Here is a 144179-nt window from a genome sequence, read left to right as displayed (position 1 = left end):
TGTGATATCCAAATCCTTCCCATTCCAATCCTGAGACCCTTCCTATAGCATGAGATGTGATATCTCAATGCTTATACCAAACCTGAGAGCCTACCTATAGCATGAGATGTGATATCCAAGTCCATCCCATTCCAATCCTTAGACCCTTCCTACAGCATGCGATGTGATATCTCAATGATTCTAATACCAAACCAGAGACCCGTCCTTTAACATGAGATGGGATATCCAACTCCTTCCCATTCCAATCCTGAGCCACTCCTGATAGCAGAGATGTGATATCTCAATGCTTATACCAAACCTGAGACCCTTCCTATAACATGAGATGTGATATCCAACTCCTTCCCGTTCCAAACCTAAGACACTTCCTATAGCATATGTGATATCCAACTCCTTCCCATTCCAAACATGAGACCCTTCCTATAGCAAGAATGTAATATCCAACTCCTACCCATTCCAATCCTGAGACCATTCCTATAGCATGAGATGTGATGTCTCAATGCTTCCAATACCAAACCTGAGATCCTTCCTATAACATGAGATGTGATATCCAACTCCTTCCCATTCCTATCCTGAGACCCTTATGATAGCATGAGATGTGATATCTCAATGCCTCTTATACCAAACCTGAGATCCTTCCGATAGCATGAGATGTGATATCTCAATGCTTCTAATACCAAACCTGAGATCCTTCCTATAATATGAGATGTGATTTCCAAATCCTTCCCCTTCCAAACCTGAGACCCTCCCTTTAGCATGAGATGTGATATCCAACTCCTTCCCATTCCAATCCTGAGACCCTTCTGATAGCATGAGATGTGATTTCTCAATGCCTCTAATACCAAACCTGAGATCCTACCTCTAACATGAAATGTGATATCCATCTCCTTCCCTTTCCAAACCTGAGACCCTGCCTATAGCATGATATGTGATATCCAAGTCCTTCCCATTCCAATCCTGAGACCCTTCCTATAGCATGTGATGTGATATCTCAATGCTTATACCAAACCTGAGACCCTTCCTATAGCATGAGATGTGATATCCAACTTCTTCCCATTCCAATCCTGAGACCCTTCCTATAGCATGAGATGTGATATCTCAATGCTTATACCAAACCTGAGACCCTTCCTATGGCATGAGATGGCATATACAACTCCTTCCCATTCCAATCCTGAGACCCTTCCTATAGCATGAGATGTGATATCTCAATGCTTATACCAAACCTGAGACCCTTCCTATAGCATGAGATGTGATATCCAACTTCTTCCCATTCCAATACTGAGACCCTTCCTATAGCATGAGATGTGATATCTCAATGCTTATACCAAACCTGAGACCCTTCCTATAGCTTGAGATGTGATATCCAACTCCTTCCCATTCCAATCCTGAGACCCTTCCTATAGCATGAGATGTGATATCTCAAGGCCTCTAATACCAAACCTGAGATCCTTCCTCTAACATGAAATGTGATATCCAACTCCTTCCCCTTCCAAACCTGAGAGCCTTCCTATAGCATGAGATATGATATCCAAGTCCTTCCCATTCCAATCCTGAGACCCTTCCTATAACATGAAATGTGATATCCAACTCCTTCCCATTCCAACCTGAGACCCTTCCTATAGCATGAGATGGGATATCCAACTCCTTCCAAATCCAATACTGATACCCTTCCGATAGCATGAGATGTGATATCCCAATGCTTCTACCAAACCTGAGACCCATACTATGGCATGAGATGTGATATCAAACTCCTTCCCATTCCAATCCTGAGACCCTTCTTATACCATGAGACTTTATATCTCAATGCTTCTAATACCAAACCTGAGACCCGTCCTATAACATGAGATGTGATATCCAAATCCTTCCCCTTCCAAACCTTAGACCCTTCCTTTATCATGAAATGTGATATCCAACTCCTTCCCATTCCAATCCTGAGACCCTTCCGATATCATGAGATGTGATATCTCAATGCTTATACCAAATCTGAGACCCTTCCTATGGCCTGAGATGTCATATACAACTCCTTCCCATTCCAATCCTGAGACCCTTCCTATAGCATGAGATGTGATATCTCAATGCTTATACCAAATCTGAGACCCTTCCTATAGCATGAGATGTGATATCCAACTCCTTCCCATTCCAATCCTGAGACCCTTCCTATAGCATGAGAAGTGATATCTCCATGCTTATACCAAACCTGAGACCCTTCCTATAGCATAAGATGTGATATCCAAATCCTTCCCATTCCAATCCTGAGACCCTTCCTATAGCATGAGATGTGATATCTCAATGCTTATACCAAACCTGAGACCCTTCCTATAGCATGAGATGTGATATCCAACTCCTTCCCATTCCAATCCTGAGACCCTTCCTATAGCATGAGATGTGATGTCTCAATGCTTCTAATACCAAACCTGAGATCCTTCCTATAACATGAGATGTGATATCCAACTCCTTCCCATTCCAATCCTGAGACCCTTATGATAGCATGAGATGTGATATCTCAATGCCTCTTATACCAAACCTGAGATCCTTCCGATAGCATGAGATGTGATATCTCAATGCTTCTAATACCAAACCTGAGATCCTTCCTATAATATGAGATGTGATTTCCAAATCCTTCCCCTTCCAAACCTGAGACCCTCCCTTTAGCATGAAATGTGATATCCAACTCCTTCCCATTCCAATCCTGAGACCCTTCTGATAGCATGAGATGTGATATCTCAATGCCTCTAATACCAAACCTGAGATCCTACCTCTAACATGAAATGTGATATCCATCTCCTTCCCTTTCCAAACCTGAGACCCTGCCTATAGCATGAGATGTGATATCCAAGTCCTTCCCATTCCAATCCTGAGACCCTTCCTATAGCATGTGATGTGATATCTCAATGCTTATACCAAACCTGAGACCCTTCCTATGGCATGAGATGTCATATACAACTCCTTCCCATTCCAACCCTAAGACCCTTCCTATAGCATGAGATGTGATATCTCAATGCTTATACCAAACCTGAGACCCTTCCTATAGCATGAGATGTGATATCCAACTTCTTCCCATTCCAATCCTGAGACCCTTCCTATAGCATGAGATGTGATATCTCAATGCTTATACCAAACCTGAGACCCTTCCTATGGCATGAGATGTCATATACAACTCCTTCCCATTCCAACCCTGAGACCCTTCCTATAGCATGAGATGTGATATCTCAATGCTTATACCAAACCTGAGACCCTTCCTATAGCTTGAGATGTGATATCCAACTTCTTCCCATTCCAATCCTGAGACCCTTCCTATAGCATGAGATGTGATATCCCAATGCTTCTACCAAACCTGAGACCCATACTATGGCATGAGATGTGATATCAAACTCCTTCCCATTCCAATCCTGAGACGCTTCCTGTAGCTTGAGATGTGATATCCAACTCCTTCCCATTCCAATTCTGAGACCCTTCTTATACCATGAGACTTGATATCTCAATGCTTCTAATACCAAACCTGAGATCCTTCCTATAACATGAGATGTGATATCCAACTCCTTCCCATTCCTATCCTGAGACCCTTATGATAGCATGAGATGTGATATCTCAATGCCTCTTATACCAAACCTGAGATCCTTCCGATAGCATGAGATGTGATATCTCAATGCTTCTAATACCAAACCTGAGATCCTTCCTATAATATGAGATGTGATTTCCAAATCCTTCCCCTTCCAAACCTGAGACCCTCCCTTTAGCATGAGATGTGATATCCAACTCCTTCCCATTCCAATCCTGAGACCCTTCCTATAGCATGAGATGTGATGTCTCAATGCTTCTAATACCAAACCTGAGATCCTTCCTATAACATGAGATGTGATATCCAACTCCTTCCCATTCCAATCCTGAGACCCTTATGATAGCATGAGATGTGATATCTCAATGCCTCTTATACCAAACCTGAGATCCTTCCGATAGCATGAGATGTGATATCTCAATGCTTCTAATACCAAACCTGAGATCCTTCCTATAATATGAGATGTGATTTCCAAATCCTTCCCCTTCCAAACCTGAGACCCTCCCTTTAGCATGAAATGTGATATCCAACTCCTTCCCATTCCAATCCTGAGACCCTTCTGATAGCATGAGATGTGATATCTCATTGCCTCTAATACCAAACCTGAGATCCTACCTCTAACATGAAATGTGATATCCATCTCCTTCCCTTTCCAAACCTGAGACCCTGCCTATAGCATGAGATGTGATATCCAAGTCCTTCCCATTCCAATCCTGAGACCCTTCCTATAGCATGTGATGTGATATCTCAATGCTTATACCAAACCTGAGACCCTTCCTATGGCATGAGATGTCATATACAACTCTTTCCCATTCCAACCCTAAGACCCTTCCTATAGCATGAGATGTGATATCTCAATGCTTATACCAAACCTGAGACCCTTCCTATAGCATGAGATGTGATATCCAACTTCTTCCCATTCCAATCCTGAGACCCTTCCTATAGCATGAGATGTGATATCTCAATGCTTATACCAAACCTGAGACCCTTCCTATAGCATAAGATGTGATATCCAAATCCTTCCCATTCCAATACTGAGACCCTTCCTATAGCATGAGATGTGATATCTCAATGCTTATACCAAACCTGAGACCCTTCCTATAGCATGAGATGTGATGTCCAACTCCTTCCCATTCCAATCCTGAGACCCTTCCTATAGCATGAGATGTGATGTCTCAATGCTTCTAATACCAAACCTGAGATCCTTCCTATAACATGAGATGTGATATCCAACTCCTTCCCATTCCAATCCTGAGACCCTTATGATAGCATGAGATGTGATATCTCAATGCCTCTTATACCAAACCTGAGATCCTTCCGATAGCATGAGATGTGATATCTCAATGCTTCTAATACCAAACCTGAGATCCTTCCTATAATATGAGATGTGATTTCCAAATCCTTCCCCTTCCAAACCTGAGACCCTCCCTTTAGCATGAAATGTGATATCCAACTCCTTCCCATTCCAATCCTGAGACCCTTCTGATAGCATGAGATGTGATATCTCATTGCCTCTAATACCAAACCTGAGATCCTACCTCTAACATGAAATGTGATATCCATCTCCTTCCCTTTCCAAACCTGAGACCCTGCCTATAGCATGAGATGTGATATCCAAGTCCTTCCCATTCCAATCCTGAGACCCTTCCTATAGCATGTGATGTGATATCCAAGTCCTTCCCATTCCAATCCTGAGACCCTTCCTATAGCATGTGATATCTCAATGCTTATACCAAACCTGAGACCCTTCCTATGGCATGAGATGTCATATACAACTCCTTCCCATTCCAACCCTGAGACCCTTCCTATAGCATGAGATGTGATATCTCAATGCTTATACCAAACCTGAGACCCTTCCTATAGCTTGAGATGTGATATCCAACTTCTTCCCATTCCAATCCTGAGACCCTTCCTATAGCATGAGATGTGATATCCCAATGCTTCTACCAAACCTGAGACCCATACTATGGCATGAGATGTGATATCAAACTCCTTCCCATTCCAATCCTGAGACGCTTCCTGTAGCTTGAGATGTGATATCCAACTCCTTCCCATTCCAATTCTGAGACCCTTCTTATACCATGAGACTTGATATCTCAATGCTTCTAATACCAAACCTGAGATCCTTCCTATAACATGAGATGTGATATCCAACTCCTTCCCATTCCTATCCTGAGACCCTTATGATAGCATGAGATGTGATATCTCAATGCCTCTTATACCAAACCTGAGATCCTTCCGATAGCATGAGATGTGATATCTCAATGCTTCTAATACCAAACCTGAGATCCTTCCTATAATATGAGATGTGATTTCCAAATCCTTCCCCTTCCAAACCTGAGACCCTCCCTTTAGCATGAGATGTGATATCCAACTCCTTCCCATTCCAATCCTGAGACCCTTCTGATAGCATGAGATGTGATTTCTCAATGCCTCTAATACCAAACCTGAGATCCTACCTCTAACATGAAATGTGATATCCATCTCCTTCCCTTTCCAAACCTGAGACCCTGCCTATAGCATGATATGTGATATCCAAGTCCTTCCCATTCCAATCCTGAGACCCTTCCTATAGCATGTGATGTGATATCTCAATGCTTATACCAAACCTGAGACCCTTCCTATAGCATGAGATGTGATATCCAACTTCTTCCCATTCCAATCCTGAGACCCTTCCTATAGCATGAGATGTGATATCTCAATGCTTATACCAAACCTGAGACCCTTCCTATGGCATGAGATGGCATATACAACTCCTTCCCATTCCAATCCTGAGACCCTTCCTATAGCATGAGATGTGATATCTCAATGCTTATACCAAACCTGAGACCCTTCCTATAGCATGAGATGTGATATCCAACTTCTTCCCATTCCAATCCTGAGACCCTTCCTATAGCATGAGATGTGATATCTCAATGCTTATACCAAACCTGAGACCCTTCCTATAGCTTGAGATGTGATATCCAACTCCTTCCCATTCCAATCCTGAGACCCTTCCTATAGCATGAGATGTGATATCTCAAGGCCTCTAATACCAAACCTGAGATCCTTCCTCTAACATGAAATGTGATATCCAACTCCTTCCCCTTCCAAACCTGAGAGCCTTCCTATAGCATGAGATATGATATCCAAGTCCTTCCCATTCCAATCCTGAGACCCTTCCTATAACATGAAATGTGATATCCATCTCCTTCCCATTCCAACCTGAGACCCTTCCTATAGCATGAGATGGGATATCCAACTCCTTCCAAATCCAATACTGATACCCTTCCGATAGCATGAGATGTGATATCCCAATGCTTCTACCAAACCTGAGACCCATACTATGGCATGAGATGTGATATCAAACTCCTTCCCATTCAAATCCTGAGACCCTTCTTATACCATGAGACTTTATATCTCAATGCTTCTAATACCAAACCTGAGACCCGTCCTATAACATGAGATGTGATATCCAAATCCTTCCCCTTCCAAACCTTAGACCCTTCCTTTATCATGAAATGTGATATCCAACTCCTTCCCATTCCAATCCTGAGACCCTTCCGATATCATGAGATGTGATATCTCAATGCTTATACCAAATCTGAGACCCTTCCTATGGCCTGAGATGTCATATACAACTCCTTCCCATTCCAATCCTGAGACCCTTCCTATAGCATGAGATGTGATATCTCAATGCTTATACCAAATCTGAGACCCTTCCTATAGCATGAGATGTGATATCCAACTCCTTCCCATTCCAATCCTGAGACCCTTCCTATAGCATGAGAAGTGATATCTCCATGCTTATACCAAACCTGAGACCCTTCCTATAGCATAAGATGTGATATCCAAATCCTTCCCATTCCAATCCTGAGACCCTTCCTATAGCATGAGATGTGATATCTCAATGCTTATACCAAACCTGAGACCCTTCCTATAGCATGAGATGTGATATCCAACTCCTTCCCATTCCAATCCTGAGACCCTTCCTATAGCATGAGATGTGATGTCTCAATGCTTCTAATACCAAACCTGAGATCCTTCCTATAACATGAGATGTGATATCCAACTCCTTCCCATTCCAATCCTGAGACCCTTATGATAGCATGAGATGTGATATCTCAATGCCTCTTATACCAAACCTGAGATCCTTCCGATAGCATGAGATGTGATATCTCAATGCTTCTAATACCAAACCTGAGATCCTTCCTATAATATGAGATGTGATTTCCAAATCCTTCCCCTTCCAAACCTGATACCCTCCCTTTAGCATGAAATGTGATATCCAACTCCTTCCCATTCCAATCCTGAGACCCTTCTGATAGCATGAGATGTGATATCTCAATGCCTCTAATACCAAACCTGAGATCCTACCTCTAACATGAAATGTGATATCCATCTCCTTCCCTTTCCAAACCTGAGACCCTGCCTATAGCATGAGATGTGATATCCAAGTCCTTCCCATTCCAATCCTGAGACCCTTCCTATAGCATGTGATGTGATATCTCAATGCTTATACCAAACCTGAGACCCTTCCTATGGCATGAGATGTCATATACAACTCCTTCCCATTCCAACCCTAAGACCCTTCCTATAGCATGAGATGTGATATCTCAATGCTTATACCAAACCTGAGACCCTTCCTATAGCATGAGATGTGATATCCAACTTCTTCCCATTCCAATCCTGAGACCCTTCCTATAGCATGAGATGTGATATCTCAATGCTTATACCAAACCTGAGACCCTTCCTATAGCATAAGATGTGATATCCAAATCCTTCCCATTCCAATACTGAGACCCTTCCTATAGCATGAGATGTGATATCTCAATGTTTATACCAAACCTGAGACCCTTCCTATAGCATGAGATGTGATATCCAACTCCTTCCCATTCCAATCCTGAGACCCTTCCTATAGCATGAGATGTGATGTCTCAATGCTTCTAATACCAAACCTGAGATCCTTCCTATAACATGAGATGTGATATCCAACTCCTTCCCATTCCAATCCTGAGACCCTTATGATAGCATGAGATGTGATATCTCAATGCCTCTTATACCAAACCTGAGATCCTTCCGATAGCATGAGATGTGATATCTCAATGCTTCTAATACCAAACCTGAGATCCTTCCTATAATATGAGATGTGATTTCCAAATCCTTCCCCTTCCAAACCTGAGACCCTCCCTTTAGCATGAAATGTGATATCCAACTCCTTCCCATTCCAATCCTGAGACCCTTCGGATAGCATGAGATGTGATATCTCATTGCCTCTAATACCAAACCTGAGATCCTACCTCTAACATGAAATGTGATATCCATCTCCTTCCCTTTCCAAACCTGAGACCCTGCCTATAGCATGAGATGTGATATCCAAGTCCTTCCCATTCCAATCCTGAGACCCTTCCTATAGCATGTGATGTGATATCTCAATGCTTATACCAAACCTGAGACCCTTCCTATGGCATGAGATGTCATATACAACTCTTTCCCATTCCAACCCTAAGACCCTTCCTATAGCATGAGATGTGATATCTCAATGCTTATACCAAACCTGAGACCCTTCCTATAGCATGAGATGTGATATCCAACTTCTTCCCATTCCAATCCTGAGACCCTTCCTATAGCATGAGATGTGATATCTCAATGCTTATACCAAACCTGAGACCCTTCCTATAGCATAAGATGTGATATCCAAATCCTTCCCATTCCAATACTGAGACCCTTCCTATGGCATGAGATGTGATATCTCAATGCTTATACCAAACCTGAGACCCTTCCTATAGCATGAGATGTGATATCCAACTCCTTCCCATTCCAATCCTGAGACCCTTCCTATAGCATGAGATGTGATGTCTCAATGCTTCTAATACCAAACCTGAGATCCTTCCTATAACATGAGATGTGATATCCAACTCCTTCCCATTCCAATCCTGAGACCCTTATGATAGCATGAGATGTGATATCTCAATGCCTCTTATACCAAACCTGAGATCCTTCCGATAGCATGAGATGTGATATCTCAATGCTTCTAATACCAAACCTGAGATCCTTCCTATAATATGAGATGTGATTTCCAAATCCTTCCCCTTCCAAACCTGAGACCCTCCCTTTAGCATGAAATGTGATATCCAACTCCTTCCCATTCCAATCCTGAGACCCTTCTGATAGCATGAGATGTGATATCTCATTGCCTCTAATACCAAACCTGAGATCCTACCTCTAACATGAAATGTGATATCCATCTCCTTCCCTTTCCAAACCTGAGACCCTGCCTATAGCATGAGATGTGATATCCAAGTCCTTCCCATTCCAATCCTGAGACCCTTCCTATAGCATGTGATGTGATATCCAAGTCCTTCCCATTCCAATCCTGAGACCCTTCCTATAGCATGTGATATCTCAATGCTTATACCAAACCTGAGACCCTTCCTATGGCATGAGATGTCATATACAACTCCTTCCCATTCCAACCCTGAGACCCTTCCTATAGCATGAGATGTGATATCTCAATGCTTATACCAAACCTGAGACCCTTCCTATAGCTTGAGATGTGATATCCAACTTCTTCCCATTCCAATCCTGAGACCCTTCCTATAGCATGAGATGTGATATCCCAATGCTTCTACCAAACCTGAGACCCATACTATGGCATGAGATGTGATATCAAACTCCTTCCCATTCCAATCCTGAGACGCTTCCTGTAGCTTGAGATGTGATATCCAACTCCTTCCCATTCCAATTCTGAGACCCTTCTTATACCATGAGACTTGATATCTCAATGCTTCTAATACCAAACCTGAGACCCGTCCTATAACATGAGATGTGATATCCAAATCCTTCCCCTTCCAAACCTTAGACCCTTCGTTTATAATGAGATGTGATATCCAACTCCTTCCCATTCCAATCCTGAGACCCTTCCGATATTATGAGATTTGTTATCTCAATGCTTCTAATATCAAACTTGAGACCCTCCCTATAGCATGAGATGTGACATCCAAGTCCTTCCCATTCCAATCCTGAGACCCTTCCTATAGCATGAGATGTGATATCTCAATGCTTCTAATACCAAACCTGAGACCCTTCCTATAACATGAGATGGGATAGCCAACTCCTTCCCATTCCAATCCTGAGACCCTTCCGATAGCAGAGATGTGATATCTCAATGCATATACCAAACCTGAGACCCTTCCTAAGGCTTGAGATGTCATATACAACTCCTTCCCATTCCAATCCTGAGACCCTTCCTATAGCATGAGATGTGATATATCAATGCTTATACCAAATCTGAGACCCTTCCTATAGCATGAGATGTGATATCCAAATCCTTCCCATTCCAATCCTGAGACCCTTCCTATAGCATGAGATGTGATATCTCAATGCTTATACCAAACCTGAGAGCCTACCTATAGCATGAGATGTGATATCCAAGTCCATCCCATTCCAATCCTTAGACCCTTCCTACAGCATGCGATGTGATATCTCAATGATTCTAATACCAAACCAGAGACCCGTCCTTTAACATGAGATGGGATATCCAACTCCTTCCCATTCCAATCCTGAGCCACTCCTGATAGCAGAGATGTGATATCTCAATGCTTATACCAAACCTGAGACCCTTCCTATAACATGAGATGTGATATCCAACTCCTTCCCGTTCCAAACCTGAGACACTTCCTATAGCATATGTGATATCCAACTCCTTCCCATTCCAAACATGAGACCCTTACTATAGCAAGAATGTAATATCCAACTCCTACCCATTCCAATCCTGAGACCATTCCTATAGCATGAGATGTGATATATCAATGCTTCTAATACCAAACCTGAGATCCTTCCTATGACATGAGATGTGATATCCAAATCCTTCCCATTCCAATCCTGAGACCCTTCCTATAGCAAGAGATGTGATATCCAAATCCTTCCCATTCCAATCCTGAGACCCTTCCTATAACATGAGATGTGATATTCAACTCCTTCCCATTCCAACCTGAGACACTTCCTATAGCATGGGAAGGGATATCCAACTCCTTCCCAATCCAATCCTGAGAACCTTCCGATAGCAGAGATGTGATATCTCAATGCTTATACCAAACCTGAGACCCTTCCTATGGCATGAGATGTGATATCCAACTCCTTGCCATTCAAATCCTGAGACCCTTCCTATAGCATGAGATGTGATATCTCAAGGCTTCTACCAAACCTGAGACCCTTCCTTTAGCATGAGATGTGATATCCAAATCCTTCACATTCCAATCCTGAGGCCCTTCCTATAGCATGAGATGTGATATCTCAATGCTTCTAATACCAAACCTGAGATCCTTCCTATAACATGAGATGTGATATCCAATTCCTTCCCATTCCAAACCTGAGACCCTTCCTATTGGATGAGATGTGATATCCAACTCCTTCCCATTCCAACCCTGAGACCCTTCCTATACCATGAGATGTGATATCTCAATGCTTCTAATACCAAACCTGGGAACCGTCCTATAACATGAGATGTGATATCTCAATGTTTCTAATAAAAAACCTGAGACCCTTCCTATAACATGAGATGTGATATCCAATTAATTCCCATTCAAAACCTGAGACCCTTCCTATTGGATGAGATGTGATATCCAAATCCTTTCCCTTCCAAACCTGAGACCCTTCCTTTAGCATGAGATGTGATATCCAAATACTTCCCATTCCAATCCTAAAACCCTTCCTATAGCATGAGATGTGATATCTCAATGTTTCTAATAAAAAACCTGAGACCCTTCCTATAGCAAGAGATGTGATATCCAAATCCTTCCCATTCCAATCCTGAGACCCTTCCTGTATATAACATGAGATGTGATATCCAACTCCTTCCCATTCCAACCTGAGACCCTTCCTATAGCATGAGATGTGATATCCAACTCCTTACCATTCAAATCCTGAGACCCTCCCTATAACAAGAGATGTCATATCCAACTCCTTCCCATTCCAAACCTGAGACCCTTCCTATAACATGAGATGTGATATCCAACTCCTTCCCATTCCAAACCTGAGACCCTTCCGATAGCATGAGATGTGATATCTCAATGCTTCAAAAACCAAACATGAGAACCATCCTATAACATGAGATGTGAAATCCAAATCCTTCCCTTCCCAAACCTGAGACTCTTCCTATAGCATGAGATGTGATATCTCAATGCTTCTACCAAACCTGAAACCCTTCCTATAGCATGAGATGTGATATCCAACTCCTTCCCATTCCAATCCTGAGACACATCCTATAGCATGAGATGTGATATCACAATGCTTCTAATACCAAACCTGAGACCCTTCCTATAACATGAGATGTGATATCCAAATCCTTCCCCTTCTGTTAGGAAAGATTTCGTTATTGTAGGGAACTTTCCTTCCATGTGGCAACCCCTAAACTTTTTGCTATTGTTTTCAACCTGTTTTCTTGACTTTGCCAGAGAAGTGCAGCCTTCTGCTGTACTCCTCTGGGCTTTCGCTCCTTTCTTACGGGGAAACTGACATGCCCTTAAGACAGTCAGTACCGGGGAACGCTGTTTCCCGTAGTTTCTTTTATCGTGTCGCCATTTTAGTGCAACACGACACAAGAGGGCACTGTAAGCTAAGTTACAGCTCTCTTGGGTCTCTAGCCTTCTACAGACCCTAGACACTCTTGTAGGATGGTTTTTGGATCGGTGCAAGTCATTCAGGGACTGGGCTGGTGGCAGCGATCATTTGGTTTATTTTGAGCTCCTTTTGCCGTTCTGAGCACGTTTTTGCCGCGAACACAAAAGGGTGGCCCGGCTACACAAAATGGCCGGACCACGAGGCTCCTTTGTCTCGTCCACTGTCCGTCTTGCTCCCTTTACCTTCCCCCGGGTCAGGCGACCCGGGGCCTTCCTTATTTGGGCATGTAGTTTCCCGCGAAACACGGTTGCTTTCGCGGGCTTCTCCATGTCGTTTGAGTGCCCCCAGGATGTGGGCTGGGCTGTCTGGTCCCAATACACATCCTGGGTGCCAGAGAGTCTAGGGTGGTGTGAATGCCTGGGACCACTGTGGTCCGTGATTGGTCCACGTATGGTATGTGTGTTGATGAGCGGATCTCCCATTGGCTCCCCTCCGTTTTGGCGCGAAGGGAACCGTGGATAAGAGGGAGCTGGAAACACCACTACCATGTCGATCTCCTGAGTTCTTACGAACCCAGGGATACAGGAGCCAAGTATCCTGCGAACACGAGGCTGGACCGAGGAATCGCTGGTGACCCCCTGAAGAACTTCTGCTCCTCATTGCTGTCGTCCGGTGAAGCCCTTTCCACCTAAGATCGAACAAGAAGGCCTGTACTGGCGCTTCGACCTATTGGAATAGCAGGACCAGCTATTCCCGGCACCTTCATCAACTCCTGCTGTAAGCCTTCGGAAGTGTCTCTGGGCCATCCAGTTGACTGACCAGCTTACTAAGGAGGCCTGCTCTGTAATCGCCGACAGGTTGGGTGGTATTCTGAGTCCGGGGCATGCTCACACGCTTCGTTTGCTTAGCAGTCCTAAGCTAGAGGTGAGCAGTGCTCGTTTGGCTTGAATACACCCGGCCGTTCCGTTGCCCTGCTGTGGCGACAAAACTGTGCTTGTTTCTTCGATCGGGACGTCTTTTTACTCTGCACGACGACGAGACGTTCCCTGCTCTTCAGAACCTGCCAGAAGCTGTATCTATCGAGGAGAAGCTCGGGCCTGCTTGCTTCGGGGACCGGTGAGTAGATTAGCTAGGATCTGGTCGCCCTCCTGCAGTGCCCCTTGCTTTTCCCCGCTGTAAATACAGCACCCCTTGTCCGTACTCGCGCCCTGCTTCTGCCTCACAGTGGAGGCTGCGCTAGAGTCGCGGACCGTGTTCTCCTTCATTAGAGCTCCCTACAGAGCTGTTCAACGTCCTCCGAAGAGCTTCACCTTCTGCCCATTGGCACCGGCGTGTGCAGGTACTTTTGAGCGCTAGGCTCCACTCTTCGTAGGGATTGGACTACCATCTAGTTAGGGGCCTCAGAAGGCGGACATATCACACGCATTGGTTCGCACTGCCTGTTTTCCTTCCCCTGCAGGTGGATAACATATTTCGTGCTGCTAATGCTGTGAAACTGTGTATTCTGTATATATATTGGGTGGATAGTGTATGTGTTGGTTTAATATCGTTGTATATTGCTGCTTTTACTGTAGTTATTAGTTTCAAGGCCTTATAATAAATGTGTATCTATTTTTGATATAAACAACTGTTTGGAGTAGTTTGTAAGCGCTCTTGCTTTGTGTGCTCATTGCGGGCTTTCAGTCACCCTCACCCCTCTTGAGACCTAGTCTTGACCGCCGCGATCGCTACCTTGATTGGTCTGGCTTGTCCAGAGGTTACCCTGTTCCAAGTAATTAGGTTGGCCTTCTGAACCTCTGCGCCACCAGGACAGAGTTCAGAAATCCGTCTTAACAAATTGGTGTACAGCGGTGGGATACGACTGAAGGTATCCAGTGTTGCGCACGAGCTAAGGCGTTTTCAGGTTATTCCAACCAGGACACGCAGTAAAGTATTGAATATAACGTTAAAAAGGCCATAGTCCTATCAACAGTATGGAAACGAATACTTTATTAACCTTAAATGCTTCGAAATCTGAAACATTGAAGAAGATGTGTGCGGAGAGAGGGGTTTCCTCTCAAGGCACTAAATTGGAAATGATCCAGAGAATCGTGGCGTGGCAAGAAGCGCAGCTTGACGCTATAACTTCCGAGGACAGTGCAGAAGGTGGTGGGGCTGCTCTCACTGGCAGAACCGACGGTTCTGCCGCTGCACTGATCCATCACGACCACGAGGACAGGGAGGATGTAATGTCTAACGTTTCCTCTGCCAGTGTTGATGGGGAGGCTATGCTTGAATTCAAGAAGCAAGAGCTGCGGTTTAGGCAGCAGGAGCTTGAATTCAGCATAGCCAAACTGAAAATCGACCAGGCAGAAAAACAAAAAGACAGGGATCACCAGTTGGAACTGGCCAAGCTTCAGTTCGCAAATGGGTCCAAGGGTCCTGGACATGGTTCTGGGGCTTCCTCTCATCCACGGTTTCCAAAAGATCTGCTCAGTGTGTATGAGGAACGGAATGACATTATGGACTGGTTAAATGCGTTTGAGTATGCATGCGAGGTTCAAGAGGTTGATAATGCGGATAAGATTGCATGGTTACTCAGCAGACTGCCCCATTCTGGTTGCAGTGCCATTATGGAAATGTCGAAGGCTGAGCGCGCTGATTTTGCAATGTTGAAGCAGACTCTCATTTTAAAGTTTGGGAAGACTCCGACCCAATATTTGAAAAGGTTTAGAGAGTATAAGAAAAAGGAAGGTGGTACTTGGGTGTCGTATGTAGCTGAGTCCCTGAAAAACTTGACTGGCTGGGTTGAAGGTTATAAGGTTTCTACCTTCGAAGGCATGATCAATCTGGTCATGCTGGAACACATTTTTGCTTCTTCTTCCCCGGAGCTTAAGCAGCATTTGGCCGATTCGAAGGAGATAGATCCTAAGAAGCTGGCCATTGCAGCAGATTTATGGGTGTCACATCGAGTGTCCCATAAGGACAAAACTCATCCTGGTAAGCAGGAGGAAGGGAAAAAGTCCAAAGATGTGGAGGGTGGGGAATCTGCTAAATCTTCTTCCCATAAGGGCCACAAAAAGAAAAATAAGGGTAAGCCATCCGAGAACTCACAGGGTAGTGGAGGTTCGCCTCCGAAACAGAACTCTGGTTATAATAAGCCTCCCTACGTAAACAGACCCAATGGGGCTTGTTTTTCTTGTGGAGCAACTGACCATGTGAAGGGGGATCCCCGTTGTAAGGTTAGACCTTTGGGGGTCCACTCCGCTAATCTGGCCTTCTCCTCCTACGAGGAAGAAGAGATTACAGGAGCATCCTTCTCCTCAGACTCATTTCCCAGCGGAATAGAGGCTGAGGTAGTTTTAGTGTCCCTGGGTTCCTGGGAGCCTAAAGTCGCAGAGGCGTATGCTAGGATTCCGGATAATACCAAGCACTACTTTAAAGACAGTGTGCTGATCAATGGAGTGGATACTCCAGCTCTTAGGGATAGTGGGTGCAGTCGAACTGTAGTGGATTCTACCTTGGTAGACTCAGAGGAAGTTGCCAGAGCTACTCTGATGCCCACTAAGTTGGCTGACGGCCCCCTCCGTATGTTTCCCGTGATCCCTGTTAATCTAACTTTAAATGGTACAGCAGTAAGGATTCCAGTGAGCATTCAGAGAAACGTCCCGGGAAAGGTCTTGTTGGGCAATGATCTCAGAGCTCTAGGGCTCGTAGGAGACACTGCCGAAAGACCCTACACACGGTCTCAAGCACGGGCAGCATTGGCCAAGTCCAATACGCCGCCCCAGCCGAAGGGGAAACCCAAGGCGAAAGGAGTCAACAAGTCCCGACGGGGGAAAGAGAATATTCCCCCGAACTCGCCTACCACTGCGGTGGAGGGAGTTGGTCAATCGCCCGAGCCTGACGAGGAGGTGGCGATGCCTGAAGTGTTCGACCCCAACGACCATCCTGAACTAAAAGACTTGTTAGTTGAAGGAGGTCCTGATAGGGACGACTTCAGTAAGGGCCAACGTGAGTGCCCATCTCTGGAAGGCCTAAGGAGACAGGCCTGCTCCCAGCTTGAGGGTGAACCTCATGGGTTGCAAAGGATTTACCAGGAAGGTGGACTCCTTTATAGTGAGCCCACAGAGTCTACAGAAGGAGACCATAGGAGGTTGGTGGTTTCCCTTGCTGTTAGGCCCTTCCTCCTGCAGTTGGCGCATGTCGTTCCCCTTGCTGGTCACCTTGGTATGAGGAGGACCAAGCAAAGGTTATCCATGCACTTCTACTGGCCCAAGATGGGGGAGCAAGTAGAAAGTCACTGCAGGAGTTGTGCCGCCTGCCAGTTGTCTGGTAAGGTTGGTGCGACAATCCAAGCTCCGTTGGTACCGCTCCCAGTTGTGGGGGTACCATTTGAAAGGGTAGGGATCGACATGGTTGGTCCCCTTGACCCGCAAACATCCTCAGGCAATAGGTTTATCCTGGTGCTGGTCGACCATGCCACCAGGTATCCTGAGGCCGTCCCATTTACAACTGTAACTGCCAAGCCAGTTGCAGAAGCTTTACTCGGCATGTTTACTAGGGTTGGCTTCCCTAAAGAAGTTGTGCCGGATGATGGCAGCAACTTTATGTCGAAGTATAGGCAGGCTATGTGGAAAGAATGTGGGGTCACCTACAGGTTCTCTTCTGCATACCGCCCCCAGACCGATGGTCTGGGGGGGCGTCTTAACAGGACGTTAAAAAGCATGATTGGGGCTCTGGAGGAGCCTCAGAGAAGAAAATGGGATCTTCTTGTTTCATGCTTGCTGTTTGCCTACCGAGAGGTACCACAGGAGGGTGTTGGCTTCAGCCCCTTCGAACTTCTGTTCGGTCATCCCGTACGGGGACCCTTAGCCATTGTCAAGGAGGGATGGGAGATGCCCACTCCCCCTGTTACTACCAATGTAGTTGATTATGTGCTAGGGCTCAGAAAACGGATGGTACTTCTGATGGGCTTGGCTAGTGCTAAATTGAAGGCAGGGCAAGCGCTGGTGAAACATTGGTACGACCAGAAAGCTTCCCTCATCAACTTTACACATGGCCAGCAAGTCCTGATCGTGAATCCCATAAGGCCTCGAGCTTTACAGGACAAATGGTCAGGCCCTTACCCAGTGGTGGAGCCCCTGGGTGAGGTTAGCTATTCAGTGGACCTTGGAAGGCCTGGACAGGCTCTAAAAGTGTTTCACGTGAATAGGCTGAAGGCTTTCGTCCCAAGCGGCGAAATCGCAGCACTGCTATTGGCTTCAGACGTTGAGGAAGAGGAGTCTGAACCTCTCCCTGACCTGTTCCAAAGCAGTCCTTCAGAAAGCTCTTTTGAGGGTGTCCGAGTGGCCCCTCACCAAAATGGACAAGGCTCAGTGGTTTGCCTTGGACATGAAGTAGGTGGAGGGAGGAGACAGCCTCTATCCAGTAAGGTACCAGCGGTACAAGACTGGCCTACCCCCACTACGCAAACCCAAGTGAGAGCCTTCTTAGGACTCACGGGTTATTACCGCAATTTTGTGGCAGACTATGGCACCATAGCTGCTCCTCTGACTGCCCTCACAACTCCGAAGAAACCCAAGAAGGAAACTTGGACTGACGAGTGTGAGAAGGCCTTCAATGGCTTGAAAGACTCCTTGTGCCAGGCCCCTGTGCTCAGGGCCCCTGATTATCAAAGACCTTTTATCGTGCAGACGGATGCCTCTGACACTGGGATAGGAGCTGTACTATCACAAGTAGATGAGAAGGGTAAGGAACACCCTATCGGTTTTATTAGTCGCCAGCTTAAGGACAGAGAGCTCAGATGGTCCACGGTAGAGAAAGAATGTTTCTCTGTTGTGTGGGCCCTAAGGAAGCTGCGGCCCTACCTCTATGGGACCCACTTCACTGTGCAGACTGACCATAAGCCGTTAAAGTGGCTAATGAACATGAAGGGGGAGAATCCAAAGTTGCTTAGGTGGTCCATAAGTCTACAAGGCTTCGACTTCACTATTGAGCATAGGCCAGGTGTCCAACATAGCAATGCTGATGGGTTGTCCAGAATGTTTTACCGACCTGAACAAGAGACTCATCCAGGGGTGGATTAGTTCCCCCTGTCCATAGTCTGGGAGGGGCGAGTGTTAGGAAAGATTTCGTTATTGTAGGGAACTTTCCTTCCATGTGGCAACCCCTAAACTTTTTGCTATTGTTTTCAACCTGTTTTCTTGACTTTGCCAGAGAAGTGCAGCCTTCTGCTGTACTCCTCTGGGCTTTCGCTCCTTTCTTACGGGGAAACTGACATGCCCTTAAGACAGTCAGTACCGGGGAACGCTGTTTCCCGTAGTTTCTTTTATCGTGTCGCCATTTTAGTGCAACACGACACAAGAGGGCACTGTAAGCTAAGTTACAGCTCTCTTGGGTCTCTAGCCTTCTACAGACCCTAGACACTCTTGTAGGATGGTTTTTGGATCGGTGCAAGTCATTCAGGGACTGGGCTGGTGGCAGCGATCATTTGGTTTATTTTGAGCTCCTTTTGCCGTTCTGAGCACGTTTTTGCCGCGAACACAAAAGGGTGGCCCGGCTACACAAAATGGCCGGACCACGAGGCTCCTTTGTCTCGTCCACTGTCCGTCTTGCTCCCTTTACCTTCCCCCGGGTCAGGCGACCCGGGGCCTTCCTTATTTGGGCATGTAGTTTCCCGCGAAACACGGTTGCTTTCGCGGGCTTCTCCATGTCGTTTGAGTGCCCCCAGGATGTGGGCTGGGCTGTCTGGTCCCAATACACATCCTGGGTGCCAGAGAGTCTAGGGTGGTGTGAATGCCTGGGACCACTGTGGTCCGTGATTGGTCCACGTATGGTATGTGTGTTGATGAGCGGATCTCCCATTGGCTCCCCTCCGTTTTGGCGCGAAGGGAACCGTGGATAAGAGGGAGCTGGAAACACCACTACCATGTCGATCTCCTGAGTTCTTACGAACCCAGGGATACAGGAGCCAAGTATCCTGCGAACACGAGGCTGGACCGAGGAATCGCTGGTGACCCCCTGAAGAACTTCTGCTCCTCATTGCTGTCGTCCGGTGAAGCCCTTTCCACCTAAGATCGAACAAGAAGGCCTGTACTGGCGCTTCGACCTATTGGAATAGCAGGACCAGCTATTCCCGGCACCTTCATCAACTCCTGCTGTAAGCCTTCGGAAGTGTCTCTGGGCCATCCAGTTGACTGACCAGCTTACTAAGGAGGCCTGCTCTGTAATCGCCGACAGGTTGGGTGGTATTCTGAGTCCGGGGCATGCTCACACGCTTCGTTTGCTTAGCAGTCCTAAGCTAGAGGTGAGCAGTGCTCGTTTGGCTTGAATACACCCGGCCGTTCCGTTGCCCTGCTGTGGCGACAAAACTGTGCTTGTTTCTTCGATCGGGACGTCTTTTTACTCTGCACGACGACGAGACGTTCCCTGCTCTTCAGAACCTGCCAGAAGCTGTATCTATCGAGGAGAAGCTCGGGCCTGCTTGCTTCGGGGACCGGTGAGTAGATTAGCTAGGATCTGGTCGCCCTCCTGCAGTGCCCCTTGCTTTTCCCCGCTGTAAATACAGCACCCCTTGTCCGTACTCGCGCCCTGCTTCTGCCTCACAGTGGAGGCTGCGCTAGAGTCGCGGACCGTGTTCTCCTTCATTAGAGCTCCCTACAGAGCTGTTCAACGTCCTCCGAAGAGCTTCACCTTCTGCCCATTGGCACCGGCGTGTGCAGGTACTTTTGAGCGCTAGGCTCCACTCTTCGTAGGGATTGGACTACCATCTAGTTAGGGGCCTCAGAAGGCGGACATATCACACGCATTGGTTCGCACTGCCTGTTTTCCTTCCCCTGCAGGTGGATAACATATTTCGTGCTGCTAATGCTGTGAAACTGTGTATTCTGTATATATATTGGGTGGATAGTGTATGTGTTGGTTTAATATCGTTGTATATTGCTGCTTTTACTGTAGTTATTAGTTTCAAGGCCTTATAATAAATGTGTATCTATTTTTGATATAAACAACTGTTTGGAGTAGTTTGTAAGCGCTCTTGCTTTGTGTGCTCATTGCGGGCTTTCAGTCACCCTCACCCCTCTTGAGACCTAGTCTTGACCGCCGCGATCGCTACCTTGATTGGTCTGGCTTGTCCAGAGGTTACCCTGTTCCAAGTAATTAGGTTGGCCTTCTGAACCTCTGCGCCACCAGGACAGAGTTCAGAAATCCGTCTTAACACCTTCCAAACCTGAGACCCTTCCTTTAGCATGAGATGTGATATATAGCTCCTCCCATTCCAATCCTGAGACCCTTCCGATAGCAGAGATGTGATATTTCAATGCTTATACCAAACCTGAGACCCTTCCCATAGCATGAGATGTGATATCCAACTCCTTCCCATTCCAATCCTGAGACCCTTCCTATAGCATGAGATGTGATATCACAATGCTTCTAATACCAAACCTGAGATCCTTCCTATAACATGAGATGTGATATCCAACTCCTTCCCATTCCAATCCCGAGACCCTTCCTATAGCATGAGATGTGATATCGCAATGCTTCTAATACCAAACCTGAGACCCTTCCTATAACATGAATTATGATATCCAAATCCTTCCCATTCCAATCCTGAGACCCTTCCGATAGCAGAGATGTGATATCTCAATGCTTATACCAAACCTAAGACCCTTCCGATAGCATGAGATGTGATATCTCAATGCTTCTAATACCAAACCTGAGATCCTTCCAATAACATGAGATGTGATATCCAACTCCTTCCCATTCCAATCCCGAGACCCTTCCTATAGCATGAGATGTGATATCTCAATGCTTCTAATACCAAACCTAAGGTCCTTCCTATAACATGAGATGTGATATCCAAATCCTTCCCATTCCAAACCTGAGACCCTCCCTTTAGCATGAGATGTGATATCCAACTCCTTCCCCTTCCAAACCTGAGACCCTTCCTTTAGCATGAGATGTGATATCCAGCTCCTCCCATTCCAATCCTGAGACCCTTCCGATAGCAGAGATGTGATATTTCAATGCTTATACCAAACCTGAGACCCTTCCCATAGCATGAGATGTGATATCCAGCTCCTCCCATTCCAATCCTGAGACCCTTCCGATAGCAGGGATGTGATATTTCAATGCTTATACCAAACCTGAGACCCTTCCCATAGCATGAGATGTGATATCCAACTCCTTCCCATTCCAATCCTGAGACCCTTCCTATAGCATGAGATGTGATATCTCAATGCTTCTAATACCAAACCTGAGATCCTTCCTATAACATGAGATGTGATATCCAACTCCTTCCCATTCCAATCCCGAGACCCTTCCTATAGCATGAGATGTGATATCTCAATGCTTCTAATACCAAACCTAAGGTCCTTCCTATAACATGAGATGTGATATCCAAATCCTTCCCATTCCAAACCTGAGACCCTCCCTTTAGCATGAGATGTGATATCCAACTCCTTCCCATTCCAATCCTGATACCCTTCTGATAGCATGAGATGTGATATCTCAATGCCTCTAATACCAAACCTGAGATCCTACCTCTAACATGAAATGTAATATCCAACTCCTTCCTTTCCAAACCTGAGACCCTTCCTACAGCATGAGATGTGATATCCAAGTCCTTCCCATTCCAATCCTGAGACCCTTCCTATAACATGAGATGTGATATCCAACTCCTTCTATTCCAACCTGAGACCCTTCCTATAGCATGAGATGGGATATCCAACTCCTTCCAAATCCAATCCTGATACCCTTCCGAAAGCATGAGATGTGATATCCCAATGCTTCTACAAAACCTGAGACCCATACCATGGCATGAGATGTGATATCAAACTCCCGTCCTATACCATGAGACTTGATATCTCAATGCTTCTAATACCAAACCTGAGACCGGTCCAATAACATGAGATGTGATATCCAAATCCTTTCCCTTCCAAACCTTAGACCCTTCCTTTATCATGAGATGTGATATCCAAGTCCTTCCCATTCCATTCCTGAGACCCTTCCTATAGCATGAGATGTGATATCTCAATGCTTCTAATACCAAACCTGAGACCCTTCCTATAACATGAGATGTGATATCCAAGTCCTTCCCATTCCAATCCTGAGACCCTTCCTATAGCATGAGATGTGATATCTCAATGCTTCTAATACCAAACCTGAGACCCTTCCTATAACATGAATTGTGATATCCAAATCCTTCCCATTCCAATCCTGAGACCCTTCCGATAGCAGAGATGTGATATCTCAATGCTTATACCAAACCTAAGACCCTTCCGATAGCATGAGATATGATGTCCAAATCCCTCCCCTTCCAAACCTTAGACCATCCCTTTAGCATGAGATTTGATATCCAACTCCTTCCCATTCCAATCCTGAGACCCTTCTGATGGCATGAGATGTGATATCTCAATGCCTCTAAAACCAAACCTGAGATCCTACCTCTAACTTGAAATGTGATATCCAACTCCTTCCCCTTCCAACCCTGAGAGCCTTCCTATAGAATGAGATGTGATATCCAAGTCCTTCCCATTCCAATCCTGAGACCCTTCCTATAACATGAGATGTGATATCCAACTCCTTCCCATTCCAATCATGAGACCCTTGCTATAGCTTGAGATGTGATATCCAACTCCTTCTCATTCCAATTCTGAGACCCGTCCTATACCATGAGACTTGATATCTCAATGCTTCAAATACCAAACCTGAGACCGGTCCTATAACATGAGATGTGATACCCAAATCCGTCCCCTTCCAAACCTTAGACCCTTCCTATAGCATGAGATGTGATATCTCATTGCTTCTAATACCAAACCTGAGACCCTTCCTATAACGAGATGGGATATCCAACTCCTTCCCATTCCAATCCTGAGACCCTTCAGATAGCAGAGATGTGATATCCAACTCCTTCCCATTCCAAACCTGAGACCCTTCCTATAGCATGAGATGTTATAATTTAATGCTTCTAAAACCAAACCTGAGAACCATCCTATAACATGTGAAATCCAAATCCTTCCCTTTCCAAACCTGAGACCCTTCCGATAGCATGAGATGTGATATCTCAATGCTTCTAAAACCAAACATGAGAACCATCCTATAACATGAGATGTGAAATCCAAATCCTTCCCTTTCCAAACCTGAGACCCTTCCTATAGCTTGAGATGAAATATCAAACTCCTTCTCATTCCAATCCTGAGATAGCTTGAGATGTGATATCCAACTCCATCCCATTCCAATCCTGAGACCCTTCCGATAGCATGAGATGTGATAGCTCAATGCTTCTAATATCAAAACTGAGACCCTCCCTATAGTATGAGATGTGAATTCTAAGTCCTTACCATTCCTATCCTGAGACCCTTCCGATAGCAGAGATGTGATATCTCAATGCTTATACCAAACCTGATGACCCTTCCTATGGCATTAGATGTGATATCCAACTCCTTCCCATTCCAATCCTGAGTTCCTTCCTATAGCATGAGATGTGATATCTCAATGCTTCTATCAAACCTGATACCCTTCCTTTAGCATGAGAGGTGATATTCAACTCCTGCCCATTCCAATCCTGAGACCCTTCCTATATCATGAGACGTGATATCCAACTCCTTCCCATTCCAATCCTGAGACTCCTCCTATAGCATGAGATGTGATATCTCAATGCTTCTAATACCAGACCTGGGACCGGTCCTATAACATGAGATATGATATCCAAATCCTTCCCCTTCCAAACCTGAGACCCTTCCTATAGCAAGAGATGTGATATCCAATTCCTTCCCATTCCAATCCTGAGACCCTTCCTATAACGAGAAGTGATATCCAACTCCTTCCCATTCCAACCTGAGACCCTTCCTGTAGCATGAGAAGGGAGATCCAACTCCTTCCCATTCCAATCCTGAGACCCTTCCTATACCATGAGATGTGATATCTCAATGCTTCTAATACCAAACCTGGGACCCGTCCTATAACATAAGATACGTCTTATAACATGAGATATGATATCCAAATCCTTCCCCTTCCAAACCTGAGACCCTTCCTTTAGCATGAGATGTGATATCCAAATCCTTCCCATTCCAATACTGAAACCCTTCCTATAGCATGAGATGTCATATCTCAATGTTTCTAATAGAAAACCTGAGACCCTTCCTATAGCAAGAGATGTGATATCCAAATCCTTCCCATTTCAATCTTGAGACCCTTCCTATAACATGAGATGTGATATCCAACTCCTACCCATTCCAACCTGAGACCCTTCCTATAGCATGAGAAGGGATATCCAATTCCTTCCCAATCCAATCCTTAGACCCTTCCGATAGCAGAGATGTGATATCTCAATGCTTCTAATACAAAACCTGAGATCCTTCCTATAACATGAGATGTGATATCCAAGTCCTTCCCATTCCAATCCTGAGACCCTTCCTATAACATGAGATGTGATATCCAACTCCTTCTACTCCAACCTGAGACCCTTCCTATAGCATGAGATGAGATATCCAACTCCTTCCAAATCCAATCCTGATACCCTTCCAATAGCATGAGATGTGATATCCCAATGCTTCTACAAAACCTGAGACCCATACCATGGCATGAGTTGTGATATCAAACTCCCGTCCTATACCATGAGACTTGATATCTCAATGCTTCTAATACCAAACCTGAGACCGGTCCAATAACATGAGATGTGATATCCAAATCCTTCCCCTTCCAAACCTTAGACCCTTCCTTTATCATGAGATGTGATATCCAAGTCCTTCCCATTCCATTCCTGAGACCCTTAATATAGCATGAGATGTGATATCTCAATGCTTCTAATACCAAACCTGAGACCCTTCCTATAACATGAGATGTGATATCCAAATCCTTCCCATTCCAATCCTGAGACCCTTCCGATAGCAAAGATGTGATATCTCAATGCTTATACCAAACCTGAGACCCTTCCGATAGCATGAGATGTGATATCTCAATGCTTCTAATACCAAACCTCAGATCCTTCCAATAACATGAGATGTGATGTCCAAATCCTTCCCCTTCCAAACCTTAGACCCTCCCTTTAGCATGAGATGTGATATCCAACTCCTTCCCATTCCAATCCTGAGACCCTTCTGATGGCATGAGATGTCATATCTCAATGCCTCTAATACCAAACCTGAGATCCTACCTCTAACATGAGATGTGATATCAAACTCCTTCCCATTCCAAACCTGAGACCCTTCCGATAGCATGAGATGTGATATTTCAATGCTTCTAAAACCAAACATGAGAACCATCCTATAACATGAGATGTGAAATCCAAATCATTCCCTTTCCAAACCTGAGGCCCTTCCTATAGCTTGAGATGTGATATCAAACTACTTCCCATTCAATGTGATATCCAACTCCTTCCCATTCCAATCCTGGGACCCTTCCTATACCATGAGATGTGATATTTCAATGCTTCTAATACCAAACCTGAGACTCGTACTAAAACATGAGATGTGAGATCCAAATCCTTCCCCTTCCAGACCTGAGACCTTTCCTTTAGCATGAGATGTGATATCCAACTCCTTCCCATTCCAAACCTGAGACCCTTCCCATAGCATGAGATGTGATATCTCAATGCTTCTAAATCCAAACATGAGAACCATCCTATAACATGAGATGTGAAATCCAAATCCTTCCCTTTCCAAACCTTAGACCCTTCCTATAGCTTGAGATGAAATATCAAACTCCTTCCCATTCCAATCCTGAGATAGCTTGAGATGTGAGATCCAAATCTTTCCCCTTCCAAACCTGAGACCCTTCCTATAGCTTGATATGTGATATCAAACTCCTTCCCATTACAATCCTGAGATAGCTTGAGATGTGATATCCAACTCCATCCCATTCCAATCCTGAGACCCTTCCGATAGCATGAGATGTGATAGCTCAATGCTTCTAATATCAAAACTGAGACCCTCCCTATAGTATGAGATGTGAAATCTAAGTCCTTCCCATTCCTATCCTGAGACCCTTCTGATAGCAGAGATGTGATTTCTCAATGCTTATACCGAACCTGATGACCCTTCCTTTAGCATGAGATGTGATATTCAACTCCTTCCCATTCCAATCCTGAGACCCTTCCTATAACATGAGACGTGATATCCAACTCCTTCCCATTCCAAACCTGAGACCTTTCCTTTAGCATATGTGATATCCAACTACTTCCCATTCCAATCCTGAGACCCTTCCGATAGCATGAGATGTGATATCCAACTCCTTCCAATTCCAATACTGAGACCCTCCCAATAGCATATGTGATATCTCAATGCTTCTAATATCAAAACTGAGACCCTCCCTATAACATGAGATGTGATATCCAACTCCTTCCCATTCCAATACTGAGACCCTTCCAATAGCATATGTGATATCTCAATGCTTCTAATATCAAAACTGAGACCCTCCCTATAACATGAGATGTGATATCCAACTCCTTCCTATTCCAATCGAGACCCTTCCTATAACATGAGATGTGATATCTCTATGCTTCTAATACCAAACCTGAGGCCCTTCCCGTAGTATATGTGAAATCCAACTCCTTCCCATTCCAAACTTGTGACCCTTCCTGTAGCATGAAATGTGATTTTTCACCCCTTCCAATACCATACCCGAGACCATTCCCACAGCCTGAGATTTGAAATCTCATTTCTTCCAATACCAAACCCGAGACCCTTCCGATAGGATGTGATTTGATATCACAGTGCTTCTAATACCAAACCTGAGACCCTCCCTATAACAAGAGATATCATATCCAACTCCTTCCCATTCCAATCCTGAGACTCTTCCTATAGCATGACATGTGATATCGAACTTCCCATTCAAATCCTGAGACTCAGACCTCCCCGTCTAACCTCACCACTCCTAGCTCCCGGATTGATAATGCACTCCTGCTGTGTCTTCTCTCCCTTCTTCTGCTTCCTTTCCTCTCTCCTTCCTCATGTGCCCTAGGTCAGGCTCCTTCTACACCTCCGCAAGGATTACTGATTTGTACCCCTCCCCACTCTCAACTCTCACTCAGTTAAAACTCATCTGACATCTGCCATTTCCTGGAAGAACCCGACCTTGATGTCCTTGGTCTAACCGAGACATGGATGACGGCCAGCGCTGTCTCGAGCTCTGACACTTTCCTCCCTGATGACAAGTTCCTCTCCATGCCCAGATCCAACCATTCTTGAGGGGGAGTATCCTTGATTCCTGTAGTAAATTGCTTTCCTTTGCAGGCCGACTCCTCTCACGAATGCCTTGTCTGCATGCATTCTCTCTTTCCTGGCCATTCTCTCACCGTGGCTATTTGCCTACCCCCTTCCTCTCTCAGTGGATGGACTTCTCCATCCTAGCCTCCTACCACTCAACTCCGCCTACTTGGAGAATTCAAAATGAACATGTATGCTTCCTGACCTGGACTTTTACGAGATCTGCAACTCTTCCTGTCTCTGGCCCTACACACTGCAGGGAATACTCAGGATTTTCTGATCTCAGACATCCCCCTATGTAACCCTCTCAACAATCCTCTCCCGTGGTGATCAAGTTCTCATCTCCAAAGAAGGCTAACTACCAGCTGTTCCTCCTCAGTGGAGTTCTCCCTTTCTCCCTTTCTGTCCCTGCTCTCTGCACCGTTTCGCGTTGCAAACACTCGCTTCCCTGCTCTCTGGTTTAGACGCTTTTCCTTCTTCCTTTCTGTGCTTGTTCTCTGCATCGTTTCGCGTTGCAGAGAACAACTCGCTTCCCAGCTCTCTGGTTTAGACGTGTGTTCCCGGCCTTCTCTCTTCCCGCTGCCTTCAAATCAACAAATGAGCTTCAAAAGATACACGGTGCTCAGAATGCTTTATAACACCCATTATTCAAGATATAGCTGTAACCCGCTAGACGTATTGAAAAGTGCTAAAAACTAGCAAAAATAGCTAGAAAATGTTCTTTCCTCGCGTTTTGGTAAATACGAATTCTGGTGGATTCCCATTTTGTACTCTGTTCGTGCATTTGTTCAGTCGAATCCTGATGTTTTTAACCACTCGTCACCCATGCAAGGGGGGGATCAAAATCTACTGTTCACAGGCTGAATGTATACTGCTGAAATCGTCAATGCATTATCGGGTAAACCGACTGTTCTGGAAAGTGTATTTGCCATCTGTTATTCCAGTCAGCATGTTTTCATCGTCCCTTCTTGTTTCAAGGCTGAACTCCCGTGGTGATCACATTCTCCTCTCCAGAGCAGGCTAACTACCAGCTGCTCCTCCTCAGAGGCGTTCCACCTTTCTCCCTTTCTGTCCCTGCTCTCTGCACCGTTTCGCGTTGCATGTACTCGCTTCCCAGCTCTCTGGTTTAGATGCGTGTTCCCTGCCTTCTCTCCTCTTCCTACAGCCTTCCAATGAGCTCCACAAGATAGTGTTCAGAATGCTTTATAACCCCATTATTCAACATATAGCTGTAACCCGCTAGACGTATTGAAAATTGCTAAAAACTAGCAAAAATAGCTAGAAAATGTACTTCCCTCGCGTTTTTGTAAATGCGAATTCTGGTGGGTTCCCATGTTGTAAGTACTGTGTCCGTGCGTTTGTGTCGAATCCTGAAGTTTTTAACCACTGTTCTCCCATACTAGGGAATGGGGGGGGTCAACATCTACTGCTGTTCACAGGCTGAATGTATACGGCTGAAATCTTCAAGGCATTATCAGCTTTCCTGTTTTGGAACGTGTATTTGCCATCTGTTAATGCAGTCGCCCTTTGTTCATCGTTCCTTCTAGTTTACAGGCTGCACTCCCCTAGTGATCACATTCTTCTCTCCTATGCAGGCTAACTACCAGCTGCTCCTCCTCATAGGTGTTCATCCTTTCTGTCCCTGCTCCCTGCACCGTTTCGCGTTGCATGTACTCGCTTCCCAGCTCTCTGGTTGAGATGCGTGTTCCCTGCCTTCTCTCCTCTTGCTACAGCCTTCCAATTTGCTCCACAAGAAACAGTGTTCAGAATGCTTTATAACCCCATTATTCAACATATAGCTGTAACCCGCTAGACGTATTGAAACGTGCTAAAAACTAGCAAAAACAGCTAGAAAATGTACTTCCCTCGCGTTTTGGTAAATGCAGGGTACACGCGTCTAAACCAGAGAGCAGGGAAGCGAGCATTTCAGCAGTATAAATTCAGCCTGTGAACAACACATTTTGACCCTCCCTTGTATGGGAGAAGAGTGGTTCAAAAGACCAGGATTCGACTGAACAAACGCACGAACAGAGTACAAAATGGGAATCCACCAGAATTCGCATTTACCAAAACGCGAGGAAAGTACATTTTCTAGCTGTTTCTGCTCGTTTTTAGCACGTTTCAATACGTCTAGCGGGTTACAGCTATATGTTGAATAATGGGAGTTATAAAGCATTCTGAACACTGTATCTTGTGGAGCTCATTGGAAGGCTGTAGGAAGAGGAGAGAAGGCAGGGAACACGCATCTAAACCAGAGAGCTGGGAAGCGAGTACATGCAACGCGAAACGGTGCAGGGAGCAGGGACAGAAAGGATGAACGCCTATGAGGAGCAGCTGGTAGTCAGCCTGCTCTGGAGAGGAGAATGTGATCACCAGGGGAGTGCAGCCTGTAAAGTAGAAGGGACGATGAACACAGGGCGACTGCATTAACAGATGGCAAATACACGTTCCAAAACAGTCAGGAAAGCTGATAATGCCTTGAAGATTTCAGCCGTATACATTCAGCCTGTGAACAGCAGTAGACGTTGACCCCCCCCCCCCTTGTATGGGAGAACAGTGGTTGAAAACTTCAGGATTCGACAACAAACGCACGGACAGTACATACATGGGAACCCATCAGAATTAGCATTTACAAAAACACGAGGAAAGTACATTTTCTAGCTGTTTTTGCTAGTTTACAGCACGTTTCAATACGTCTAGCGGGTTACGGCTATATGTTGAATAATGGGTGTTATAGAGCATTCTGAGCACTGTGTATCTTTTGGAGCTCATTTTTTGATTTGAAGGCAGCGGGAAGAGGAGAGAAGGCAGGGAACACGCGTCTAAACCAGAGAGCTGGGAAGCGAGTACTTGCAACGCGAAAAGGGCAGAAAGGAAGAAGGCCTCTGAGAAGGAAAGGCGTCTAAACCAGAGAGCAGGGAAGCGAGTGTTTGCAACGCGAAACGGTGCAGGGAGCAGGGACAGAAAGGGAGAACTCCTCTGAGGAGGAACAGCTGGCAGTTAGCCTTCTTTGGAGATGAGAACTTGATCACCACGGAAGAGGATTGTTGAGAGGGTTACAGAGGGGGAGGTCTGAGATCAGAAAATCCTGAGTATTCCCTGCAGTGTGTAGGGCCAGCGACATGAAGAGTTGCAGATCTCGTAAAAGTCCAGGTCAGGAAGCATACAGGTTCATGTTGAATTCTCCAAGTAGGCGGAGTTGAGTGGTAGGAGGCTAGGATGGAGAAGTCCATCCACTGAGAGAGGAAGGGGGTAGGCAAATACCCAAGGTGAGAGAATGGCCAGGAGAGAATGCATGCAGACAAGGCATTCGTGACAGGAGTCGGCCTGCAAAGGAAATCAATTTACTACAGGAATCAAGGATAAGCATTGAGATATCACATCTCATGCTATAGGAAGGGTCTCAGGATTGAATGGGAAGGACTTAGATATCACATATGCTATAGGGAGGGTCTCAGTTTTGATATTAGAAGCATTGAGATATCACATCTCATGCTATCGGAAGTGTCTCAGGATTGGAATGGGAAGGAGCTGGATATCACATCTCATGCTAAAGGAAGGGTCTCAGGTTTGGAACGGGAAGGAGTTGGATATCACATCTCGTTATAGGAAGGGTCTCAGGTTTGGTATAAACATTGAGATATCACATCTCTGCTATCGGAAGTGTCTCAGGATTGGAATGGGAAGGAGTTGGATATCCCATCTCATGTTATAGGACGGGTCTCAGGTTTTTTATTAAAATCATTGAGATATCATATTGCATGCTGTAGGAAGGGTCTAAGGATTGGAATGGGAAGGACTTGGATATCACATCTCATGCTATAGATAGGCTCTCAGGTTTGGAAAGTGAAGGAGTTGGATATCACATTTCATGTTAGAGGAAGGATCTCAGGTTTGGTATTAGAGGCATTGAGATATCACATCTCAGGCTATAGGAAGGGTCTCAGGATTGGAATGGGAACGAGTTGGATATCACATCTCATGCTATAGGAAGGGTCTCAGGTTTTGTTATAAGCATTGAGATATCACATCTCATGCTATAGGAAGGGTCTCAGGATTGGAATGGAAGGAGTTGGATATCACATCTCATGTTATAGGAAGGATCTCAGGTTTGGTATTAGAAGCATTGAGACATCACATCTCATGCTATAGGAAGGGTCTCAGGATTGGAATGGGAAGGAGTTGGATATCACATCTCATGCTATAGGAAGGGTCTCAGGATTGGAATGGGAAGGAGTTGTATATGACATCTCATGCCGTAGGGAGGGTCTCAGGTTTGGTATAAACATTGAGATATCACATCTCTGCTATCGAAAGGGAATCAGGATTGGAATGGGAAGGAGTTGGATATCCCATCTCATGTTATAGGAAGAGTCTCAGGTTTGGTATTAGAAGCATTGAGATATCACATCTCATGCTATAGGAAGTGTCTCAGGATTGGAATGGGAAGGACTTGGGTATCACATCTCATGCTATAGGGAGGGTCTCAAGTTTGATATTAGAAGCATTGAGATATCACATCTCATGGTATAGGAAGGGTCTCAGGTTTGGTATAAGCAGTGAGATATCACATCTCATGCTATAGGAAGTGTCTCAGGATTGGAATGGGAAGGAGTTGGATATCACATCTCATGTTATAGGAAGGATCTCAGGTTTGGTATAAGCATTGAGATATCACATCTCTGCTATCGGAAGGGTCTCAGGATTGGAATGGGAAGGAGTTGGATATTCCCATCTCATGTTATAGGAAGGGTCTCACGTTTGGTATTAGAAGCATTGAGATATCACATTTCATGCTATAGGAAGGGTCTCAGGATTGGAATGGGAAGGACTTGGATATCACATCTCTTGCTATAGGGAGGGTCTCAAGTTTGATATTAGAAGCATTGAGGTATCACATTTCATGATATCGGAAGGGTCTCAAGATTGGAATGGGAAGGAGTTGGATATCACATCTCATGATAAAGGAAGGGTCTAAGGTTTGGTATTAGAAGCATTGAGATATCAAGTCTCATGGTATAGGAAGGGTCTCAGAATTGGAATGGGAAGGAGTTGGATATCACATCTCAAGCTATAGGAAGGGTCTCAGGATTAGAATGGGAAGGAGTTTGATATCACATCTCATGCCATAGTATGGGTCTCAGGTTTGGTAGAAGCATTGGGATATCACATCTCATGTTATCGGAAGGGTATCGGGATTGGATTTGGAAGGAGTTGGATATCCCATCTCATGCTATAGGAAGGGTCTCAGGTTGGAATGGGAAGGAGTTGGATATCACATCTCATGTTATAGGAAGGGTCTCAGGATTGGAATGGGAAGGACTTGGATATCACATCTCATGCTATAGGAAGGCTCTCAGGTTTGCAAGGGGAAAGAGTTGGATATCACATTTCATGCTATCAGAAGGATCTCAGGTTTGGTATAGAAGCATTGAGATATCATATCTTATGCTATCAGAAGAGTCTCAGGATTGGAATGGGAAGGAGTTGGATATCACATCTCATGCTAAAGGGAGGGTCTCAGGTTTGGAAGATAAGGATTTGGATATCACATCTCATGTTATAGGAAGGATCTCAGGTTTGGTATTAGAAGTATTGAGATATCACATCTCATGCTATCGGAAGGATCTCAGGTTTGGTATAGAAGAATTGAGATATCATATCTTATGCTATCAGAAGGGTCTCAGGATTGGAATGGGAAGGAGTTGGATATCACATCTCATGCTAAAGGGAGGGTCTCAGGTTTGGAAGGGGAAGGATTTGGATATCACATCTCATGTTATAGGATGGATCTCAGGTTTGGTATTAGAAGTATTGAGATATCACATCTCATGCTATAGGAAGGGTCTCAGGATTGGAATGGGAAGGAGTTTGATATCACATCTCATGCTAAAGGAAGGGTCTCAGGTTTGGTAGAAGCATTGAGATATCACATCTCATGCTATAGGAAGGGTCTCAGGATTGGAATGGGAAGGACGTAGATATCCCATATCATGCTATAGGGAGGGTCTCAGTTTTGATATTAGAAGCATTGAGATATCACATCTCATGCTATCGGAAGTGTCTCAGGATTGGAATGGGAAGGAGCTGGATATCACATCTCATGCTAAAGGAAGGGTCTCAGGTTTGGAACGGGAAGGAGTTGGATATCACATCTCATGTTATAGGAAGGGTCTCAGGTTTGGTATAAACATTGAGATATCACATCTCTGCTATAGGAAGTGTCTCAGGATTGGAATGGGAAGGACTTGGATATCACATCTCATGCTATAGGTAGGGTCTCAAGTTTGTTATTAGAAGCATTGAGATATCACATCTCATGCTATAGGAAGGGTCTGAGGATTGGAATGGGAAGGAGTTGGATATCACATCTCATGCTATGGGAAGGGTCTCAGGTTTGGTATAAGCAGTGAGATATCACATCTCATGCTATAGGAAGTGTCTCAGGATTGGAATGGGAAGGAGTTGGATATCACATCTCATGTTATAGGAAGGATCTCAGGTTTGGTATAAGCATTGAGATATCACATCTCTGCTATCGGAAGGGTCTCAGGATTGGAATGGGAAGGAGTTGGATATTCCCATCTCATGTTATAGGAAGGGTCTCAGGTTTGGTATTAGAAGCATTGAGATATCACATCTCATGCTATAGGAAGGGTCTCAGGAGTGGAATGGGAAGGACTTGGATATCACATCTCATGCTATAGGGAGGGTCTCAAGTTTGATATTAGAAGCTTTGAGATATCACATCTCATGATATCGGAAGGGTCTCAGGATTGGAATGGGAAGGAGTTGGATATCACATCTCATGTTATAGTAAGGGTCTCAGGTTTGGTATAAGCATTGAGATATCACATCTCTGCTATCGGAAGTGTCTCAGGATTGGAATGGGAAGGAGTTGGATATCCCATCTCATGTTATAGGACGGGTCTCAGGTTTGTTATTAGAATCATTGAGATATCATATTGCATGCTGTAGGAAGGGTCTAAGGGTTGGAATGTGAAGGACTTGGATATCACATCTCATGCTATAGATAGGCTCTTAGGTTTGGAAAGGGAAGGAGTTGGATATCACATTTCATGTTAGAGGAAGGATCTCAGGTTTGGTATTAGAAGCATTGAGATATCACATCTCATGCTATAGGAAGGGTCTCAGGATTGGAATGGGAAGCAGTTGGATATCACATCTCATGCTATAGGAAGGGTCTCAGGTTTGGTATAAGCATTGAGATATCACATCTCATGCTATAGGACGGGTCTCAGGATTGGAATGGAAGGAGTTGGATATCACATCTCATGTTATAGGAAGGATCTCAGGTTTGGTATTAGAAGCATTGAGACATCACATCTCATGCTATAGGAAGGGTCTCAGGGTTGGAATGGGAAGGAGTTGGATATCACATCTCATCCAATAGGAAGGGTCTCAGGTTTGGAATACGAAGGAATTGGATATCACATCTCATGTTATAGGAAGGATCTCAGGTTTGGTATTAGAAGCATTGTGATATCACATCTCATGCTATAGGAAGGGTCTCAGGATTGGAATGTGAAGGATTTGGATATCACATCTCATGCTAAAGGAAGGGTCTCAGGTTTGATAGAAGCATTGAGATATCACGTCTCTGCTATCGGAAGGGTCTCAGGATTGGATTGGGAAGGAGTTGGATATCCCTTCTCATGCTATAGGAAGGGGCTCAGGATTTGAATGGCAATGAGTTGGATATCACATCTCATGCCATAGGAAGGGTCTCAGGTTTGGTATAAGCATTGAGATATCACATCTCTGCTATCGGAAGGGTCTCAGGATTGGATTGGGAAGGAGTTGGATATCCCTTCTCATGCTATAGGAAGTGTCTCAGGTTGGAATGGGAAGGAGTTGGATATCACATCTCATGTTATAAGAAGGGTCTCAGGATTGGAATGGGAAGGATTTGGATATCACATCTCTTGCTATAGGAAGGGTCTCAGGATTGGAATGGGTAGGAGTTGGATATTACTTTCTTGCTATAGGAAGGGTCTCATGTTTGGAATGGGAAGGAGTTGGATATCACATATGCTATAGTTAGTGTCTCAGGTTTGGAACGGGAAGGAGTTGGATATCCCATCTCATGTTATAGGAAGAGTCTCTGGTTTGGTATTAGAATCATTGAGATATCACATCGCATGCTGTAGGAAGGGTCTAAGGATTGGAATGGGATGGACTTGGATATCACATCTCATGCTATAGGTAGGCTCTCAGGTTTAGTATAAGCATTGAGATATCACATCTCATCCTATAGGAAGGGTCTCAGGATTGGAATGGGAAGGAATTGGATATCACATCTCATGCTATAGGAAGGGTCTCAGATTTGGTATAAGCATTGAGATATCACATCTCATGCTAAAGGAAGGGTCTCAGGATTGTAATGGGAAGGAGTTGTATATGACATCTCAGGCCATAGGAAGGTTCTCAGGTTTGGTATAAGCATTGAGATATCACATCTCTGCTATCGGAAAGGTCTCAGGATTGGAATGGGAAGGAGTTGGATATCCCATCTCATGTTATAGGAAGGGTCTCAGGTTTGGTATTAGAAGCATAGAGATATCACATCTCATGCTATAGGAAGGGTCTCAGGATTGGAATGGGAAGGACTTGGATGTCACATCATGCTATAGGGAGGGTCTCAAGTTTGATATTAGAAGCATTGAGATAACAAATCTCATGATATCGGAAGGGTCTCAGGATTGGAATGGGAAGGAGTTGGATATCACATCTCATGATAAAGGAAGGGTCTAAGGTTTGGAAGGGGAAGGATTTGGATATCACATCTCATGTTATAGGACGGGTCTCAGGTTTGGTATTAGAAGCATTGAGATATCAAGTCTCATGGTATAAGAAGGGTCTCAGAATTGGAATGGGAAGGAGTTGGATATCACACCTCAAGCTATAGGAAGGGTCTCAGGATTGGAATGGGAAGGAGTTTGATATCACATCTCATGCCATAGTATGGGTCTCAGGTTTGGTAGAAGCATTGGGATATCACATCTCATGCTATCGGAAGGGTATCAGTATTGGACTTGGAAGAAGTTGGATATCCCATCTCATGCTATAGGAAGGGTCTCAGGTTGGAATGGGAAGGAGTTGGATATCACATTTCATGTTATAGGAAGGGTCTCAGGATTGGAATGGGAAGGACTTGGATATCATATCTCATGCTATAGGACGGGCTCAGGTTTGTTTTTAGAATCATTGAGATATCATATTGCATGCTGTAGGAAGGGTCTAAGGATTGGAATGGGAAGGACCTGTATATCACATCTCATGCTATAGATAGGCTCTTAGGTTTGGAAAGGGAAGGAGTTGGATATCACATTTCATGTTAGAGGAAGGATCTCAGGTTTGGTATTAGAAGCATTGAGATATCACATCTCATGCTATAGGAAGGGTCTCAGGATTGGAATGGGAAGTAGTTGGATATCACATCTCATGCTATAGGAAGGGTCTCAGGTTTGGTATAAGCATTGAGATATCACATCTCATGCTATAGGACGGGTCTCAGGATTGGAATGGAAGGAGTTGGATATCACATCTCATGTTATAGGAAGGATCTCAGGTTTGGTATTAGAAGCATTGAGACATCACATCTCATGCTATAGGAAGGGTCTCAGGGTTGGAATGGGAAGGAGTTGGATATCACAACTCATCCAATATGAAGGGTCTCAGGTTTGGAATGGGAAGGAATTGGATATCACATCTCATGTTATAGGAAGGATCTCAGGTTTGGTATTAGAAGCATTGAGATATCACATCTCATGCTATAGGAATGGTCTCAGGATTGGAATGTGAAGGATTTGGATATCACATCTCATGCTAAAGGAAGGGTCTCATGTTTGGTAGAAGCATTGAGATATCACGTCTCTGCTATCGGAAGGGTCTCAGGATTTGAATGGCAAGGAGTTGGATATCACATCTCATGTTATAGGAAGGATCTCAGGTTTGGTATAAGCATTGAGATATCACATCTCTGCTATCGGAATGGTCTCAGGATTGGAATGGGAAGGAGTTGGATATTCCCATCTCATGTTATAGGAAGGGTCTCAGGTTTGGTATTAGAAGCATTGAGATATCACATCTCATGCTATAGGAAGGGTCTCAGGATTGGAATGGGAAGGACTTGGATATCACATCTCATGCTATAGGGAGGGTCTCAAGTTTGATATTAGAAGCTTTGAGATATCACATCTCATGATATTGGAAGGGTCTCAGGTTTGGAATGGGAAGGAGTTGGATATCACATCTCATGATAAAGGAAGGGTCTAAGGTTTGGAAGGGGAAGGATTTGGATATCACATCTCATGTTATATTACGGGTCTCACGTTTGGTATTAGAAGCATTGAGATATCAAGTCTCATAGTATAGGAAGGGTCTCAGAATTGGAATGGGAAGGAGTTGGATATCACATCTCAAGCTATAGGAAGGGTCTCAGGATTGGAATGGGAAGGACTTGGATATCACATTTCATGCTATAGGAAGGCTCTCAGGTTTGGAAGGGGAAAGAGTTGGATATCAGATTTCATGTTAGAGGTAGGATCTCAGGTTTGGTATTAGAGGCATTGAGATATCACATCTCATGCTATCAGAAGGGTCTCAGGAATGGAATGGGAAGGAGTTGGATATCACATCTCATGCTAAAGGGAGGGTCTCAGGTTTGGAAGGGGAAGGATTTGGATATCACATCTCATGTTATAGGAAGGATCTCAGGTTTGGTATTAGAAGCATTGAGATATCACATCTCATGCTATCGGAACGATCTCAGGTTTGGTATTAGAAGCATTTAGATATCACATCTCATGCTATCAGAAGAGTCTCAGGATTGGAATAGGAAGGAGTTGGATATCACATCTCATGCTAAAGGGAGGGTCTCAGGTTTGGAAGGGGAAGGATTTGGATATCACATCTCATGTTATCGGAAGGATCTCACGTTTGGTATTAGAAGTATTGAGATATCATATCTCATGCTATAGGAAGGGTCTCAGGATTGGAATGGGAAGGAGTTGGATATCACATCTCATGCTATAGGGAGGGTCTCAGTATTGGAATGGTAAGGACTTAGATATCACATATTATGCTATAGGGAGGGTCTAAGTTTTGATATTAGAAGCATTGAGATATCACATCTCATGCTATCGGAAGTGTCTCAGGATTGGAATGGGAAGGTGCTGGATATCACATCTCATGCTAAAGGAAGGGTCTCAGGTTTGGAACGGGAAGGATTTGGATATCACATCTCATGTTATAGGAAGGGTCTCAGGTTTGGTATAAGCATTGAGATATCACATCTCTGCTATCGGAAGTGTCTCAGGATTGGAATGGGAAGGAGTTGGATATCCCATCTCATGTTATAGGACGGGTCTCAGGTTTGTTATTAGAATCATTGAGATATCATATTGCATGCTGTAGGAAGGGTCTAAGGGTTGGAATGGGAAGGACTTGGATATCACATCTCATGCTATAGATAGGCTCTTAGGTTTGGAAAGGGAAGGAGTTGGATATCACATTTCATGTTAGAGGAAGGATCTCAGGTTTGGTATTAGAAGCATTGAGATATCACATCTCATGCTATAGGAAGGGTCTCAGGATTGGAATGGGAAGCAGTTGGATATCACATCTCATGCTATAGGAAGGGTCTCAGGATTGGAATGGAAGGAGTTGGATATCACATCTCATGTTATAGGAAGGATCTCAGGTTTGGTATTAGAAGCATTGAGACATCACATCTCATGCTATAGGAAGGGTCTCAGGGTTGGAATGGGAAGGAGTTGGATATCACATCTCATCCAATAGGAAGGGTCTCAGGTTTGGAATGGGAAGGAGTTGGATATCACATTTCATGTTAGAGGAAGGATCTCAGGTTTGGTATTAGAAGCATTGAGATATCACATCTCATGCTATAGGAAGGGTCTCAGGATTGGAATGGGAAGCAGTTGGATATCACATCTCATGCTATAGGAAGGGTCTCAGGTTTGGTATAAGCATTGAGATATCACATCTCATGCTATAGGACGGGTCTCAGGATTGGAATGGAAGGAGTTGGATATCACATCTCATGTTATAGGACGGGTCTCAGGTTTTTTATTAAAATCATTGAGATATCATATTGCATGCTGTAGGAAGGGTCTAAGGATTGGAATGGGAAGGACTTGGATATCACATCTCATGCTATAGATAGGCTCTCAGGTTTGGAAAGTGAAGGAGTTGGATATCACATTTCATGTTAGAGGAAGGATCTCAGGTTTGGTATTAGAGGCATTGAGATATCACATCTCAGGCTATAGGAAGGGTCTCAGGATTGGAATGGGAACGAGTTGGATATCACATCTCATGCTAGAGGAAGGGTCTCAGGTTTTGTTATAAGCATTGAGATATCACATCTCATGCTATAGGAAGGGTCTCAGGATTGGAATGGAAGGAGTTGGATATCACATCTCATGTTATAGGAAGGATCTCAGGTTTGGTATTAGAAGCATTGAGACATCACATCTCATGCTATAGGAAGGGTCTCAGGATTGGAATGGGAAGGAGTTGGATATCACATCTCATGCTATAGGAAGGGTCTCAGGATTGGAATGGGAAGTAGTTGTATATGAAATCTCATGCCGTAGGGAGGGTCTCAGGTTTGGTATAAACATTGAGATATCACATCTCTGCTATCGAAAGGGAATCAGGATTGGAATGGGAAGGAGTTGGATATCCCATCTCATGTTATAGGAAGAGTCTCAGGTTTGGTATTAGAAGCATTGAGATATCACATCTCATGCTATAGGAAGTGTCTCAGGATTGGAATGGGAAGGACTTGGGTATCACATCTCATGCTATAGGGAGGGTCTCAAGTTTGATATTAGAAGCATTGAGATATCACATCTCATGGTATAGGAAGGGTCTCAGGTTTGGTATAAGCAGTGAGATATCACATCTCATGCTATAGGAAGTGTCTCAGGATTGGAATGGGAAGGAGTTGGATATCACATCTCATGTTATAGGAAGGATCTCAGGTTTGGTATAAGCATTGAGATATCACATCTCTGCTATCGGAAGGGTCTCAGGATTGGAATGGGAAGGAGTTGGATATTCCCATCTCATGTTATAGGAAGGGTCTCAGGTTTGGTATTAGAAGCATTGAGATATCACATTTCATGCTATAGGAAGGGTCTCAGGATTGGAATGGGAAGGACTTGGATATCACATCTCTTGCTATAGGGAGGGTCTCAAGTTTGATATTAGAAGCATTGAGGTATCACATTTCATGATATCGGAAGGGTCTCAAGATTGGAATGGGAAGGAGTTGGATATCACATCTCATGATAAAGGAAGGGTCTAAGGTTTGGAAGGGGAAGGATTTGGATATCACATCTCATGTTATAGGACGGGTCTCAGGTTTGGTATTAGAAGCATTGAGATATCAAGTCTCATGGTATAGGAAGGGTCTCAGAATTGGAATGGGAAGGAGTTGGATATCACATCTCAAGCTATAGGAAGGGTCTCAGGATTAGAATGGGAAGGAGTTTGATATCACATCTCATGCCATAGTATGGGTCTCAGGTTTGGTAGAAGCATTGGGATATCACATCTCATGTTATCGGAAGGGTATCGGGATTGGATTTGGAAGGAGTTGGATATCCCATCTCATGCTATAGGAAGGGTCTCAGGTTGGAATGGGAAGGAGTTGGATATCACATCTCATGTTATAGGAAGGGTCTCAGGATTGGAATGGGAAGGACTTGGATATCACATCTCATGCTATAGGAAGGCTCTCAGGTTTGCAAGGGGAAAGAGTTGGATATCACATTTCATGCTATCAGAAGGATCTCAGGTTTGGTATAGAAGCATTGAGATATCATATCTTATGCTATCAGAAGAGTCTCAGGATTGGAATGGGAAGGAGTTGGATATCACATCTCATGCTAAAGGGAGGGTCTCAGGTTTGGAAGATAAGGATTTGGATATCACATCTCATGTTATAGGAAGGATCTCAGGTTTGGTATTAGAAGTATTGAGATATCACATCTCATGCTATCGGAAGGATCTCAGGTTTGGTATAGAAGAATTGAGATATCATATCTTATGCTATCAGAAGGGTCTCAGGATTGGAATGGGAAGGAGTTGGATATCACATCTCATGCTAAAGGGAGGGTCTCAGGTTTGGAAGGGGAAGGATTTGGATATCACATCTCATGTTATAGGATGGATCTCAGGTTTGGTATTAGAAGTATTGAGATATCACATCTCATGCTATAGGAAGGGTCTCAGGATTGGAATGGGAAGGAGTTTGATATCACATCTCATGCTAAAGGAAGGGTCTCAGGTTTGGTAGAAGCATTGAGATATCACATCTCATGCTATAGGAAGGGTCTCAGGATTGGAATGGGAAGGACGTAGATATCCCATATCATGCTATAGGGAGGGTCTCAGTTTTGATATTAGAAGCATTGAGATATCACATCTCATGCTATCGGAAGTGTCTCAGGATTGGAATGGGAAGGAGCTGGATATCACATCTCATGCTAAAGGAAGGGTCTCAGGTTTGGAACGGGAAGGAGTTGGATATCACATCTCATGTTATAGGAAGGGTCTCAGGTTTGGTATAAACATTGAGATATCACATCTCTGCTATAGGAAGTGTCTCAGGATTGGAATGGGAAGGACTTGGATATCACATCTCATGCTATAGGTAGGGTCTCAAGTTTGTTATTAGAAGCATTGAGATATCACATCTCATGCTATAGGAAGGGTCTGAGGATTGGAATGGGAAGGAGTTGGATATCACATCTCATGCTATGGGAAGGGTCTCAGGTTTGGTATAAGCAGTGAGATATCACATCTCATGCTATAGGAAGTGTCTCAGGATTGGAATGGGAAGGAGTTGGATATCACATCTCATGTTATAGGAAGGATCTCAGGTTTGGTATAAGCATTGAGATATCACATCTCTGCTATCGGAAGGGTCTCAGGATTGGAATGGGAAGGAGTTGGATATTCCCATCTCATGTTATAGGAAGGGTCTCAGGTTTGGTATTAGAAGCATTGAGATATCACATCTCATGCTATAGGAAGGGTCTCAGGAGTGGAATGGGAAGGACTTGGATATCACATCTCATGCTATAGGGAGGGTCTCAAGTTTGATATTAGAAGCTTTGAGATATCACATCTCATGATATCGGAAGGGTCTCAGGATTGGAATGGGAAGGAGTTGGATATCACATCTCATGTTATAGTAAGGGTCTCAGGTTTGGTATAAGCATTGAGATATCACATCTCTGCTATCGGAAGTGTCTCAGGATTGGAATGGGAAGGAGTTGGATATCCCATCTCATGTTATAGGACGGGTCTCAGGTTTGTTATTAGAATCATTGAGATATCATATTGCATGCTGTAGGAAGGGTCTAAGGGTTGGAATGTGAAGGACTTGGATATCACATCTCATGCTATAGATAGGCTCTTAGGTTTGGAAAGGGAAGGAGTTGGATATCACATTTCATGTTAGAGGAAGGATCTCAGGTTTGGTATTAGAAGCATTGAGATATCACATCTCATGCTATAGGAAGGGTCTCAGGATTGGAATGGGAAGCAGTTGGATATCACATCTCATGCTATAGGAAGGGTCTCAGGTTTGGTATAAGCATTGAGATATCACATCTCATGCTATAGGACGGGTCTCAGGATTGGAATGGAAGGAGTTGGATATCACATCTCATGTTATAGGAAGGATCTCAGGTTTGGTATTAGAAGCATTGAGACATCACATCTCATGCTATAGGAAGGGTCTCAGGGTTGGAATGGGAAGGAGTTGGATATCACATCTCATCCAATAGGAAGGGTCTCAGGTTTGGAATGGGAAGGAATTGGATATCACATCTCATGTTATAGGAAGGATCTCAGGTTTGGTATTAGAAGCATTGTGATATCACATCTCATGCTATAGGAAGGGTCTCAGGATTGGAATGTGAAGGATTTGGATATCACATCTCATGCTAAAGGAAGGGTCTCAGGTTTGGTAGAAGCATTGAGATATCACGTCTCTGCTATCGGAAGGGTCTCAGGATTGGATTGGGAAGGAGTTGGATATCCCTTCTCATGCTATAGGAAGGGGCTCAGGATTTGAATGGCAATGAGTTGGATATCACATCTCATGCCATAGGAATTGTCTCAGGTTTGGTATAAGCATTGAGATATCACATCTCTGCTATCGGAAGGGTCTCAGGATTGGATTGGGAAGGAGTTGGATATCCCTTCTCATGCTATAGGAAGTGTCTCAGGTTGGAATGGGAAGGAGTTGGATATCACATCTCATGTTATAAGAAGGGTCTCAGGATTGGAATGGGAAGGATTTGGATATCACATCTCTTGCTATAGGAAGGGTCTCAGGATTGGAATGGGTAGGAGTTGGATATTACTTTCTTGCTATAGGAAGGGTCTCATGTTTGGAATGGGAAGGAGTTGGATATCACATATGCTATAGTTAGTGTCTCAGGTTTGGAACGGGAAGGAGTTGGATATCCCATCTCATGTTATAGGAAGAGTCTCTGGTTTGGTATTAGAATCATTGAGATATCACATCGCATGCTGTAGGAAGGGTCTAAGGATTGGAATGGGATGGACTTGGATATCACATCTCATGCTATAGGTAGGCTCTCAGGTTTAGTATAAGCATTGAGATATCACATCTCATCCTATAGGAAGGGTCTCAGGATTGGAATGGGAAGGAATTGGATATCACATCTCATGCTATAGGAAGGGTCTCAGATTTGGTATAAGCATTGAGATATCACATCTCATGCTAAAGGAAGGGTCTCAGGATTGTAATGGGAAGGAGTTGTATATGACATCTCAGGCCATAGGAAGGTTCTCAGGTTTGGTATAAGCATTGAGATATCACATCTCTGCTATCGGAAAGGTCTCAGGATTGGAATGGGAAGGAGTTGGATATCCCATCTCATGTTATAGGAAGGGTCTCAGGTTTGGTATTAGAAGCATAGAGATATCACATCTCATGCTATAGGAAGGGTCTCAGGATTGGAATGGGAAGGACTTGGATGTCACATCATGCTATAGGGAGGGTCTCAAGTTTGATATTAGAAGCATTGAGATAACAAATCTCATGATATCGGAAGGGTCTCAGGATTGGAATGGGAAGGAGTTGGATATCACATCTCATGATAAAGGAAGGGTCTAAGGTTTGGAAGGGGAAGGATTTGGATATCACATCTCATGTTATAGGACGGGTCTCAGGTTTGGTATTAGAAGCATTGAGATATCAAGTCTCATGGTATAAGAAGGGTCTCAGAATTGGAATGGGAAGGAGTTGGATATCACACCTCAAGCTATAGGAAGGGTCTCAGGATTGGAATGGGAAGGAGTTTGATATCACATCTCATGCCATAGTATGGGTCTCAGGTTTGGTAGAAGCATTGGGATATCACATCTCATGCTATCGGAAGGGTATCAGTATTGGACTTGGAAGAAGTTGGATATCCCATCTCATGCTATAGGAAGGGTCTCAGGTTGGAATGGGAAGGAGTTGGATATCACATTTCATGTTATAGGAAGGGTCTCAGGATTGGAATGGGAAGGACTTGGATATCATATCTCATGCTATAGGACGGGCTCAGGTTTGTTTTTAGAATCATTGAGATATCATATTGCATGCTGTAGGAAGGGTCTAAGGATTGGAATGGGAAGGACCTGTATATCACATCTCATGCTATAGATAGGCTCTTAGGTTTGGAAAGTGAAGGAGTTGGATATCACATTTCATGTTAGAGGAAGGATCTCAGGTTTGGTATTAGAAGCATTGAGATATCACATCTCATGCTATAGGAAGGGTCTCAGGATTGGAATGGGAAGTAGTTGGATATCACATCTCATGCTATAGGAAGGGTCTCAGGTTTGGTATAAGCATTGAGATATCACATCTCATGCTATAGGACGGGTCTCAGGATTGGAATGGAAGGAGTTGGATATCACATCTCATGTTATAGGAAGGATCTCAGGTTTGGTATTAGAAGCATTGAGACATCACATCTCATGCTATAGGAAGGGTCTCAGGGTTGGAATGGGAAGGAGTTGGATATCACAACTCATCCAATATGAAGGGTCTCAGGTTTGGAATGGGAAGGAATTGGATATCACATCTCATGTTATAGGAAGGATCTCAGGTTTGGTATTAGAAGCATTGAGATATCACATCTCATGCTATAGGAATGGTCTCAGGATTGGAATGTGAAGGATTTGGATATCACATCTCATGCTAAAGGAAGGGTCTCATGTTTGGTAGAAGCATTGAGATATCACGTCTCTGCTATCGGAAGGGTCTCAGGATTTGAATGGCAAGGAGTTGGATATCACATCTCATGTTATAGGAAGGATCTCAGGTTTGGTATAAGCATTGAGATATCACATCTCTGCTATCGGAATGGTCTCAGGATTGGAATGGGAAGGAGTTGGATATTCCCATCTCATGTTATAGGAAGGGTCTCAGGTTTGGTATTAGAAGCATTGAGATATCACATCTCATGCTATAGGAAGGGTCTCAGGATTGGAATGGGAAGGACTTGGATATCACATCTCATGCTATAGGGAGGGTCTCAAGTTTGATATTAGAAGCTTTGAGATATCACATCTCATGATATTGGAAGGGTCTCAGGTTTGGAATGGGAAGGAGTTGGATATCACATCTCATGATAAAGGAAGGGTCTAAGGTTTGGAAGGGGAAGGATTTGGATATCACATCTCATGTTATATTACGGGTCTCACGTTTGGTATTAGAAGCATTGAGATATCAAGTCTCATAGTATAGGAAGGGTCTCAGAATTGGAATGGGAAGGAGTTGGATATCACATCTCAAGCTATAGGAAGGGTCTCAGGATTGGAATGGGAAGGACTTGGATATCACATTTCATGCTATAGGAAGGCTCTCAGGTTTGGAAGGGGAAAGAGTTGGATATCAGATTTCATGTTAGAGGTAGGATCTCAGGTTTGGTATTAGAGGCATTGAGATATCACATCTCATGCTATCAGAAGGGTCTCAGGAATGGAATGGGAAGGAGTTGGATATCACATCTCATGCTAAAGGGAGGGTCTCAGGTTTGGAAGGGGAAGGATTTGGATATCACATCTCATGTTATAGGAAGGATCTCAGGTTTGGTATTAGAAGCATTGAGATATCACATCTCATGCTATCGGAACGATCTCAGGTTTGGTATTAGAAGCATTTAGATATCACATCTCATGCTATCAGAAGAGTCTCAGGATTGGAATAGGAAGGAGTTGGATATCACATCTCATGCTAAAGGGAGGGTCTCAGGTTTGGAAGGGGAAGGATTTGGATATCACATCTCATGTTATCGGAAGGATCTCACGTTTGGTATTAGAAGTATTGAGATATCATATCTCATGCTATAGGAAGGGTCTCAGGATTGGAATGGGAAGGAGTTGGATATCACATCTCATGCTATAGGGAGGGTCTCAGTATTGGAATGGTAAGGACTTAGATATCACATATTATGCTATAGGGAGGGTCTAAGTTTTGATATTAGAAGCATTGAGATATCACATCTCATGCTATCGGAAGTGTCTCAGGATTGGAATGGGAAGGTGCTGGATATCACATCTCATGCTAAAGGAAGGGTCTCAGGTTTGGAACGGGAAGGATTTGGATATCACATCTCATGTCATAGGAAGGGTCTCAGGTTTGGTATAAGCATTGAGATATCACATCTCTGCTATCGGAAGTGTCTCAGGATTGGAATGGGAAGGAGTTGGATATCCCATCTCATGTTATAGGACGGGTCTCAGGTTTGTTATTAGAATCATTGAGATATCATATTGCATGCTGTAGGAAGGGTCTAAGGGTTGGAATGGGAAGGACTTGGATATCACATCTCATGCTATAGATAGGCTCTTAGGTTTGGAAAGGGAAGGAGTTGGATATCACATTTCATGTTAGAGGAAGGATCTCAGGTTTGGTATTAGAAGCATTGAGATATCACATCTCATGCTATAGGAAGGGTCTCAGGATTGGAATGGGAAGCAGTTGGATATCACATCTCATGCTATAGGAAGGGTCTCAGGATTGGAATGGAAGGAGTTGGATATCACATCTCATGTTATAGGAAGGATCTCAGGTTTGGTATTAGAAGCATTGAGACATCACATCTCATGCTATAGGAAGGGTCTCAGGGTTGGAATGGGAAGGAGTTGGATATCACATCTCATCCAATAGGAAGGGTCTCAGGTTTGGAATGGGAAGGAGTTGGATATCACATTTCATGTTAGAGGAAGGATCTCAGGTTTGGTATTAGAAGCATTGAGATATCACATCTCATGCTATAGGAAGGGTCTCAGGATTGGAATGGGAAGCAGTTGGATATCACATCTCATGCTATAGGAAGGGTCTCAGGTTTGGTATAAGCATTGAGATATCACATCTCATGCTATAGGACGGGTCTCAGGATTGGAATGGAAGGAGTTGGATATCACATCTCATGTTATAGGAAGGATCTCAGGTTTGGTATTAGAAGCATTGAGACATCACATCTCATGCTATAGGAAGGGTCTCAGGGTTGGAATGGGAAGGAGTTGGATATCACATCTCATCCAATAGGAAGGGTCTCAGGTTTGGAATGGGAAGGAATTGGATATCACATCTCATGTTATAGGAAGGATCTCAGGTTTGGTATTAGAAGCATTGTGATATCACATCTCATGCTATAGGAAGGGTCTCAGGATTGGAATGTGAAGGATTTGGATATCACATCTCATGCTAAAGGAAGGGTCTCAGGTTTGGTAGAAGCATTGAGATATCACGTCTCTGCTATCGGAAGGGTCTCAGGATTGGATTGGGAAGGAGTTGGATATCCCTTCTCATGCTATAGGAAGGGGCTCAGGATTTGAATGGCAATGAGTTGGATATCACATCTCATGCCATAGGAAGGGTCTCAGGTTTGGTATAAGCATTGAGATATCACATCTCTGCTATCGGAAGGGTCTCAGGATTGGATTGGGAAGGAGTTGGATATCCCTTCTCATGCTATAGGAAGTGTCTCAGGTTGGAATGGGAAGGAGTTGGATATCACATCTCATGTTATAAGAAGGGTCTCAGGATTGGAATGGGAAGGATTTGGATATCACATCTCTTGCTATAGGAAGGGTCTCAGGATTGGAATGGGTAGGAGTTGGATATTACTTTCTTGCTATAGGAAGGGTCTCATGTTTGGAATGGGAAGGAGTTGGATATCACATATGCTATAGTTAGTGTCTCAGGTTTGGAACGGGAAGGAGTTGGATATCCCATCTCATGTTATAGGAAGAGTCTCTGGTTTGGTATTAGAATCATTGAGATATCACATCGCATGCTGTAGGAAGGGTCTAAGGATTGGAATGGGATGGACTTGGATATCACATCTCATGCTATAGGTAGGCTCTCAGGTTTAGTATAAGCATTGAGATATCACATCTCATCCTATAGGAAGGGTCTCAGGATTGGAATGGGAAGGAATTGGATATCACATCTCATGCTATAGGAAGGGTCTCAGATTTGGTATAAGCATTGAGATATCACATCTCATGCTAAAGGAAGGGTCTCAGGATTGTAATGGGAAGGAGTTGTATATGACATCTCAGGCCATAGGAAGGTTCTCAGGTTTGGTATAAGCATTGAGATATCACATCTCTGCTATCGGAAAGGTCTCAGGATTGGAATGGGAAGGAGTTGGATATCCCATCTCATGTTATAGGAAGGGTCTCAGGTTTGGTATTAGAAGCATAGAGATATCACATCTCATGCTATAGGAAGGGTCTCAGGATTGGAATGGGAAGGACTTGGATGTCACATCATGCTATAGGGAGGGTCTCAAGTTTGATATTAGAAGCATTGAGATAACAAATCTCATGATATCGGAAGGGTCTCAGGATTGGAATGGGAAGGAGTTGGATATCACATCTCATGATAAAGGAAGGGTCTAAGGTTTGGAAGGGGAAGGATTTGGATATCACATCTCATGTTATAGGACGGGTCTCAGGTTTGGTATTAGAAGCATTGAGATATCAAGTCTCATGGTATAAGAAGGGTCTCAGAATTGGAATGGGAAGGAGTTGGATATCACACCTCAAGCTATAGGAAGGGTCTCAGGATTGGAATGGGAAGGAGTTTGATATCACATCTCATGCCATAGTATGGGTCTCAGGTTTGGTAGAAGCATTGGGATATCACATCTCATGCTATCGGAAGGGTATCAGTATTGGACTTGGAAGAAGTTGGATATCCCATCTCATGCTATAGGAAGGGTCTCAGGTTGGAATGGGAAGGAGTTGGATATCACATTTCATGTTATAGGAAGGGTCTCAGGATTGGAATGGGAAGGACTTGGATATCATATCTCATGCTATAGGACGGGTCTCAGGTTTGTTTTTAGAATCATTGAGATATCATATTGCATGCTGTAGGAAGGGTCTAAGGATTGGAATGGGAAGGACCTGTATATCACATCTCATGCTATAGATAGGCTCTTAGGTTTGGAAAGGGAAGGAGTTGGATATCACATTTCATGTTAGAGGAAGGATCTCAGGTTTGGTATTAGAAGCATTGAGATATCACATCTCATGCTATAGGAAGGGTCTCAGGATTGGAATGGGAAGTAGTTGGATATCACATCTCATGCTATAGGAAGGGTCTCAGGTTTGGTATAAGCATTGAGATATCACATCTCATGCTATAGGACGGGTCTCAGGATTGGAATGGAAGGAGTTGGATATCACATCTCATGTTATAGGAAGGATCTCAGGTTTGGTATTAGAAGCATTGAGACATCACATCTCATGCTATAGGAAGGGTCTCAGGGTTGGAATGGGAAGGAGTTGGATATCACAACTCATCCAATATGAAGGGTCTCAGGTTTGGAATGGGAAGGAATTGGATATCACATCTCATGTTATAGGAAGGATCTCAGGTTTGGTATTAGAAGCATTGAGATATCACATCTCATGCTATAGGAATGGTCTCAGGATTGGAATGTGAAGGATTTGGATATCACATCTCATGCTAAAGGAAGGGTCTCATGTTTGGTAGAAGCATTGAGATATCACGTCTCTGCTATCGGAAGGGTCTCAGGATTTGAATGGCAAGGAGTTGGATATCACATCTCATGTTATAGGAAGGATCTCAGGTTTGGTATAAGCATTGAGATATCACATCTCTGCTATCGGAATGGTCTCAGGATTGGAATGGGAAGGAGTTGGATATTCCCATCTCATGTTATAGGAAGGGTCTCAGGTTTGGTATTAGAAGCATTGAGATATCACATCTCATGCTATAGGAAGGGTCTCAGGATTGGAATGGGAAGGACTTGGATATCACATCTCATGCTATAGGGAGGGTCTCAAGTTTGATATTAGAAGCTTTGAGATATCACATCTCATGATATTGGAAGGGTCTCAGGTTTGGAATGGGAAGGAGTTGGATATCACATCTCATGATAAAGGAAGGGTCTAAGGTTTGGAAGGGGAAGGATTTGGATATCACATCTCATGTTATATTACGGGTCTCACGTTTGGTATTAGAAGCATTGAGATATCAAGTCTCATAGTATAGGAAGGGTCTCAGAATTGGAATGGGAAGGAGTTGGATATCACATCTCAAGCTATAGGAAGGGTCTCAGGATTGAAATGGGAAGGACTTGGATATCACATTTCATGCTATAGGAAGGCTCTCAGGTTTGGAAGGGGAAAGAGTTGGATATCAGATTTCATGTTAGAGGTAGGATCTCAGGTTTGGTATTAGAGGCATTGAGATATCACATGTCATGCTATCAGAAGGGTCTCAGGAATGGAATGGGAAGGAGTTGGATATCACATCTCATGCTAAAGGGAGGGTCTCAGGTTTGGAAGGGGAAGGATTTGGATATCACATCTCATGTTATAGGAAGGATCTCAGGTTTGGTATTAGAAGCATTGAGATATCACATCTCATGCTATCGGAACGATCTCAGGTTTGGTATTAGAAGCATTTAGATATCACATCTCATGCTATCAGAAGAGTCTCAGGATTGGAATAGGAAGGAGTTGGATATCACATCTCATGCTAAAGGGAGGGTCTCAGGTTTGGAAGGGGAAGGAGTTGGATATCACATCTCATGTTATCGGAAGGATCTCACGTTTGGTATTAGAAGTATTGAGATATCATATCTCGTGCTATAGGAAGGGTCTCAGGATTGGAATGGGAAGGAGTTGGATATCACATCTCATGCTATAGGGAGGGTCTCAGTATTGGAATGGGAAGGACTTAGATATCACATATTATGCTATAGGGAGGGTCTCAGTTTTGATATTAGAAGCATTGAGATATCACATCTCATGCTATCGGAAGTGTCTCAGGATTGGAATGGGAAGGTGCTGGATATCACATCTCATGCTAAAGGAAGGGTCTCAGGTTTGGAACGGGAAGGATTTGGATATCACATCTCATGTTATAGGAAGGGTCTCAGGTTTGGTATAAGCATTGAGATATCACATCTCTGCTATCGGAAGTGTCTCAGGATTGGAATGGGAAGGAGTTGGATATCCCATCTCATGTTATAGGACGGGTCTCAGGTTTGTTATTAGAATCATTGAGATATCATATTGCATGCTGTAGGAAGGGTCTAAGGGTTGGAATGGGAAGGACTTGGATATCACATCTCATGCTATAGATAGGCTCTTAGGTTTGGAAAGGGAAGGAGTTGGATATCACATTTCATGTTAGAGGAAGGATCTCAGGTTTGGTATTAGAAGCATTGAGATATCACATCTCATGCTATAGGAAGGGTCTCAGGATTGGAATGGGAAGCAGTTGGATATCACATCTCATGCTATAGGAAGGGTCTCAGGATTGGAATGGAAGGAGTTGGATATCACATCTCATGTTATAGGAAGGATCTCAGGTTTGGTATTAGAAGCATTGAGACATCACATCTCATGCTATAGGAAGGGTCTCAGGGTTGGAATGGGAAGGAGTTGGATATCACATCTCATCCAATAGGAAGGGTCTCAGGTTTGGAATGGGAAGGAATTGGATATCACATCTCATGTTATAGGAAGGATCTCAGGTTTGGTATTAGAAGCATTGAGATATCACATCTCATGCTATAGGAAGGGTCTCAGGATTGGAATGTGAAGGATTTGGATATCACATCTCATGCTAAAGGAAGGGTCTCAGGTTTGGTAGAAGCATTGAGATATCACGTCTCTGCTATCGGAAGGGTCTCAGGATTGGATTGGGAAGGAGTTGGATATCACATCTCATGCCATAGGAAGGGTCTCAGGTTTGGTATTAGAAGCATTGAGACATCACATCTCATGCTATAGGAAGGGTCTCAGGGTTGGAATGGGAAGGAGTTGGATATCACATCTCATCCAATAGGAAGGGTCTCAGGTTTGGAATGGGAAGGAATTGGATATCACATCTCATGTTATAGGAAGGATCTCAGGTTTGGTATTAGAAGCATTGAGACATCACATCTCATGCTATAGGAAGGGTCTCAGGGTTGGAATGGGAAGGAGTTGGATATCACATCTCATCCAATAGGAAGGGTCTCAGGTTTGGAATGGGAAGGAATTGGATATCACATCTCATGTTATAGGAAGGATCTCAGGTTTGGTATAAGCATTGAGATATCACATCTCATGCTATAGGACGGGTCTCAGGATTGGAATGGAAGGAGTTGGATATCACATCTCATGTTATAGGAAGGATCTCAGGTTTGGTATTAGAAGCATTGAGACATCACATCTCATGCTATAGGAAGGGTCTCAGGGTTGGAATGGGAAGGAGTTGGATATCACATCTCATCCAATAGGAAGGGTCTCAGGTTTGGAATGGGAAGGAATTGGATATCACATCTCATGTTATAGGAAGGATCTCAGGTTTGGTATTAGAAGCATTGAGATATCACATCTCATGCTATAGGAAGGGTCTCAGGATTGGAATGTGAAGGATTTGGATATCACATCTCATGCTAAAGGAAGGGTCTCAGGTTTGGTAGAAGCATTGAGATATCACGTCTCTGCTATCAGAAGGGTCTCAGGATTGGATTGGGAAGGAGTTGGATATCACATCTCATGCCATAGGAAGGGTCTCAGGTTTGGTATAAGCATTGAGATATCACATCTCTGCTATCGGAAGGGTCTCAGGATTGGATTGGGAAGGAGTTGGATATCCCTTCTCATGCTATAGGAAGTGTCTCAGGTTGGAATGGGAAGGAGTTGGATATCACATCTCATGTTATAGGAAGGGTCTCAGGATTGGAATGGGAAGGATTTGGATATCACATCTCTTGCTATAGGAAGGGTCTCAGGATTGGAATGGGTAGGAGTTGGATATTACTTTCTTGCTATAGGAAGGGTCTCATGTTTGGAATGGGAAGGAGTTGGATATCACATATGCTATAGTTAGTGTCTCAGGTTTGGAACGGGAAGGAGTTGGATATCACATCTCATGTTATAGGAAGGGTCTCAGGTTTGGTATAAGCATTGAGATATCACATCTCTGCTATCGGAAGCGGCTCAGGATTGGAATGGGAAGGAGTTGGATATCCCATCTCATGTTATAGGAAGAGTCTCTGGTTTGGTATTAGAATCATTGAGATATCACATCGCATGCTGTAGGAAGGGTCTAAGGATTGGAATGGGATGGACTTGGATATCACATCTCATGCTATAGGTAGGCTCTCAGGTTTGGTATAAGCATTCCCGTCCTATAACATGAGATGTGATATCCAAATCCTTCCCCTTCCAAACCTTAGACCCTTCCTTTATCATGAGATGTGATATCCAACTCCTTCCCATTCCAATCCTGAGACCCTTCCGATATCATGAGATTTGTTATCTCAATGCTTCTAATATCAAACTTGAGACCCTCCCTATAGCATGAGATGTGACATCCAAGTCCTTCCCATTCCAATCCTGAGACCCTTCCTATAGCATGAGATGTGATATCTCAATGCTTTTAATACCAAACCTGAGACCCTTCCTATAACATGAGATGGGATATCCAACTCCTTCCCATTCCAATCCTGAGACCCTTCCGATAGCAGAGATGTGATATCTCAATGCTTATACCAAACCTGAGACCCTTCCTAAGGCCTGAGATGTCATATACAGCTCCTTCCCATTCCAATCCTGAGACCCTTCCTATAGCATGAGATGTGATATCTCAATGCTTATACCAAATCTGAGACCCTTCCTATAGCATGAGATGTGATATCCAACACCTTCCCATTCCAATCCTGAGACCCTTCCTATAGCATAAGATGTGATATCCAAATCCTTCCTATTCCAATCCTGAGACCCTTCCTATAGCATGAGATGTGATATCTCAATGCTTATACCAAACCTGAGACCCTTCCTATAGCATGAGATGTGATATCCAACTCCTTCCCATTCCAATCCTGAGACCCTTCCTATAGCATGAGATGTGATGTCTCAATGCTTCTAATACCAAACCTGAGATCCTTCCTATAACATGAGATGTGATATCCAACTCCTTCCCATTCCAATCCTGAGACCCTCATGATAGCATGAGATGTGATATCTCAATGCCTCTTATACCAAACCTGAGATCCTTCCGATAGCATGAGATGTGATATCTCAATGCTTCTAATACCAAACCTGAGATCCTTCCTATAATATGAGATGTGATTTCCAAATCCTTCCCCTTCCAAACCTGAGAGCCTCCCTTTAGCATGAAATGTGATATCCAACTCCTTCCCATTCCAATCCTGAGACCCTTCTGATAGCATGAGATGTGATATCTCAATGCCTCTAATACCAAACCTGAGATCCTACCTCTAACATGAAATGTGATATCCATCTCCTTCCCTTTCCAAACCTGAGACCCTGCCTATAGCATGAGATGTGATATCCAAGTCCTTCCCATTCCAATTCTGAGACCCTTCCTATAGCATGTGATGTGATATCTCAATGCTTATACCAAACCTGAGACCCTTCCTATGGCATGAGATGTCATAAACAAATCCTTCCCATTCCAACCCTGAGACCCTTCCTATAGCATGAGATGTGATATCTCAATGCTTATACCAAACCTGAGACCTTTCCTATAGCATGAGATGTGATATCCAACTTCTTCCCATTCCAATCCTGAGACCCTTCCTATAGCATGAGATATGATATCTCAATGCTTATACCAAACCTGAGACCCTTCCTATAGCATAAGATGTGATATCCAAATCCTTCCCATTCCAATCCTGAGACCCTTCCTATAGCATGAGATGTGATATCTCAATGCTTATACCAAACCTGAGACCCTTCCTATAGCATGAGATGTGATATCCAACTCCTTCCCATTCCAATCCTGAGACCCTTCCTATAGCATGAGATGTGATGTCTCAATGCTTCTAATACCAAACCTGAGATCCTTCCTATAACATGAGATGTGATATCCAACTCCTTCCCATTCCAATCCTGAGACCCTTATGATAGCATGAGATGTGATATCTCAATGCCTCTTACACCAAACCTGAGATCCTTCCGATAGCATGAGATGTGATATCTCAATGCTTCTAATACCAAACCTGAGATCCTTCATATAATATGAGATGTGATTTCCAAATCCTTCCCCTTCCAAACCTGAGACCCTCCCTTTAGCATGAAATGTGATATCCAACTCCTTCCCATTCCAATCCTGAGACCCTTCTGATAGCATGAGATGTGATATCTCAATGTCTCTAATACCAAACCTGAGATCCTACCTCTAACATGAAATGTGATATCCATCTCCTTCCCTTTCCAAACCTGAGACCCTGCCTATAGCATGAGATGTGATATCCAAGTCCTTCCCATTCCAATCCTGAGACCATTCCTATAGCATGTGATGTGATATCTCAATGCTTATACCAAACCTGAGACCCTTCCTATGGCATGAGATGTCATATACAACTCCTTCCCATTCCAACCCTGAGACCCTTCCTATAGCATGAGATGTGATATCTCAATGCTTATACCAAACCTGAGACCCTTCCTATAGCATGAGATGTGATATCCAACTTCTTCCCATTCCAATCCTGAGACCCTTCCTATAGCATGAGATGTGATATCTCAATGCTTATACCAAACCTGAGACCCTTCCTATAGCTTGAGATGTGATATCCAACTCCTTCCCATTCCAATCCTGAGACCCTTCCTATAGCATGAGATGTGATATCTCAAGGCCTCTAATACCAAACCTGAGATCCTTCCTCTAACATGAAATGTGATATCCAACTCCTTCCCCTTCCAAACCTGAGAGCCTTCCTATAGCATGAGATATGATATCCAAGTCCTTCCCATTCCAATCCTGAGACCCTTCCTATAACATGAAATGTGATATCCAACTCCTTCCCATTCTAACCTGAGACCCTTCCTATAGCATGAGATGGGATATCCAACTCCTTCCAAATCCAATACTGATACCCTTCCGATAGCATGAGATGTGATATCCCAATGCTTCTACCAAACCTGAGACCCATACTATGGCATGAGATGTGATATCAAACTCCTTCCCATTCCAATCCTGAGACGCTTCCTATAGCTTGAGATGTGATATCCAACTCCTTCCCATTCCAATTCTGAGACCCTTCTTATACCATGAGACTTGATATCTCAATGCTTCTAATACCAAACCTGAGACCCGTCCTATAACATGAGATGTGATATCCAAATCCTTCCCATTCCAAACCTTAGACCCTTCCTTTATCATGAGATGTGATATCCAACTCCTTCCCTTTCCAATCCTGAGACCCTTCCGATATCATGAGATGTGTTATCTCAATGCTTCTAATATCAAACTTGAGACCCTCCCTATAGCATGAGATGTGACATCCAAGTTCTTCCCATTCCAATCCTGAGACCCTTCCTATAGCATGAGATGTGATATCTCAATGCTTCTAATACCAAACCCGAGACCCTTCCTATAACATGAGATGGGATATCCAACTCTTTCCCATTCCAATCCTGAGACCCTTCCGATAGCAGAGATGTGATATCTCAATGCTTATACCAAACCTGAGACCCTTCCTAAGGCCTGAGATGTCATATACAACTCCTTCCCATTCCAATCCTGAGACCCTTCCTATAGCATGAGATGTGATATCTCAATGCTTATACCAAATCTGAGACCCTTCCTATAGCATGAGATGTGATATCCAACACCTTCCCATTCCAATCCTGAGACCCTTCCTATAGCATAAGATGTGATATCCAAATCCTTCCTATTCCAATCCTGAGACCCTTCCTATAGCATGAGATGTGATATCTCAATGCTTATACCAAACCTGAGACCCTTCCTATAGCATGAGATGTGATATCCAACTATTTCCCATTCCAATCCTGAGACCCTTCCTATAGCATGAGATGTGATATCTCAATGCTTCTAATACCAAACCTGAGACCCTTCCTATAACATGAGATGGGATATCCAACTCCTTCCCATTCCAATCCTGAGACCCTTCCGATAGCAGAGATGTGATATCTCAATGCTTATACCAAACCTGAGACCCTTCCTATGGCATGAGATGTCATATACAACTCCTTCCCATTCCAACCCTGAGACCCTTCCTATAGCATAAGATGTGATATCTCAATGCTTCTAATACCAAACCTGAGACCCTTCCTATAACATGAGATGGGATATCCAACTCCTTCCCATTCCAATCCTGAGACCCTTCCGATAGCAGTGATGTGATATCTCAATGCTTATACCAAACATGAGACCCTTCCTATGGCATGAGATGTCATATACAACTCCTTCCCATTCCAACCCTGAGACCCTTCCTATAGCATGAGATGTGATATCTCAATGCTTATACCAAACCTGAGACCCTTCCTATAGCATGAGATGTGATATCCAACTTCTTCCCATTCCAATCCTGAGACCCTTCCTATAGCATGAGATGTGATATCTCAATGCTTATACCAAACCTGAGATCCTTCCTATAGCTTGAGATGTGATATCCAACTCCTTCCCATTCCAATCCTGAGACCCTTCCTATAGCATGAGATGTGATATCTCAAGGCCTCTAATACCAAACCTGAGATCCTTCCTCTAACATGAAATGTGATATCCAACTCCTTCCCCTTCCAAACCTGAGAGCCTTCCTATAGCATGAGATATGATATCCAAGTCCTTCCCATTCCAATCCTGAGACCCTTCCTATAACATGAAATGTGATATCCAACTCCTTCCCATTCTAACCTGAGACCCTTCCTATAGCATGAGATGGGATATCCAACTCCTTCCAAATCCAATACTGATACCCTTCTGATAGCATGAGATGTGATATCCCAATGCTTCTACCAAACCTGAGACCCATACTATGGCATGCGATGTGATATCAAACTCCTTCCCATTCCAATCCTGAGACGCTTCCTATAGCTTGAGATGTGATATCCAACTCCTTCCCATTCCAATTCTGAGACCCTTCTTATACCATGAGACTTGATATCTCAATGCTTCTAATACCAAACCTGAGACCCGTCCTATAACATGAGATGTGATATCCAAATCCTTCCCCTTCCAAACCTTAGACCCTTCCTTTATCATGAGATGTGATATCCAACTCCTTCCCATTCCAATCCTGAGACCCTTCCGATATCATGAGATTTGTTATCTCAATGCTTCTAATATCAAACTTACGACCCTCCCTATAGCATGAGATGTGACATCCAAGTCCTTCCCATTCCAATCCTGAGACCCTTCCTATAGCATGAGATGTGATATCTCAATGCTTCTAATACCAAACCTGAGACCCTTCCTATAACATGAGATGGGATATCCAACTCCTTCCCATTCCAATCCTGAGACCCTTCCGATAGCAGAGATGTGATATCTCAATGCTTATACCAAACCTGAGACCCTTCCTAAGGCCTGAGATGTCATATACAACTCCTTCCCATTCCAATCCTGAGACCCTTCCTATAGCATGAGATGTGATATCTCAATGCTTATACCAAATCTGAGACCCTTCCTATAGCATGAGATGTGATATCCAACACCTTCCCATTCCAATCCTGAGACCCTTCCTATAGCATGAGAAGTGATATCTCCATGCTTATAACAAACCTGAGACCCTTCCTATAGCATGAGATGTGATATCCAAATCCTTCCCATTCCAATCCTGAGACCCTTCCTATAGCATGAGATGTGATATCTCAATGCTTATACCAAACCTGAGAGCCTACCTATAGCATGAGATGTGATATCCAAGTCCATCCCATTCCAATCCTTAGACCCTTCCTACAGCATGCGATGTGATATCTCAATGATTCTAATACCAAACCAGAGACCCGTCCTTTAACATGAGATGGGATATCCAACTCCTTCCCATTCCAATCCTGAGCCACTCCTGATAGCAGAGATGTGATATCTCAATGTTTATACCAAACCTGAGACCCTTCCTATAACATGAGATGTGATATCCAACTCCTTCCCGTTCCAAACCTGAGACACTTCCTATAGCATATGTGATATCCAACTCCTTCCCATTCCAATCCTGAGACCATTCCTATAGCATTAGATGTGATATATCAATGCTTCTAATACCAAACCTGAGATCCTTCCTATGACATGAGATGTGATATCCAAATCCTTCCCATTCCAATCCTGAGACCCTTCCTATAGCAAGAGATGTGATATCCAAATCCTTCCCATTCCAATCCTGAGACCCTTCCTATAACATGAGATGTGATATTCAACTCCTTCCCATTCCAACCTGAGACACTTCCTATAGCATGAGAAGGGATATCCAACTCCTTCCCAATCCAATCCTGAGAACCTTCCGATAGCAGAGATGTGATATCTCAATGCTTATACCAAACCTGAGACCCTTCCTATGGCATGAGATGTGATATCCAACTCCTTGCCATTCAAATCATGAGACCCTACCTATAGCATGAGATGTGATATCTCAATGCTTCTACCAAACCTGAGACCCTTCCTTTAGCATGAGATGTGATATCCAAATCCTTCACATTCCAATCCTGAGACCCTTCCTATAGCATAAGATGTGATATCTCAATGCTTCTAATACCAAACCTGAGATCCTTCCTATAACATGAGATGTGATATCCAATTCCTTCCCATTCCAAACCTGAGACCCTTCCTATTGGATGAGATGTGATATCCAACTCCTTCCCATTCCAACCCTGAGACCCTTCCTATACCATGAGATGTGATATCTCAATGCTTCTAATACCAAACCTGGGAACCGTCCTATAACATGAGATGTGATATCTCAATGTTTCTAATAAAAAACCTGAGACCCTACCTATAACATGAGATGTGATATCCAATTCCTTCCCATTCCAAACCTGAGACCCTTCCTATAGCATGAGATGTGATATCCAACTCCTTACCATTCAAATCCTGAGACCCTCCCTATAACAAGAGATGTCATATCCAACTCCTTCCCATTCCAAACCTGAGACCCTTCCTATAACATGAGATGTGATATCCAACTCCTTCCCATTCCAAACCTGAGACCCTTCCGATAGCATGAGATGTGATATCTCAATGCTTCAAAAACCAAACATGAGAACCATCCTATAACATGAGATGTGAAATCCAAATCCTTCCCTTCCCAAACCTGAGACTCTTCCTATAGCATGAGATGTGATATCTCAATGCTTCTACCAAACCTGAAACCCTTCCTATAGCATGAGATGTGATATCCAATTCCTTCCCATTCCAATCCTGAGACACATCCTATAGCATGAGATGTGATATCACAATGCTTCTAATACCAAACCTGAGACCCGTCCTATAACATGAGATGTGATATCCAAATCCTTCCCCTTCCAAACTTGAGACCCTTCCTTTAGCATGAGATGTGATATCCAGCTCCTCCCATTCCAATCCTGAGACCCTTCCGATAGCAGAGATGTGATATTTCAATGCTTATACCAAACCTGAGACCCTTCCCATAGCATGAGATGTGATATCCAACTCCTTCCCATTCCAATCCTGAGACCCTTCCTATAGCATGAGATGTGATATCTCAATGCTTCTAATACCAAACCTGAGATCCTTCCTATAACATGAGATGTGATATCCAACTCCTTCCCATTCCAATCCTGAGACCCTTCCTATAGCATGAGATGTGATATCTCAATGCTTCTAATACCAAACCTGAGATCCTTCCTATAACATGAGATGTGATATCCAACTCCTTCCCATTCCAATCCCGAGACCCTTCCTATAGCATGAGATGTGATATCTCAATGCTTCTAATACCAAACCTAAGGTCCTTCCTATAACATGAGATGTGATATCCAAATCCTTCCCATTCCAAACCTGAGACCCTCCCTTTAGCATGAGATGTGATATCCAACTCCTTCCCATTCCAATCCTGATACCCTTCTGATAGCATGAGATGTGATATCTCAATGCCTCTAATACCAAACCTGAGATCCTACCTCTAACATGAAATGTGATATCCAACTCCTTCCTTTTCCAAACCTGAGACCCTTCCTACAGCATGAGATGTGATATCCAAGTCCTTCCCATTCCAATCCTGAGACCGTTCCTATAACATGAGATGTGATATCCAACTCCTTCTATTCCAACCTGAGACCCTTCCTATAGCATGAGATTGGATATCCAACTCCTTCCAAATCCAATCCTGATACCCTTCCGATAGCATGAGATGTGATATCCCAATGCTTCTACAAAACCTGAGACCCATACCATGGCATGAGATGTGATATCAAACTCCCGTCCTATACCATGAGACTTGATATCTCAATGCTTCTAATACCAAACCTGAGACCGGTCCAATAACATGAGATGTGATATCCAAATCCTTCCCCTTCCAAACCTTAGACCCTTCCTTTATCATGAGATGTGATATCCAAGTCCTTCCCATTCCATTCCTGAGACCCTTCCTATAGCATGAGATGTGATATCTCAATGCCTCTAAAACCAAACCTGAGATCCTACCTCTAACATGAAATGTGATATCCAACTCCTTCCCCTTCCAACCCTGAGAGCCTTCCTATAGAATGAGATGTGATATCCAAGTCCTTCCCATTCCAATCCTGAGACCCTTCCTATAACATGAGATGTGATATCCAACTCCTTCCCATTCCAATCATGAGACCCTTCCTATAGCTTGAGATGTGATATCCAACTCCTTCTCATTCCAATTCTGAGACCCGTCCTATACCATGAGACTTGATATCTCAATGCTTCAAATACCAAACCTGAGACCGGTCCTATAACATGAGATGTGATACCCAAATCCGTCCCCTTCCAAACCTTAGACCCTTCCTATAGCATGAGATGTGATATCTCATTGCTTCTAATACCAAACCTGAGACCCTTCCTATAACGAGATGGGATATCCAACTCCTTCCCATTCCAATCCTGAGACCCTTCAGATAGCAGAGATGTGATATCCAACTCCTTCCCATTCCAAACCTGAGACCCTTCCTATAGCATGAGATGTTATAATGTAATGCTTCTAAAACCAAACCTGAGAACCATCCTATAACATGTGAAATCCAAATCCTTCCCTTTCCAAACCTGAGACCCTTCTGATAGCATGAGATGTGATATCTCAATGCTTCTAAAACCAAACATGAGAACCATCATATAACATGAGATGTGAAATCCAAATCCTTCCCTTTCCAAACCTGAGACCTTTCCTATAGCTTGAGATGAAATATCAAACTCCTTCCCATTCCAATCCTGAGATAGCTTGAGATGTGATATCCAACTCCATCCCATTCCAATCCTGAGACCCTTCCGATAGCATGAGATGTGATAGCTCAATGCTTCTAATATCAAAACTGAGACCCTCCCTATAGTATGAGATGTGAATTCTAAGTCCTTCCCATTCCTTTCCTGAGACCCTTCCGATAGCAGAGATGTGATATCTCAATGCTTATACCAAACCTGATGACCCTTCCTATGGCATTAGATGTGATCTCCAACTCCTTCCCATTCCAATCCTGAGTTCCTTCCTATAGCATGAGATGTGATATCTCAATGCTTCTATCAAACCTGATACCCTTCCTTTAGCATGAGATGTGATATTCAACTCCTTCCCATTCCAATCCTGAGACCCTTCCTATAACATGAGACGTGATATCCAACTCCTTCCCATTCCAATCCTGAGACTCCTCCTATAGCATGAGATGTGATATCTCAATGCTTCTAATACCAGACCTGGGACCGGTCCTATAACATGAGATATGATATCCAAATCCTTCCCCTTCCAAACCTGAGACCCTTCCTATAGCAAGAGATGTGATATCCAATTCCTTCCCATTCCAATCCTGAGACCCTTCCTATAACGAGATGTGATATCCAACTCCTTCCCATTCCAACCTGAGACCCTTCCTGTAGCATGAGAAGGGAGATCCAACTCCTTCCCATTCCAATCCTGAGACCCTTCCTATACCATGAGATGTGATATCTCAATGCTTCTAATACCAAACCTGGGACCCGTCCTATAACATGAGATACGTCCTATAACATGAGATATGATATCCAAATCCTTCCCCTTCCAAACCTGAGACCCTTCATTTAGCATGAGATGTGATATCCAATTCCTTCCCATTCCAATCCTGAGACCCTTCCTATAACGAGATGTGATATCCAACTCCTTCCCATTCCAACCTGAGACCCTTCCTGTAGCATGAGAAGGGAGATCCAACTCCTTCCCATTCCAATCCTGAGACCCTTCCTATACCATGAGATGTGATATCTCAATGCTTCTAATACCAAACCTGGGACCCGTCCTATAACATGAGATACGTCCTATAACATGAGATGTGATATCCAAATCCTTCCCATTTCAATCTTGAGACCCTTCCTATAACATGAGATGTGATATCCAACTCCTACCCATTCCAACCTGAGACCCTTCCTATAGCATGAGAAGGTATATCCAATTCCTTCCCAATCCAATCCTTAGACCCTTCCGATAGTAGAGATGTGATATCTCAATGCTTATACCAAACCTGAGACCCTTCCTTTAGCATGAGATGTGATATCCAAATCCTTCACATTCCAATCCTGAGACCCTTCCTATAGCATGAGATGTGATATCTCAATGCTTCTAATACAAAACCTGAGATCCTTCCTATAACATGAGATGTGATATCCAAGTCCTTCCCATTCCAATCCTGAGACCCTTCCTATAACATGAGATGTGATATCCAACTCCTTCTATTCCAACCTGAGACCCTTCCTATAGCATGAGATGGGATATCCAACTCCTTCCAAATCCAATCCTGATACCCTTCCGATAGCATGAGATGTGATATCCCAATGCTTCTACAAAACCTGAGACCCATACCATGGCATGAGATGTGATATCAAACTCCCGTCCTATACCATGAGACTTGATATCTCAATGCTTCTAATACCAAACCTGAGACCGGTCCAATAACATGAGATGTGATATCCAAATCCTTCCCCTTCCAAACCTTAGACCCTTCCTTTATCATGAGATGTGATATCCAAGTCCTTCCCATTCCATTCCTGAGACCCTTCCTATAGCATGAGATGTGATATCTCAATGCTTCTAATACCAAACCTGAGACCCTTCCTATAACATGAGATGTGATATCCAAATCCTTCCCATTCCAATCCTGAGACCCTTCCGATAGCAGAGATGTGATATCTCAATGCTTATACCAAACCTGAGACCCTTCCGATAGCAAGAGATGTGATATCTCAATGCTTCTAATACCAAACCTCAGATCCTTCCAATAACATGAGATGTGATGTCCAAATCCTTCCCCTTCCAAACCTTAGACCCTCCCTTTAGCATGAGATGTGATATCCAACTCCTTCCCATTCCAATCCTGAGACCCTTCTGATGGCATGAGATGTCATATCTCAATGCCTCTAATACCAAACCTGAGATCCTACCTCTAACATGAGATGTGATATCAAACTCCTTCCCATTCCAAACCTGAGACCCTTCCGATAGCATGAGATGTGATATTTCAATGCTTCTAAAACCAAACATGAGAACCATCCTATAACATGAGATGTGAAATCCAAATCATTCCCTTTCCAAACCTGAGGCCCTTCCTATAGCTTGAGATGTGATATCAAACTCCTTCCCATTCAATGTGATATCCAACTCCTTCCCATTCCAATCCTGGGACCCTTCCTATACCATGAGATGTGATATTTCAATGCTTCTAATACCAAACCTGAGACCCGTCCTAAAACATGAGATGTGAGATCCAAATCCTTCCCATTCCAATACTGAGACCCTTCCAATAGCATATGTGATATCTCAATGCTTCTAATATCAAAACTGAGACCCTCCCTATAACATGAGATGTGATATCCAACTCCTACCCATTCCAATCGAGACCCTTCCTATAACATGAGATGTGATATCTCTATGCTTCTAATACCAAACCTGAGGCCCTTCCCGTAGTATATGTGAAATCCAACTCCTTCCCATTCCAACCTTGTGACCCTTCCTGTAGCATGAAATGTGATTTTTCACCCCTTCCAATACCATACCCGAGACCATTCCCACAGCCTGAGATTTGAAATCTCATTTCTTCCAATACCAAACCCGAGACCCTTCCGATAGGATGTGATTTGATATCTCAGTTCTTCTAATACCAAACCTGAGACCCTCCCTATAACAAGAGATATCATATCCAACTCCTTCCCATTCCAATCCTGATACTCTTCCTATAGCATGACATGTGATATCGAACTTCCCATTCAAATCCTGAGACTCAGACCTCCCCGTCTAACCTCACCACTCCTAGCTCCCGGATTGATAATGCACTCCTGCTGTGTCTTCTCTCCCTTCTTCTGCTTCCTTTCCTCTCACCTTCCTCATGTGCCCTAGGTCAGGCTCCTTCTACACCTCCGCAAGGATTACTGATTTGTACCCCTCCCCACTCTCAACTCTCACTCAGTTAACACTCATCTGACATCTGCCATTTCCTGGAAGAACCCGACCTTGATGTCCTTGGTCTAACCGAGACATGGATGACGGCCAGCGCTGTCTCGAGCTCTGACACTTTCCTCCCTGATGACAAGTTCCTCTCCATGCCCAGATCCACCGTTCTTGAGGGGGAGTATCCTTGATTCCTGTAGTAAATTGCTTTCCTTTGCAGGCCGACTCCTCTCCCGAATGCCTTGTCTGCATGCATTCTCTCTTTCCTGGCCATTCTCTCACCGTGGCTATTTGCCTACCCCCTTCCTCTCTCAGTGGATGGACTTCTCCATCCTAGCCTCCTACCACTCAACTCCGCCTACTTGGAGAATTCAAAATGAACCTGTATGCTTCCTGACCTGGACTTTTACGAGATCTGCTACTCTTCATGTCTCTGGCCCTACACACTGCAGGGAATACTCAGGATTTTCTGATCTCAGACATCCCCCTATGTAACCCTCTCAACAATCCTCTCCCGTGGTGATCAAGTTCTCATCTCCAAAGAAGGCTAACTACCAGCTGTTCCTCCTCAGTGGAGTTCTCCCTTTCTGTCCCTGCTCTCTGCACCGTTTCGCGTTGCAAACACTCGCTTCCCTGCTCTCTGGTTTAGACACTTTTCCTTCTTCCTTTCTGTGCTTGTTCTCTGCATCGTTTCGCGTTGCAGAGAACAACTCGCTTCCCAGCTCTCTGGTTTAGACGTGTGTTCCCTGCCTTCTCTCCTCTTCCCGCTGCCTTCAAATCAACAAATGAGCTTCAAAAGATACACGGTGCTCAGAATGCTTTATAACACCCATTATTCAAGATATAGCTGTAACCCGCTTGACGTATTGAAAAGTGCTAAAAACTAGCAAAAATAGCTAGAAAATGTTCTTTCCACGCGTTTTGGTAAATACGAATTCTGGTGGATTCCCATTTTGTACTCTGTTCGTGCATTTGTTCAGTCGAATCCTGATGTTTTTAACCACTCGTCACCCATACAAGGAGGGATCAAAATCTACTGTTCACAGGCTGAATGTATACTGCTGAAATCGTCAATGCATTATCGGGTAAACCGACTGTTCTGGAAAGTGTATTTGCCATCTGTTATTCCAGTCAGCATGTTTTCATCGTCCCTTCTTGTTTCAAGGCTGCACTCCCGTGGTGATCACATTCTCCTCTCCAGAGCAGGCTAACTACCAGCTGCTCCTCCTCAGAGGCGTTCCACCTTTCTGTCCCTGCTCCCTGCACCGTTTCGCGTTGCATGTACTCGCTTCCCAGCTCTCTGGTTTAGATGCGTGTTCCCTGCCTTCTCTCCTCTTCCTACAGCCTTCCAATGAGCTCCACAAGATAGTGTTCAGAATGCTTTATAACCCCATTATTCAACATATAGCTGTAACCCGCTAGACGTATTGAAACGTGCTAAAAACTAGCCAAAATAGCTAGAAAATGTACTTCCCTCGCGTTTTTGTAAATGCGAATTCTGGTGGGTTCCCATGTTGTATGTACTGTGTCCGTGCGTTTGTGTCGAATCCTGAAGTTTTTAACCACTGTTCTCCCATACTAGGGAGGGGGGGTCAACATCTACTGCTGTTCACAGGCTGAATGTATACGGCTGAAATCTTCAAGGCATTATCAGCTTTCCTGTTTTGGAACGTGTATTTGCCATCTGTTAATGCAGTCGCCCTTTGTTCATCGTTCCTTCTAGTTTACAGGCTGCACTCCCCTAGTGATCACATTCTTCTCTCCTATGCAGGCTAACTACCAGCTGCTCCTCCTCATAGGTGTTCATCCTTTCTGTCCCTGCTCCCTGCACCGTTTCGCGTTGCATGTACTCGCTTCCCAGCTCTCTGGTTGAGATGTGTGTTCCCTGCCTTCTCTCCTCTTGCTACAGCCTTCCAATTTGCTCCACAAGATACAGTGGCCCTCATTACGACCCTGGCGGAAATCGAAAAACGATGGCGGAAATGGAATACCGCCATCGAATAGCGCTCGGTGCGACTATGACCCGTCACCGTAAAGTACGATGCCATTAGCGACACCGTAGTGAACGCCAACGCTAACTGCACCAAGTACGCGCACGCGCGCCATGCCAAACCGTAATTACCACCATGGCGCAATGGTACGCGAATTCTGACCCTAGCGGACATGTACCTAACGCCATCAAGCATGGCGGAAAGTACCATTCCGCCATGGCGAGAAGTACGGCATCGCGAATCAACCGTAAACGGCCCTACTGAGTGCCTGTACACCACTCCCTGGCCACATTGCACAACTCCTCGTAGGTGCAATGAAGTCACACAATGCAACCAGTCAAATGTACAAGTCACCCATGCATGCCAACGAACAAATCAATCTAGGGGCTCCAAGTGCCTTGTGAGTGGCCATCCATATTTGCCATGGCACCATTGCCGCACTGATGCAGCACAGGCATGCGAAGGTTCAAGTACAGCAACATGAGCAGAAAAAAGAGACAAACAAAAACAGGCCCCCCCCCATCGACTGACACCAGTGCAAGGCAACATTCAAAGCAGTATCCTGAGTCAGACTGCACCAGCCCTGTACTCCTGCCAGTAAACAAACCAACCATCAGCAGAAGCATGGACCACACAAGTTGGCAGAGTGACTGAGCAGCCAGGCACATCTCAAGAGGGGCCAATGGGAGCTGCAGGGCACAGATGGCACGAATACAGAAGCTATTCCAATGGACATGACCTCAGTCTCCCTCCATGAAACGCACGCAAACACAGGCACCTGTGACCAGCCATATACTGATAATCACATCATTCCACCAACCCACCTGGCTGACCGGCATCTGTTACACAAAAGCTAATCCCCCTCCCCTGAGCATGACATCATCAAAACAGTCATAATGTCAGCCCCCATCCCTGACCACACTGGGCTTCGTAGGCAAACGCGGCCAGTACAGTAACACGCAACTATACTCACAAGCCGGAACCCAATGCAGATATACTCACAATACATCGCTCCACAAATAGGAATATGCTACATCACTTGCAAAGAAGAACGCTACACGGTTAATATCAGAATAGAAATTTAATGCCCCACAAAATCACCAAGCCCATACAGCCATTAGGTCATGAACCCCAAAACATATTTCATCATTGTGGGCTGCATCCGCAATAAATGACCAGCTTCTTCTTGTGTGACGGCCTGTTCCTTCATGGTACACAGGGGCTACATTCACGTCCAAAAAGGCAACATGGAAGCGCCTAGAACCGCAGGGCCGTTCCATTAGGTAGCCACTAGTCCAGCTGAAAGGTCGAAATGTCGCTCCTAGCCACTAGTACCGCGTAAGGGCATGTGGCCCATTGGCGATCGTCCCATAAGATCGTAATGGTGCTCCACTGATTAACTCGAAGCAGCAGGTGTCGGGAGTAGAAGCCATCTGCAGGAGTGGCATACAGATGGCAGCGGCAAAAGGGGAGGAGATACCTGTCACCCAAATGAAATGAAAATGAATATAATGGCCATCTGAACTTGATTCGTATCACTCACTTCAATGATCACACTAAACCACAGCCATATGCATGCTAGCCCACTCCAAAGGATTATTCCCACCCAAATATCACTTGCGAATCATAACTATAAATATCGAGGTGAAAACACGATTACAAACGAGTGTTTGTGTGCATGCGTCTGTCAAAACAGTATCCATTCGATGGGATTAGTAACGTGCATAGACACAAGTGTTTGAAGGCCCGTCGAGACAGGGAGGGTTCAACAAGGCCAGATAGACGATGGTCCCACTATGGCAGCTCTGCATCACATAGCGCAGGGGAGGTGGATAGATTCCAAAAAGCCCTGTACATGGCAAACTCTCCATCAAATCATCTGTCCATGCATCCATACATCATTCCCTCATCCCGGTATGAAAACGCCTGATTATGTACTCACATAACATGTGCAATTTCCATTGAGTCTGTGCGTAATGCAGTCTGCAAAATCCACTGTGCTCCAGCCCGGAATTCCAGTGTTGTGAAGCAACATGTATTTGGGAACGTCCTGCCTTATCGTCCACCACGCTATTGCGCATCCCATACTATTCATATCAATCATTGCATTCTCGCCATGGCCCCTGTCCCAAGGGCATTAAACAATAGGACGTTATATTTGCAGGCAGACCTGTGGGCGTCTCCTCTCCGCTAGCTGAAGACCGAAAGCGCCGTCCTTCGAATTCCTCATTTGCAACATCACGTCGAAAAGGCATCTGTGACCGCTTGAAATCACAAATCCATCCATGTAGTGCGGCAATGTGTGGAAATGCAAAGTGGCTCCACTCACAAATGGGACGCCCCGCCCGTCGTTGAGCCGCGGTACAGTGCTGCATGAGGGTCCAGCGTTAATCGAGTACTACATTCCACTGACCCTTCACAAGTTTGTTCGCGACTGCAAAGATAGTATGGGAAACAATGGGACCATAGCAGAATGAACATATGAGCCAATATTTCACTGCCATCGGGATCAAATACATGATTGTAATAGCAAGATGCCATGCGTCGAATTGCAGCGTTGCGTGCGGGACGTGCTCGCCCAAAGGGGATTGTAGCTTGCACAGGTGGAATGAATCACCACAGGTGGAGGCTATACAGCTTGAAAACGCATAAATTGCACACCCAACCCCCTCCCACAACCACATCCACTCCAAAATGCTACCGGCAGGACTAGCGATGTTGGCCCTGGGGGACCTGATAGCACTGCAAGTACTCCAACTTCAGGAAGAAGACGAACAGCAACTACTACAACAACCGGCCGCACAGAGGAGACGCAGGAGGAGGAGGAGGGCAAGGCAGGCCCAGCAAGGCCCGCCAGCACAGCCACTACCACCACGCAGGCAGCCCGCAATCCCACGCCTCCGAGCACATCCCTTCAACCTCACGGATGAGCAGATCCACACCCTCTACCGTTTGGACCGGGACAACATAACCGCCATTGTGGACATGACACAGGCTGACCTTGTCAGCATGATAGATAGCCCAACCGCCATTCCACCCCTACTGAAGGTGGTGTCTGTACTCCACTTCCTGGCCACAGGCACCTACCAGCACACAGTCGGACAGTTGCATGGCATTTCACAGCCACTGTTCTCACGGACACTATTGCAAGTGCTCGATGCCCTCCTGAAGCACACAGACGACTACATCTCTCTACCACGCTCGGAGCAGGAAATTACGAACACAAAAGTGGGATTCCATGCACTTGGCGGCATACCGGGTTGCATTGGTGCCATCGACTGCACCCATGTGGAATTGGTCGTCCCACATGCCATGGAGGCCCAGTACTGCAACCGTAAACAATTTCATTCTCTGAATGTACAAATGGTGTGTGACTCCAACAGGATCATTACACATTGTTGTGCACGCTTTCCTGGATCAACCCATGATTCTATGGTCTTGAGGAACTCTAGAATACCACGCTACATGGAGCGCCACGCAGGGAACAGATCCTGGCTACTCGGTGAGTCTCATTTCATGCATGATAATGTGGGGTATGTGATGCGGCAATGACCTGCCAGGAGGGGGGGGGGGGCGTACGTAGCAATGTCATTCCACAAACATCCTTTATTGTCCACATACAGGTGATGCCGGGTATCCACTGAAGAGATGGCTCCTTACACCACTCCGGAACCCACAGAACCAGCCTGAGGAGGACTACAACCATGCCCACTCACGTACCCGTGTAGTCATAGAACAGGCATTCGGCCTACTGAAGGCTCGTTTCCGCTGCCTCAGCAGGTCTGGCGGGGCACTCCTGTACCGCCATGAGAAGGTTGCAAAGATGGTCATGGCATGTGTCATGCTACACAACATGTGCGTATGTAGGAATGTGCCCATGCCCCCTGACGCAGAACTGCAAGCACCTGATGATGGTCATGATGAGGGTGGGGATGTGGCAGCACCTCAAGGAGTCCATGAGGCACAGGAGGGCCGTGAGATTCGTCAGCATCTCATAGATGCATGCTTCTAGCACTCACGCCTGGTGGCTGATACATGGACACGGGACTCGTGGCACTGTGTGTGTCTGGAACATGCACAATATGGACTGTACGCCTATAATGGCCTCGTACACAAAGATCAATGTCCACGCATCTCATTGGATGATTGTGAAATGTTTATAGCATATGTGAAATTATGTTACACACCCCATCGACCCGCCACCCAAGTGAGCCCAACACACCCCCTCCACCCTCCTACCTCCCCCCCGAACGCCAGTGTCCAAAGATGCTCATTGTCAGTGGGCCGACGCTATTGCAAGCCCCCTCTGCGGGTATCAGGGGCACCCCTGCCTGTGGAGCGCAGGTTCTTCCCAGATCTACGCTGGGGGCTGCCCTGGACGGAACTTGCAACGGATGATGTCTCTGCCTGCTCACGTCCATGCATGTCCCTAAGGGTTTGTGAGAGCTCAGTGAGCACACGGCGCACTGCGGCAAGTTCGGCACATACGTCTTTGGACGTCGCATGCAGTTCCCCCCTCAGGCTCTCGGTGCTTCTCTCCATTTGTACTCTCAGGCTCTCGGTGCTTCTCTCCATTTCTACTCTCAGGCTCTCGGTGCTACTCTCCATTTGTGCCCTTAGTGTCTCTGTACTTCTCTCCATTTCTGCCCTAAGTGTCTCAGTTGCTGTTTCTATGGCTGCCTTAGTACCCCCACATTATTCGGCATGGTCTTTGAGGAGCGTGGCCAGTTGCTGCTGTTGCTCGATCACCTGGTCGAGGGACTGTTGCCTCTGCTGTGCCATGGCCATTTGCGGTGGTGTCACAGAGGGGCTGGTCACCTCATGTTGCCTTGCCACAGGGCTTGCGGGGGATGGCCAGTCGTCGTCTTGTGGGTGCCCCTGCGTGGTATCCTCATGGTGTACGGGATGGAACAAACAGGGGGATTGAGACAGGTCATGGATGGATCTTGCTTCGACATTCCCGTTTTCTGTGTCGGAGCATGCTGCCATTAATGCAGTGTCACCTATGGTGCTGCTGCCACCAGAAGCAGTGCCTTCTGTGGCATCCCTTGGGGGGACCTGTGGTGGTGTTGTTGTGGGCATGCTGGCTGCTGGGGTGCCTGTTGAAGTTCCCTCCTGTGTGCTGTCACTTGATTTGTGCTGCTGCCGTGTCTTGATGCGTGCAGCTGAGGTGGAGGGTCTTTGGCCGTTGGTCTTGGCCCTCTTTGCCGGTGTGCTGGTAGATGTGTCCTGGAGCTCGTCGTTTGAATCGGACCCTGTGGTGGAGTAAAGGAGGGCGAGCGTTATTAATGGGTCTGTTGAAATTGGAATGGCAATGTATCACATGCATTGGGGTGGTACCTGAGGGTGATTTGGGTCGGGGCCTTGGGGGTGGTTTCATTTTTGTGTGGATTGAGGATGCAGTTGTATTGCAGCCTGCAGTTAGGGTGTGCCTGCTGCACGTGTAGGGGGTGTTTTTAGGATTTTTAATTATTTATGTATTTAATGTGAGTTTTAAAGTGCGCTATCAGGCCGATGTATGTGGACGTTCTCCTGGACATGTGTTACTGTTGGACTATGTGGACACATGGTACTTCACATGATTGGACATTGTGGATTTAGCATTGTTTTCTTTGGCCCACCTACCTGATTCTTCGGATGTCTGCACTCCTTTCTCCATCCCTCCGACTCCCTCTATACTCTCCATTCCAATGGTGGAGGCACAGATTTCTTCCCAGGGGGTCAACTTGATGGGTGATTCCGATCCTCCCCCGGTAGCTGTGGCTATGTTTCGGTTGGCAGAAAGTATGCTCCGGACGCGTATCCGCAGGTCGTCCCATCGCTTTCTGCATTGCTGTGGGTTGCGGGGTGCGGTCCCCACCGCACTTACGCGCTGTGCCACCAGGGCCCATATGGCCTTCTTGTTCGCAAGTGCCGTCCTGGTCATTTGCGTGGAGAACACGACGGCAGCATTTTCCTGGAGGGTCTCCGTGAGCACCGTGAGTTCCTCACGGGAGAAGTGGACCTGCCGCTTGCGGTCGCACGCTTTTTTCGCAACTTTTCCCATTTTTATTGCTTTCACTGGGGTGGATGACGGGTTGGGATGTGTCTCAGGGTAGTAGTTTTAATGGTTGTGTGGAAATTCTGATTTTATAGGTGTACGCCGTGCTGTTTCCGTTCCGGGACCATTTTTTGGCTTCCGTTTCCGTATATTTACGGTCACCGTACTTTCCGATTGCCGCTCATTACGGTGACCGCTCAGATGGGTGGCGGAATTGCACCTAGTGCGCCGTACGACGGCGGTGAGGGTCGTTTTGGGGACTTTTCCGCCATCGCGGACTTTGCACTTCCGCCATGGCGTAGTGCTCGTGCCCGATGGGTCGGGATTAGCCGCACTTTGCTACGTCGTGCAATGGCGGAAACGCTATTTACGCTATGGCGGTCAGGTCAGTCACTTTCCGCCAGGGTCGTAATGAGGGCCAGTGTTCAGAATGCTTTATAACCCCATTATTCAACATATAGCTGTAACCCGCTAGACGTATTGAAACGTGCTAAAAACTAGCAAAAACAGCTAGAAAATGTACTTCCCTCGCGTTTTGGTAAATGCAGGGTACACGCGTCTAAACCAGAGAGCAGGGAAGCGAGCATTTCAGCAGTATAAATTCAGCCTGTGAACAACACATTTTGACCCTCCCTTGTATGGGAGAAGAGTGGTTCAAAAGACCAGGATTCGACTGAACAAACGCACGAACAGAGTACAAAATGGGAATCCACCAGAATTTGCATTTACCAAAACGCGAGGAAAGTACATTTTCTAGCTGTTTCTGCTCGTTTTTAGCACGTTTCAATACGTCTAGCGGGTTACAGCTATATGTTGAATAATGGGTGTTATAGAGCATTCTGAGCACTGTGTATCTTTTGGAGCTCATTTTTTGATTTGAAGGCAGCGGGAAGAGGAGAGAAGGCAGGGAACACGCGTCTAAACCAGAGAGCTGGGAAGCGAGTACTTGCAACACGAAAAGGGCAGAAAGGAAGAAGGCCTCTGAGAAGGAAAAGCGTCTAAACCAGAGAGCAGGGAAGCGAGTGTTTGCAACGCGAAACTGTGCAGGGAGCAGGGACAGAAAGGGAGAACTCCTCTGAGGAGGAGCAGCTGGCAGTTAGCCTTCTTTGGAGATGAGAACTTGATCACCACGGGAGAGGATTGTTGAGAGGGTTACATAGGGGGATGTCTGAGATCAGAAAATCCTGAGTATTCCCTGCAGTGTGTAGGGCCAGAGACATGAAGAGTTGCAGATCTCGTAAAAGTCCAGGTCAGGAAGCATACAGGTTCATTTTGAATTCTCCAAGTAGGCGGAGTTGAGTGGTAGGAGGCTAGGATGGAGAAGTCCATCCACTGAGAGAGGAAGGGGGTAGGCAAATAGCCACGGTGAGAGAATGGCCAGGAAAGAGAGAATGCATGCAGACAAGGCATTCGGGAGAGGAGTCGGCCTGCAAAGGAAAGCAATTTACTACAGGAATCAAGGATACTCCCCCTCAAGAACGGTGGATCTGGGCATGGAGAGGAACTTGTCATCAGGGAGGAAAGTGTCAGAGCTCGAGACAGCGCTGGCCGTCATCCATGTCTCGGTTAGACCAAGGACATCAAGGTCGGGTTCTTCCAGGAAATGGCAGATGTCAGATGAGTGTTAACTGAGTGAGAGTTGAGAGTGGGGAGGGGTACAAATCAGTAATCCTTGCGGAGGTGTAGAAGGAGCCTGACCTAGGGCACATGAGGAAGGTGAGAGGAAAGGAAGCAGAAGAAGGGAGAGAAGACACAGCAGGAGTGCATTATCAATCCGGGAGCTAGGAGTGGTGAGGTTAGACAGGGAGGTCTGAGTCTCAGGATTTGAATGGGAAGTTCGATATCACATGTCATGCTATAGGAAGAGTCTCAGGATTGGAATGGGAAGGAGTTGGATATGATATCTCTTGTTATAGGGAGGGTCTCAGGTTTGGTATTAGAAGAACTGAGATATCAAATCACATCCTATCGGAAGGTTCTCGGGTTTGGTATTGGAAGAAATGAGATTTCAAATCTCAGGCTGTGGGAATGGTCTCGGGTATGGTATTGGAAGGGGTGAAAAATCACATTTCATGCTACAGGAAGGGTCACAAGGTTGGAATGGGAAGGAGTTGGATTTCACATATACTACGGGAAGGGCCTCAGGTTTGGTATTAGAAGCATAGAGATATCACATCTCATGTTATAGGAAGGGTCTCGATTGGAATGGGTAGGAGTTGGATATCACATCTCATGTTATAGGGAGGGTCTCAGTTTTGATATTAGAAGCATTGAGATATCACATATGCTATTGGAGGGGTCTCAGTATTGGAATGGGAAGGATTTGGATCTCACATCTCATGTTTTAGGACGGGTCTCAGGTTTGGTATTAGAAGCATTGAAATATCACATCTCATGGTATAGGAAGGGTCCCAGGATTGGAATGGGAAGGAGTTGGATATCACATTGAATGGGAAGGAGTTTGATATCACATCTCAAGCTATAGGAAGGGCCTCAGGTTTGGAAAGGGAATGATTTGGATTTCACATCTCATGTTATAGGATGGTTCTCATGTTTGGTTTTAGAAGCATTGAAATATCACATCTCATGCTATCGGAAGGGTCTCAGGTTTGGAATGGGAAGGAGTTTGATATCACATCTCATGTTAGAGGTAGGATCTCAGGTTTGGTATTAGAGGCATTGAGATATGACATCTCATGCCATCAGAAGGGTCTCAGGATTGGAATGGGAAGGAGTTGGATATCACATCTCATGCTAAAGGGAGGGTCTAAGGTTTGGAAGGGGAAGGATTTGGACATCACATCTCATGTTATTGGAAGGATCTGAGGTTTGGTATTAGAAGCATTGAGATATCACATCTCTTGCTATCGGAAGGGTCTCAGGTTTGGTATAAGCATTGAGATATCACATCTCTGCTATCGGAAGGGTCTCAGGATTGGAATGGGAAGGATTTGGATATCACATCTCATGTTATAGGAAGGGTCTCAGGTTTGGTATTAGAAGCATTGAGATATCACATCTCATGCTATAGGAAGGGTCTCAGGAATGGAATGGGAAGGACTTGGATATCACATCTCATGATAAAGGAAGGGTCTAAGGTTTGGAAGGGGAAGGATTTGGATATCACATCTCATGTTATTGGACCGGTCTCAGGTTTGGTATTAGAAGCATTGAGATATCAAGTCTCATGGTATAGGACGGGAGTTTGATATCACATCTCATGCCATGGTATGGGTCTCAGGTTTTGTAGAAGCATTGGGATATCACATCTCATGCTATCGGAAGGGTATCAGGATTGGATTTGGAAGGAGTTGGATATCCCATCTCATGCTATAGGAAGGGTCTCAGGTTGGAATAGAAGGAGTTGGATATCACATCTCATGTTATAGGAAGGGTCTCAGGATTGGAATGGGAAGGACTTGGATATCACATCTCATGTTATAGGAAGGATCTCAGGTTTTGTATTAGAAGCATTGAGATATCACATCTCATGCTATAGGAAGGGTCTCAGGATTGGAATGTGAAGGATTTGGATATCACATCTCATGCTAAAGGAAGGGTCTCAGGTTTGGTATAAGCATTGAGATATCACATCTCTGCTATCGGAAGGGTCTAAGGATTGGATTGGGAAGGAATTGGATATCCCTTCTCATGCTATAGGAAGGGTCTCAGGTTGGAATGGGTAGGAGTTGGATATCACATCTCATGTTATAGGAAGGGTCTCAAGATTGAAATGGGAAGGATTTGGATATCACATCTCATGTTATAGGACGTATCTCATGTTATAGGACGGGTCCCAGGTTTGGTATTAGAAGCATTGAGATATCACATCTCATGGTATAGGAAGGGTCTCAGGATTGGAATGGGAAGGAGTTGGATCTCCCTTCTCATGCTACAGGAAGGGTCTCAGGTTGGAATGGGAAGGAGTTGGATATCACATCTCGTTATAGGAAGGGTCTCAGGATTGGAATGGGAAGGAATTGGATATCACATCTCATGCTAAATGAAGGGTCTCAGGTTTGGAAGGGGAAGGATTTGGATATCATATCTCATGTTATAGGACGTATCTCATGTTATAGGACGGGTCCCAGGTTTGGTATTAGAAGCATTGAGATATCACATCTCATGGTATAGGAAGGGTCTCAGGATTGGAATGGGAAGGAGTTGGATCTCCCTTCTCATGCTACAGGAAGGGTCTCAGGTTGGAATGGGAAGGAGTTGGATATCACATCTCGTTATAGGAAGGGTCTCAGGATTGGAATGGGAAGGAATTGGATATCACATCTCTTGCTATAGGAAGGGTCTCAGGTTTGGAAGAGGAAGGATTTGGATATCATATCTCATGTTATAGGACCGGTCCCAGGTCTGGTATTAGAAGCATTGAGATATCACATCTCATGCTATAGGAGGAGTCTCAGGATTGGAATGGGAAGGAGTTGGATATCACGTCTCATGTTATAGGAAGGGTCTCAGGATTGGAATGGGAAGGAGTTGAATATCACATCTCATGCTAAAGGAAGGGTATCAGGTTTGATAGAAGCATTGAGATATCACATCTCATGCTATAGGAAGGAACTCAGGATTGGAATGGGAAGGAGTTGGATATCACATCTAATGCCATAGGAAGGGTCATCAGGTTTGGTATAAGCATTGAGATATCACATCTCTGCTATCGGAAGGGTCTCAGGAAAGGAATGGGAAGGACTTAGAATTCACGTCTCATACTATAGGGAGGGTCTCAGTTTTGATATTAGAAGCATTGAGCTATCACATCTCATGCTATCGGAAGGGTCTCAGGATTGGAATGGGATGGAGTTGGATATCACATCTCAAGCTATCTCAGGATTGGAATGGGAAGGAGTTTGATATTTCATCTCAAGCTATAGGAAAGGTCTCAGGTTTGGAAAGGGAAGGATTTGGATTTCACATCTCATGTTATATGATGGTTCTCATGTTTGGTTTTAGAAGCATTGAGATATCACATCTCATGCTATCGGAAGGGTCTCAGGTTTGGAAAGGGAAGGATTTGGATTTCACATGTTATAGGATGGTTCTCAGGTTTGGTTTTAGAAGCATTACATTATAACATCTCATGCTATAGGAAGGGTCTCAGGTTTGGAATGGGAAGGAGTTGGATATCACATCTCTGCTATCTGAAGGGTCTCAGGATTGGAATGGGAAGGAGTTGGATATCCCATCTCGTTATAGGAAGGGTCTCAGGTTTGGTATTAGAAGCAATGAGATATCACATCTCATGCTATAGGAAGGGTCTAAGGTTTGGAAGGGGACGGATTTGGGTATCACATCTCATGTTATAGGACCGGTCTCAGGTTTGGTATTTGAAGCATTGAGATATCAAGTCTCATGGTATAGGACGGGTCTCAGAATTGGAATGAGAAGGAGTTGGATATCACATCTCAAGCTATAGGAAGGCTCTCAGGGTTGGAAGGGAAGGAGTTGGATATCACATTTCATGTTAGAGGTAGGATCTCAGGTTTGGTTTTAGAGGCATTGAGGTATCACATCTCATGCTATAGGAAGGGTCTCAGGAATGGAATGGGAAGGACTTGGATATCACATCTCATGATAAAGGAAGGGTCTGGGTTTGGAAGGGGAAGGATTTGGATATCACATCTCATGTTATTGGACCGGTCTCAGGTTTGGTATTAGAAGCATTGAGATATCAAGTCTCATGGTATAGGACGGGAGTTGGATATCACATCTCATGCCATGGTATGGGTCTCAGGTTTTGTAGAAGCATTGGGATATCACATCTCATGCTATCGGAAGGGTATCAGGATTGGATTTGGAAGGAGTTGGATATCCCATCTCATGCTATAGGAAGGGTCTCAGGTTGGAATAGAAGGAGTTGGATATCACATCTCATGTTATAGGAACGGTCTCAGGATTGGAATGGGAAGGACTTGGATATCACATCTCATGCTGTAGGAAGGGTCTCAGGTTTGGAAAAGGAAGGAGTTGGATATCACATTTCATGTTAGAGGTAGGATCTCAGGTTTGGTATTAGAGGCATTGAGATATCACATCTCATGCTATCAGAAGGGTATCAGGATTGGAATGGGAAGGAGTTGGATATCACATCTCATGCTAAAGGGAGGGTCTCAGGTTTGGAATGGGAAGGATTTGGATATCACATCTCATGTTATAGGAAGGACCTTAGGTTTGGTATTAGAAGCATTGAGATATCACATCTCATGCTATAGGAAGGGTCTCGGGATTGGAATGGGAAGGAGTTGGATATCACATCTCATGTTATAGGAAGGATCTCAGGTTTGGTATTAGAAGCATTGAGATATCACATCTCATGCTATAGGAAGGGTCTCAGGATTGGAATGGGAAGGAGTTGGATATCACATCTCATGTTATAGGAAGGATCTCAGGTTTGGTATTAGAAGCATTGAGATATCACATCTCATGCTATAGGAAGGGTCTCAGGATTGCAATGGGAAGGAGTTGGATATCACATCTCATGCTATGGGAAGGGTCTCAGGTTTGGTATAAGCATTGAAATATCACATCTCTGCTATCGGAAGGGTCTCAGGATTGGAATGGGAGGAGCTGGATATCACATCTCATGCTAAAGGAAGGGTCTCAAGTTTGGAAGGGGAAGGATTTGGATATCACATCTCATGTTATAGGACGGGTCTCAGGTTTGGTATTAGAAGCATTGTGATATCACATCTCATGCTATAGGATGTGTCTCAGGATTGGAATGGGAAGGAATTGGATATCACATCTCATGCTATAGGAAGGGTTTCAGGTTTGGTAGAAGCATTGAGATATCACATCTCATGCTATAGGAAGAGTCTCAGGTTTGGGAAGGGAAGGATTTGGATTTCACATCTCATGTTATAGGATGGTTCTCATGTTTGGTTTTTGAAGCATTGAGATATCACATCTCATGCTATCGGAAGGGTCTCAGGTTTGGAATGGGAAGGAGTTGGATATCACATCTCATGTTATAGGAAGGGTCTCAGGTTTGGAATGGGAAGGAGTTGGATATGACATCTCTTGGTATAGGGAGGGTCTCAGGATTTGAATGGTAAGGAGTTGGATATCACATCTCATGCTATAGGAAGGGTCTCAGGTTGGAATGGGAAGGAGTTGGATATCACATCTCATGTTATATACAGGAAGGGTCTCAGGATTGGAATGGGAAGGATTTGGATATCACATCTCTTGCTATAGGAAGGGTCTCAGGTTTTTTTATTAGAAACATTGAGATATCACATCTCATGCTATAGGAAGGGTTTTAGGATTGGAATGGGAAGTATTTGGATATCACATCTCATGCTAAAGGAAGGGTCTCAGGTCTGGAAGGGGAAGGATTTGGATATCACATCTCATCCAATAGGAAGGGTCTCAGGTTTGGAATGGGAAGGAATTGGATATCACATCTCATGTTATAGGTAGGGTCTCAGGTTTTTTATTAGAAACATTGAGATATCACATCTCATGTTATAGGACGGTTCCCAGGTTTGGTATTAGAAGCATTGAGATATCACATCTCATGGTATAGGAAGGGTCTCAGGGTTGGAATGGGAAGGAGTTGGATATCACATCTCATCCAATAGGAAGGGTCTCAGGTTTGGAATGGGAAGGAATTGGATATCACATCTCATGTTATAGGAAGGATCTCAGGTTTGGTATTAGAAGCATTGAGATATCACATCTTATGCTATAGGAAGGGTCTCAGGATTGGAATGTGAAGGATTTGGATATCACATCTCATGCTAAAGGAAGGGTCTCAGGTTTGGTAGAAGCATTGAGATATCACATCTCATGTTATAGGAAGGGTCTCAGGATTTGAATGGCAAGGAGTTGGATATCACATCTCATGCCATAGGAAGGGTCTCAGGTTTGGTATAAGCATTGAGATATCACATCTCTGCTATCGGAAGGTTCTCAGGATTGGATTGGGAAGGAGTTGGATATCCCTTCTCATGCTATAGGAAGTGTCTCAGGTTGGAATGGGAAGGAGTTGAATATCACATCTCATGTTATAGGAAGGGTCTCAGGATTGGAATGGGAAGGATTTGGATATCACATCTCTTGCTATAGGAAGGGTCTCAGGATTGGAATGGGAAGGATTTGGATATCACATCTCATGTCATAGGAAGGATCTCAGGTTTGGTATTAGAAGCATTGATATATCACACCTCATGCTATAGGAATGGTCTCAGGATTGGAATGGGTAGGAGTTGGATATTACATTCTTGCTATAGGAAGGGTCTCATGTTTGGAATGGGAAGGAGTTGGATATCACATATGCTATAGGAAGTGTCTCAGGTTTGGAACGGGAAGGAGTTGGATATCACATCTCATGTTATAGGAAGGGTCTCAGGTTTGGTATAAACATTGAGATATCACATCTCTGCTATCAGGAGTGGCTCAGGATTGGAATGGGAAGGAGTTGGATATCCCATCTCATGTTAAAGGACGGGTCTCTGGTTTGGTATTAGAATCATTGAGATATCACATCGCATGCTGTAGGAAGGGTCTAAGGATTGGAATGGGATGGACTTGGATATCACATCTCATGCTATAGGTAGGCTCTCAGGTTTGGTATAAGCATTGAGATATCACATCTCATGCTATAGGAAGGGTCTCAGGATTGGAATGGGAAGGATTTGGATATCACATCTCATGCTATAGGAAGGGTCTCAGGTTTGGTATAAGCATTGAGATATCACTTCTCATGCTATAGGAAGGGTCTCAGGATTGGAATGGGAAGGAGTTGGATATCACATCTCATGCTATAGGAAGGGTCTCAGATTTGGTATAAGCATTGAGATATCACATCTCATGCTATAGGAAGGGTCTCAGGATTGGAATGGGAAGGAGTTGTATATGACATCTCAGGCCTTAGGAAGGGTCTCAGGTTTGGTATAAGCATTGAGATATCACATCTCTGCTATCGGAAGGGTCTCAGGATTGGAATGGGAAGGAGTTGGATATCCCATCTCATGTTATAGGAAGGGTCTCAGGTTTGGTATTAGAAGCATTGAGATATCACATCTCATGCTATAGGAAGGGTCTCAGGATTGGAATGGGAAGGACTTGGATGTCACATCTCATGCTATAGGGAGGGTCGTAAGTTTGATATTAGAAGCATTGAGATAACAAATCTCATGATATCGGAAGGGTCTCAGGATTGGAATGGGAAGGAGTTGGATATCACATCTCATGATAAAGGAAGGGTCTAAGGTTTGGAAGGGGAAGGATTTGGATATCACATCTCATGTTATAGGACGGGTCTCAGGTTTGGTTTTAGAGGCATTGAGATATCACATCTCATGCTATAGGAAGGGTCTCAGGAATGGAATGGGAAGGACTTGGATATCACATCTCATGATAAAGGAAGGGTCTAAGGTTTGGAAGGGGAAGGATTTGGATATCACATCTCATGTTATTGGACCGGTCTCAGGTTTGGTATTAGAAGCATTGAGATATCAAGTCTCATGGTATAGGACGGGAGTTTGATATCACATCTCATGCCATGGTATGGGTCTCAGGTTTTGTAGAAGCATTGGGATATCACATCTCATGCTATCGGAAGGGTATCAGGATTGGATTTGGAAGGAGTTGGATATCCCATCTCATGCTATAGGAAGGGTCTCAGGTTGGAATAGAAGGAGTTGGATATCACATCTCATGTTATAGGAACGGTCTCAGGATTGGAATGGGAAGGACTTGGATATCACATCTCATGCTGTAGGAAGGGTCTCAGGTTTGGAAAAGGAAGGAGTTGGATATCACATTTCATGTTAGAGGTAGGATCTCAGGTTTGGTATTAGAGGCATTGAGATATCACATCTCATGCTATCAGAAGGGTATCAGGATTGGAATGGGAAGGAGTTGGATATCACATCTCATGCTAAAGGGAGGGTCTCAGGTTTGGAATGGGAAGGATTTGGATATCACATCTCATGTTATAGGAAGGACCTTAGGTTTGGTATTAGAAGCATTGAGATATCACATCTCATGCTATAGGAAGGGTCTCAGGATTGGAATGGGAAGGAGTTGGATATCACATCTCATGTTATAGGAAGGATCTCAGGTTTGGTATTAGAAGCATTGAGATATCACATCTCATGCTATAGGAAGGGTCTCAGGATTGGAATGGGAAGGAGTTGGATATCACATCTCATGCTATGGGAAGGGTCTCAGGTTTGGTATAAGCATTGAAATATCACATCTCTGCTATCGGAAGGGTCTCAGGATTGGAATGGGAGGAGCTGGATATCACATCTCATGCTAAAGGAAGGGTCTCAAGTTTGGAAGGGGAAGGATTTGGATATCACATCTCATGTTATAGGACGGGTCTCAGGTTTGGTATTAGAAGCATTGTGATATCACATCTCATGCTATACGATGTGTCTCAGGATTGGAATGGGAAGGAATTGGATATCACATCTCATGCTATAGGAAGGGTTTCAGGTTTGGTAGAAGCATTGAGATATCACATCTCATGCTATAGGAAGAGTCTCAGGTTTGGGAAGGGAAGGATTTGGATTTCACATCTCATGTTATAGGATGGTTCTCATGTTTGGTTTTTGAAGCATTGAGATATCACATCTCATGCTATCGGAAGGGTCTCAGGTTTGGAATGGGAAGGAGTTGGATATCACATCTCATGTTATAGGAAGGGTCTCAGGTTTGGAATGGGAAGGAGTTGGATATGACATCTCTTGTTATAGGGAGGGTCTCAGGATTTGAATGGTAAGGAGTTGGATATCACATCTCATGCTATAGGAAGGGTCTCAGGTTGGAATGGGAAGGAGTTGGATATCACATCTCATGTTATATACAGGAAGGGTCTCAGGATTGGAATGGGAAGGATTTGGATATCACATCTCTTGCTATAGGAAGGGTCTCAGGTTTTTTATTAGAAACATTGAGATATCACATCTCATGCTATAGGAAGGGTTTTAGGATTGGAATGGGAAGTATTTGGATATCACATCTCATGCTAAAGGAAGGGTCTCAGGACTGGAAGGGGAAGGATTTGGATATCACATCTCATCCAATAGGAAGGGTCTCAGGTTTGGAATGGGAAGGAATTGGATATCACATCTCATGCTATAGGTAGGGTCTCAGGGTTGGAATGGGAAGGAGTTGGATATCACATCTCATCCAATAGGAAGGGTCTCAGGTTTGGAATGGGAAGGAATTGGATATCACATCTCATGTTATAGGAAGGATCTCAGGTTTGGTATTAGAAGCATTGAGATATCACATCTTATGCTATAGGAAGGGTCTCAGGATTGGTAGAAGCATTGAGATATCACATCTCATGCTATAGGAAGGGTCTCAGGATTTGAATGGCAAGGAGTTGGATATCACATCTCATGCCATAGGAAGGGTCTCAGGTTTGGTATAAGCATTGAGATATCACATCTCTGCTATCGGAAGGTTCTCAGGATTGGATTGGGAAGGAGTTGGATATCCCTTCTCATGCTATAGGAAGTGTCTCAGGTTGGAATGGGAAGGAGTTGAATATCACATCTCATGTTATAGGAAGGGTCTCAGGATTGGAATGGGAAGGATTTGGATATCACATCTCTTGCTATAGGAAGGGTCTCAGGATTGGAATGTGAAGGATTTGGATATCACATCTCATGTCATAGGAAGGATCTCAGGTTTGGTATTAGAAGCATTGATATATCACACCTCATGCTATAGGAATGGTCTCAGGATTGGAATGGGTAGGAGTTGGATATTACATTCTTGCTATAGGAAGGGTCTCATGTTTGGAATGGGAAGGAGTTGGATATCACATATGCTATAGGAAGTGTCTCAGGTTTGGAACGGGAAGGAGTTGGATATCACATCTCATGTTATAGGAAGGGTCTCAGGTTTGGTATAAACATTGAGATATCACATCTCTGCTATCAGGAGTGGCTCAGGATTGGAATGGGAAGGAGTTGGATATCCCATCTCATGTTAAAGGACGGGTCTCTGGTTTGGTATTAGAATCATTGAGATATCACATCGCATGCTGTAGGAAGGGTCTAAGGATTGGAATGGGATGGACTTGGATATCACATCTCATGCTATAGGTAGGCTCTCAGGTTTGGTATAAGCATTGAGATATCACATCTCATGCTATAGGAAGGGTCTCAGGATTGGAATGGGAAGGATTTGGATATCACATCTCATGCTATAGGAAGGGTCTCAGGTTTGGTATAAGCATTGAGATATCACTTCTCATGCTATAGGAAGGGTCTCAGGATTGGAATGGGAAGGAGTTGGATATCACATCTCATGCTATAGGAAGGGTCTCAGATTTGGTATAAGCATTGAGATATCACATCTCATGCTATAGGAAGGGTCTCAGGATTGGAATGGGAAGGAGTTGTATATGACATCTCAGGCCTTAGGAAGGGTCTCAGGTTTGGTATAAGCATTGAGATATCACATCTCTGCTATCGGAAGGGTCTCAGGATTGGAATGGGAAGGAGTTGGATATCCCATCTCATGTTATAGGAAGGGTCTCAGGTTTGGTATTAGAAGCATTGAGATATCACATCTCATGCTATAGGAAGGGTCTCAGGATTGGAATGGGAAGGACTTGGATGTCACATCTCATGCTATAGGGAGGGTCGTAAGTTTGATATTAGAAGCATTGAGATAACAAATCTCATGATATCGGAAGGGTCTCAGGATTGGAATGGGAAGGAGTTGGATATCACATCTCATGATAAAGGAAGGGTCTAAGGTTTGGAAGGGGAAGGATTTGGATATCACATCTCATGTTATAGGACGGGTCTCAGGTTTGGTATTAGAAGCCTTGAGATATCAAGTCTCATGGTATAAGAAGGGTCTCAGAATTGGAATGGGAAGGAGTTGGATATCACACCTCAAGCTATAGGAAGGGTCTCAGGATTGGAATGGGAAGGAGTTTGATATCACATCTCATGCCATAGTATGGGTCTCAGGTTTGGTAGAAGCATTGGGATATCACATCTCATGGTATCGGAAGGGTATCAGTATTGGATTTGGAAGAAGTTGGATATCCCATCTCATGCTATAGGAAGGGTCTCAGGTTGGAATGGGAAGGAGTTGGATATCACATTTCATGTTATAGGAAGGGTCTCAGGATTGGAATGGGAAGGACTTGGATATCATATCTCATGCTATAGGACGGGTCTCAGGTTTTTTATTAGAATCATTGAGATATCATATTGCATGCTGTAGGAAGGGTCTAAGGATTGGAATGGGAAGGACTTGGATATCACATCTCATGCTATAGATAGGCTCTTAGGTTTGGAAAGGGAAGGAGTTGGATATCACATCTCATGTTATAGGAAGGATCTCAGGTTTGGTATTAGAAGCATTGAGACATCACATCTCATGCTATAGGAAGGGTCTCAGGGTTGGAATGGGAAGGAGTTGGATATCACATCTCATCCAATAGGAAGGGTCTCAGGTTTGGAATGGGAAGGAATTGGATATCACATCTCATGTTATGGGAAGGATCTCAGGTTTGGTATTAGAAGCATTGAGACATCACATCTCATGCTATAGGAAGGGTCTCAGGGTTGGAATGGGAAGGAGTTGGATATCACATCTCATCCAATAGGAAGGGTCTCAGGATTGGAATGTGAAGTATTTGGATATCACATCTCATGCTAAAGGAAGGGTCTCAGGTTTGGTAGAAGCAATGAGATATCACGTCTCTGCTATCGGAAGGGTCTCAGGATTGGATTGGGAAGGAGTTGGATATCCCTTCTCATGCTATAGGAAGGGTCTCAGGATTTGAATGGCAAGGAGTTGGATATCACATCTCATGCCATAGGAAGGGTCTCAGGTTTGGTATAAGCATTGAGATATCACATCTCTGCTATCGGAAGGGTCTCAGGATTGGAATGGGAGGAGCTGGATATCACATCTCATGCTAAAGGAAGGGTCTCAGGTTTGGTATTAGAAGCATTGAGATATCACATCTCATGCTATAGGAAGGGTCTCAGGATTGGAATGGGAAGGACTTGGATATCACATCTCATGCTATAGGGAGGGTCTCAAGTTTGATATTAGAAGCTTTGAGATATCACATCTCATGATATCGGAAGGCTCTCAGGATTGGAATGGGAAGGAGTTGGATATCACATCTCATGATAAAGGAAGGGTCTAAGGTTTGGAAGGGGAAGGATTTGGATATCACATCTCATGTTATATTACGGGTCTCAGGTTTGGTATTAGAAGCATTGAGATATCAAGTCTCAGAGTATAGGAAGGGTCTCAGAATTGGAATGGGAAGGAGTTGGAAATCACATCTCAAGCTATAGGAAGGGTCTCAGGATTGGAATGGAAAGGACTTGGATATCACATCTCATGCTATAGGAAGGCTCTCAGGTTTGGAAGGGGAAAGAGTTGGATATCACATTTCATGTTAGAGGTAGGATCTCAGGTTTGGTATTAGAGGCATTGAGATATCACATCTCATGCGATCAGAAGGGTCTCAGGAATGGAATGGGAAGGAGTTGGATATCACATCTCATGCTAAAGGGAGGGTCTCAGGTTTGGAAGGGGAAGGATTTGGATATCACATCTAATGGTTTAGGAAGGATCTCAGGTTTGGTATTAGAAGCATTGAGATATCACATCTCATGCTATCGGAAGGATCTCAGGTTTGGTATTAGAAGCATTGAGATATCACATCTCATGCTATCAGAAGGGTCTCAGGATTGGAATGGGAAGGAGTTGGATATCACATCTCATGCTAAAGGGAGGGTCTCAGGTTTGGAAGGGGAAGGATTTCGATATCACATCTCATGTTATCGGAAGGATCTCACGTTTGGTATTAGAAGTATTGAGATATCACATCTCATGCTATCGGAAGTGTCTCAGGATTGGAATGGGAAGGAGCTGGATATCACATCTCATGCTAAAGGAAGGGTCTCAGGTTTGGAACGGGAAGGAGTTGGATATCACATCTCATGCTAAATGAAGGGTCTCAGGTTTGGAACGGGAAGGATTTGGATATCACATCTCATGTTATAAGAAGGGTCTCAGGTTTGGTATAAGCATTGAGATATCACATCTCTGCTATCGGAAGTGTCTCAGGATTGGAATGGGAAGGAGTTGGATATCCCATCTCATGTTATAGGACGGGTCTCAGGTTTGTTATTAGAATCATTGAGATATCATATTGCATGCTGTAGGAAGGGTCTAAGGGTTGGAATGGGAAGGACTTGGAATCACATCTCATGCTATAGATAGGCTCTTAGGTTTGGAAAGGGAAGGAGTTGGATATCACATTTCATGTTAGAGGAAGGATCTCAGGTTTGGTATTAGAAGCATTGAGATATCACATCTCATGCTATAGGAAGGGTCTCAGGATTGGAATTTGAAGTAGTTGGATATCACATCTCATGCTATAGGAAGGGTCTCAGGTTTGATAAAAGCATTGAGATATCACATCTCATGCTATAGGACGGGTCTCAGGATTGGAATGGAAGGAGTTGGATATCACATCTCATGTTATAGGAAGGATCTCAGGTTTGGTATTAGAAGCATTGAGACATCACATCTCATGCTATAGGAAGGGTCTCAGGGTTGGAATGGGAAGGAGTTGGATATCACATCTCATCCAATAGGAAGGGTCTCAGGTTTGGAATGGGAAGGAATTGGATATCACATCTCATGTTATAGGAAGGATCTCAGGTTTGGTATTAGAAGCATTGAGATATAACATCTCATGCTATAGGAAGGGTCTCAGGATTGGAATGTGAAGGATTTGGATATCACATCTCATGCTAAAGGAAGGGTCTCAGGTTTGGTAGAAGCATTGATATATCACGTCTCTGCTATCGGAAGGGTCTCAGGATTGGATTGGGAAGGAGTTGGATATCCCTTCTCATGCTATAGGAAGGGTCTCAGGATTTGAATGGCAAGCAGTTGGATATCACATCTCATGCCATAGGAAGGGTCTCAGGTTTGGTATAAGCATTGAGATATCACATCTCTGCTATCGGAAGGGTCTCAGGATTGGATTGGGAAGTAGTTGGATATCCCTTCTCATGCTATAGGAAGTGTCTCTGGTTGGAATGGGAAGCAGTTGGATATCACATCTCATGTTATAGGAAGGGTCTCAGGATTGGAATGGGAAGGATTTGGATATCACATCTCTTGCTATAGGAAGGGTCTCAGGATTGGAAAGGGTAGGAGTTGGATATTACTTTCTTGCTATAGGAAGGGTCTCATGTTTGGAATGGGAAGGAGTTGGATATCACATATGCTATAGTTAGTGTCTCAGGTTTGGAACGGGAAGGAGTTGGATATCACATCTCATGTTATAGGAAGGGTCTCAGGTTTGGTATAAGCATTGAGATATCACATCTCTGCTATCGGAAGCGGCTCAGGATTGGAATGTAAGAGTCTCTGGTTTGGTATTAGAATCATTGAGATATCACATCGCATGCTGTAGGAAGGGTCTAAGGATTGGAATGGGATGGACTTGGATATCACATCTCATGCTATAGGTAGGCTCTCAGGTTTGGTATAAGCATTGAGATATCACATCTCATGCTATAGGAAGGGTCTCAGGATTGGAATGGGAAGGATTTGGATATCACATCTCATGCTATAGGAAGGGTCTCAGATTTGGTATAAGCATTGAGATATCACATCTCATGCTAAAGGAAGGGTCTCAGGATTGGAATGGGAAGGAGTTGTATATGACATCTCAGGCCATAGGAAGGGTCTCAGGTTTGGTATAAGCATTGAGATATCACATCTCTGCTATCGGAAGGGTCTCAGGATTGGAATGGGAAGGAGTTGGATATCCCATCTCATGTTATAGGAAGGGTCTCAGGTTTGGTATTAGAAGCATAGAGATATCACATCTCATGCTATAGGAAGGGTCTCAGGATTGAAATGGGAAGGACTTGGATGTCACATCTCATGCTATAGGGAGGGTCTCAAGTTTGATATTAGAAGCATTGAGATAACAAATCTCATGATATCGGAAGGGTCTCAGGATTGGAATGGGAAGGAGTTGGATACCACATCTCATGATAAAGGAAGGGTCTAAGGTTTGGAAGGGGAAGGATTTGGATATCACATCTCATGTTATAGGACGGGTCTCAGGTTTGGTATTAGAAGCATTGAGATATCAAGTCTCATGGTATAAGAAGGGTCTCAGAATTGGAATGGGAAGGAGTTGGATATCACACCTCAAGCTATAGGAAGGGTCTCAGGATTGGAATGGGAAGGAGTTTGATATCACATCTCATGCCATAGTATGGGTCTCAGGTTTGGTAGAAGCATTGGGATATCACATCTCATGCTATCGGAAGGGTATCAGTATTGGATTTGGAAGAAGTTGGATATCCCATCTCATGCTATAGGAAGGGTCTCAGGTTGGAATGGGAAGGAGTTGGATATCACATTTCATGTTATAGGAAGGGTCTCAGGATTGGAATGGGAAGGACTTGGATATCATATCTCATGTTATAGGATGGGTCTCAGGTTTGTTATTAGAATCATTGAGATATCATATTGCATGCTGTAGGAAGGGTCTAAGGATTGGAATGGGAAGGACTTGGATATCACATCTCATGCTATAGATAGGCTCTCAGGTTTGGAAGGGGAAAGAGTTGGATATCACATTTCATGTTAGAGGTAGGATCTCAGGTTTGGTATTAGAGGCATTGAGATATCACATCTCATGCGATCAGAAGGGTCTCAGGAATGGAATGGGAAGGAGTTGGATATCACATCTCATGCTAAAGGGAGGGTCTCAGGTTTGGAAGGGGAAGGATTTGGATATCACATCTAATGGTTTAGGAAGGATCTCAGGTTTGGTATTAGAAGCATTGAGATATCACATCTCATGCTATCGGAAGGATCTCAGGTTTGGTATTAGAAGCATTGAGATATCACATCTCATGCTATCAGAAGGGTCTCAGGATTGGAATGGGAAGGAGTTGGATATCACATCTCATGCTAAAGGGAGGGTCTCAGGTTTGGAAGGGGAAGGATTTGGATATCACATCTCATGTTATCGGAAGGATCTCACGTTTGGTATTAGAAGTATTGAGATATCATATCTCATGCTATAGGAAGGGTCTCAGGATTGGAATGGGAAAGAGTTGGATATCACATCTCATGCTATAGGGAGTGTCTCAGGATTGGAATGGGAAGGACTTAGATATCACATATCCTGCTATAGGGAGGGTCTCAGTTTTGATATTAGAAGCATTGAGATATCACATCTCATGCTATCGGAAGTGTCTCAGGATTGGAATGGGAAGGAGCTGGATATCACATCTCATGCTAAAGGAAGGGTCTCAGGTTTGGAACGGGAAGGACTTGGATATCACATCTCATGCTAAAGGAAGGGTCTCAGGTTTGGAACGGGAAGGATTTGGATATCACATCTCATGTTATAGGAAGGGTCTCAGGTTTGGTATAAGCATTGAGATATCACATCTCTGCTATCGGAAGTGTCTCAGGATTGGAATGGGAAGGAGTTGGATATCCCATCTCATGTTATAGGACGGGTCTCAGGTTTGTTATTAGAATCATTGAGATATCATATTGCATGCTGTAGGAAGGGTCTAAGGGTTGGAATGGGAAGGACTTGGAATCACATCTCATGCTATAGATAGGCTCTTAGGTTTGGAAAGGGAAGGAGTTGGATATCACATTTCATGTTAGAGGAAGGATCTCAGGTTTGGTATTAGAAGCATTGAGATATCACATCTCATGCTATAGGAAGGGTCTCAGGATTGGAATTTGAAGTAGTTGGATATCACATCTCATGCTATAGGAAGGGTCTCAGGTTTGATATAAGCATTGAGATATCACATCTCATGCTATAGGACGGGTCTCAGGATTGGAATGGAAGGAGTTGGATATCACATCTCATGTTATAGGAAGGATCTCAGGTTTGGTATTAGAAGCATTGAGACATCACATCTCATGCTATAGGAAGGGTCTCAGGGTTGGAATGGGAAGGAGTTGGATATCACATCTCATCCAATAGGAAGGGTCTCAGGTTTGGAATGGGAAGGAATTGGATATCACATCTCATGTTATAGGAAGGATCTCAGGTTTGGTATTAGAAGCATTGAGATATAACATCTCATGCTATAGGAAGGGTCTCAGGATTGGAATGTGAAGGATTTGGATATCACATCTCATGCTAAAGGAAGGGTCTCAGGTTTGGTAGAAGCATTGAGATATCACGTCTCTGCTATCGGAAGGGTCTCAGGATTGGATTGGGAAGGAGTTGGATATCCCTTCTCATGCTATAGGAAGGGTCTCAGGATTTGAATGGCAAGGAGTTGGATATCACATCTCATGCCATAGGAAGGGTCTCAGGTTTGGTATAAGCATTGAGATATCACATCTCTGCTATCGGAAGGGTCTCAGGATTGGATTGGGAAGTAGTTGGATATCCCTTCTCATGCTATAGGAAGTGTCTCTGGTTGGAATGGGAAGGAGTTGGATATCACATCTCATGTTATAGGAAGGGTCTCAGGATTGGAATGGGAAGGATTTGGATATCACATCTCTTGCTATAGGAAGGGTCTCAGGATTGGAAAGGGTAGGAGTTGGATATTACTTTCTTGCTATAGGAAGGGTCTCATGTTTGGAATGGGAAGAAGTTGGATATCACATATGCTATAGTTAGTGTCTCAGGTTTGGAACGGGAAGGAGTTGGATATCACATCTCATGTTATAGGAAGGGTCTCAGGTTTGGTATAAGCATTGAGATATCACATCTCTGCTATCGGAAGCGGCTCAGGATTGGAATGTAAGAGTCTCTGGTTTGGTATTAGAATCATTGAGATATCACATCGCATGCTGTAGGAAGGGTCTAAGGATTGGAATGGGATGGACTTGGATATCACATCTCATGCTATAGGTAGGCTCTCAGGTTTGGTATAAGCATTGAGATATCACATCTCATGCTATAGGAAGGGTCTCAGGATTGGAATGGGAAGGATTTGGATATCACATCTCATGCTATAGGAAGGGTCTCAGATTTGGTATAAGCATTGAGATATCACATCTCATGCTAAAGGAAGGGTCTCAGGATTGGAATGGGAAGGAGTTGTATATGACATCTCAGGCCATAGGAAGGGTCTCAGGTTTGGTATAAGCATTGAGATATCACATCTCTGCTATCGGAAGGGTCTCAGGATTGGAATGGGAAGGAGTTGGATATCCCATCTCATGTTATAGGAAGGGTCTCAGGTTTGGTATTAGAAGCATAGAGATATCACATCTCATGCTATAGGAAGGGTCTCAGGATTGAAATGGGAAGGACTTGGATGTCACATCTCATGCTATAGGGAGGGTCTCAAGTTTGATATTAGAAGCATTGAGATAACAAATCTCATGATATCGGAAGGGTCTCAGGATTGGAATGGGAAGGAGTTGGATACCACATCTCATGATAAAGGAAGGGTCTAAGGTTTGGAAGGGGAAGGATTTGGATATCACATCTCATGTTATAGGACGGGTCTCAGGTTTGGTATTAGAAGCATTGAGATATCAAGTCTCATGGTATAAGAAGGGTCTCAGAATTGGAATGGGAAGGAGTTGGATATCACACCTCAAGCTATAGGAAGGGTCTCAGGATTGGAATGGGAAGGAGTTTGATATCACATCTCATGCCATAGTATGGGTCTCAGGTTTGGTAGAAGCATTGGGATATCACATCTCATGCTATCGGAAGGGTATCAGTATTGGATTTGGAAGAAGTTGGATATCCCATCTCCTGCTATAGGAAGGGTCTCAGGTTGGAATGGGAAGGAGTTGGATATCACATTTCATGTTATAGGAAGGGTCTCAGGATTGGAATGGGAAGGACTTGGATATCATATCTCATGTTATAGGATGGATCTCAGGTTTGTTATTAGAATCATTGAGATATCATATTGCATGCTGTAGGAAGGGTCTAAGGATTGGAATGGGAAGGACTTGGATATCACATCTCATGCTATAGATAGGCTCTTAGGTTTGGAAAGGGAAGGAGTTGGATATCACATTTCATGTTAGAGGAAGGATCTCAGGTTTGGTATTAGAAGCATTGAGATATCACATCTCATGCTATAGGAAGGGTCTCAGGATTGGAATGGGAAGTAGTTGGATATCACATCTCATGCTATAGGAAGGGTCTCAGGTTTGGTATAAGCATTGAGATATCACATCTCATGCTATAGGACGGGTCTCAGGATTGGAATGGAAGGAGTTGGATATCACATCTCATGTTATAGGAAGGATCTCAGGTTTGGTATTAGAAGCATTGAGACATTACATCTCATGCTATAGGAAGGGTCTCAGGATTGGAATGTGAAGGATTTGGATATCACATCTCATGCTAAAGGAAGGGTCTCAGGTTTGGTAGAAGCATTGAGATATCACGTCTCTGCTATCGGAAGGGTCTCAGGATTGGATTGGGAAGGAGTTGGATATCCCTTCTCATGCTATAGGAAGGGTCTCAGGATTTGAATGGCAAGGAGTTGGATATCACATCTCATGCCATAGGAAGGGTCTCAGGTTTGGTATAAGCATTGAGATATCACATCTCTGCTATCGGAAGGGTCTCAGGATTGGAATGGGAAGGAGTTGGATATTCCCATCTCATGTTATAGGAAGGGTCTCAGGTTTGGTATTAGAAGCATTGAGATATCACATCTCATGCTATAGGAAGGGTCTCAGGATTGGAATGTGAAGGATTTGGATATCACATCTCATGCTAAAGGAAGGGTCTCAGGTTTGGTATAAGCATTGAGATATCACATCTCTGCTATCGGAAGGGTCTAAGGATTGGATTGGGAAGGAATTGGATATCCCTTCTCATGCTATAGGAAGGGTCTCAGGTTGGAATGGGTAGGAGTTGGATATCACATCTCATGTTATAGGAAGGGTCTCAAGATTGAAATGGGAAGGATTTGGATATCACATCTCATGTTATAGGACGTATCTCATGTTATAGGACGGGTCCCAGGTTTGGTATTAGAAGCATTGAGATATCACATCTCATGGTATAGGAAGGGTCTCAGGATTGGAATGGGAAGGAGTTGGATCTCCCTTCTCATGCTACAGGAAGGGTCTCAGGTTGGAATGGGAAGGAGTTGGATATCACATCTCGTTATAGGAAGGGTCTCAGGATTGGAATGGGAAGGAATTGGATATCACATCTCATGCTAAATGAAGGGTCTCAGGTTTGGAAGGGGAAGGATTTGGATATCATATCTCATGTTATAGGACGTATCTCATGTTATAGGACGGGTCCCAGGTTTGGTATTAGAAGCATTGAGATATCACATCTCATGGTATAGGAAGGGTCTCAGGATTGGAATGGGAAGGAGTTGGATCTCCCTTCTCATGCTACAGGAAGGGTCTCAGGTTGGAATGGGAAGGAGTTGGATATCACATCTCGTTATAGGAAGGGTCTCAGGATTGGAATGGGAAGGAATTGGATATCACATCTCTTGCTATAGGAAGGGTCTCAGGTTTGGAAGAGGAAGGATTTGGATATCATATCTCATGTTATAGGACCGGTCCCAGGTCTGGTATTAGAAGCATTGAGATATCACATCTCATGCTATAGGAGGAGTCTCAGGATTGGAATGGGAAGGAGTTGGATATCACGTCTCATGTTATAGGAAGGGTCTCAGGATTGGAATGGGAAGGAGTTGAATATCACATTTCATGCTAAAGGAAGGGTATCAGGTTTGATAGAAGCATTGAGATATCACATCTCATGCTATAGGAAGGAACTCAGGATTGGAATGGGAAGGAGTTGGATATCACATCTAATGCCATAGGAAGGGTCATCAGGTTTGGTATAAGCATTGAGATATCACATCTCTGCTATCGGAAGGGTCTCAGGAAAGGAATGGGAAGGACTTAGAATTCACGTCTCATACTATAGGGAGGGTCTCAGTTTTGATATTAGAAGCATTGAGCTATCACATCTCATGCTATCGGAAGGGTCTCAGGATTGGAATGGGATGGAGTTGGATATCACATCTCAAGCTATCTCAGGATTGGAATGGGAAGGAGTTTGATATTTCATCTCAAGCTATAGGAAAGGTCTCAGGTTTGGAAAGGGAAGGATTTGGATTTCACATCTCATGTTATATGATGGTTCTCATGTTTGGTTTTAGAAGCATTGAGATATCACATCTCATGCTATCGGAAGGGTCTCAGGTTTGGAAAGGGAAGGATTTGGATTTCACATGTTATAGGATGGTTCTCAGGTTTGGTTTTAGAAGCATTACATTATAACATCTCATGCTATAGGAAGGGTCTCAGGTTTGGAATGGGAAGGAGTTGGATATCACATCTCTGCTATCTGAAGGGTCTCAGGATTGGAATGGGAAGGAGTTGGATATCCCATCTCGTTATAGGAAGGGTCTCAGGTTTGGTATTAGAAGCAATGAGATATCACATCTCATGCTATAGGAAGGGTCTAAGGTTTGGAAGGGGACGGATTTGGGTATCACATCTCATGTTATAGGACCGGTCTCAGGTTTGGTATTTGAAGCATTGAGATATCAAGTCTCATGGTATAGGACGGGTCTCAGAATTGGAATGAGAAGGAGTTGGATATCACATCTCAAGCTATAGGAAGGCTCTCAGGGTTGGAAGGGGAAGGAGTTGGATATCACATTTCATGTTAGAGGTAGGATCTCAGGTTTGGTTTTAGAGGCATTGAGATATCACATCTCATGCTATAGGAAGGGTCTCAGGAATGGAATGGGAAGGACTTGGATATCACATCTCATGATAAAGGAAGGGTCTAAGGTTTGGAAGGGGAAGGATTTGGATATCACATCTCATGTTATTGGACCGGTCTCAGGTTTGGTATTAGAAGCATTGAGATATCAAGTCTCATGGTATAGGACGGGAGTTTGATATCACATCTCATGCCATGGTATGGGTCTCAGGTTTTGTAGAAGCATTGGGATATCACATCTCATGCTAAAGGAAGGGTATCAGGATTGGATTTGGAAGGAGTTGGATATCCCATCTCATGCTATAGGAAGGGTCTCAGGTTGGAATAGAAGGAGTTGGATATCACATCTCATGTTATAGGAACGGTCTCAGGATTGGAATGGGAAGGACTTGGATATCACATCTCATGCTGTAGGAAGGGTCTCAGGTTTGGAAAAGGAAGGAGTTGGATATCACATTTCATGTTAGAGGTAGGATCTCAGGTTTGGTATTAGAGGCATTGAGATATCACATCTCATGCTATCAGAAGGGTATCAGGATTGGAATGGGAAGGAGTTGGATATCACATCTCATGCTAAAGGGAGGGTCTCAGGTTTGGAATGGGAAGGATTTGGATATCACATCTCATGTTATAGGAAGGACCTTAGGTTTGGTATTAGAAGCATTGAGATATCACATCTCATGCTATAGGAAGGGTCTCGGGATTGGAATGGGAAGGAGTTGGATATCACATCTCATGTTATAGGAAGGATCTCAGGTTTGGTATTAGAAGCATTGAGATATCACATCTCATGCTATAGGAAGGGTCTCAGGATTGGAATGGGAAGGAGTTGGATATCACATCTCATGTTATAGGAAGGATCTCAGGTTTGGTATTAGAAGCATTGAGATATCACATCTCATGCTATAGGAAGGGTCTCAGGATTGGAATGGGAAGGAGTTGGATATCACATCTCATGCTATGGGAAGGGTCTCAGGTTTGGTATAAGCATTGAAATATCACATCTCTGCTATCGGAAGGGTCTCAGGATTGGAATGGGAGGAACTGGATATCACATCTCATGCTAAAGGAAGGGTCTCAAGTTTGGAAGGGGAAGGATTTGGATATCACATCTCATGTTATAGGACGGGTCTCAGGTTTGGTATTAGAAGCATTGTGATATCACATCTCATGCTATAGGATGTGTCCCAGGATTGGAATGGGAAGGAATTGGATATCACATCTCATGCTATAGGAAGGGTTTCAGGTTTGGTAGAAGCATTGAGATATCACATCTCATGCTATAGGAAGAGTCTCAGGTTTGGGAAGGGAAGGATTTGGATTTCACATCTCATGTTATAGGATGGTTCTCATGTTTGGTTTTTGAAGCATTGAGATATCACATCTCATGCTATCGGAAGGGTCTCAGGTTTGGAATGGGAAGGAGTTGGATATCACATCTCATGTTATAGGAAGGGTCTCAGGTTTGGAATGGGAAGGAGTTGGATATGACATCTCTTGTTATAGGGAGGGTCTCAGGATTTGAATGGTAAGGAGTTGGATATCACATCTCATGCTATAGGAAGGGTCTCAGGTTGGAATGGGAAGGAGTTGGATATCACATCTCATGTTATATACAGGAAGGGTCTCAGGATTGGAATGGGAAGGATTTGGATATCACATCTCTTGCTATAGGAAGGGTCTCAGGTTTTTTATTAGAAACATTGAGATATCACATCTCATGCTATAGGAAGGGTTTTAGGATTGGAATGGGAAGTATTTGGATATCACATCTCATGCTAAAGGAAGGGTCTCAGGTTTGGAAGGGGAAGGATTTGGATAGCACATCTTATCCAATAGGAAGGGTCTCAGGTTTGGAATGGGAAGGAATTGGATATCACATCTCATGTTATAGGTAGGGTCTCAGGTTTTTTATTAGAAACATTGAGATATCACATCTCATGTTATAGGACGGTTCCCAGGTTTGGTATTAGAAGCATTGAGATATCACATCTCATGGTATAGGAAGGGTCTCAGGGTTGGAATGGGAAGGAGTTGGATATCACATCTCATCCAATAGGAAGGGTCTCAGGTTTGGAATGGGAAGGAATTGGATATCACATCTCATGTTATAGGAAGGATCTCAGGTTTGGTATTAGAAGCATTGAGATATCACATCTTATGCTATAGGAAGGGTCTCAGGATTGGAATGTGAAGGATTTGGATATCACATCTCATGCTAAAGGAAGGGTCTCAGGTTTGGTAGAAGCATTGAGAAATCACATCTCATGCTATAGGAAGGGTCTCAGGATTTGAATGGCAAGGAGTTGGATATCACATCTCATGCCATAGGAAGGGTCTCAGGTTTGGTATAAGCATTGAGATATCACATCTCTGCTATCGGAAGGTTCTCAGGATTGGATTGGGAAGGAGTTGGATATCCCTTCTCATGCTATAGGAAGTGTCTCAGGTTGGAATGGGAAGGAGTTGAATATCACATCTCATGTTATAGGAAGGGTCTCAGGATTGGAATGGGAAGGATTTGGATATCACATCTCTTGCTATAGGAAGGGTCTCAGGATTGGAATGGGAAGGATTTGGATATCACATCTCATGTCATAGGAAGGATCTCAGGTTTGGTATTAGAAGCATTGATATATCACACCTCATGCTATAGGAATGGTCTCAGGATTGGAATGGGTAGGAGTTGGATATTACATTCTTGCTATAGGAAGGGTCTCATGTTTGGAATGGGAAGGAGTTGGATATCACATATGCTATAGGAAGTGTCTCAGGTTTGGAACGGGAAGGAGTTGGATATCACATCTCATGTTATAGGAAGGGTCTCAGGTTTGGTATAAACATTGAGATATCACATCTCTGCTATCAGGAGTGGCTCAGGATTGGAATGGGAAGGAGTTGGATATCCCATCTCATGTTAAAGGACGGGTCTCTGGTTTGGTATTAGAATCATTGAGATATCACATCGCATGCTGTAGGAAGGGTCTAAGGATTGGAATGGGATGGACTTGGATATCACATCTCATGCTATAGGTAGGCTCTCAGGTTTGGTATAAGCATTGAGATATCACATCTCATGCTATAGGAAGGGTCTCAGGATTGGAATGGGAAGGATTTGGATATCACATCTCATGCTATAGGAAGGGTCTCAGGTTTGGTATAAGCATTGAGATATCACTTCTCATGCTATAGGAAGGGTCTCAGGATTGGAATGGGAAGGAGTTGGAAATCACATCTCAAGCTATAGGAAGGGTCTCAGGATTGGAATGGAAAGGACTTGGATATCACATCTCATGCTATAGGAAGGCTCTCAGGTTTGGAAGGGGAAAGAGTTGGATATCACATTTCATGTTAGAGGTAGGATCTCAGGTTTGGTATTAGAGGCATTGAGATATCACATCTCATGCGATCAGAAGGGTCTCAGGAATGGAATGGGAAGGAGTTGGATATCACATCTCATGCTAAAGGGAGGGTATCAGGTTTGGAAGGGGAAGGATTTGGATATCACATCTAATGGTTTAGGAAGGATCTCAGGTTTGGTATTAGAAGCATTGAGATATCACATCTCATGCTATCGGAAGGATCTCAGGTTTGGTATTAGAAGCATTGAGATATCACATCTCATGCTATCAGAAGGGTCTCAGGATTGGAATGGGAAGGAGTTGGATATCACATCTCATGCTAAAGGGAGGGTCTCAGGTTTGGAAGGGGAAGGATTTGGATATCACATCTCATGTTATCGGAAGGATCTTACGTTTGGTATTAGAAGTATTGAGATATCACATCTCATGCTATCGGAAGTGTCTCAGGATTGGAATGGGAAGGAGCTGGATATCACATCTCATGCTAAAGGAAGGGTCTCAGGTTTGGAACGGGAAGGAGTTGGATATCACATCTCATGCTAAATGAAGGGTCTCAGGTTTGGAACGTTAAGGATTTGGATATCACATCTCATGTTATAGGAAGGGTCTCAGGTTTGGTATAAGCATTGAGATATCACATCTCTGCTATCGGAAGTGTCTCAGGATTGGAATGGGAAGGAGTTGGATATCCCATCTCATGTTATAGGACGGGTCTCAGGTTTGTTATTAGAATCATTGAGATATCATATTGCATGCTGTAGGAAGGGTCTAAGGGTTGGAATGGGAAGGACTTGGAATCACATCTCATGCTATAGATAGGCTCTTAGGTTTGGAAAGGGAAGGAGTTGGATATCACATTTCATGTTAGAGGAAGGATCTCAGGTTTGGTATTAGAAGCATTGAGATATCACATCTCATGCTATAGGAAGGGTCTCAGGATTGGAATTTGAAGTAGTTGGATATCACATCTCATGCTATAGGAAGGGTCTCAGGTTTGATATAAGCATTGAGATATCACATCTCATGCTATAGGACGGGTCTCAGGATTGGAATGGAAGGAGTTGGATATCACATCTCATGTTATAGGAAGGATCTCAGGTTTGGTATTAGAAGCATTGAGACATCACATCTCATGCTATAGGAAGGGTCTCAGGGTTGGAATGGGAAGGAGTTGGATATCACATCTCATCCAATAGGAAGGGTCTCAGGTTTGGAATGGGAAGGAATTGGATATCACATCTCATGTTATAGGAAGGATCTCAGGTTTGGTATTAGAAGCATTGAGATATAACATCTCATGCTATAGGAAGGGTCTCAGGATTGGAATGTGAAGGATTTGGATATCACATCTCATGCTAAAGGAAGGGTCTCAGGTTTGGTAGAAGCATTGAGATATCACGTCTCTGCTATCGGAAGGGTCTCAGGATTGGATTGGGAAGGAGTTGGATATCCCTTCTCATGCTATAGGAAGGGTCTCAGGATTTGAATGGCAAGGAGTTGGATATCACATCTCATGCCATAGGAAGGGTCTCAGGTTTGGTATAAGCATTGAGATATCACATCTCTGCTATCGGAAGGGTCTCAGGATTGGATTGGGAAGTAGTTGGATATCCCTTCTCATGCTATAGGAAGTGTCTCTGGTTGGAATGGGAAGGAGTTGGATATCACATCTCATGTTATAGGAAGGGTCTCAGGATTGGAATGGGAAGGATTTGGATATCACATCTCTTGCTATAGGAAGGGTCTCAGGATTGGAAAGGGTAGGAGTTGGATATTACTTTCTTGCTATAGGAAGGGTCTCATGTTTGGAATGGGAAGGAGTTGGATATCACATATGCTATAGTTAGTGTCTCAGGTTTGGAACGGGAAGGAGTTGGATATCACATCTCATGTTATAGGAAGGGTCTCAGGTTTGGTATAAGCATTGAGATATCACATCTCTGCTATCGGAAGCGGCTCAGGATTGGAATGTAAGAGTCTCTGGTTTGGTATTAGAATCATTGAGATATCACATCGCATGCTGTAGGAAGGGTCTAAGGATTGGAATGGGATGGACTTGGATATCACATCTCATGCTATAGGTAGGCTCTCAGGTTTGGTATAAGCATTGAGATATCACATCTCATGCTATAGGAAGGGTCTCAGGATTGGAATGGGAAGGATTTGGATATCACATCTCATGCTATAGGAAGGGTCTCAGATTTGGTATAAGCATTGAGATATCACATCTCATGCTAAAGGAAGGGTCTCAGGATTGGAATGGGAAGGAGTTGTATATGACATCTCAGGCCATAGGAAGGGTCTCAGGTTTGGTATAAGCATTGAGATATCACATCTCTGCTATCGGAAGGGTCTCAGGATTGGAATGGGAAGGAGTTGGATATCCCATCTCATGTTATAGGAAGGGTCTCAGGTTTGGTATTAGAAGCATAGAGATATCACATCTCATGCTATAGGAAGGGTCTCAGGATTGAAATGGGAAGGACTTGGATGTCACATCTCATGCTATAGGGAGGGTCTCAAGTTTGATATTAGAAGCATTGAGATAACAAATCTCATGATATCGGAAGGGTCTCAGGATTGGAATGGGAAGGAGTTGGATACCACATCTCATGATAAAGGAAGGGTCTAAGGTTTGGAAGGGGAAGGATTTGGATATCACATCTCATGTTATAGGACGGGTCTCAGGTTTGGTATTAGAAGCATTGAGATATCAAGTCTCATGGTATAAGAAGGGTCTCAGAATTGGAATGGGAAGGAGTTGGATATCACACCTCAAGCTATAGGAAGGGTCTCAGGATTGGAATGGGAAGGAGTTTGATATCACATCTCATGCCATAGTATGGGTCTCAGGTTTGGTAGAAGCATTGGGATATCACATCTCATGCTATCGGAAGGGTATCAGTATTGGATTTGGAAGAAGTTGGATATCCCATCTCATGCTATAGGAAGGGTCTCAGGTTGGAATGGGAAGGAGTTGGATATCACATTTCATGTTATAGGAAGGGTCTCAGGATTGGAATGGGAAGGACTTGGATATCATATCTCATGTTATAGGATGGGTCTCAGGTTTGTTATTAGAATCATTGAGATATCATATTGCATGCTGTAGGAAGGGTCTAAGGATTGGAATGGGAAGGACTTGGATATCACATCTCATGCTATAGATAGGCTCTCAGGTTTGGAAGGGGAAAGAGTTGGATATCACATTTCATGTTAGAGGTAGGATCTCAGGTTTGGTATTAGAGGCATTGAGATATCACATCTCATGCGATCAGAAGGGTCTCAGGAATGGAATGGGAAGGAGTTGGATATCACATCTCATGCTAAAGGGAGGGTCTCAGGTTTGGAAGGGGAAGGATTTGGATATCACATCTAATGGTTTAGGAAGGATCTCAGGTTTGGTATTAGAAGCATTGAGATATCACATCTCATGTTATCGGAAGGATCTCAGGTTTGGTATTAGAAGCATTGAGATATCACATCTCATGCTATCAGAAGGGTCTCAGGATTGGAATGGGAAGGAGTTGGATATCACATCTCATGCTAAAGGGAGGGTCTCAGGTTTGGAAGGGGAAGGATTTGGATATCACATCTCATGTTATCGGAAGGATCTCACGTTTGGTATTAGAAGTATTGAGATATCATATCTCATGCTATAGGAAGGGTCTCAGGATTGGAATGGGAAAGAGTTGGATATCACATCTCATGCTATAGGGAGTGTCTCAGGATTGGAATGGGAAGGACTTAGATATCACATATCCTGCTATAGGGAGGGTCTCAGTTTTGATATTAGAAGCATTGAGATATCACATCTCATGCTATCGGAAGTGTCTCAGGATTGGAATGGGAAGGAGCTGGATATCACATCTCATGCTAAAGGAAGGGTCTCAGGTTTGGAACGGGAAGGACTTGGATATCACATCTCATGCTAAAGGAAGGGTCTCAGGTTTGGAACGGGAAGGATTTGGATATCACATCTCATGTTATAGGAAGGGTCTCAGGTTTGGTAAAAGCATTGAGATATCACATCTCTGCTATCGGAAGTGTCTCAGGATTGGAATGGGAAGGAGTTGGATATCCCATCTCATGTTATAGGACGGGTCTCAGGTTTGTTATTAGAATCATTGAGATATCATATTGCATGCTGTAGGAAGGGTCTAAGGGTTGGAATGGGAAGGACTTGGAATCACATCTCATGCTATAGATAGGCTCTTAGGTTTGGAAAGGGAAGGAGTTGGATATCACATTTCATGTTAGAGGAAGGATCTCAGGTTTGGTATTAGAAGCATTGAGATATCACATCTCATGCTATAGGAAGGGTCTCAGGATTGGAATTTGAAGTAGTTGGATATCACATCTCATGCTATAGGAAGGGTCTCAGGTTTGATATAAGCATTGAGATATCACATCTCATGCTATAGGACGGGTCTCAGGATTGGAATGGAAGGAGTTGGATATCACATCTCATGTTATAGGAAGGATCTCAGGTTTGGTATTAGAAGCATTGAGACATCACATCTCATGCTATAGGAAGGGTCTCAGGGTTGGAATGGGAAGGAGTTGGATATCACATCTCATCCAATAGGAAGGGTCTCAGGTTTGGAATGGGAAGGAATTGGATATCACATCTCATGTTATAGGAAGGATCTCAGGTTTGGTATTAGAAGCATTGAGATATAACATCTCATGCTATAGGAAGGGTCTCAGGATTGGAATGTGAAGGATTTCGATATCACATCTCATGCTAAAGGAAGGGTCTCAGGTTTGGTAGAAGCATTGAGATATCACGTCTCTGCTATCGGAAGGGTCTCAGGATTGGATTGGGAAGGAGTTGGATATCCCTTCTCATGCTATAGGAAGGGTCTCAGGATTTGAATGGCAAGGAGTTGGATATCACATCTCATGCCATAGGAAGGGTCTCAGGTTTGGTATAAGCATTGAGATATCACATCTCTGCTATCGGAAGGGTCTCAGGATTGGATTGGGAAGTAGTTGGATATCCCTTCTCATGCTATAGGAAGTGTCTCTGGTTGGAATGGGAAGGAGTTGGATATCACATCTCATGTTATAGGAAGGGTCTCAGGATTGGAATGGGAAGGATTTGGATATCACATCTCTTGCTATAGGAAGGGTCTCAGGATTGGAAAGGGTAGGAGTTGGATATTACTTTCTTGCTATAGGAAGGGTCTCATGTTTGGAATGGGAAGGAGTTGGATATCACATATGCTATAGTTAGTGTCTCAGGTTTGGAACGGGAAGGAGTTGGATATCACATCTCATGTTATAGGAAGGGTCTCAGGTTTGGTATAAGCATTGAGATATCACATCTCTGCTATCGGAAGCGGCTCAGGATTGGAATGTAAGAGTCTCTGGTTTGGTATTAGAATCATTGAGATATCACATCGCATGCTGTAGGAAGGGTCTAAGGATTGGAATGGGATGGACTTGGATATCACATCTCATGCTATAGGTAGGCTCTCAGGTTTGGTATAAGCATTGAGATATCACATCTCATGCTATAGGAAGGGTCTCAGGATTGGAATGGGAAGGATTTGGATATCACATCTCATGCTATAGGAAGGGTCTCAGATTTGGTATAAGCATTGAGATATCACATCTCATGCTAAAGGAAGGGTCTCAGGATTGGAATGGGAAGGAGTTGTATATGACATCTCAGGCCATAGGAAGGGTCTCAGGTTTGGTATAAGCATTGAGATATCACATCTCTGCTATCGGAAGGGTCTCAGGATTGGAATGGGAAGGAGTTGGATATCCCATCTCATGTTATAGGAAGGGTCTCAGGTTTGGTATTAGAAGCATAGAGATATCACATCTCATGCTATAGGAAGGGTCTCAGGATTGAAATGGGAAGGACTTGGATGTCACATCTCATGCTATAGGGAGGGTCTCAAGTTTGATATTAGAAGCATTGAGATAACAAATCTCATGATATCGGAAGGGTCTCAGGATTGGAATGGGAATGAGTTGGATACCACATCTCATGATAAAGGAAGGGTCTAAGGTTTGGAAGGGGAAGGATTTGGATATCACATCTCATGTTATAGGACGGGTCTCAGGTTTGGTATTAGAAGCATTGAGATATCAAGTCTCATGGTATAAGAAGGGTCTCAGAATTGGAATGGGAAGGAGTTGGATATCACACCTCAAGCTATAGGAAGGGTCTCAGGATTGGAATGGGAAGGAGTTTGATATCACATCTCATGCCATAGTATGGGTCTCAGGTTTGGTAGAAGCATTGGGATATCACATCTCATGCTATCGGAAGGGTATCAGTATTGGATTTGGAAGAAGTTGGATATCCCATCTCATGCTATAGGAAGGGTCTCAGGTTGGAATGGGAAGGAGTTGGATATCACATTTCATGTTATAGGAAGGGTCTCAGGATTGGAATGGGAAGGACTTGGATATCATATCTCATGTTATAGGATGGGTCTCAGGTTTGGTATAAGCATTGAGATATCACATCTCATGCTATAGGACGGGTCTCAGGATTGGAATGGAAGGAGTTGGATATCACATCTCATGTTATAGGAAGGATCTCAGGTTTGGTATTAGAAGCATTGAGACATTACATCTCATGCTATAGGAAGGGTCTCAGGATTGGAATGTGAAGGATTTGGATATCACATCTCATGCTAAAGGAAGGGTCTCAGGTTTGGTAGAAGCATTGAGATATCACGTCTCTGCTATCGGAAGGGTCTCAGGATTGGATTGGGAAGGAGTTGGATATCCCTTCTCATGCTATAGGAAGGGTCTCAGGATTTGAATGGCAAGGAGTTGGATATCACATCTCATGCCATAGGAAGGGTCTCAGGTTTGGTATAAGCATTGAGATATCACATCGCTGCTATCGGAAGGGTCTCAGGATTGGAATGGGAAGGAGTTGGATATTCCCATCTCATGTTATAGGAAGGGTCTCAGGTTTGGTATTAGAAGCATTGAGATATCACATCTCATGCTATAGGAAGGGTCTCAGGATTGGAATGTGAAGGATTTGGATATCACATCTCATGCTAAAGGAAGGGTCTCAGGTTTGGTATAAGCATTGAGATATCACATCTCTGCTATCGGAAGGGTCTAAGGATTGGATTGGGAAGGAATTGGATATCCCTTCTCATGCTATAGGAAGGGTCTCAGGTTGGAATGGGTAGGAGTTGGATATCACATCTCATGTTATAGGAAGGGTCTCAAGATTGAAATGAGAAGGATTTGGATATCACATCTCATGTTATAGGACGTATCTCATGTTATAGGACGGGTCCCAGGTTTGGTATTAGAAGCATTGAGATATCACATCTCATGGTATAGGAAGGGTCTCAGGATTGAAATGGGAAGGACTTGGATGTCACATCTCATGCTATAGGGAGGGTCTCAAGTTTGATATTAGAAGCATTGAGATAACAAATCTCATGATATCGGAAGGGTCTCAGGATTGGAATGGGAAGGAGTTGGATACCACATCTCATGATAAAGGAAGGGTCTAAGGTTTGGAAGGGGAAGGATTTGGATATCACATCTCATGTTATAGGACGGGTCTCAGGTTTGGTATTAGAAGCATTGAGATATCAAGTCTCATGGTATAAGAAGGGTCTCAGAATTGGAATGGGAAGGAGTTGGATATCACACCTCAAGCTATAGGAAGGGTCTCAGGATTGGAATGGGAAGGAGTTTGATATCACATCTCATGCCATAGTATGGGTCTCAGGTTTGGTAGAAGCATTGGGATATCACATCTCATGCTATCGGAAGGGTATCAGTATTGGATTTGGAAGAAGCTGGATATCCCATCTCATGCTATAGGAAGGGTCTCAGGTTGGAATGGGAAGGAGTTGGATATCACATTTCATGTTATAGGAAGGGTCTCAGGATTGGAATGGGAAGGACTTGGATATCATATCTCATGTTATAGGATGGGTCTCAGGTTTGTTATTAGAATCATTGAGATATCATATTGCATGCTGTAGGAAGGGTCTAAGGATTGGAATGGGAAGGACTTGGATATCACATCTCATGCTATAGATAGGCTCTTAGGTTTGGAAAGGGAAGGAGTTGGATATCACATTTCATGTTAGAGGAAGGATCTCAGGTTTGGTATTAGAAGCATTGAGATATCACATCTCATGCTATAGGAAGGGTCTCAGGATTGGAATGGGAAGTAGTTGGATATCACATCTCATGCTATAGGAAGGGTCTCAGGTTTGGTATAAGCATTGAGATATCACATCTCATGCTATAGGACGGGTCTCAGGATTGGAATGGAAGGAGTTGGATATCACATCTCATGTTATAGGAAGGATCTCAGGTTTGGTATTAGAAGCATTGAGACATTACATCTCATGCTATAGGAAGGGTCTCAGGATTGGAATGTGAAGGATTTGGATATCACATCTCATGCTAAAGGAAGGGTCTCAGGTTTGGTAGAAGCATTGAGATATCACGTCTCTGCTATCGGAAGGGTCTCAGGATTGGATTGGGAAGGAGTTGGATATCCCTTCTCATGCTATAGGAAGGGTCTCAGGATTTGAATGGCAAGGAGTTGGATATCACATCTCATGCCATAGGAAGGGTCTCAGGTTTGGTATAAGCATTGAGATATCACATCTCTGCTATCGGAAGGGTCTCAGGATTGGAATGGGAAGGAGTTGGATATTCCCATCTCATGTTATAGGAAGGGTCTCAGGTTTGGTATTAGAAGCATTGAGATATCACATCTCATGCTATAGGAAGGGTCTCAGGATTGGAATGTGAAGGATTTGGATATCACATCTCATGCTAAAGGAAGGGTCTCAGGTTTGGTATAAGCATTGAGATATCACATCTCTGCTATCGGAAGGGTCTAAGGATTGGATTGGGAAGGAATTGGATATCCCTTCTCATGCTATAGGAAGGGTCTCAGGTTGGAATGGGTAGGAGTTGGATATCACATCTCATGTTATAGGAAGGGTCTCAAGATTGAAATGGGAAGGATTTGGATATCACATCTCATGTTATAGGACGTATCTCATGTTATAGGACGGGTCCCAGGTTTGGTATTAGAAGCATTGAGATATCACATCTCATGGTATAGGAAGGGTCTCAGGATTGGAATGGGAAGGAGTTGGATCTCCCTTCTCATGCTACAGGAAGGGTCTCAGGTTGGAATGGGAAGGAGTTGGATATCACATCTCGTTATAGGAAGGGTCTCAGGATTGGAATGGGAAGGAATTGGATATCACATCTCTTGCTATAGGAAGGGTCTCAGGTTTGGAAGAGGAAGGATTTGGATATCATATCTCATGTTATAGGACCGGTCCCAGGTCTGGTATTAGAAGCATTGAGATATCACATCTCATGCTATAGGAGGAGTCTCAGGATTGGAATGGGAAGGAGTTGGATATCACGTCTCATGTTATAGGAAGGGTCTCAGGATTGGAATGGGAAGGAGTTGAATATCACATCTCATGCTAAAGGAAGGGTATCAGGTTTGATAGAAGCATTGAGATATCACATCTCATGCTATAGGAAGGAACTCAGGATTGGAATGGGAAGGAGTTGGATATCACATCTAATGCCATAGGAAGGGTCATCAGGTTTGGTATAAGCATTGAGATATCACATCTCTGCTATCGGAAGGGTCTCAGGAAAGGAATGGGAAGGACTTAGAATTCACGTCTCATACTATAGGGAGGGTCTCAGTTTTGATATTAGAAGCATTGAGCTATCACATCTCATGCTATCGGAAGGGTCTCAGGATTGGAATGGGATGGAGTTGGATATCACATCTCAAGCTATCTCAGGATTGGAATGGGAAGGAGTTTGATATTTCATCTCAAGCTATAGGAAAGGTCTCAGGTTTGGAAAGGGAAGGATTTGGATTTCACATCTCATGTTATATGATGGTTCTCATGTTTGGTTTTAGAAGCATTGAGATATCACATCTCATGCTATCGGAAGGGTCTCAGGTTTGGAAAGGGAAGGATTTGGATTTCACATGTTATAGGATGGTTCTCAGGTTTGGTTTTAGAAGCATTACATTATAACATCTCATGCTATAGGAAGGGTCTCAGGTTTGGAATGGGAAGGAGTTGGATATCACATCTCTGCTATCTGAAGGGTCTCAGGATTGGAATGGGAAGGAGTTGGATATCCCATCTCGTTATAGGAAGGGTCTCAGGTTTGGTATTAGAAGCAATGAGATATCACATCTCATGCTATAGGAAGGGTCTAAGGTTTGGAAGGGGACGGATTTGGGTATCACATCTCATGTCATAGGACCGGTCTCAGGTTTGGTATTTGAAGCATTGAGATATCAAGTCTCATGGTATAGGACGGGTCTCAGAATTGGAATGAGAAGGAGTTGGATATCACATCTCAAGCTATAGGAAGGCTCTCAGGGTTGGAAGGGGAAGGAGTTGGATATCACATTTCATGTTAGAGGTAGGATCTCAGGTTTGGTTTTAGAGGCATTGAGATATCACATCTCATGCTATAGGAAGGGTCTCAGGAATGGAATGGGAAGGACTTGGATATCACATCTCATGATAAAGGAAGGGTCTAAGGTTTGGAAGGGGAAGGATTTGGATATCACATCTCATGTTATTGGACCGGTCTCAGGTTTGGTATTAGAAGCATTGAGATATCAAGTCTCATGGTATAGGACGGGAGTTTGATATCACATCTCATGCCATGGTATGGGTCTCAGGTTTTGTAGAAGCATTGGGATATCACATCTCATGCTAAAGGAAGGGTATCAGGATTGGATTTGGAAGGAGTTGGATATCCCATCTCATGCTATAGGAAGGGTCTCAGGTTGGAATAGAAGGAGTTGGATATCACATCTCATGTTATAGGAACGGTCTCAGGATTGGAATGGGAAGGACTTGGATATCACATCTCATGCTGTAGGAAGGGTCTCAGGTTTGGAAAAGGAAGGAGTTGGATATCACATTTCATGTTAGAGGTAGGATCTCAGGTTTGGTATTAGAGGCATTGAGAGATCACATCTCATGCTATCAGAAGGGTATCAGGATTGGAATGTGTTAAGACGGATTTCTGAACTCTGTCCTGGTGGCGCAGAAGTTCAGAAGGCCAACCTAATTACTTGGAACAGGGTAACCTCTGGACAAGCCAGACCAATCAAGGTAGCGATCGCGGCGGTCAAGACTAGGTCTCAAGAGGGGTGAGGGTGACTGAAAGCCCGCAGTGAGCACACAAAGCAAGAGCGCTTACAAACTACTCCAAACAGTTGTTTATATCAAAAATAGATACACATTTATTATAAGGCCTTGAAACTAATAACCACAGTAAAAGCAGCAATATACAACGATATTAAACCAACACATACACTATCCACCCAATATATATACAGAATACACAGTTTCACAGCATTAGCAGCACGAAATATGTTATCCACCTGCAGGGGAAGGAAAACAGGCAGTGCGAACCAATGCGAGTGATATGTCCGCCTTCTGAGGCCCCTAACTGGATGGTAGTCCAATCCCTACGAAGAGTGGAGCCTAGCGCTCAAAAGTACCTGCACACGCCGGTGCCAATGGGCAGAAGGTGAAGCTCTTCGGAGGACGTTGAACAGCTCTGTAGGGAGCTCTAATGAAGGAGAACACGGTCCGCGACTCTAGCGCAGCCTCCACTGTGAGGCAGAAGCAGGGCGCGAGTACGGACAAGGGGTGCTGTATTCACAGCGGGGAAAAGCAAAGGGCACTGCAGGAGGGCGACCAGATCCTAGCTAATCTACTCACCGGTCCCCGAAGCAAGCAGGCCCGAGCTTCTCCTCGATAGATGCAGCTTCTGGCAGGTTCTGAAGAGCAGGGAACGTCTCGTCGTCGTGCAGAGTAAAAAGACGTCCCGATCGAAGAAACAAGCACAGTTTTGTCGCCACAGCAGGGCAACGGAACGGCCGGGTGTATTCAAGCCAAACGAGCACCGCTCACCTCTAGCTTAGGACTGCTAAGCAAACGAAGCGTGTGAGCGTGCCCCGGACTCAGAATACCACCCAACCTGTCTGCGATTACAGAGCAGGCCTCCTTAGTAAGCTGGTCAGTCAACTGGATGGCCCAGAGACACTTCCGAAGGCTTACAGCAGGAGTTGATGAAGGTGCCGGGAATAGCTGGTCCTGCTATTCCAATAGGTCGAAGCGCCAGTACAGGCCTTCTTGTTCGATCTTAGGTGGAAAGGGCTTCACCGGACGACAGCAATGAGGAGCAGAAGTTCTTCAGGGGGTCACCAGTGATTCCTCGGTCCAGCCTCGTGTTCGCAGGATACTTGGCTCCTGTATCCCTGGGTTCGTAAGAACTCAGGAGATCGACCTGGTAGTGGTGTTTCCAGCTCCCTCTTATCCACGGTTCCCTTCGCGCCAAAACGGAGGGGAGCCAATGGGAGATCCGCTCATCAACACACATACCATACGTGGACCAATCACGGACCACAGTGGTCCCAGGCATTCACACCACCCTAGACTCTCTGGCACCCAGGATGTGTATTGGGACCAGACAGCCCAGCCCACATCCTGGGGGCACTCAAACGACATGTAGAAGCCCGCGAAAGCAACCGGGTTTCGCGGGAAACTACATGCCCAAATAAGGAAGGCCCCGGGTCGCCTGACCTGGGGGAAGGTAAAGGGAGCAAGACGGACAGTGGACGAGACAAAGGAGCCTCGTGGTCCGGCCATTTTGGGTAGCCGGGCCACCCTTTTGTGTTCGCGGCAAAAAGGTGCTCAGAACGGCAAAAGGAGCTCAAAATAAACCAAATGATCGCTGCCACCAGCCCAGTCCCTGAATGACTTGCACCGATCCAAAAACCATCCTACAAGAGTGTCTAGGGTCTGTAGAAGGCTAGAGACCCAAGAGAGCTGTAACTTAGCTTACAGTGCCCTCTTGTGTCGTGTTGCACTAAAATGGCGACACGATAAAAGAAACTACGGGAAACAGCGTTCCCCGGTACTGACTGTCTTAAGGGCATGTCAGTTTCCCCGTAAGAAAGGAGCGAAAGCCCAGAGGAGTACGGCAGAAGGCTGCACTTCTCTGGCAAAGTCAAGAAAACAGGTTGAAAACAATAGCAAAAAGTTTAGGGGTTGCCACATGGAAGGAAAGTTCCCTACAATAACGAAATCTTTCCTAACACTCGCCCCTCCCAGACTATGGACAGGGGGAACTAATCCACCCCTGGATGAGTCTCTTGTTCAGGTCGGTAAAACATTCTGGACAACCCATCAGCATTGCTATGTTGGACACCTGGCCTATGCTCAATAGTGAAGTCGAAGCCTTGTAGACTTATGGACCACCTAAGCAACTTTGGATTCTCCCCCTTCATGTTCATTAGCCACTTTAACGGCTTATGGTCAGTCTGCACAGTGAAGTGGGTCCCATAGAGGTAGGGCCGCAGCTTCCTTAGGGCCCACACAACAGAGAAACATTCTTTCTCTACCGTGGACCATCTGAGCTCTCTGTCCTTAAGCTGGCGACTAATAAAACCGATAGGGTGTTCCTTACCCTTCTCATCTACTTGTGATAGTACAGCTCCTATCCCAGTGTCAGAGGCATCCGTCTGCACGATAAAAGGTCTTTGATAATCAGGGGCCCTGAGCACAGGGGCCTGGCACAAGGAGTCTTTCAAGCCATTGAAGGCCTTCTCACACTCGTCAGTCCAAGTTACCTTCTTGGGTTTCTTCGGAGTTGTGAGGGCAGTCAGAGGAGCAGCTATGTTGCCATAGTCTGCCATAAAATTGCGGTAATAACCCGTGAGTCCTAAGAAGGCTCTCACTTGGGTTTGTGTAGTGGGGGTAGGCCAGTCTTGTACTGCTTGTACTTTACTGGGGAGAGGCTGTATCCTTCCTCCACCTACTTCATGCCCAAGGTAAACCACTGAGCCTTGTCCAATCTGGCATTTACTCGCCTTGATGGTCAAGTGGGCTTTCTGAAGAGCCTGGAGCACAATCCCGAGGTGTTTCACATGGTCTTCCCAGGTGGCACTGAAAACTGCTATATCGTCCAGATATGCAAGACAGAATTCGTCCAACCCATTCAACACATGATTCACAAGCCTCTGGAAAGTGGCAGGGGCATTCTTCAATCCGAACGGCATTACCCGGAATTGGTAAAGCCCGTCGGGAGTTGAAAATGCTGTCTTCTCCTTGGCATGTTCTGCTAAAGCTATTTGCCAATAGCCCGCAGTCAGGTCAAACGTGCTGAGGTACTTGGAGGCACCCAAGGTATCCACCAGCTCGTCAGTTCGAGGCAAGGGGTGAGCGTCTGTCTTGGTGACAGCATTCAGAGCCCTGTAATCCACGCAGAACCTCAATTCAGAGGTGCCTGCCTTTGGAACCAATACCACAGGACTGGACCAAGGACTACTAGAGGGTTCAATCACCCCAAGGTCTAACATCTTGTTGACCTCGGTCTTAATATAAGACCGTACTTTATCCGACATCCTGTATCCCCTACTTTTGGTAGGTACACTGTCTCCTGTGTCAATGTTATGTTTGCACCAAGGTGTCAAACCAGGCGACTGTGAAAACAGGGGGGAAAACCGCCTAAGCAAACTTTTCACCTCAGCCTGCTGATCAGAAGTCAGGTGAGGGGCCACTCGGACACCCTCAACGGAGCTATCTGAAGGACCGCTTTGGAACAGGTCGGGAAGAGGTTCTGACTCCTCTTCCTCAACGTCTGACGCCAGTAGCAGTGCTGCGATTTCGACTCTTGGGACGAAAGCCTTCAGCCTATTTACGTGGAACACTTTTGGAGCCTGTCCAGGCCTTCCAAGGTCCACTAAATAGTTCACCTCACCCAGGGGCTCCACCACTGTGTAAGGGCCTGACCATTTGTCCTGTAAAGCGCGAGGCCTTATAGGGTTCATGATCAGGACTTGCTGACCAGGGGTAAAGTGAATTAAGGAAGCTTTCTGGTCGTACCAATGTTTCACCAGCGCTTGTCCTGCCTTCAACTTTTCACTAGCCAAGCCCATCAGGAGTACCATCCGTTTTCTGAGCCCTAGCACATAGTCAACTACGTTGGTAGTAACAGGGGGAGTGGGCATCTCCCATCCCTCTTTGACGATGGCTAAGGGTCCCCGTACGGGATGACCGAACAGAAGTTCGAAGGGGCTGAAGCCAACACCCTCCTGTGGTACCTCTCTGTAGGCAAACAGCAAGCATGGTAAAAGAAGATCCCATTTTCTTCTCTGGGGCTCCTCCAGAGCCCCAATCATGCTCTTTAACGTTCTGTTGAAACGTTCCACCAGACCATTGGTCTGGGGGTGATATGCAGAAGAGAACTTGTAGGTGACCCCACATTCTTTCCACATAGCTTGCATATACTTCGACATAAAGTTGCTGCCACGATCTGACACAACTTCTTTAGGGAAGCCAACCCTAGTAAATATGCCGAGTAAAGCTTTTGCAACTGACTTGGCAGTTACAGTCTTTAATGGGATGGCCTCAGGATACCTGGTTGCATGGTCGACCAGCACCAGGATAAACCTATTGCCTGAGGATGTTTGCGGGTCAAGGGGACCAACGATGTCGATCCCTACCCTTTCAAATGGTACCCCCACAACTGGGAGCGGTACCAACGGAGCTTGGATTGTCGCGCCAACCTTACCAGACAACTGGCAGGAGGCACAACTCCTGCAGTGACTTTCTACTTGCACCCCCATCTTGGGCCAGTAGAAGTGCATAGATAACCTTTGCTTGGTCCTCTTCATTCCAAGGTGACCAGCAAGGGGAACTTCATGCGCCAACTGCAGGAGGAAGGGTCTAACAGCAAGGGGAACCACCAACCTCCTATGGTCTCCTTCTGTAGACTCTGTGGGCTCACTGTACAGGAGTCCACCTTCCCAATAAATCCGATGCTTCCCAGGAGGTTCACCCTCAAGCTGGGAGCAGGCCTGTCTCCTTAGGCCTTCCAGAGATGGGCACTCACGTTGGCCCTTACTGAAGTCGTCCCTATCAGGACCTCCTTCAACTAACAAGTCTTTTAGTTCAGGATGGTCGTTGGGGTCGAACACTTCAGGCATCGCCACCTCCTCGTCAGGCTCGGGCGATTGACCAACTCCCTCCACCGCAGTGGTAGGCGAGCTCGGGGGAATATTCTCTTTCCCCCGTCGGGACTTGTTGACTCCTTTCGCCTTGGGTTTCCCCTTCGGCTGGGGCGGCGTATTGGACTTGGCCAATGCTGCCCGTGCTTGAGACCGTGTGTAGGGTCTTTCGGCAGTGTCTCCTACGAGCCCTAGAGCTCTGAGATCATTGCCCAATAAGACCTTTCCCGGGACGTTTCTCTGAATGCTCACTGGAATCCTAACTGCTGTACCATTTAAAGTTAGATTAACAGGGATCACGGGAAACATACGGAGGGGGCCGTCAGCCAACTTAGTGGGCATCAGAGTAGCTCTGGCAACTTCCTCTGAGTCTACCAAGGTAGAATCCACTACAGTTCGACTGCACCCACTATCCCTAAGAGCTGGAATATCCACTCCATTGATCAGCACACTGTCTTTAAAGTAGTGCTTGGTATTATCTGGAATCCTAGCATACGCCTCTGCGACTTTAGGCTCCCAGGAACCCAGGGACACTAAAACTACCTCAGCCTCTATTCCGCTGGGAAATGAGTCTGAGGAGAAGGATGCTCCTGTAATCTCTTCTTCCTCGTAGGAGGAGAAGGCCAGATTAGCGGAGTGGACCCCCAAAGGTCTAACCTTACAACGGGGATCCCCCTTCACATGGTCAGTTGCTCCACAAGAAAAACAAGCCCCATTGGGTCTGTTTACGTAGGGAGGCTTATTATAACCAGAGTTCTGTTTCGGAGGCGAACCTCCGCTACCCTGTGAGTTCTCGGATGGCTTACCCTTATTTTTCTTTTTGTGGCCCTTATGGGAAGAAGATTTAGCAGATTCCCCACCCTCCATATCTTTGGACTTTTTCCCTTCCTCCTGCTTACCAGGATGAGTTTTGTCCTTATGGGACACTCGATGTGACACCCATAAGTCTGCTGCAATGGCCAGCTTCTTAGGATCTATCTCCTTCGAATCGGCCAAATGCTGCTTAAGCTCCGGGGAAGAAGAAGCAAAAATGTGTTCCAGCATGACCAGATTGATCATGCCTTCGAAGGTAGAAACCTTATAACCTTCAACCCAGCCAGTCAAGTTTTTCAGGGACTCAGCTACATACGACACCCAAGTACCACCTTCCTTTTTCTTATACTCTCTAAACCTTTTCAAATATTGGGTCGGAGTCTTCCCAAACTTTAAAATGAGAGTCTGCTTCAACATTGCAAAATCAGCGCGCTCAGCCTTCGACATTTCCATAATGGCACTGCAACCAGAATGGGGCAGTCTGCTGAGTAACCATGCAATCTTATCCGCATTATCAACCTCTTGAACCTCGCATGCATACTCAAACGCATTTAACCAGTCCATAATGTCATTTCGTTCCTCATACACACTGAGCAGATCTTTTGGAAACCGTGGATGAGAGGAAGCCCCAGAACCATGTCCAGGACCCTTGGACCCATTTGCGAACTGAAGCTTGGCCAGTTCCAACTGGTGATCCCTGTCTTTTTGTTTTTCTGCCTGGTCGATTTTCAGTTTGGCTATGCTGAATTCAAGCTCCTGCTGCCTAAACCGCAGCTCTTGCTTCTTGAATTCAAGCATAGCCTCCCCATCAACACTGGCAGAGGAAACGTTAGACATTACATCCTCCCTGTCCTCGTGGTCGTGATGGATCAGTGCAGCGGCAGAACCGTCGGTTCTGCCAGTGAGAGCAGCCCCACCACCTTCTGCACTGTCCTCGGAAGTTATAGCGTCAAGCTGCGCTTCTTGCCACGCCACGATTCTCTGGATCATTTCCAATTTAGTGCCTTGAGAGGAAACCCCTCTCTCCGCACACATCTTCTTCAATGTTTCAGATTTCGAAGCATTTAAGGTTAATAAAGTATTCGTTTCCATACTGTTGATAGGACTATGGCCTTTTTAACGTTATATTCAATACTTTACTGCGTGTCCTGGTTGGAATAACCTGGAAACGCCTTAGCTCGTGCGCAACACTGGATACCTTCAGTCGTATCCCACCGCTGTACACCAATTTGTTAAGACGGATTTCTGAACTCTGTCCTGGTGGCGCAGAAGTTCAGAAGGCCAACCTAATTACTTGGAACAGGGTAACCTCTGGACAAGCCAGACCAATCAAGGTAGCGATCGCGGCGGTCAAGACTAGGTCTCAAGAGGGGTGAGGGTGACTGAAAGCCCGCAGTGAGCACACAAAGCAAGAGCGCTTACAAACTACTCCAAACAGTTGTTTATATCAAAAATAGATACACATTTATTATAAGGCCTTGAAACTAATAACCACAGTAAAAGCAGCAATATACAACGATATTAAACCAACACATACACTATCCACCCAATATATATACAGAATACACAGTTTCACAGCATTAGCAGCACGAAATATGTTATCCACCTGCAGGGGAAGGAAAACAGGCAGTGCGAACCAATGCGAGTGATATGTCCGCCTTCTGAGGCCCCTAACTGGATGGTAGTCCAATCCCTACGAAGAGTGGAGCCTAGCGCTCAAAAGTACCTGCACACGCCGGTGCCAATGGGCAGAAGGTGAAGCTCTTCGGAGGACGTTGAACAGCTCTGTAGGGAGCTCTAATGAAGGAGAACACGGTCCGCGACTCTAGCGCAGCCTCCACTGTGAGGCAGAAGCAGGGCGCGAGTACGGACAAGGGGTGCTGTATTCACAGCGGGGAAAAGCAAAGGGCACTGCAGGAGGGCGACCAGATCCTAGCTAATCTACTCACCGGTCCCCGAAGCAAGCAGGCCCGAGCTTCTCCTCGATAGATGCAGCTTCTGGCAGGTTCTGAAGAGCAGGGAACGTCTCGTCGTCGTGCAGAGTAAAAAGACGTCCCGATCGAAGAAACAAGCACAGTTTTGTCGCCACAGCAGGGCAACGGAACGGCCGGGTGTATTCAAGCCAAACGAGCACCGCTCACCTCTAGCTTAGGACTGCTAAGCAAACGAAGCGTGTGAGCGTGCCCCGGACTCAGAATACCACCCAACCTGTCGGCGATTACAGAGCAGGCCTCCTTAGTAAGCTGGTCAGTCAACTGGATGGCCCAGAGACACTTCCGAAGGCTTACAGCAGGAGTTGATGAAGGTGCCGGGAATAGCTGGTCCTGCTATTCCAATAGGTCGAAGCGCCAGTACAGGCCTTCTTGTTCGATCTTAGGTGGAAAGGGCTTCACCGGACGACAGCAATGAGGAGCAGAAGTTCTTCAGGGGGTCACCAGTGATTCCTCGGTCCAGCCTCGTGTTCGCAGGATACTTGGCTCCTGTATCCCTGGGTTCGTAAGAACTCAGGAGATCGACCTGGTAGTGGTGTTTCCAGCTCCCTCTTATCCACGGTTCCCTTCGCGCCAAAACGGAGGGGAGCCAATGGGAGATCCGCTCATCAACACACATACCATACGTGGACCAATCACGGACCACAGTGGTCCCAGGCATTCACACCACCCTAGACTCTCTGGCACCCAGGATGTGTATTGGGACCAGACAGCCCAGCCCACATCCTGGGGGCACTCAAACGACATGTAGAAGCCCGCGAAAGCAACCGGGTTTCGCGGGAAACTACATGCCCAAATAAGGAAGGCCCCGGGTCGCCTGACCTGGGGGAAGGTAAAGGGAGCAAGACGGACAGTGGACGAGACAAAGGAGCCTCGTGGTCCGGCCATTTTGGGTAGCCGGGCCACCCTTTTGTGTTCGCGGCAAAAAGGTGCTCAGAACGGCAAAAGGAGCTCAAAATAAACCAAATGATCGCTGCCACCAGCCCAGTCCCTGAATGACTTGCACCGATCCAAAAACCATCCTACAAGAGTGTCTAGGGTCTGTAGAAGGCTAGAGACCCAAGAGAGCTGTAACTTAGCTTACAGTGCCCTCTTGTGTCGTGTTGCACTAAAATGGCGACACGATAAAAGAAACTACGGGAAACAGCGTTCCCCGGTACTGACTGTCTTAAGGGCATGTCAGTTTCCCCGTAAGAAAGGAGCGAAAGCCCAGAGGAGTACGGCAGAAGGCTGCACTTCTCTGGCAAAGTCAAGAAAACAGGTTGAAAACAATAGCAAAAAGTTTAGGGGTTGCCACATGGAAGGAAAGTTCCCTACAATAACGAAATCTTTCCTAACAGAATGGGAAGGAGTTGGATATCACATCTCATGCTAAAGGGAGGGTCTCAGGTTTGGAATGGGAAGGATTTGGATATCACATCTCATGTTATAGGAAGGACCTTAGGTTTGGTATTAGAAGCATTGAGATATCACATCTCATGCTTTAGGAAGGGTCTCGGGATTGGAATGGGAAGGAGTTGGATATCACATCTCATGTTATAGGAAGGATCTCAGGTTTGGTATTAGAAGCATTGAGATATCACATCTCATGCTATAGGAAGGGTCTCAGGATTGGAATGGGAAGGAGTTGGATATCACATCTCATGTTATAGGAAGGATCTCAGGTTTGGTATTAGAAGCATTGAGATATCACATCTCATGCTATAGGAAGGGTCTCAGGATTGGAATGGGAAGGAGTTGGATATCACATCTCATGCTATGGGAAGGGTCTCAGGTTTGGTATAAGCATTGAAATATCACATCTCTGCTATCGGAAGGGTCTCAGGATTGGAATGGGAGGAGCTGGATATCACATCTCATGCTAAAGGAAGGGTCTCAAGTTTGGAAGGGGAAGGATTTGGATATCACATCTCATGTTATATGACGGGTCTCAGGTTTGGTATTAGAAGCATTGTGATATCACATCTCATGCTATAGGATGTGTCTCAGGATTGGAATGGGAAGGAATTGGATATCACATCTCATGCTATAGGAAGGGTTTCAGGTTTGGTAGAAGCATTGAGATATCACATCTCATGCTATAGGAAGAGTCTCAGGTTTGGGAAGGGAAGGATTTGGATTTCACATCTCATGTTATAGGATGGTTCTCATGTTTGGTTTTTGAAGCATTGAGATATCACATCTCATGCGATCGGAAGGGTCTCAGGTTTGGAATGGGAAGGAGTTGGATATCACATCTCATGTTATAGGAAGGGTCTCAGGTTTGGAATGGGAAGGAGTTGGATATGACATCTCTTGTTATAGGGAGGGTCTCAGGATTTGAATGGTAAGGAGTTGGATATCACATCTCATGCTATAGGAAGGGTCTCAGGTTGGAATGGGAAGGAGTTGGATATCACATCTCATGTTATATACAGGAAGGGTCTCAGGATTGGAATGGGAAGGATTTGGATATCACATCTCTTGCTATAGGAAGGGTCTCAGGTTTTTTATTAGAAACATTGAGATATCACATCTCATGCTATAGGAAGGGTTTTAGGATTGGAATGGGCAGTATTTGGATATCACATCTCATGCTAAAGGAAGGGTCTCAGGTTTGGAAGGGGAAGGATTTGGATATCACATCTCATCCAATAGGAAGGGTCTCAGGTTTGGAATGGGAAGGAATTGGATATCACATCTCATGTTATAGGTAGGGTCTCAGGTTTTTTATTAGAAACATTGAGATATCACATCTCATGTTATAGGACGGTTCCCAGGTTTGGTATTAGAAGCATTGAGATATCACATCTCATGGTATAGGAAGGGTCTCAGGGTTGGAATGGGAAGGAGTTGGATATCACATCTCATCCAATAGGAAGGGTCTCAGGTTTGGAATGGGAAGGAATTGGATATCACATCTCATGTTATAGGAAGGATCTCAGGTTTGGTATTAGAAGCATTGAGATATCACATCTTATGCTATAGGAAGGGTCTCAGGATTGGAATGTGAAGGATTTGGATATCACATCTCATGCTAAAGGAAGGGTCTCAGGTTTGGTAGAAGCATTGAGATATCACATCTCATGCTATAGGAAGGGTCTCAGGATTTGAATGGCAAGGAGTTGGATATCACATCTCATGCCATAGGAAGGGTCTCAGGTTTGGTATAAGCATTGAGATATCACATCTCTGCTATCGGAAGGTTCTCAGGATTGGATTGGGAAGGAGTTGGATATCCCTTCTCATGCTATAGGAAGTGTCTCAGGTTGGAATGGGAAGGAGTTGAATATCACATCTCATGTTATAGGAAGGGTCTCAGGATTGGAATGGGAAGGATTTGGATATCACATCTCTTGCTATAGGAAGGGTCTCAGGATTGGAATGGGAAGGATTTGGATATCACATCTCATGTCATAGGAAGGATCTCAGGTTTGGTATTAGAAGCATTGATATATCACACCTCATGCTATAGGAATGGTCTCAGGATTGGAATGGGTAGGAGTTGGATATTACATTCTTGCTATAGGAAGGGTCTCATGTTTGGAATGGGAAGGAGTTGGATATCACATATGCTATAGGAAGTGTCTCAGGTTTGGAACGGGAAGGAGTTGGATATCACATCTCATGTTATAGGAAGGGTCTCAGGTTTGGTATAAACATTGAGATATCACATCTCTGCTATCAGGAGTGGCTCAGGATTGGAATGGGAAGGAGTTGGATATCCCATCTCATGTTAAAGGACGGGTCTCTGGTTTGGTATTAGAATCATTGAGATATCACATCGCATGCTGTAGGAAGGGTCTAAGGATTGGAATGGGATGGACTTGGATATCACATCTCATGCTATAGGTAGGCTCTCAGGTTTGGTATAAGCATTGAGATATCACATCTCATGCTATAGGAAGGGTCTCAGGATTGGAATGGGAAGGATTTGGATATCACATCTCATGCTATAGGAAGGGTCTCAGGTTTGGTGTAAGCATTGAGATATCACTTCTCATGCTATAGGAAGGGTCTCAGGATTGGAATGGGAAGGAGTTGGATATCACATCTCATGCTATAGGAAGGGTCTCAGATTTGGTATAAGCATTGAGATATCACATCTCATGCTATAGGAAGGGTCTCAGGATTGGAATGGGAAGGAGTTGTATATGACATCTCAGGCCTTAGGAAGGGTCTCAGGTTTGGTATAAGCATTGAGATATCACATCTCTGCTATCGGAAGGGTCTCAGGATTGGAATGGGAAGGAGTTGGATATCCCATCTCATGTTATAGGAAGGGTCTCAGGTTTGGTATTAGAAGCATTGAGATATCACATCTCATGCTATAGGAAGGGTCTCAGGTTGGAATGGGAAGGAGTTGGATATCACATCTCATGTTATATACAGGAAGGGTCTCAGGATTGGAATGGGAAGGATTTGGATATCACATCTCTTGCTATAGGAAGGGTCTCAGGTTTTTTATTAGAAACATTGAGATATCACATCTCATGCTATAGGAAGGGTTTTAGGATTGGAATGGGAAGTATTTGGATATCACATCTCATGCTAAAGGAAGGGTCTCAGGTTTGGAAGGGGAAGGATTTGGATATCACATCTCATCCAATAGGAAGGGTCTCAGGTTTGGAATGGGAAGGAATTGGATATCACATCTCATGTTATAGGTAGGGTCTCAGGTTTTTTATTAGAAACATTGAGATATCACATCTCATGTTATAGGACGGTTCCCAGGTTTGGTATTAGAAGCATTGAGATATCACATCTCATGGTATAGGAAGGGTCTCAGGGTTGGAATGAGAAGGAGTTGGATATCACATCTCATCCAATAGGAAGGGTCTCAGGTTTGGAATGGGAAGGAATTGGATATCACATCTCATGTTATAGGAAGGATCTCAGGTTTGGTATTAGAAGCATTGAGATATCACATCTTATGCTATAGGAAGGGTCTCAGGATTGGAATGTGAAGGATTTGGATATCACATCTCATGCTAAAGGAAGGGTCTCAGGTTTGGTAGAAGCATTGAGATATCACATCTCATGCTATAGGAAGGGTCTCAGGATTTGAATGGCAAGGAGTTGGATATCACATCTCATGCCATAGGAAGGGTCTCAGGTTTGGTATAAGCATTGAGATATCACATCTCTGCTATCGGAAGGTTCTCAGGATTGGATTGGGAAGGAGTTGGATATCCCTTCTCATGCTATAGGAAGTGTCTCAGGTTGGAATGGGAAGGAGTTGAATATCACATCTCATGTTATAGGAAGGGTCTCAGGATTGGAATGGGAAGGATTTGGATATCACATCTCTTGCTATAGGAAGGGTCTCAGGATTGGAATGGGAAGGATTTGGATATCACATCTCATGTCATAGGAAGGATCTCAGGTTTGGTATTAGAACCATTGATATATCACACCTCATGCTATAGGAATGGTCGCAGGATTGGAATGGGTAGGAGTTGGATATTACATTCTTGCTATAGGAAGGGTCTCATGTTTGGAATGGGAAGGAGTTGGATATCACATATGCTATAGGAAGTGTCTCAGGTTTGGAACGGGAAGGAGTTGGATATCACATCTCATGTTATAGGAAGGGTCTCAGGTTTGGTATAAACATTGAGATATCACATCTCTGCTATCAGGAGTGGCTCAGGATTGGAATGGGAAGGAGTTGGATATCCCATCTCATGTTAAAGGACGGGTCTCTGGTTTGGTATTAGAATCATTGAGATATCACATCGCATGCTGTAGGAAGGGTCTAAGGATTGGAATGGGATGGACTTGGATATCACATCTCATGCTATAGGTAGGCTCTCAGGTTTGGTATAAGCATTGAGATATCACATCTCATGCTATAGGAAGGGTCTCAGGATTGGAATGGGAAGGATTTGGATATCACATCTCATGCTATAGGAAGGGTCTCAGGTTTGGTATAAGCATTGAGATATCACTTCTCATGCTATAGGAAGGGTCTCAGGATTGGAATGGGAAGGAGTTGGATATCACATCTCATGCTATAGGAAGGGTCTCAGATTTGGTATAAGCATTGAGATATCACATCTCATGCTATAGGAAGGGTCTCAGGATTGGAATGGGAAGGAGTTGTATATGACATCTCAGGCCTTAGGAAGGGTCTCAGGTTTGGTATAAGCATTGAGATATCACATCTCTGCTATCGGAAGGCTCTCAGGTTTGGAAGGGGAAAGAGTTGGATATCACATTTCATGTTAGAGGTAGGATCTCAGGTTTGGTATTAGAGGCATTGAGATATCACATCTCATGCTATCAGAAGGGTCTCAGGAATGGAATGGGAAGGACTTGGATGTCACATCTCATGCTATAGGGAGGGTCGTAAGTTTGATATTAGAAGCATTGAGATAACAAATCTCATGATATCGGAAGGGTCTCAGGATTGGAATGGGAAGGAGTTGGATATCACATCTCATGATAAAGGAAGGGTCTAAGGTTTGGAAGGGGAAGGATTTGGATATCACATCTCATGTTATAGGACGGGTCTCAGGTTTGGTATTAGAAGCATTGAGATATCAAGTCTCATGGTATAAGAAGGGTCTCAGAATTGGAATGGGAAGGAGTTGGATATCACACCTCAAGCTATAGGAAGGGTCTCAGGATTGGAATGGGAAGGAGTTTGATATCACATCTCATGCCATAGTATGGGTCTCAGGTTTGGTAGAAGCATTGGGATATCACATCTCATGGTATCGGAAGGGTATCAGTATTGGATTTGGAAGAAGTTGGATATCCCATATCATGCTATAGGAAGGGTCTCAGGTTGGAATGGGAAGGAGTTGGATATCACATTTCATGTTATAGGAAGGGTCTCAGGATTGGAATGGGAAGGACTTGGATATCATATCTCATGCTATAGGACGGGTCTCAGGTTTTTTATTAGAATCATTGAGATATCATATTGCATGCTGTAGGAAGGGTCTAAGGATTGGAATGGGAAGGACTTGGATATCACATCTCATGCTATAGATAGGCTCTTAGGTTTGGAAAGGGAAGGAGTTGGATATCACATCTCATGTTATAGGAAGGATCTCAGGTTTGGTATTAGAAGCATTGAGACATCACATCTCATGCTATAGGAAGGGTCTCAGGGTTGGAATGGGAAGGAGTTGGATATCACATCTCATCCAATAGGAAGGGTCTCAGGTTTGGAATGGGAAGGAATTGGATATCACATCTCATGTTATAGGAAGGATCTCAGGTTTGGTATTAGAAGCATTGAGATATCACATCACATGCTATAGGAAGGGTCTCAGGATTGGAATGTGAAGGATTTGGATATCACATCTCATGCTAAAGGAAGGGTCTCAGGTTTGGTAGAAGCAATGAGATATCACGTCTCTGCTATCGGAAGGGTCTCAGGATTGGATTGGGAAGGAGTTGGATATCCCTTCTCATGCTATAGGAAGGGTCTCAGGATTTGAATGGCAAGGAGTTGGATATCACATCTCATGCCATAGGAAGGGTCTCAGGTTTGGTATAAGCATTGAGATATCACATCTCTGCTATCGGAAGGGTCTCAGGATTGGAATGGGAAGGAGTTGGATATTCCCATCTCATGTTATAGGAAGGGTCTCAGGTTTGGTATTAGAAGCATTGAGATATCACATCTCATGCTATGGGAAGGGTCTCAGGATTGGAATGGGAAGGACTTGGATATCACATCTCATGCTATAGGGAGGGTCTCAAGTTTGATATTAGAAGCTTTGAGATATCACATCTCATGATATCGGAAGGGTCTCAGGATTGGAATGGGAAGGAGTTGGATATCACATCTCATGATAAAGGAAGGGTCTAAGGTTTGGAAGGGGAAGGATTTGGATATCACATCTCATGTTATATTACGGGTCTCAGGTTTGGTATTAGAAGCATTGAGATATCAAGTCTCAGAGTATAGGAAGGGTCTCAGAATTGGAATGGGAAGGAGTTGGAAATCACATCTCAAGCTATAGGAAGGGTCTCAGGATTGGAATGGAAAGGACTTGGATATCACATCTCATGCTATAGGAAGGCTCTCAGGTTTGGAAGGGGAAAGAGTTGGATATCACATTTCATGTTAGAGGTAGGATCTCAGGTTTGGTATTAGAGGCATTGAGATATCACATCTCATGCTATCAGAAGGGTCTCAGGAATGGAATGGGAAGGACTTGGATGTCACATCTCATGCTATAGGGAGGGTCGTAAGTTTGATATTAGAAGCATTGAGATAACAAATCTCATGATATCGGAAGGGTCTCAGGATTGGAATGGGAAGGAGTTGGATATCACATCTCATGATAAAGGAAGGGTCTAAGGTTTGGAAGGGGAAGGATTTGGATATCACATCTCATGTTATAGGACGGGTCTCAGGTTTGGTATTAGAAGCATTGAGATATCAAGTCTCATGGTATAAGAAGGGTCTCAGAATTGGAATGGGAAGGAGTTGGATATCACACCTCAAGCTATAGGAAGGGTCTCAGGATTGGAATGGGAAGGAGTTTGATATCACATCTCATGCCATAGTATGGGTCTCAGGTTTGGTAGAAGCATTGGGATATCACATCTCATGGTATCGGAAGGGTATCAGTATTGGATTTGGAAGAAGTTGGATATCCCATATCATGCTATAGGAAGGGTCTCAGGTTGGAATGGGAAGGAGTTGGATATCACATTTCATGTTATAGGAAGGGTCTCAGGATTGGAATGGGAAGGACTTGGATATCATATCTCATGCTATAGGACGGGTCTCAGGTTTTTTATTAGAATCATTGAGATATCATATTGCATGCTGTAGGAAGGGTCTAAGGATTGGAATGGGAAGGACTTGGATATCACATCTCATGCTATAGATAGGCTCTTAGGTTTGGAAAGGGAAGGAGTTGGATATCACATCTCATGTTATAGGAAGGATCTCAGGTTTGGTATTAGAAGCATTGAGACATCACATCTCATGCTATAGGAAGGGTCTCAGGGTTGGAATGGGAATGAGTTGGATATCACATCTCATCCAATAGGAAGGGTCTCAGGTTTGGAATGGGAAGGAATTGGATATCACATCTCATGTTATAGGAAGGATCTCAGGTTTGGTATTAGAAGCATTGAGATATCACATCACATGCTATAGGAAGGGTCTCAGGATTGGAATGTGAAGGATTTGGATATCACATCTCATGCTAAAGGAAGGGTCTCAGGTTTGGTAGAAGCAATGAGATATCACGTCTCTGCTATCGGAAGGGTCTCAGGATTGGATTGGGAAGGAGTTGGATATCCCTTCTCATGCTATAGGAAGGGTCTCAGGATTTGAATGGCAAGGAGTTGGATATCACATCTCATGCCATAGGAAGGGTCTCAGGTTTGGTATAAGCATTGAGATATCACATCTCTGCTATCGGAAGGGTCTCAGGATTGGAATGGGAAGGAGTTGGATATTCCCATCTCATGTTATAGGAAGGGTCTCAGGTTTGGTATTAGAAGCATTGAGATATCACATCTCATGCTATGGGAAGGGTCTCAGGATTGGAATGGGAAGGACTTGGATATCACATCTCATGCTATAGGGAGGGTCTCAAGTTTGATATTAGAAGCTTTGAGATATCACATCTCATGATATCGGAAGGGTCTCAGGATTGGAATGGGAAGGAGTTGGATATCACATCTCATGATAAAGGAAGGGTCTAAGGTTTGGAAGGGGAAGGATTTGGATATCACATCTCATGTTATATTACGGGTCTCAGGTTTGGTATTAGAAGCATTGAGATATCAAGTCTCAGAGTATAGGAAGGGTCTCAGAATTGGAATGGGAAGGAGTTGGAAATCACATCTCAAGCTATAGGAAGGGTCTCAGGATTGGAATGGAAAGGACTTGGATATCACATCTCATGCTATAGGAAGGCTCTCAGGTTTGGAAGGGGAAAGAGTTGGATATCACATTTCATGTTAGAGGTAGGATCTCAGGTTTGGTATTAGAGGCATTGAGATATCACATCTCATGCTATCAGAAGGGTCTCAGGAATGGAATGGGAAGGAGTTGGATATCACATCTCATGCTAAAGGGAGGGTCTCAGGTTTGGAAGGGGAAGGATTTGGATATCACATCTAATGGTTTAGGAAGGATCTCAGGTTTGGTATTAGAAGCATTGAGATATCACATCTCATGCTATCGGAAGGATCTCAGGTTTGGTATTAGAAGCATTGAGATATCACATCTCATGCTATCAGAAGGGTCTCAGGATTGGAATGGGAAGGAGTTGGATATCACATCTCATGCTAAAGGGAGGGTCTCAGGTTTGGAAGGGGAAGGATTTGGATATCACATCTCATGTTATCGGAAGGATCACACGTTTGGTATTAGAAGTATTGAGATATCATATCTCATGCTATAGGAAGGGTCTCAGGATTGGAATGGGAAAGAGTTGGATATCACATCTCATGCTATAGGGAGTGTCTCAGGATTGGAATGGGAAGGACTTAGATATCACATATCATGCTATAGGGAGGGTCTCAGTTTTGATATTAGAAGCATTGAGATATCAGATCTCATGCTATCGGAAGTGTCTCAGGATTGGAATGGGAAGGAGCTGGATATCACATCTCATGCTAAAGGAAGGGTCTCAGGTTTGGAACGGGAAGGAGTTGGATATCACATCTCATGCTAAAGGAAGGGTCTCAGGTTTGGAACGGGAAGGATTTGGATATCACATCTCATGTTATAGGAAGGGTCTCAGGTTTGGTATAAGCATTGAGATATCACATCTCTGCTATCGGAAGTTTCTCAGGATTGGAATGGGAAGGAGTTGGATATCCCATCTCATGTTATAGGACGGGTCTCAGGTTTGTTATTAGAATCATTGAGATATCATATTGCATGCTGTAGGAAGGGTCTAAGGGTTGGAATGGGAAGGACTTGGAATCACATCTCATGCTATAGATAGGCTCTTAGGTTTGGAAAGGGAAGGAGTTGGATATCACATTTCATGTTAGAGGAAGGATCTCAGGTTTGGTATTAGAAGCATTGAGATATCACATCTCATGCTATAGGAAGGGTCTCAGGATTGGAATTTGAAGTAGTTGGATATCACATCTCATGCTATAGGAAGGGTCTCAGGTTTGATATAAGCATTGAGATATCACATCTCATGCTATAGGACGGGTCTCAGGATTGGAATGGAAGGAGTTGGATATCACATCTCATGTTATAGGAAGGATCTCAGGTTTGGTATTAGAAGCATTGAGACATCACATCTCATGCTATAGGAAGGGTCTCAGGGTTGGAATGGGAAGGAGTTGGATATCACATCTCATCCAATAGGAAGGGTCTCAGGTTTGGAATGGGAAGGAATTGGATATCACATCTCATGTTATAGGAAGGATCTCAGGTTTGGTATTAGAAGCATTGAGATATAACATCTCATGCTATAGGAAGGGTCTCAGGATTGGAATGTGAAGGATTTGGATATCACATCTCATGCTAAAGGAAGGGTCTCAGGTTTGGTAGAAGCATTGAGATATCACGTCTCTGCTATCGGAAGGGTCTCAGGATTGGATTGGGAAGGAGTTGGATATCCCTTCTCATGCTATAGGAAGGGTCTCAGGATTTGAATGGCAAGGAGTTGGATATCACATCTCATGCCATAGGAAGGGTCTCAGGTTTGGTATAAGCATTGAGATATCACATCTCTGCTATCGGAAGGGTCTCAGGATTGGATTGGGAAGTAGTTGGATATCCCTTCTCATGCTATAGGAAGTGTCTCAGGTTGGAATGGGAAGGAGTTGGATATCACATCTCATGTTATAGGAAGGGTCTCAGGATTGGAATGGGAAGGATTTGGATATCACATCTCTTGCTATAGGAAGGGTCTCAGGATTGGAAAGGGTAGGAGTTGGATATTACTTTCTTGCTATAGGAAGGGTCTCATGTTTGGAATGGGAAGGAGTTGGATATCACATATGCTATAGTTAGTGTCTCAGGTTTGGAACGGGAAGGAGTTGGCTATCACATCTCATGCTATAGGTAGGCTCTCAGGTTTGGTATAAGCATTGAGATATCACATCTCATGCTATAGGAAGGGTCTCAGGATTGGAATGGGAAGGATTTGGATATCACATCTCATGCTATAGGAAGGGTCTCAGATTTGGTATAAGCATTGAGATATCACATCTCATGCTAAAGGAAGGGTCTCAGGATTGGAATGGGAAGGAGTTGTATATGACATCTCAGGCCATAGGAAGGGTCTCAGGTTTGGTATAAGCATTGAGATATCACATCTCTGCTATCGGAAGGGTCTCAGGATTGGAATGGGAAGGAGTTGGATATCCCATCTCATGTTATAGGAAGGGTCTCAGGTTTGGTATTAGAAGCATAGAGATATCACATCTCATGCTATAGGAAGGGTCTCAGGATTAGAATGGGAAGGACTTGGATGTCACATCTCATGCTATAGGGAGGGTCTCAAGTTTGATATTAGAAGCATTGAGATAACAAATCTCATGATATCGGAAGGGTCTCAGGATTGGAATGGGAAGGAGTTGGATACCACATCTCATGATAAAGGAAGGGTCTAAGGTTTGGAAGGGGAAAGATTTGGATATCACATCTCATGTTATAGGACGGGTCTCAGGTTTGGTATTAGAAGCATTGAGATATCAAGTCTCATGGTATAAGAAGGGTCTCAGAATTGGAATGGGAAGGAGTTGGATATCACACCTCAAGCTTTAGGAAGGGTCTCAGGATTGGAATGGGAAGGAGTTTGATATCACATCTCATGCCATAGTATGGGTCTCAGGTTTGGTAGAAGCATTGGGATATCACATCTCATGCTATCGGAAGGGTATCAGTATTGGATTTGGAAGAAGTTGGATATCCCATCTCATGCTATAGGAAGGGTCTCAGGTTGGAATGGGAAGGAGTTGGATATCACATTTCATGTTATAGGAAGGGTCTCAGGATTGGAATGGGAAGGACTTGGATATCATATCTCATGTTATAGGATGGGTCTCAGGTTTGTTATTAGAATCATTGAGATATCATATTGCATGCTGTAGGAAGGGTCTAAGGATTGGAATGGGAAGGACTTGGATATCACATCTCATGCTATAGATAGGCTCTTAGGTTTGGAAAGGGAAGGAGTTGGATATCACATTTCATGTTAGAGGAAGGATCTCAGGTTTGGTATTAGAAGCATTGAGATATCACATCTCATGCTATAGGAAGGGTCTCAGGATTGGAATGGGAAGTAGTTGGATATCACATCTCATGCTATAGGAAGGGTCTCAGGTTTGGTATAAGCATTGAGATATCGCATCTCATGCTATAGGACGGGTCTCAGGATTGGAATGGAAGGAGTTGGATATCACATCTCATGTTATAGGAAGGATCTCAGGTTTGGTATTAGAAGCATTGAGACATTACATCTCATGCTATAGGAAGGGTCTCAGGATTGGAATGTGAAGGATTTGGATATCACATCTCATGCTAAAGGAAGGGTCTCAGGTTTGGTAGAAGCATTGAGATATCACGTCTCTGCTATCCGAAGGGTCTCAGGATTGGATTGGGAAGGAGTTGGATATCCCTTCTCATGCTATAGGAAGGGTCTCAGGATTTGAATGGCAAGGAGTTGGATATCACATCTCATGCCATAGGAAGGGTCTCAGGTTTGGTATAAGCATTGAGATATCACATCTCTGCTATCGGAAGGGTCTCAGGATTGGAATGGGAAGGAGTTGGATATTCCCATCTCATGTTATAGGAAGGGTCTCAGGTTTGGTATTAGAAGCATTGAGATATCACATCTCATGCTATAGGAAGGGTCTCAGGATTGGAATGGGAAGGACTTGGATATCACATCTCATGCTATAGGGAGGGTCTCAAGTTTGATATTAGAAGCTTTGAGATATCACATCTCATGATATCGGAAGGGTCTCAGGATTGGAATGGGAAGGAGTTGGATATCACATCTCATGATAAAGGAAGGGTCTAAGGTTTGGAAGGGGAAGGATTTGGATATCACATCTCATGTTATATTACGGGTCTCAGGTTTGGTATTAGAAGCATTGAGATATCAAGTCTCAGAGTATAGGAAGGGTCTCAGAATTGGAATGGGAAGGAGTTGGATATCACATCTCAAGCTATAGGAAGGGTCTCAGGATTGGAATGGGAAGGACTTGGATATCACATCTCATGCTATAGGAAGGCTCTCAGGTTTGGAAGGGGAACGAGTTGGATATCACATTTCATGTTAGAGGTAGGATCTCAGGTTTGGTATTAGAGGCATTGAGATATCATATCTCATGCTATCAGAACGGTCTCAGGAATGGAATGGGAAGGAGTTGGATATCACATCTCATGCTAAAGGGAGGGTCTCAGGTTTGGAAGGGGAAGGATTTGGATATCACATCTCATGTTATAGGAAGGATCTCAGGTTTGGTATTAGAAGCATTGAGATATCACATCTCATGCTATCGGAAGGATCTCAGGTTTGGTATTAGAAGCATTGAGATATCACATCTCATGCTATCAGAAGGGTCTCAGGATTGGAATGGGAAGGAGTTGGATATCACATCTCATGCTAAAGGGAGGGTCTCAGGTTTGGAAGGGGAAGGATTTGGATATCACATCTCATGTTATCGGAAGGATCTCACGTTTGGTATTAGAAGTATTGAGATATCATATCTCATGCTATAGGAAGGGTCTCAGGATTGGAATGGGAAAGAGTTGGATATCACATCTCATGCTATAGGGAGTGTCTCAGGATTGGAATGGGAAGGACTTAGATATCACATATCATGCTATAGGGAGGGTCTCAGTTTTGATATTAGAAGCATTGAGATATCACATCTCATGCTATCGGAAGTGTCTCAGGATTGGAATGGGAAGGAGCTGGATATCACATCTCATGCTAAAGGAAGGGTCTCAGGTTTGGAACGGGAAGGATTTGGATATCACATCTCATGTTATAGGAAGGGTCTCAGGTTTGGTATAAGCATTGAGATATCACATCTCTGCTATCGGAAGTGTCTCAGGATTGGAATGGGAAGGAGTTGGATATCCTATCTCATGTTATAGGGCGGGTCTCAGGTTTGTTATTAGAATCATTGAGATATCATATTGCATGCTGTAGGAAGGGTTTAAGGGTTGGAATGGGAAGGACTTGGATATCACATCTCATGCTATAGATAGGCTCTTAGGTTTGGAAAGGGAAGGAGTTGGATATCACATTTCATGTTAGAGGAAGGATCTCAGGTTTGGTATTAGAAGCATTGAGATATCACTACTCATGCTATAGGAAGGGTCTCAGGATTGGAATGGGAAGTAGTTGGATATCACATCTCATGCTATAGGAAGGGTCTCAGGTTTGGTATAAGCATTGAGATATCACATCTCATGCTATGGGACGGGTCTCAGGATTGGAATGGAAGGAGTTGGATATCACATCTCATGTTATAGGAAGGATCTCAGGTTTGGTATTAGAAGCATTGAGACATCACATCTCATGCTATAGGAAGGGTCTCAGGGTTGGAATGGGAAGGAGTTGGATATCACATCTCATCCAATAGGAAGGGTCTCAGGTTTGGAATGGGAAGGAATTGGATATGACATCTTATGTTATAGGAAGGATCTCAGGTTTGGTATTAGAAGAATTGAGATATCACATCTCATGCTATAGGAAGGGTCTCAGGATTGGAATGTGAAGGATTTGGATATCACATCTCATGCTAAAGGAAGGGTCTCAGGTTTGGTAGAAGCATTGAGATATCACGTCTCTGCTATCGGAAGGGTCTCAGGATTGGATTGGGAAGGAGTTGGATATCCCTTCTCATGCTATAGGAAGGGTCTCAGGATTTGAATGGCAAGGAGTTGGATATCACATCTCATGCCATAGGAAGGGTCTCAGATTTGGTATAAGCATTGAGATATCACATCTCTGCTATCGGAAGGGTCTCAGGATTGGATTGGGAAGGAGTTGGATATCCCTTCTCATGCTATAGGAAGTGTCTCAGGTTGGAATGGGAAGGAGTTGGATATCACATCTCATGTTATAGGAAGGGTCTCAGGATTGGAATGGGAAGGATTTGGATATCACATCTCTTGCTATAGGAAGGGTCTCAGGATTGGAATGGGTAGGAGTTGGATATTACTTTCTTGCTATAGGAAGGGTCTCATGTTTGGAATGGGAAGGAGTTGGATATCACATATGCTATAGTTAGTGTCTCAGGTTTGGAACGGGAAGGAGTTGGATATCACATCTCATGTTATAGAAGGGTCTCAGGTTTGGTATAAGCATTGAGATATCACATCTCTGCTATCGGAAGCGGCTCAGGATTGGAATGGGAAGGAGTTGGATATCCCAACTCATGTTATAGTAAGAGTCTCTGGTTTGGTATTAGAATCATTGAGATATCACATTGCATGCTGTAGGAAGGGTCTAAGGATTGGAATGGGATGGACTTGGATATCACATCTCATGCTATAGGTAGGCTCTCAGGTTTGGTATGAGCATTGAGATATCACATCTCATGCTATAGGAAGGGTCTCAGGATTGGAATGAGAAGGATTTGGATATCACATCTCATGCTATAGGAAGGGTCTCAGATTTGGTATAAGCATTGAGATATCACATCTCATGCTAAAGGAAGGGTCTCAGGATTGGAATGGGAAGGAGTTGTATATGACATCTCAGGCCATAGGAAGGGTCTCAGGTTTGGTATAAGCATTGAGATATCACATCTCTGCTATCGGAAGCGGCTCAGGATTGGAATGAGAAGGAGTTGGATATCCCATCTCATGTTATAGTAAGAGTCTCTGGTTTGGTATTAGAATCATTGAGATATCACATTGCATGCTGTAGGAAGGGTCTAAGCGTTTGAATGGGATGGACTTGGATATCACATCTCATGCTATAGGTAGGCTCTCAGGTTTGGTATAAGCATTGAGATATCACATCTCATGCTATAGGAAGGGTCTCAGGATTGGAATGGGAAGGAGTTGGATACCACATCTCATGATAAAGGAAGGGTCTAAGGTTTGGAAGGGGAAGGATTTGGATATCACATCTCATGTTATAGGACGGGTCTCAGGTTTGGTATTATAAGCATTGAGATATCAAGTCTCATGGTATAAGAAGGGTCTCAGAATTGGAATGGGAAGGAGTTGGATATCACACCTCAAGCTATAGGAAGGGTCTCAGGATTGGAATGGGAAGGAGTTTGATATCACATCTCATGCCATAGTATGGGTCTCAGGTTTGGTAGAAGCATTGGGATATCACATCTCATGCTATCGGAAAGGTATCAGTATTGGATTTTGAAGAAGTTGGATATCCCATCTCATGCTATAGGAAGGGTCTCAGGTTGGAATGGGAAGGAGTTGGATATCACATTTCATGTTATAGGAAGGGTCTCAGGATTGGAATGGGAAGGACTTGGATATCATATCTCATGCTATAGGACGGGTCTCAGGTTTGTTATTAGAATCATTGAGATATCATATTGCATGCTGTAGGAAGGGTCTAAGGATTGGAATGGGAAGGACTTGGATATCACATCTCATGCTATAGATAGGCTCTTAGGTTTGGAAAGGGAAGGAGTTGGATATCACATTTCATGTTAGAGGAAGGATCTCAGGTTTGGTATTAGAAGCATTGAGATATCACATCTCATGCTATAGGAAGGGTCTCAGGATTGGAATGGGAAGTAGTTGGATATCACATCTCATGCTATAGGAAGGGTCTCAGGTTTGGTATAAGCATTGAGATATCACATCTCATGCTGTAGGACGGGTCTCAGGATTGGAATGGAAGGAGTTGGATATCACATCTCATGTTATAGGAAGGATCTCAGGTTTGGTATTAGAAGCATTGAGACATCACATCTCATGCTATAGGAAGGGTCTCAGGGTTGGAATGGGAAGGAGTTGGATATCACATCTCATCCAATAGGAAGGGTCTCAGGTTTGGAATGGGAAGGAATTGGATATCACATCTCATGTTATAGGAAGGATCTCAGGTTTGGTATTAGAAGCATTGAGATATCACATCTCATGCTATAGGAAGGGTCTCAGGATTGGAATGTGAAGGATTTGGATATCACATCTCATGCTAAAGGAAGGGTCTCAGGTTTGGTAGAAGCATTGAGATATCACGTCTCTGCTATCGGAAGGGTCTCAGGATTGGATTGGGAAGGAGTTGGATATCCCTTCTCATGCTATAGGAAGGGTCTCAGGATTTGAATGGGAAGGAGTTGGATATCACATCTCATGTTATAGGAAGGGTCTCAGGATTGGAATGGGAAGGATTTGGATATCACATCTCTTGCTATAGGAAGGGTCTCAGGATTGGAATGGGTAGGAGTTGGATATTACTTTCTTGCTATAGGAAGGGTCTCATGTTTGGAATGGGAAGCAGTTGGATATCACATATGCTATAGTTAGTGTCTCAGGTTTGGAACGGGAAGGAGTTGGATATCACATCTCATGTTATAGGAAGGGTCTCAGGTTTGGTATAAGCATTGAGATATCACATCTCTGCTATCGGAAGCGGCTCAGGATTGGAATGGGAAGGAGTTGGATATCCCATCTCATGTTATAGGAAGAGTCTCTGGTTTGGTATTAGAATCATTGAGATATCACATCGCATGCTGTAGGAAGGGTCTAAGGATTGGAATGGGATGGACTTGGATATCACATCTCATGCTATAGGTAGGCTCTCAGGTTTGGTATAAGCATTGAGATATCACATCTCATGCTATAGGAAGGGTCTCAGGATTGGAATGGGAAGGAATTGGATATCACATCTCATGCTATAGGAAGGGTCTCAGATTTGGTATAAGCATTGAGATATCACATATCATGCTAAAGGAAGGGTCTCAGGATTGGAATGGGAAGGAGTTGTATATCACATCTCAGGCCATAGGAAGGGTCTCAAGTTTGGTATAAGCATTGAGATATCACATCTCTGCTATCGGAAGGGTCTCAGGATTGGAATGGGAAGGAGTTGGATATCCCATCTCATGTTATAGGAATGCTCTCAGGTTTGGTATTAGAAGCATAGAGATATCATATCTCATGCTATGGGAAGGGTCTCAGGATTGGAATGGGAAGGACTTGGATGTCACATCTCATGCTATAGGGAGGGTCTCAAGTTTGATATTAGAAGCATTGAGATAACAAATCTCATGATATCGGAAGGGTCTCAGGATTGGAATGGGAAGGAGTTGGATATCACATCTCATGATAAAGGAAGGGTCTAAGGTTTGGAAGGGGAAGGATTTGGATATCACATCTCATGTTATAGGACGGGTCTCAGGTTTGGTATCAGAAGCATTGAGATATCAAGTCTCATGGTATAAGAAGGGTCTCAGAATTGGAATGGGAAGGTGTTGGATATCACACCTCAAGCTATAGGAAGGGTCTCAGGATTGGAATGGGAAGGAGTTTGATATCACATCTCATGCCATAGTATGGGTCTCAGGTTTGGTAGAAGCATTGGGATATCACATCTCATGCTATTGGAAGGGTATCAGTATTGGATTTGGAAGGAGTTGGATATCCCATCTCATGCTATAGGAAGGGTCTCAGGTTGGAATGGGAAGGAGTTGGATATCACATTTCATGTTATAGGAAGGGTCTCAGGATTGGAATGGGAAGGACTTGGATATCATATCTCATGCTATAGGAAGGCTCTCAGGTTTGGAAGGGGAAGGAGTTGGATATCACATTTCATGTTAGAGGAAGGATCTCAGGTTTGGTATTAGAGGCCTTGAGATATCACATCTCATGCTATAGGAAGGGTCTCAGGATTGGAATGGGAAGGAGTTGGATATCACATCTCAAGCTATAGGAAATATCTCAGGTTTGGTATTAGAAGCATTGAGACATCACATCTCATGTTATAGGAAGGGTCTCAGGATTGGAATGGGAAGAAGTTGGATATCACATCTCATGCTATAGGAAGGGTCTCAGGTTTGGTATAAGCATTGAGATATCACATCTCATGCTATAGGACGGGTCTCAGGATTGGAATGGAAGGAGTTGGATATCACATCTCATGTTATAGGAAGGATCTCAGGTTTGGTATTAGAAGCATTGAGACATCACATCTCATGCTATAGGAAGGGTCTCAGGGTTGGAATGGGAAGGAGTTGGATATCACATCTCATCCAATAGGAAGGGTCTCAGGTTTGGAATGGGAAGGAATTGGATATCACATCTTATGTTATAGGAAGGATCTCAGGTTTGGTATTAGAAGCATTGAGATATCACATCTCATGCTATAGGAAGGGTCTCAGGATTGGAATGTGAAGGATTTGGATATCACTTCTCATGCTAAAGGAAGGGTCTCAGGTTTGGTAGAAGCATTGAGATATCACGTCTCTGCTATCGGAAGGGTCTCAGGATTGGATTGGGAAGGAGTTGGATATCCCTTCTCATGCTATAGGAAGGGTCTCAGGATTTGAATGGCAAGGAGTTGGATATCACATCTCATGCCATAGGAAGGGTCTCAGGTTTGGTATAAGCATTGAGATATCACATCACTGCTATCGGAAGGGTCTCAGGATTGGATTGGGAAGGAGTTGGATATCCCTTCTCATGCTATAGGAAGTGTCTCAGGTTGGAATGGGAAGGAGTTGGATATCACATCTCATGTTATAGGAAGGGTCTCAGGATTGGAATGGGAAGGATTTGGATATCACATCTCTTGCTATAGGAAGGGTCTCAGGATTGGAATGGGTAGGAGTTGGATATTACTTTCTTGCTATAGGAAGGGTCTCATGTTTGGAATGGGAAGGAGTTGGATATCACATATGCTATAGTTAGTGTCTCAGGTTTGGAACGGGAAGGAGTTGGATATCACATCTCATGTTATAGGAAGGGTCTCAGGTTTGGTATAAGCATTGAGATATCACATCTCTGCTATCGGAAGCGGCTCAGGATTGGAATGGGAAGGAGTTGGATATCCCATCTCATGTTATAGTAAGAGTCTCTGGTTTGGTATTAGAATCATTGAGATATCACATCGCATGCTGTAGGAAGGGTCTAAGGATTGGAATGGGATGGACTTGGATATCACATCTCATGCTATAGGTAGGCTCTCAGGTTTGGTATAAGCATTGAGATATCACATCTAATGCTATAGGAAGGGTCTCAGGATTGGAATGGGAAGGATTTGGATATCACATCTCATGCTATAGGAAGGGTCTCAGATTTGGTATAAGCATTGAGATATCACATCTCTGCTATCGGAAGGGTCTCAGGATTGGAATGGGAAGGAGTTGGATATCCCATCTCATGTTATAGGAAGGGTCTCAGGTTTGGTATTAGAAGCATAGAGATATCACATCTCATGCTATAGGAAGGGTCTCAGGATTGGAATGGGAAGGACTTGGATGTCACATCTCATGCTATAGGGAGGGTCTCAAGTTTGATATTAGAAGCATTGAGATAACAAATCTCATGATATCGGAAGGGTCTCTGGATTGGAATGGGAAGGAGTTGGATACCACATCTCATGATAAAGGAAGGGTCTAAGGTTTGGAAGGGGAAGGATTTGGATATCACATCTCATGTTATAGGACGGGTCTCAGGTTTGGTATTAGAAGCATTGAGATATCAAGTCTCATGGTATAAGAAGGGTCTCAGAATTGGAATGGGAAGGAGTTGGATATCACACCTCAAGCTATAGGAAGGGTCTCAGGATTGGAATGGGAAGGAGTTTGATATCACATCTCATGCCATAGTATGGGTCTCAGGTTTGGTAGAAGCATTGGGATATCACATCTCATGCTATCGGAAGGGTATCAGTATTGGATTTGGAAGAAGTTGGATATCCCATCTCATGCTATAGGAAGGGTCTCAGGTTGGAATGGGAAGGAGTTGGATATCACATTTCATGTTATAGGAAGGGTCTCAGGATTGGAATGGGAAGGACTTGGATATCACATCTCATGCTATAGATAGGCTCTTAGGTTTGGAAAGGGAAGGAGTTGGATATCACATTTCATGTTAGAGGAAGGATCTCAGGTTTGGTATTAGAAGCATTGAGATATCACATCTCATGCTATAGGAAGGGTCTCAGGATTGGAATGGGAAGTAGTTGGATATCACATCTCATGCTATAGGAAGGGTCTCAGGTTTGGTATAAGCATTGAGATATCACATCTCATGCTATAGGACGGGTCTCAGGATTGGAATGGAAGGAGTTGGATATCACATCTCATGTTATAGGAAGGATCTCAGGTTTGGTATTAGAAGCATTGAGACATCACATCTCATGCTATAGGAAGGGTCTCAGGGTTGGAATGGGAAGGAGTTGGATATCACATCTCATCCAATAGGAAGGGTCTCAGGTTTGGAATGGGAAGGAATTGGATATCACATCTCATGTTATAGGAAGGATCTCAGGTTTGGTATTAGAAGCATTGAGATATCACATCTCATGCTATAGGAAGGGTCTCAGGATTGGAATGTGAAGGATTTGGATATCACATCTCATGCTAAAGGAAGGGTCTCAGGTATGGTAGAAGCATTGAGATATCACGTCTCTGCTATCGGAAGGGTCTCAGGATTGGATTGGGAAGGAGTTGGATATCCCTTCTCATGCTATAGGAAGGGTCTCAGGATTTGAATGGGAAGGAGTTGGATATCACATCTCATGTTATAGGAAGGGTCTCAGGATTGGAATGGGAAGGATTTGGATATCACATCTCTTGCTATAGGAAGGGTCTCAGGATTGGAATGGGTAGGAGTTGGATATTACTTTCTTGCTATAGGAAGGGTCTCATGTTTGGAATGGGAAGCAGTTGGATATCACATATGCTATAGTTAGTGTCTCAGGTTTGGAACGGGAAGGAGTTGGATATCACATCTCATGTTATAGGAAGGGTCTCAGGTTTGGTATAAGCATTGAGATATCACATCTCTGCTATCGGAAGCGGCTCAGGATT

This window comes from Ambystoma mexicanum, chromosome 13 (genome assembly GCF_040938575.1).
Source record: "Ambystoma mexicanum isolate Mex_15411 chromosome 13, UKY_AmexF1_1, whole genome shotgun sequence".
Classification (NCBI taxonomy): domain Eukaryota; kingdom Metazoa; phylum Chordata; class Amphibia; order Caudata; family Ambystomatidae; genus Ambystoma; species Ambystoma mexicanum.
Note: the sequence above shows the minus strand (reverse complement) of the source record.